This window comes from Hoplias malabaricus, chromosome 18 (genome assembly GCF_029633855.1).
Source record: "Hoplias malabaricus isolate fHopMal1 chromosome 18, fHopMal1.hap1, whole genome shotgun sequence".
NCBI lineage: Eukaryota > Metazoa > Chordata > Actinopteri > Characiformes > Erythrinidae > Hoplias > Hoplias malabaricus.
Genome location: NC_089817.1, coordinates 16,546,348 through 16,690,526, shown reverse-complemented (window position 1 = coordinate 16,690,526; position 144,179 = coordinate 16,546,348). Strand labels below are relative to the sequence as shown.

At 37.9% G+C, this 144,179-nt stretch overlaps 2 protein-coding genes across 3 annotated transcripts; both read left to right on the top strand.

The window, feature by feature from the left end:
• Window positions 1-25,958: 25,958 nt before the first annotated feature.
• Window positions 25,959-73,625, top strand: trpc4a (transient receptor potential cation channel, subfamily C, member 4a). The gene is made up of 11 exons (XM_066651348.1): window positions 25,959-26,160; window positions 38,459-38,862; window positions 45,331-45,849; window positions 62,671-63,007; window positions 65,221-65,360; window positions 65,544-65,878; window positions 67,337-67,532; window positions 69,714-69,905; window positions 70,535-70,576; window positions 70,839-70,928; window positions 72,301-73,625. Exons 2-11 carry the CDS (start codon window positions 38,485-38,487, stop codon window positions 72,907-72,909), a joined length of 2,838 nt encoding a protein of 945 aa, XP_066507445.1. The 5' UTR covers window positions 25,959-26,160; window positions 38,459-38,484; the 3' UTR covers window positions 72,910-73,625.
• Window positions 73,626-81,784: 8,159 nt separating this feature from the next.
• postna (periostin, osteoblast specific factor a) lies at window positions 81,785-131,470 on the top strand. 2 transcript variants are annotated; one of them, XM_066650627.1, is made up of 24 exons: window positions 81,785-81,912; window positions 82,404-82,502; window positions 98,026-98,090; window positions 99,308-99,465; window positions 99,653-99,817; window positions 100,438-100,584; window positions 101,278-101,422; window positions 107,815-108,027; window positions 108,697-108,831; window positions 109,960-110,108; window positions 111,167-111,303; window positions 112,408-112,538; window positions 113,446-113,576; window positions 118,134-118,236; window positions 118,693-118,760; window positions 118,881-118,926; window positions 119,772-119,804; window positions 123,889-124,104; window positions 124,409-124,432; window positions 124,903-124,983; window positions 128,565-128,624; window positions 129,194-129,280; window positions 129,620-129,661; window positions 130,555-131,470. In XM_066650627.1, exons 1-24 carry the CDS (start codon window positions 81,797-81,799, stop codon window positions 130,608-130,610), a joined length of 2,607 nt encoding a protein of 868 aa, XP_066506724.1. In that variant the 5' UTR covers window positions 81,785-81,796; the 3' UTR covers window positions 130,611-131,470. The 2 variants fall into 2 exon arrangements, with proteins under 2 accessions (XP_066506724.1, XP_066506725.1); XM_066650628.1 differs by lacking the exon at window positions 124,903-124,983.
• The last annotated feature ends 12,709 nt before the right edge of the window (window positions 131,471-144,179 follow it).

The window sequence follows — 144,179 nt, the reverse complement described above, 5'->3', positions numbered from 1 at the left end:
GACTTTACTTCAAGGTTTACATGTGGATTTCAAAAAATGTTAGGACATTTTTGCAGTTCTCTGATTCTTCTCTTCATGACGCACTAAAGGAGACAGATCTGAGCTGTAGGCACACCAGTCAAGCACATAAATTGTGTCTAGGAGGCCACAATGTTGTAGCAGGTGCAGAATAAGGTGTAGCATTGTCTTGCTGAAATACACATGGATGCACCAGGAAGATACATTGCCTTGATGGCATGTGTCTTTCTAAAATTATACACTGCCACATTACTGACTGCAATTTTCTGAAGTAATCCTGAACCCATGAGGCTATATTTATCAAAAGAGAACAGAAGTCCCTGTCACCCATTGTGCTGAGCTTTGTTCTGAGGGGTAGAAAGCAATTTGAGTTTGTAGATTTGAGTGATCATGATGAGGTTAGTGGAATTAGTATTACTTTCAGGTATAAAGGGGCATTTCCATAGATACACTGGTGAGTGGGGAGGGAAGTCTTATTTGATCCAGGTAGAGACAGGAAGGTAATGAAGAGAGTGGAGAATGTCAGTAATTTGTTCACACTTTTGCACTCTCATCTGGATCCTAGCAGGGTTAGGGTTTGGGTTCTTAATTTACAGTAATCTCTGTAAATTAGACTCTCGCTAGCAATCCTGATTAGAAGTGCCTTCCAGCAGTCCAGTCTAGAGGAGACAAAGGCAAGAACCAGCTTTTCTGCATTTGATAATGTGAGAGTGGGACAAAGTTTGGCAATATTTCTGAGATGAATGAATGAGATCTTGCAGAGATATTTGATATGAGCTTCAAATGTGAGTTGGGTGTCTAGTTTAACAGTATTTTTCTAGACCTGAGACCTAAATATTTTTAATCAACAGTTGTCTCACAAAGTTTTAAGCCACAAGTCACTTTTGCTTGAAAAGACTGGGCCATTTTTATGCTTCTTTCATAGCTTCGCTTGCTTATTGTGGAATTTTTAGAAACTGTGTAAATTGAAATTAAACATTTTACATTTGCATTTTGCTGTGTCACAATTTTTTTGGAGTGTCTTAAACACATAAAATTCTAAATTTGTTTACATCTACAAACCCTATTTCCAAAAAAGTTGGGACACTTGACAGAATATATATATAAAAAGAGAATGCAATGATATGCAAAACATTTAAGTCCCATATTTAATTGAAAATAGTACAAAGAGCACATTTTGAATTGAGAAAGTAGAGAAAGTGAGAATGTAGGGAAATTATTGATTTTAGCATTGTGATGTACCAATTGTTTATCAGTCAATCAAACAAATAAATGAATAAAACATCCTATCCCCTAGGTAGTAAATGGACTTTACTTGTGCTTTGAAAAGGGGTTCAACTTTAAAGACACTTCACATAATGTAAGGTTGCTACAGTAATGTAGGTTTTACTTACAACTCTATTTTCAATCTAAGAACTATATGGAAACCTTTATTTTTCAGGGCGTAGGAGGACAATGTTTGATTAAATAATTAGAAACACATAGATACACATTGTAAATGTAAATCTGCGCAAATCTCTGTGTTTCTATGGTGAGAATACCCATAGCAACACAGGCCTGGGTGATATAAAGTTGCGGAATGGGTTTAATATTGTTTCTGTGCTCTCCCTAGGAGGTGCTTGAAAGGGATTTTATTTGCTGCTTTCTGGGGTCTCTTATATCAGGCTGCAGACCACAGAAAATATGTTGGTAGCTCCTGTTCCCCACCCACTCAGTCTACATGGATTAAAGGAGTGGAAATAGACCATGAGAACCCTTCAGACCTCTCAAACACCACCTGTCTAGCACAGAGGAACTCCCTCACAGCACCACTTTCTTATGCACAAACTGTTCCAACATTCCTCCTCTGGCTCCTGTTGTTCCTTCATTTGCTATCAATTCTGTCATGAGGTACATCTTCAGAAAGACTGCTTAATGATATTCTGATGTCCGATGAGATGAGATGATCAGCACTTCTGGTACTGGTATTTTTACTGTACCTTAAAGGGTTTGTAGAAAGAAACCCCATGTATTTCATTCATTTGGATACTTTAGTGTGTATCCATTGTGTGACACATTTTTTAGTTGGTATACTATCCATAGAAAGAAATGGAATTAAATGGAATGTTCTGGAGCACTTAAACATGAGTTTCAGTTCATTATGTTCAATGCCAGATGTTTTAAAGTTAAACATCTAGGTTAAAGTTTAATACTAATGGACTAACTTTACTAAACTGTCCATTCAAGCTGACACCAATTTAGAATCCTTTATTTTAAATCCCTTTTTCCAGTTTAGCAATATTAATAAACACCAGGCATCTGGCTTATAATGAATGAGTGTGTACCTTGGGCAAGGATGTATCCAGTTAATACAACAGCAGAGATCAATGAAGTGCATCTCCCTTTATATTCTGCCATGCTTGGCTGCAAACCGGGCCTCCTTAATGTAATCTGCCAAATGATTCCCAACACCAGGGAGTCTATACTGACAAGCTACTGAATCATTTTCTCCAAACCTCCAAACTACTGCATACAGTCTATTAATCAACTTGAATATTGTCTAGTTACTTCATTTAATTTATAAATTGCTTGGCTAGAAACTGGATCATTTTAGTCATTATGGTTTTAATTGAATTGAATTAATTGATTTTCAGTTATAGGATGTTTATATATATATATATATATATATATATATATATATATATATATATATATATATATATATATATATTAATTAATATTGCAGTGGGGAACATTCAAACCAGTCCATACAGTCCATAGTCTTAGTTATAAAATTTTATTACATATTTCTATCAGGAAGGTGGTAGATGTGTGTGTTTGTGTGTGTGTGTGTGTGTATGTGTGTGTGTCTGTATTTGTGTGTGTTTTTTTATTTTTTATTTTTTCTTTCCTGCATTGTTTCATCTCTACTAGTCATACTTCAGCACTGTAACTCATTAATTGTAATATTAATGACCAAATAACAATTTGTCTGACCTTTGTTTGGCTTATTGATACTATCATTGTCTTTATTTTAAATTACACAGTGAACAAAATGCAAAAAGATGAAACAAAAATGTGAATATTTGATAATTTCAAAACATCATATTTGAAGCAATGTGACATTATTTTGTTTGGGGTTTTTTTGTGCTAGGATTAGGGTTAGAGTATAAAAGGGTTAGGGTTAGGGTATATTAACCTTTTTGTTTTACGATTTTTTTTTTCCTGTGGAAAAAAAATGCTTTCTTCAAGTGATAAAGATACTTTTGTAGCTTACAGAAAAATTCAAATGCCAATATTTGGCAATTGTGGAAAATTGAAAGTAGCCTCACCTGCTCCACTTTAAAAGAGCTCTGTGGACACTCACTCTTTGTGAAGTCCCTTCTCACCTGTTTCTTGCTCTTGTTTTATTTTGGCTTTGGACTTTTCTACTGTTACTCAATTTCAGAGCCTGTCTTTGCCTAAGATGTAATTGTTTGCTCTCTTTGGACCGTGTTGTGGACTGTTATGAAAGATGTTAATTAAATCTCTCTGCACTCTCTCTGCATTCTTTTCCCTGAACCTTTATAATGAGCACTTCCATGGATACTTTTAGATGCCTGTAACCCAACTGGAATTGGTTATAAAGGATGTCCTCTAATATCTGGACATATAGTAGGAACACATATTCAGTCAGATGCTGCCAAAGCCAGTGACAAAGACTGCTTAGAAAATTATGAAAACTAGACCTTAGATCTAGATATATATATTTTTTTTGTTACGTGTGTTTTTATTATGTAAATATATGGTATAGAAAAATGCATGGCACAGTTAACAAATGTAAAAAAAAATATAACTAGTCCTTGTACATTTTAAGTTAGTCAGTCAGTTAGTAAATGAAAATCTAACAGAGGCAAGAAAAAATTATTTGTCTCCTGGAAAAAGTATGTTTGGTGCCCAAGTTACAATTAGTTATACAGGTTAGAATTAATTTAATGCCATTCAAATTAATAAAATAAATGCATACATCACCTTCAGTGTGTAAAGGCCTTTAGAATCACAAAGCACTTTCACCAGTGACTTACTTCAGTAGGTGTAATGCAACTAATATAATTATTTGATATTTCAGGAAACTAATCTAGGTGGTGTTGTCTCTGAGGACAAAGAGATAGAGTCAGCAGAATGTCAGAATTCTAAATTCGCTAAGCTTTTCTGAGGAAACAATCGTTAAACCATCTTCAGATAATCTTAGACTTCTCTGGTGGCCACAGCTGGCTAGATGCAATGTGAATATAGATTCTGTCACACTGTCTTTGCGGAGTATTGACATGGCTGGTGTGTTCCACTGAGGCCATACGTTGTCATTAGGATTGCATCAGCCGCCTTCACTTGTTTCTTTTTTGACAGATCAATCCTTAATGAGGTGAACTTTCCTCCAGAGCACTGTAGCTGTGAGAGTTGCACAGTGCTGAAGTACTTGACTGATGGACAGTGGAGTCACATTTATTTTGGCGAGCCATGTCTGGTAAACATAAACTCTAATTAAAGACCACTTTAGCTGGGCTCCAGTGGCTGTGGATGACACACACACCAAAATCCTCTTAATCCTTATGGAAGTAAGGAATATGTGCAAAGCAATATCAACATACAATCAATGAGCCATAAATAAGTGCTAACAAACTATTTAAAATCCCATAAAAGTGCTAGTACAAATTATTATGACAATTTTTAATGCATTCATTGACCAAAATAAAGACTTAGTACTAATAGCTATAAACAGTTACATTTAAAACCTATAACAGATGTTCTTATCCAGAGTGACTTACAAAAGAAATTTGTTATTTTGGTCTGAGAATACATCCACACAATATAAATCTCCAGCCAAAAGTGCCCAGTGTCCACTGATGAAGGACTAGAGTTCAACCAACACAAACTGTGCAGCAACAGATGAGCTACTCTCTCTGACTTTACATTTACAAGGTGGGCCAATGAGATAGGTTTGTCTAACAGAGTGAACAGTGAGTGGACACAGTGTTTAAAAGCTCCAGCTGCTCTCAGGTACCTCCCAAATTATACCTGCTCTGTGACGTATGAGCCACCATCGGTGCTGAAGCCTGGGAAATAAAAACTCAAGGACATCAAGAAAATTCAAGATATTTTGATGCATTGAGGGACAAAAAAAGTTCAAGACTTAATGGCCATATAAATAATGCACAAATACTGCCTTCAAAGACAGCAAAGTACTCTGCAAATTGAAAAAAAAAAAAACAGTGAAAGTTCATTCCACCATCAGGGAGCCAAAACAGAGAAGAGTCTTAATATTTGTCTCGCATATGAATTGAAGGTTGGGGGTTCAAGGCAAGCCATACTTGGGGCTCAAAGTGCTTTAGGCACAGGTCAGGTTTTGAGCAGATTATGCTACTGGAAGCCACTAAAAGGAGCACATAAGTGTAATAGCATCAGAAAAGAGTTCATCAAAATAATGCTGTTATACCGCTGTAATACATGGATGCTCTTTAAACATTGATTACATAAATAATGTAATAAAATAAAACCTATTGGGTTTGTATCATTTTTTTCATATTTTTCATACTGTTTTCTCTTATGTACTTGAAATCTGTAGAATGTTGCCATATTAAGATTTGTTCAATGTAGAAAATCATTAAAACATTTAAAATTGAAGTTATCACATTTTTTATATATGACGGTATAATTCATATTGCACTGGAAACAAAAAACCTAGCTAATCATCCATCCATCCATTATCTGTAACCACTTATCCAGTTTAGGGTCGCGGGGGGTCCAGAGCCTACCTGGAATCATTGGGCGGAAGGCAGCAACACAGGGGGTGCCAGTCCTTCACAGGGCGACACACACACCTAAGGACACTTTTTTCGTCATCAATCGACTTACTAATGTGTGTTTTTGGACTGTGGGAGGAAATTGAAGCCCCCAGAGGAAACACACACAGACACAAGTAGAACACACCAACTCCTCACAGACACCTGGAGTGGGACTTGAACCCACAGCCCCCAGGTCCCTGGAGCTGTGTGTTTGTGACAATACCTGCTGCAACACCGTGCTGCTCTAGAACATAGCTTGAGACTCTTTAATTTCCTGTAAGTGTGCAAACAATTTGAAATTGGGCAGTTATTATTTACACTACAATTGAGACACTATAATGGCTAGAGCAGCTGCAAGAGCTGTGACGTCCCGTTCTGTCAGCCTTGTCCACAGCTTATGTCCTAGAGCCCTTGGCCAGCATGCTTCAGTGTGCTAATCCTTAAAACCATCAAAGACTAACTGGCAGCAGTAAAGGGCTTTTGCTTCATCCCTGTCCAAAAATGCTAATCTTGCTGACCCCACATGATCATCTCTGTAGGGAATGACCGCCCTCAGGCAGGAAACGTATGTTTCTCACGTATCGCAGCTTGCTCTCCATTACCCTCTTACACTCGCTCATTAATTAAAGCCACTCTGGCACATCCGGTCTGTCTTAGTCCAGTTTGGAGATCAGAGCAGCTGCAGGACAACTGACAAAAACAAATCAGTAAATTACCCATGGCTAGGGGGCCTCAGCTGGCCTTCTGTGGCAAGATGATCTTTTAGATAAGCTTTGGCTTGCTAATCAGTGTTGAGAAAGATGCTGTTTTTGAATTAGTGGTTCCAAAACCTGGCCTGGGCTACCCCTGTACTGTAAAATGTAGAACTTGCTATGAGGTTGCAAGCACTAATAAACACTACTGTAAAATTATCTTATTAGAAATGTAGAATTGTATGGTTAAAGCCACACTCCACGCATTTTCATATTTCAATTCTAACCATGATTTGTATGTTTTATGATAAATGTGTTGTGAATATGCACAGAGAGAACAAGGCATTTGAGGAATTGAAAATATTATTTTTTCTGCAGTTTTCTTCTGTTGGAGTGTTGCTGGGTGTGAGTTTGGCTGAAACATTTACATCAATCACTTCAATAAAGCAACTTCCTTCCAGGCAATTCAGCATCTATTAGGACTGGAGTGGTTTATCAGAGGGGTGTAATTAAATATTTTCTACATATCCTCACTGATGAAGCTCCTACATCTAGAATGCAATAAATTACTACAGAAGGAGTTTCTCAAAATTCATCTGCTGCTGGGGCGTCCAAACCCAAGCTAGAAACATTGAATACCTCGCGCTAATGTTCCACTACTGACAAGTGTGATTTTGAGGGCACTAATGTAATCATAATTGAGAGCAAACATTGTAGTTCACTATATAAGCTATGGACCACAATGCATTGCGAATTTCTATGTCACAGACAACAACGGATAGTGGAAGTGTTTGATTTTACTGGTGTTTCTAGCATCTCTGCCTAGGTCTCAGTCTCTAGATATTCCTTGTGTTCAGTCTATTGTTTGTCTCTTTGTTTCTCTTTCTTAGTTGTAAGTATTTAGTTCCCTGATTGTTTCTGAAGGGTTCCCAGGACCTTTACAAGTAAATGAACAGTTAGGTTTTTTAAAATAGCATAATAACAGTTTCATGGGGGGGTTCATCTGGGCTCAAGGGAGAGCAGGGGCCAGACACACACACACAAAAAAAAAAAAAAACCAAAGCCAAAAACTAATGAAAAAGATAAGGGTCACAAATCTGGAAAAGAAGTATGAGGACAGTGGGCACATAACACCAAAAACCATCATCACAGAAAAACAATACACCACCATATCAAAATAAAAAAACAACAGTGGCAAACAAAACGAATGCGTCTATTTTCTCTGAGGGTGCAAGAAATAATGTATACTGACGCTCCCTCACAGCTCTAGTCAAATAGCCCCTTTGATGCATTTAATTTACAAAAACCTGCTGTTTTCCAGAATAAAGGATGATACTTCTAAACAATGGCTGTCAATTTACAGCCACAATTCCTAGAGAATATACAATAGAGAGGCATTTTTTTAGCATAACAGGAAAATTGGTTATTTACTGCAGATTTTTTTTAACAATGTGCCTATTTGTGTACCCTACACTAAATTAAAGTTTAAAAATATCTGTCCAAACTTAATGAATGTAAACCCAGGGTTATTTGATCTTAGATATATCTCAGAAAATATTTGGGCTTGAGTCAGGTTTCTCAGTTGACAGAAATGCGGTACACACTCATGGAACTCACTAATCTGGAACTGGAACTCACCTCAAACACTGGTGCATTTTGGCTTAAGATACTGCCCAACATTTTCTTTCTGTACACTCCTGTACATGTTTTTCCTTGGTCTGCTGCTAGCAATCTTTAAAGAATCAGAACGGCTTGCAAGAGGATGGTAAGAATCCCCCTAAGCCAGATTTAGGTGTTTTACAGAAGAATGTTCTTCAGATTTTGAGAAGCCACCTTACATGAACAAACTTGAGGCCTCAGTAAATTATAGAATAGTTCATTTATTCTTGTTAGCAGGATGTGTCCTGATATATCCTCTGTATTGACATGGATTAAGAACACCATCTTGATGTGAAGCCAGTTGTGTTTGTGTGCTTGAATATTGCAATATTAACTAGGTGGTAGAAGGTGAGAACACAAGGACACACAAAATGGCATCCTGTGAAACAGCAAAGGATTAAGTATATGATAAACATAGCATATGTCTATAAAAGTAATTGAGGGAAATTAGACATGCCTCTTTGCATTACCCACTTCGCCCCACCCCCATCTCCCACTGCAACAGCCTGAGCAGGAAGACTTGGCAGCAGACTGAACAGACCCAAAACATACAAAACCTTTTAAAAATGGAATGTCTATGATTGTGGTTAAACGCAGTTCTAAGCTCAGCATTTTTTATGTGGAACAGTGTGTTTGAGGTGGGAAAAGATACTTGTTTGTACAGAGATGAAGTTTAAAGTCTGTAAATTTTTATTCACTGTTTAAATGACCACAAAAGCTCATTTGTAGGTCGAGTTGTTTAGTTTTGTACCACTTTCAGTAATGCATTTAACTGGCTCCTGGGTTTGGAGATATTTCCACATTAAGTCATTCAAAACAGCAAAAGTAAGTCAAAGTTATGGAGCACCTATGGAGCAGGAATAGAGCAATCCTCATTTCAATTCTTGCTTTTCTAATTTAGATTTCTCTCCATTTTCTGGAAAAAAAACTCCAGATGCCTCTACCATGAGCAGAGAGAGTGAGAGAGAGAGAAAGAAAGCCAGTTACTCAGACAGTTACTCATTTACATTCACATTGGGGCTTCATAAACACATTAGACTAATTTCAAGCACACAAACTGTAGAGCTAGCAAATGTTGATGAAACATCTGTATTTTATAAAAAGTGTTTTTTGATTACAATCGTGAAACTACGCCTTTAGGCTTAGTTCATATATACAAGCTCAAAAATATATAAGTTTTGGCTCTAACTAGTCACAACATCCTAGATGTCACAAAAGTTGCCACAGGTTTGCTGCTATCACCACAGGAGGGAAAATAATTGCTAAACTTCAGTGAAATGGACAGTTTCCCACTGTGAACCAACCTAAAGTGGGCATGAGTCCCCTTTTTTCTTTCCAATACCAAGTCTCTAGGAGTTGCTTCACATGCCAGCTTTCGCTTCATAAATCGTCTCTGCTCAGGTAGAGCCCATGTTCCATATAAAACAACAGAAAACATTAAAAAGCAAAGCTTAGAAATAAAACTGTAAGCACAACATGGCTTCACATTATGAAATAAAAAATCCCTGGCAGTCTGGATCTGTTTTTTTTTTTATTATTATTTTATTTATTTATTTTTGTTTTCACTATGCTGACTCATGATGTGTCCTCCCCCTGTATGCATGGGTTTCCTCTGGGTGCTCCGGTTTCTTCCCACAATCAAAAAACACACGTTGGTAGGTGGATTGGCCATAGGTGTGAGTGTGTGAGTTAATGTGTGAGTGTGTGTCAGCCTCCTTCAACTGGCGGTTTCAGACAATGAATGAATGAATGATGAATGGCTTATAATACATTCTCAGTCATATATCTAAAACATACAACAACACATAATAACAAGGCATAAGCTTGATTTTCACTGCAGTGCTCTTCCAGAAAATGACCATGGAACAGCTAATTATAAGCTGTATTTAAATGAAAGGGCTACAATCAAATTTTCAGAACAATATACATTGTAATACCATCTGGGCTTTACACCAGAAAAAAACAAAGAGTCAAACAAAGAAACTGTAATGTTAATACTTTTATATGTTAGGATAATATTAACATTCAACTGTGAAAACACTATTTATAATACAACAAAAGCAATTATGCTCCTTAACAGGTGCTCTGTTTATCAATGGTGGGTTTTAATAGATTCTAATTTTGTGAACAGCACAGATTTCTGTTTAGCTACAGTTGGGATGAACTGTAAAATAATAAAAAAAAAAAAAAAAAAAACTAAGGTAGAATGGCCTTGAGCTATGTCGGCCAAGGCCAAGATTTCTGGTTTGAAGTTCTATTCCCAAAAGCCATACCAAAACAGAATCAGAATCTATTCAGAAGTTGAAAGGGCATTAGGAAAAAAACCTGACTTTTGCAAGGCAGGGTTAGGAACCTCTGCACTGATGTCAGATCAGTTCCTCTCAGTCTATTGTGCCTGATGTGTAGATCTAGATGAGATGAGCATCTCTAGATCAGAGAGCAAAGGGAACCTCTGATGTCAGGGGTTTACAGGTGGGTGACACCTGACACGCTAGTTACACCCCTCCAGCCACTGATTCACAAATTTATTCGCAGGGCGCTCATCACGCATTCTCCAGGGACCCGTAACCTAGGCAACAAGAAGGCGTTACTAGACATCTTAGACAGGTTCTTCCCCCGCTTTCTCCCTCTCCCCCTTCCTCATTCGCTCAGATGTTCTCTCATTTATTCTGTTCCATTGGTTCTGAATTCAGACCCTCGTTGCTCAGCTGACAGCTTGTTGCCAGCCCCATTCCCCATTACCTAATACAGCAGAAAAGAGGAATGATTGCGCCCACAATGCTGACTCCTGTGTTGTTTTAGAGGCTTTGCCACAGTCGTGGCTCGTCATGATGGATGGAGCTTGACAGTGTGAAGTCAGAATCAAATGTAATCACCTAAGTTTTAGGTTTGGGTGAAATGTGATCAAATCTGCTTCAAACAGACATACAGTACATAGGTTTTCATGTCAGAGCGGGGCTGGTCTGTTCAGTTCTCATTATAGAAACTGTTTTAAGCACAGGACTGCCCATTCCTGCCCATTGAGGTCTCTTGACATGAGATCACCTCATATTTCTGACATTCACTGCATTGGCCAACACAATCAATAGTGGTATCCTTGGAAGATTTAGCCTTTTTTCCCAGTTTTTGGGGAGGTGAAACTGAAGGATCTCTGCAAACTTGCCCTTAAGCAATCATGAACTCACCAGAGATGGCACACAGGCTGAATTTTTCTCAAAATCGGGAACCAGTACTGAGCAACTGGGCAAACTTAGTTCTTAAACAACTTCTGACAAGATGCTGGTTGTGTCTCAAGATACTTTTCTGGTTCCACAGGTTGCAAGGCATTCTCTCGCTTAAGGGCAAGTTCACCTCACTCTTCTATTCTGAAGGAGGTCATGGAGCTGTATTTGTGGTAGTGGTGATAAATGTATTCTCATATGATGCACAGGACGGTCAAATTTTGTAATGCTGTCAATGTCAAATTTAGTGTAAATAATTTACCCAAAGTCTGGACAGCCCTATGTTTTGTTGAATGGCAGATACACCAGATACAAAATATCTATAGTGAACAAATTGTCATCATATAGAATTTTTATAAAGTGATATTTTTGTCTTTTTTTTTCAAATGGAAAACTCAATTACATAGATAGAATTTAAAGAATCTTCAGCCTTGTGAATGTTCCCATTTAAAGGGGAATGGAAAATTTTAATAAGTGTCAGCCATGCAAAAAATAGCAAGCAATAGCAGATGAAACTTCTTTAATAAAGGGACTTGACAAGGGTCAAAGTATTAGTAACACACGCAATAGTCAAAACCAGGAGATCAGGCAATTAAAACATTACAAAAAGGTCAGTCAAAACAGTAGTCAAATCATATGATAATTTGACACAAGGAGGAAAAATATACAGAAAAACACAGAACTGCTTGGTAATGAATGCTAGAACGAACAATACTTCGCACAGCACTCCACTTAATACAGAGCACTCCACTTATATGACCTGATACAGATGGAAACACTGGATACTATGGAGAGGGCCAGTGGAAAGCAGTTCTCTGATTGGTGGAAAAGCTGATGTGTCTGTCCCTTTGACCACCTAGGGCATTCTGGAAGTTTGTGCTGGATGCAGTGACAGGATGAGATGAAGTCATGATAATAAGAAGCTAATTCCAGAATCATTGTCATCTGTTCACAGTGAAAGAATATAAAGTAAACTTGGTGTCTGGTACATGTTGCTGCATTGCTATACCAAAATTTAACATTGTGTTTGGTAATGTCTCTTTGTGATTTATTAATGCAAAGGGGATAAGAGAGAGTGAAGTCAAGACAGCAAGTAGAAATAGATAAACTAATTCAGGAGTTAAGGTCTCTTAGAAAGCAGTGGCGGTGAGTAGGGGAAAAAGAAAGAAACAATATTAAGGTACTACAGAAAGAGCTTAAGGGTAGGCTGGAAGTGTTAAGAAGAGCAAAGAACTTGGGGACAAAGAGGAAAAAAAAGGAACAGGCTAGGGCAGGGTTTTTTTAGGAATAAATTTAATTATTTATTAAAACTTATTTGGTAAGGAGAAATCTGGGAGTTTAAAAGCTGGAAAGAGGGAATTAGAGGAGCATTTCAATGGTGTGTATATAGATAAAGATAAAGCAAAGCAGCTTGAGTTGCCACAGTATAATCCATCACTAGGTGAATTTGAGCAGCAAATGAAGGTTGACCCACTAAAATGGAGTGAGATTCAAGATGTGGTGCATCATGCAAAGGCATGCTCCAGGGCCTAATGGTGTGTTGTATTGAGTGTAAAATTATGCACACGAGGTCTTGAAGTTTTTGTTGCAGCTTCTGGTTGTTGTTTGGAAGAAAGAGATCAGTCCAAAAGATTGGAGAAGAGCAGCCAGTATCCTTATCCCTAAAGAGAAAGATGCTGTGAATATAGAAAAGTTTCAGCCCATAAGTCTTCTGAATGTGGAGGGTAAGATTTTCATTCATTTATTCATTATCTGTAACCCTTATCCAGTTCAGGGTCGCAGTGGGTCCAGAGCCTACCTGGAATCATTGGGCGCAAGGCGGGAATACACCCTGGAGGGAGTGCCAGTCCTTCACAGGGCAACACACACACACTCACACACACACACACACATTCACTCACACACTCACACCTACGGACACTTTGGAGTTGCCAATCCACCTACCAACGTGTGTTTTTTGGGTAAGATTTTCTTTAGTGTAATAGCACAGAGACTTACTGCTTATTTAAAGCAAACAAATTAATTGATACATCAGTACAAAAGGCAGGGGTTTCTGGTTTTGCAGGATGTTGGAACATAGCAGCATGACCTGGCAACAGATTCAGACAGCAAAGAAAGAGGGTAGGGATTTACATGTCATTATCCTAGATTTAACCAATGCATTTGGCTCAGTGCCACATAACCTTATGTAGAAACTTCTTGGTGCCAGATAACATTACTAGGCTGGTTAAAGCATACTTTGAGAATATTCAGTTTTAACTAGGTGTAATGGCTGGATGTAAGATTTAATCATTAGCATTTATTGACCCGACCCCTGTGAAGAGCTAGCAATGCAGTGGGTGGTTTAGGTGCTCATGTGCTGGGCTCAATGAATAACCGTGTTTGTGAAGGATAGCTGGTTGCTGATTGAATCATAAATGGCCACTGCAACCCTAGTGGGTAGGTGTAGGATACTATTAAATGTTGCTAGATGTAGCTGGTTGCTGATGTTAGTGTTGTGGTGTAGGATTCAAACAACAGAAATGTTGTGGCTACAGGTAGGAAGAGAGTGTGGTGGGCCCTATGTGAAGCTCTAATGGATTGGCATAGGATATTTTACATCCTAACTTGTGTATGATCATAATAAAATGTTTTTGCTTTTAGAGACTTTACTGTACAAGTGAGACAAAAACAAATGACAAAAGCACTGAATTGCGTCTCATATTGCAGTGATTCACACATACAAATTAAGCAGTTAGCCTATACAAAATATATCTGGGAAAAAATCCAACATTCCCACCCACGGTCTTAAACACACGTTGGTAGGTGGATTGGCTACTCAAAAACTGTCCATTGGTGTGAGTTTGTGACTGAATGTGTGAGTGTGTGTCACCCTGAGAAAGACTGGCGCCCACACTGTTGTATGTTCCTGCCTTGCGCCCAATGATTCCAGTTAGACTCCTGACCCACTGTGACCCTGAACTGGGTAAGTAGTTAGAGCAAATGAATGAATGAATAACTACAACCTTTATAACCATTAAATGCATATCTGTCCCTATAATCATGGGTTAATTTCACAACTTTTCTACTTTTAATAAGTTTGAAAGGAGAAGGCCCAACATCCGCTCACCATGAAAACAAATGGAGCAATCTATTGCTTCTCAAGATGATAATTGCAAACCTTCCCGACTGTATGTAGGAAGCATGGAGAGAAAACTGAGAAAGAGGCAGGACGCTGGCTGAGAGAAACCCAACTCTCACACTAATCAAATCAGCAGCTAATGTGCATTCGTGGTCTGTTGGATAAACGCATCCTGTATGACCCAAGAAAGTGGAAATTTAGGATGCAAATGGAAATGGCTTGTTGGCTTGTACATCACTGATACAAATCAGCACTGAAGAGCCTGTTTTCTGTGGAAGCATTCTTTAGTCAAAAAAATAAAACAACAAACAAACAATATCATTATGCATTGTCAATATTGATTGTAATGGACATTATAATTTTATTTATTTATTTTTTTTAATGAATCGCTGCCACATCATTTACGCTCAGTATTTATGTGAAATTATTTCTCAGAAATCATATGCATATCCCCGCCTCACTGACTAGTCCAAATGTGCTGTAGATATGAATGCTAGCTATGAACTTGCAGAATGAAGCCTAGCAGCTGACAGCTCACAAGTTTAAAATAAATATATACAATTTTGATATGGCTAATAACAATTTGAAATCAAATATGCAGTTTATATGCAACCCCCACCCCAGTTTTCCTCATGCATTAGTGGTCAGGATCCCCACCAGGTTTACAAGGTAGGTGTACCTAATAATTTGGTCATAGTGTAGTTTGATAAGCATGAGATAGAAGAACATTAAGATATAATAGTTTTTAACTGACTGCAGTTCACATAAACTGACCAAAGAGTAAAACAGACAAATGTAAAAACATTTTTTTAGTATGAACAAGTAGCTGGATATATTTTAGTGTTAGGGTACCTGCACTTTCTAGTACATGGTGGCAGTGTCTCTCAGGATTTGTGAAGGGGACTGACTGGTATAGCCTGAGGCACAGAAATTTCTTGTGGTTGTGGTTACTTTCTTTCTTACATGCTTGTTTATAATACTACTGTAACTGTGACACTACACACTTCAGTCCTGTCTCTCTAGTCCTCTCTCATTTTATATATATATTTATATATCCATCCATCCATCCATCCATCCGTTATCTGTAACCGCTTATCCAGTTCAGGGTCGCGGTGGGTCCAGAGCCTACCTGGAATCATTGGGCGCAAGGCAGGAATACACCCTGGAGAGGGCTATATATATATATATATAATGAGTTATACAAATCAAAACCCACATTTGATTCCGTTTAGGCTCCAGCCCCAGTGTGACCCTGAATTGGATGAAGAGGTGATTACAGATAAGGAATGAATTAGTTATATAAATGGAGGAGTCACAAAATACAAGTTCATCATCAGTTTTGCAACTTGACTGCAGTATGTACAATTCTGCTGAGATATCTGAGAAATCCTTATTCACACATTCAATACACATTTTCAATCTTTATGGCATTCGTGGCATTATATGTCACCACTTTGCTTAGATTATGTCAAGCCACTCTCTAATCATTTTCATACTTACCTTACTTCTCTATTTTAATATCCTATTATGTTTTACCATATTCTTACTGCACATTGCTCTAAAGTCTTAATGAACCTTTTTGGTTATTTTAAAATTGTAACTATGTGAACAATAAACTTTCTGAGGTGCTAGATCTCAAAAATGTTCCAGTGCTTTTTTAATGTTTGAATCACATTAATTGTGTTTAGGTTTATTAATTTTAATCATATTTATACGTTTTATTTATCTTTGTATTTTTTTAATTTCTAAAGCACTTTGAATTACCAAAATTTATGAAATGTATGGAGTCAAAAAGGTTCACAAATTCACAAATGTGTCACATTTGGACCCTTTTTGACTTCATAGAAATGTGCTATATAAATAAAGGCTTTGCTGTGCCTAACCATTATTATCATAATTTTATAAATAAAACCTATCAAAACATATAATTTATAATTAATTTGTCAGGATAAACAAAAAAATAGATAAGTCTATTGTTAAAATGTAAAATCAGAATCATAATTGGATTAAGAATACAACAATGTAATTGTGATTTGTGAGTATAATAATAATTGTAAGAAATGTTTTCATTGTATATTCATTATTGCATTCACATTGTTTCCTTCTGATCAAAACTGAACTTTTTTGTCCATTTTCATAAATGTTTCTTGTCTTGTAAATAGATATATAGATCCTGTAAATGATGTGTAATTAATTAAAAACAACAACAAATCCTGCTTGTTTACAAACATGCTTTTTTGTTCCATGTGCTTTAAGACCTTTGCTCAGACCATTATTTGTTTATGTTCAGTTTAACCAATAAGCATTATTTATGCATTAAAATGTTTGTTCTCTTTTTAGGGAATGAATACTGTTTTCAATTAGAAAATCAACCCAACATGTAATTTGACCAGGGCCTAAACTTTTGTATTATCTGCTTTGTGCTTTTTCTCTGCAGAGCATTTCATTCCATCCCACTTCCTCTCACTATTATTTCTCCTATCGGATAGCCTTTACAAATATTAATTTGGAGCCGGGATGCTCTCCACTGCAGCAAGCAGTATCTGGCCCACTGCTTGTTCCAAGGATAAGAGCCGATCAATTTTAATTGCCGGGGTCTCTGTGCGGCTGATAGTAATGGGGATTTAAACAGCTGCAGCAGACGTACTGGCCTTAGGGAACCTCTTCGTCGCGCTTATTTCACTTCTTGCATGCACAAATCCTTTCCCCCTGCCAGAGACCGGAAGGAGTGAAGAATTTGATGCATTGGGCCCCATCCAACAAATCAATAGTGACATTCTGTGAGATTGGTCCATTTCACAATAATTTAGAATGTCATTACATAGACAAAGGCTGTGGCGCTGCCTTGGTTGGGTGAGAGTTGTATGTAATCAGATTTTTTGATTGTGTGCATGCGTATGTGGTTACATTCTCATGTGGTTGAGTCCAGGTGTGTGTATTAATATTTTTAGGCGCTGTGTATATGGCGCCATCACATCTGATCATTCTTGCAGAGACCTGCCTGCATTCACTAGGGGCTTGTATGCAAACATCTGTTAGATGGTGTTCTCCATCCTAACTTGATTATGTGTAGCACACTTGAAATTCTTGGTAATATTTTAGTAAAGCAACTTATTGTAAGTGCAAATTTTCTTATCACACAGTAATGTTTTCAATGGAAGTCACTGTAAAGAGATTATATTTCAAATAATTTTGGAGCATTTCTATGTGTCCATTAATGGAAATTTTACACAGTGTGAATGTCAGTGTGTAGCAGGATAGATACATGTAGACATAGAAACACACATCATCGGAAAAAGGAACACTTAAACCACAGGGGTGTATAACGACAGGACAAATGAGGAACACCTGCAGACAATAATGGGACAGAGGCAGGACTAAGGCGGGACTAGGGCGGAGACAGGAACAAAATAACAGAGAGCCAGGGAATAACAACAAACAGGACATATATATATATATATATATATATATATTGAATGGTATCCCTTGAATACCCCTTGAATACTTGAACCCATTCACCCCTTTTGTTCATCCTTCGAAAATCATCAGGCATCATTAAGATGTGTACTTCCAGGAAGGCCTTAGGAAATATGGAGTGAGACCACTGTCTTCTATGCAAGAGCGCACAAACAACACTAAATCGAGCAAGTCAGACTCAACGAACGCACAGAATCAAGAAAACCAAGCGAAAACAGCGACAGCGAGAGCAGAATAACAAACACTGTGCTCGCTTCCTGTAGCTCTGCGCTTGTTTCACTGTTTTCAATACATGTTCCAGTTTTTTCCTCGCTTCAGCTCGCTTCTCAAAAGTTTACTAGCTTATCAGTTTTAACAGGAAATTCATCATACGTTGTGCATTACAACCATGTATTTGTTGTTTAAATAACATAAACCACTAAAACTAAATTGTTGTGCACATCTTCAATATCTCATTGCTGATTTGTGTTGATTTGGCAGAAAACTTTAATGGATGAATAATATATACAATACATAAAATAGTAATATATTAAAAATAAGATTAGAATACTCATCTTGATGGGGCACATTGGGAAAATGATACTGTTGTAATTACATTCACACTGTTGCAGGTTGGCCCTTCTTGTTATGTAATTATTCTGTTAATATCTAAACTTCTAATATTGTTGCACAAACACTTGAGTAGGGCTTTTGATAACACATGAGGTATTTAACATGAGAGAATAGTGTATAAATGTCTTCAAGCTTCAGATTCAAGGGTACCATCACTAGGAATCGGTTACCAGGTTTTGAATCTGTGACGTATTTCCTGTTAAAACTTCTGAAGCGAGAAAAAACTGGAACGCACTCTGAAAACAGTGAAACGAGCGCGAAGCTACAGGAAGCGAGCACAGTGCTCGATTTTCTTGATTCTGTGCGCTCGTTGAGTATGACTTGCTTGATTTAGTGTCGTGTTGCGCTCTCGCATAAAAGAAAGTGATCTCACTCCATATTAGGACAAGAACTGGGACAGTGGGAATGAACCACACATTAAACTACTCTAGGCTTGTTCGAGATGAACTGCGCCTCGCCTTGGTGGTCAGCGAGAGTAGCTGATTGCAGTTGGGAGGGGACTGTAGAGAAGAGCTTTCAATACGGACAGTAGCCACCTGCAGACCACGTGAGCTCTGGCAGCATTTAATGACATTAACTAAATCATATTTAAAATGATTAAAAAGAATATAAACGCACTTTACGAGAGATAATTACATCATTACTGTAGGGGTTTTAAGAGGGGTAATTGAAATTGAATTTAAAAACTAAAAGAAAAAATAACGTCATAGGTTTCAGTGGAGCTTTAGCCAATGAGGATTAATCTCTGTCGTCATCAGGCCCCAGGTCTCTCGTCCCGCGCAGCCCCTGGGGAGCCTCCATTCGTAGATTATAACGGCGTGTCTTTTTATAGCAACTCGGACAAAAAGAAAAAACTACTAACCGGCATGAACTGCACAGAAACTGAAGGCGATCGGTCTGACTGAGTTTAAACATGATGGGATACACCTGTGAGCTGCATGCCAACTCACAGGTGCAGGGTGTGTCTAAGGGAAACAAGAGGGAGCAAGACAGTGTTGACACAAGGCCAAATCAAACTAACACAAGCAAAACAGAAATAAACCTTGACAAATATATCCCCTTTAAAATATACAGAATAGGGACCTACAAATTACAATGAAAGACATGGTAGACCACCATCAGATCTTCAATCTTGTTTTAAATCTTAAAATATTGTCGTCTTTCTGTCAAACCTCCTTTTGTTATTAGACAACTCAAAATATGGATTTGAAAGGATGTGTAGCTGCCAAGAAGCCATTACTGAGAATAGCATTAGGAGGTCTGAAAAATTCCTTGTAGATTTGTTTCAAAAAGTATGGAAGATGGAAAACAACAGCAAAGGGTGGGCACAGTATTTACTGAAACACATGCTCTTTAGTTGCTCAGGCTTCTGTATAATGTTAAACATGTTGTCTGCTTTTTCCGGATGCTGGAAAATGAATAACTTGTACATAAAGGCTGTTTTGACTGGCAATTAAATACATGAAAGGGTGGTCTATGCCACAGTACAGTAGATCAAAGGATAATGCTTCATTTCAGATCCAAAGACTAGCGATGGATCTTCCCACTGAAGACCCAAAGGGCTTTTAGAGTATTTCCAGCTTCCCTCGTATAGTAGTTATTCCATTACACTCACAGAAAACTACTTACTTCGCTGTGCTCTTAAAGGGTTTTTGAGTGCATGCCTGAATTGACGACACGCGCCTTTCCCTTGAGATCGTTTCATCATAGTTCTGACCTTTATTTGTATCGACTGTATTACATCTGAACATTATTTGTATTGACACTGATATAATTGGGTTCTCTTTGAATAATGCATGTGCTCTTCTCTATACAATGCAGGCCTGAGGATGTTCTGTCCACACCTCTACACTGTGACTGGCCACAGTGGCCCTCAGCCCCATGATTCATGGTGAAAATGCCACAACATGTAACGGTCACACAGCTGCGGCTCCTGGAGGAAGGCGACATCTGCCCAGTCGCTCAGCACAAGCAATATCTACCTTGTTCTACAACGTCTAGTCCAATGTTTCTCAATCCTGGTCCTGGAGTACCCTCTACCTAGTACGTCTGAGTGTCTTCCTTATTCCATACACGGAAAAAAGCTGTCTTAATGTCTTCTTAAAGCAGCAGTATGTGGCTATTAATTTTTTACAAATAAATCCTAGTGTGATGTTAATTTCTTTCTTATTCAGCCAATATTTGTGGGTCTGGTGGATCTGTCACATTAAATCATCATTTTAAATCAGTACAGCCATAGCAATTCATGTAAAGATATCCAATGTTATTTAAAAATAAATTAATAAATAATACAAACATATTTACCATTTAACTCATGTTAGATCATGTTTGTAAATTAATATACTGTTTGTTTTTTATCATCAGAGGCAAAAAAGGGAAACATTTTTAAATCAACATACAGGTGGAAAACATGTTTATTTTGATCAACTTTAATTGAGACAAATTATGAAACGACTTTGCAGTCATTTGAAGTCTCCACCTCCAGCTGATTAGGTGCCAGTTTAATGGCTGAACAAGAACCATTGGACAAAGTGTTTTCTTGCTCTTTAAAGACCAATGTTATGTTTGCACTATATGTCCAAATGTTTGCTGTCAACACTAGTAATTAGTGCTTTCTGCTATTTTAAGGTGCACTCATTGTGGACACAAATGTTTAATTGTCCATACAGGTAGTTTGATCTCCTTAGAAAAGCACTCAATGAAATAGGACACTCTAAAACACTTGCACATGAGCCTAACATTACCATACTCATTGCTACTCGAGGGGTATAAACCCCGCAGCATTGGACTGTAGCGCAAATCTATCATTTAATAATTTGGGCTGGGGCCTTTTAAATGAAAAACGAATAATTAAAATTTAGAATCCATGTGGGATGAGTAGGTGTCCACAAACTATGGGCCATATAGTGTAAGACCCACATTTTATTCCCTAAAGAGCTTTCCAGTGGAGAGATCTTTAAAGATTCAGTGTTGCAAATGAGATGTGCAAGAGTGAAGAACCTTCTTAAAATTTAATGAACCTGCACATTAAACTGGTCAATAACAAGACAATCAATAATCAGTGACAATCTATAACAGTTCTGGGGTCTTTATTAGTTAAAAGACACTCTGGCCAAATTGAAAAAATTAACTATTACAATGTCTGCTGTAAACATGACTAATCCTCTTCTACCGCAGCAGTCTCTAAAGCATAATGTGCAGACCAGGAAAACCCTTCTGATGATGTGTCTTAAAGGTGGAAGGAATCAGGAAAAAACTGCTTTGGGACGGATTTCGGGGGCAGTTTGATTTTTATATATTTTATTTTATTTTTGATAGACTTAGCAGCCGGTAACTTAGCAACTATCTCCAATTCATCAATATAATGGAGAGAATATATCACTCAAACATCCTTAATAAAGAAATGTTACAGGAGACACAATGCTGTTATACTGAATATCCAAGGCCAAGTACCGTGGATAGTGTAGCCTCTCAGGTGCCTAACTAGTACAACAATTGTACTATAGTCTTATATTAACTTTAATATATTATAAAATATTATAATTATATATTTATTACGAATTAGAATTTATTCATTCATTTTTTGTCTGTAACCACTTATCCAGGTCATGGTGGGTCTGGAGCCTACCCGAAATCAGGTCTATGCTCCCAGATTAAAGACTTTTATATTATATTATATAATATAGATATATAATATTTAATATTATATATCTTTTTCAAGCGGAGAAGAAGCAGAGCAAGATTTTATGTGCAATGTTTATAGGTTCAGTTTAAACAATTTTCAACAAGATTTTCAAGGATCATTGATGGGGGAAAACAGCTTTGCTGTGGAATGATCCGAGACAGCGGACTAATGTTTTGAGTAGAATCAGCTCCAGAAACCGAACATAGCCCAGTTCAGATTTAAACTGGCCTGAAGCCCAAGGTTGCTACTGATGTTCTAGAGCCCCATTTAAATCACAGTCCTGTGTGATATAATGAACAGTTAATAGAATACTAATGTAAAGTGGAGTGATACATGCTGTGTTAAAAGTCCCAATGCAGTTTGGTGGTATTTTTTAAAAAGCATGTTGCAGCGTTTGCAGTCCTACTCCAGACATAATCAGCTAATGGTCAAAACAAGCTGAAAGGGGTCTATTAAGTCTGATCCACAGGTATGCAGATATTTTCTTTTGACATTTATTTTTCAAATGTAAAACACCATTTTTAAATCTGTCTAACCATAAAAACCAACATTTTCATTTTCAATTAGAATCTTCACTCGACAATAAACCTGGCAGTGTCCTTGCCATTCCTCTGCAACATCCATTCATTTTCAAAGTTGTCCCATCATTAAGATGTCTGACACATGCAAAATGACTAGTCAAAGAGGTTCTGGCGGCAGAAGGAACGTAATTAGTTGCCAGCTAAAAAGCAAGGAAGAATGTGATTGGGTAAAACGCATTGGGCAGAGATTTTCAAATAGGTTTTCAAGATTTTCCAAATGGACTCTGCACCTGCTTTACCCTCCCACAGAATCACTGACCTCCCCCCCATGAGTCTTGGTTCCTTCCAAAGTTTCTTGTATAACATTCTGTAGCTGTTCCTGAGGCAGCAGTCAGAACACAAATGTGCAGAAAATACTTCTTCAGAATCTGCCTCAGAGACAGCAGAGCATTATGACATTCTGCAGCTTCCTCAGAGGCACCAGTGTCATTATCCTCCATTTAAACAAAACAAAATACTGAAAACTCCCTCAGCACATGATTAGAAACATTATAAGGGGGTCCCAGCATCCTCTGGTCGACACCCGAGAGCACGACATAGAACAGAAGTAAAAGTGAACTGAACTCAGAGGAAGCAGAGTGTTATTGTGTAACATTCTGTAGCTCCTTTAGAGGCAGCAGTCATAACTGAAATGAACAGGAAAGTATTTCTTCAGAACCTGCCTCGGAGGCAGCCTGGCATAACATTCTGCAACTTCCTTTGAGGCAGTCACATTATCCTCTATTCAATTGAAACAAAATACTGAAAGAATTTTTTGTTCTTCCAAAGACATTTCTTGGCGGTCAGTGCAGGCAAACATGGGCGTCTATGTGAAGCTTTACCAGTTTGTAGCACAGAATTCCAAAATTTCCACCCAATGTGTTTTAACCAGTCACATTCATGATACCCGCCTTAATTACGTTTCTTCTGCCTCAAAGGCAGCGTTGCTTCTCAAACTTTTTTAAATAGTGATTTTTGGCACATATGCAGTGTTGAACTGTGTCTCATCCACAACTGACATTGTAACTGTGTGTGTAAAAAGTCCTGTAAACAATGTTAAAGCAAGCTCTATTTTGACTGTGGCTGCAAATGCACAAATAGACCCAAGAGACAAAAGCACACTATGAAGACAAAGGACCTGACATTCACACTCCTGATGTTACAACGACAAAAGTGAAAACAGATTCTAAATATCTTCACCCGGACAGACTTTTCCAAAATGAAGTTCGTATGTGGACAAAAGATTTGGTTTAAAAAAATGCCTCTTTATATGTGATCTCAGAGTGGAGAGAACTCACCAACTCCTGCCCTCCACAATTGATGACTGCTGTAATAAGCCATGCTGAGCAGCGAAACTCCAGCAGTGCTTCTCAAACCTGCTTCTGTAGTCTATATACCATGGAGGATATGCTGTATTCTCACCGTTATAGCGGGTTATGTAACAGCATGTTTACTGCAAGACATATTAATAGCTCTGTGCCACAACTGTTATTGAGCCCAGAGAGCTTTGCTTTGTGAGATGATCAAGTTCACTCCACACTGATGTGTGTCTCAAGTCAGGTGTTTTGATTTTTTATTTTTTTTATTTGCTACTCTGTCGTGTTAGAGCCTGGTACCGTGACACACTGGTCAGGGAGATGACGAAAGTGTGAAATCCTCCGATGCGAACGAGACAAAACCAGGTCACAGACTGGATGCTGCTACTGTCAGGATTGTTTTGGAGTTGCTTAGCAGGCTCTGACAGCAGTGTACAAACTCCTCACTTTTGTGCTCTGTCAAAACGAGGCCACTGTTGTTCCTAGCACCCTGACCACTCCACACAGTGACCATAAGGCACCACCTGTTTTGGCATTTGTTAGCAGCCAGGGAGTTTCATTCTTCTTTTACAACAGTGCAATGTCAGTCACACATTTTTTGATGCCTTCCCTGGAGCTTATGTATCAATTTTAATACATTTTTGTTGTAGCTGATTTAATTATGGACAGTGTTAGGGTCAGTGTTATGATTAGTGTCAGGTTTAGGGTTAAAATGAGTTCAGTTGTTAAGGCCAGAGTACACGTGATGAAACAAACTTGCCAGTCTTTGCCAGTTTGTTTGGACGGAGTCTGTTATTGTTGCCAGTGGTTGTTTTGTTGTTGCTGCCGCTGGCTGTTGCTATGTTGACTGAGGGAGCATGTTGTCATTGTCACTGCTTGGTGGGTAGCGGCTTGCTAACACTGCCACCAGTTGCTGTTGGTGACTGCCAGGGGTGCACATCCTCCTTGCATTTCATGTGTGGCTTGCGGTTTGCTGGAGCTCTTGGATCTGGTTGCGGGAGCACATCCTCCTTGCCGCTGACAGGTGGCTACCAGCCTGGAACTGCCTGATGTTTGACATTCAGTGGACATAAAATGACAGATACATTCTCTTGTGTTTTTTATGACGCTGTAAGAATAGATGTCCCATGAAGGATTCTGGGACATTACAGAAATGTCCTTGAAACATAAAAGAACATTGACATTAATACCTGGGATATGGTTCCTTCAACAAACTAAAACTGGCCTATATTTATTCTCAAATCTATAAATATATGGGGGTTTACATTTTCTAGGGTTTATTTTTCTTTAGTGCAACAGGCATGGGTTAAACATCATTTGAGCGTATTCAATCAGTGCAGTCGATCTATGGCAAGTCAGAATCTAGGCATTAAGTGTGTATATTTGAACACATTATGCATGCAATGTGTGTGTGTGTGTGTGCGTGTGCGTGTGTGTGTTAGTGACCCATACATTTCTGTTTTTTTTTTTTTTTTTTTTTGTATTATAGAGGAGCTACTTGCGCTACTAAATATTCTGGCATGTTGTGTGTATTGTGTATGCATGAGAGAGAGAGAGAGAGAGAGAGAGAGAGAGAGAGAGAGAGAGAGAGAGAGAGAGAGAGAGAGAGAGAGTATGTGTGTGTGTGTGAGAGAGAGAGAGAGAGAAAGAGAGAAAGAGAGTGTCGTGCGCTCGTGCTCTCTCTCTCTCTCTCTGCATCACAAGTCCCCGCGCGCCGAGCTGGAGTTGTGCGCGCGGTCAGCAGCGTCCAGCCTCCATCGCGAGCTGTGAGCGCGCTTCAGCGGGGTCTCCTCATCACTTCGCGGTAGAAGACCTCTGAAGAGCGCGCAGATCATAAGGGAATCGCGCTGGTCTATTGCACAAGGATGGCTTAACCGTGCACTTTTATTTACTCCGTCTCTCGTGTAGGGAACGATTCCCCTTCTTTTCTTTTCCCTTCATCACAACCTGTTGTGCCTTGTCACGAGCACATGTGGGACGACGTGCACGAGCCTGCAGGTGAGTTTATTAATTATTATAATTCTGTTTTCCCGGAGACTGCACGCGCGAGATCGTGTTGCGCCTAATGCACCAGGTTGCGCTCGCATCAAAATTCAAAATCCAGAATTCACGGAACCGCTCGTGCTCTCGTTTTGGAGCTTGTTTCACGCGGAACCCCCTGCTCTGTGGAGTATGACAGCCCCTCGCGCGGGGTAAAGCGCACTGCGTAATGGTTTATCTAATCCAAACCCCAAAGGGATCCCAGTTAAGGTGAAGGCAAGCTCGTGCTGGCTTCTACTTTGCAGAACTGATGTTAACAATGAACACAAATAGACAAAAAATATATTCTAGATATCAATAAGGCTGAACATGGTTAAAGAAAAATCAATGGTCTGCCAGTTGATTTTGTAATTTAATATAGTTAGGCTACTTCTAGTGCTAATATCCACTACAGATTTACACACAATACCTTCTGACTTTGTACAATGTGTAGAAATAAAAGACCCATAATCAGAGCTCTGTAGTATCTTGAGATCTTGAATTGAAACAAACGGCAGAATCAATTTATATAATTTGCTTTAGATTTTTATGGAAACATGCATTGTTTGTGTTTATACTTGTGTATTGTGTCTATTTTAGAGTTATACAGCAGATGTACATTAATGGGCAGAAGTTAATTTCATTTCCAGTTAAAAACAGTCATTAAATATGTTAGATAGATGACACTTCACTGCAATAAGAACAGGTAAAATCAAAAGAAAAAAACGGGGGTGGGGGTAAAACCATGATAACAGTGCAAGACCCGGTTGAGTACCAAAACTGACCCCATCAGATAAACAACATGTAAAGCAAGAAGCAAATCAGCCTTCACTTTTTTTACTTCAGATCTGAACACCTTCATTGTGAGAATGCAACAAAGATATATTTTATAAAAACTGAAGGTTATATCTCATGGAACCCCCTGTTGTGTGTTGTATGATAGACGCCTGCTTAAGGGGAAACACACTGCGTAATGGATTATCTAATTCAAGTGTTCCCAGTTAAGGTGAAGGCAGGCTTGTGTTGGGCATAATTTTAAATCCAGGCAAAAATAAACACAAAAAGATGGAGAGTGTGAATATAGCTGATGCTATAAATCAGTGGCAGAAGTGTAGGCACTGAGGAACAACTGTGGGAAGTGCAAGAGCAACAATAAATAGCTTTTTCTCCAGCTCAGTAGATGCACTAGAAGGGTTTTTATCACCCAACAAAAAATCTGTCTGATGGATGATATATAATGGCCACAAACCACAGAACAAAAAACTAATTTTAGCCATTTCCACATTTAAGCAGCACTGCTTGTTTGCTTGTCCGGTTTTGACAGTGACTATAAAGTGTTTAGGTTTAAGAATGCCCTTAGTGACTGCAGGTAGTGTCGCAGTCACACATCTCCAGGAACCTGGAAGTTGTGGGTTCAAGTCTTGCTCCGGGTGACTGTCTGTGAGGAGTTGGTGTGTTCTCCCTGTGTCCGCGTGGGTTTCCTCCGGGTGCTCCGGTTTCTTCCCACGGTTCAAAAACACACATTGGTAGGTGGATTTGTGACTTAAAAGTGTTCGTAGGTGTGAGTGAGTGAATTTGTAAGTGTGTGTCTCCCTGTGAAGGACTGGCGCCTCATCAGGGTGTGTTCCTGCCTTGCGCCTAATGATTCCAGGTAGGGTCCGGACCCACTGTGACCGTGACCCTGAACTGGATAAGCGGTTACAGACAAAATTATTTTTACAAAATAATGTTGTTGGAAGGGTTCAGTTTTTGTTAAAAATGTCATGATGCATTTGTCTATATAGTTGCTATTTATCTGGTCTGTGAAATGAGTGCTTTTAACCAATGTTTTGTGAAATTATGATTTGACATATGATTTTGAATCCCACAAGCTGTAAGTTTACTTCTGACCTACATTTTCAGGAACATAGTCTTAACACGGTATAAATGGGGGGTTTTTCACTTAACATCGAGGTCCAAAGCGTTTTCAAGAGGATTCTGATCAGTCAAAAGCAACCAAACCATTAATGCTGTGTATGTGATCAAAAAAATTGTGTCAAACCAAAATCATTCATTTATTGTCTGTAACAATTTATTCAGTTTAGGGTCATGGTTGGTCATGACTGTGGGAATTAACAGCATATGAGGAGAGCACAGAGACATGGGGAGAACACATCAGACTCCTAACAGACAGTGACCTGGAGCAGGACTCAAACACACAATCCCAGGACACCAGAACTGTGTGACAGTGACAATACCTGTTCTTCTCTGCATGTGGCTGTCTTTCATGGCTTATTTTTCATCATTTCAAAGACTGTATATATGAATGTCATTGGTGTGCTACACTTTCTTTTTAGTGTTGAAATTTCTCCTTAGTGACCTCACAACCCCAGCCAGATGGCAATCTGGCACACCATTTTCAGCATTCAAGACTTAAGCCAGAAAAAGCAGATATGTCAGTCTTCTCAGCCAAAAAAAAAAAAAACAGACCTGGAGATTAACGTAAAGAAAATGATTGCAGTTTGAATTGTTAGTTCAATCCCTGGTGATGCCTCAGCGATTCAGAGCCAGGACTCTAAGACAGCACAATCGGCCTTGTTTTCTCAGAGTATGTAGGATGTTCTCCTTTCTCCTCTATAACTGAGCACCCTGCTAGCCAATATAGGGGCGGGTTGGCTCATGCAGCAGAACTGGGCTGTTAGTGTTCTCCTCCAAGCATGTTGAGCTGTGGATTTCTTGTCTAGCTTGTTAGTTTTGCCTGACTGGGGGAGTTGTACCTAAAATGTGGAATGGCTGATGACTAAATTGTCACAAATTGTCACAGTAGTGGTCACAAAAATCCCAATATTTTCGTCTATATACTTCAGCCCTAGCTTGCTGCCACATAGTCCACATGGCAGCTTGAGCTACCGCTGTATGCCTGTGAGGTTTCAGAGAGCGCTTCATGATGACAGCCTCAAACTGTGTGCGGTCATGTTTGCTCTCTGTGCTCTCCCTCTTGATGTCTCCCTGGGGCTTTTTTTTGGGCAATTCTGTAGCTTTGCAGACTTCTGGAGATGCATGGCAGCAGTACTACTTCACTATGCTCTTGTAAGTAGCTCCAGGGAGGCCTATTTTGATGTCCTACGGTCTCTCCTCTTGAGAGAAGTTAATCACTGTGGGGATGCCTTTCTGTGGATCCTTTTCTTGAATGTCCTTTTATGTAACACACAGGCATGGACTCTTACGAATAAAGGTACTCCAAAGGGTTCTAAAGAGCAAAATCACAGAAGAATCACCTTTGATTTCCTTTGAAAAGACGGCTCTTATAAGGAGAGTTTTAGGTGGACTATTTTTGAACACACTGATAAATGATGAGCCCCTGGTTAAGTCATTATATAACTGCTTTATAGGAACACTATGTAATATTTTTACATTAAAATGACTTGCTTCAAAATTATGGTAACGCTCCACCGACCTCTAATCATGTCGACAGCTCCTCTGTCATTGCAAAAACTGCAAAATGAAACTTTTGGAGGAGGGTAGGTAACCACCCCTACTTCCCTCCCCTTTGATTTCAGTATAGAGTTGTAAAAATGAACTACAATAGGGGGAGCCCCAGGAGCAAAAACCCAGTCTTACCTAGTATTCCTTTAACAGTCCCTGGGCATGACTCCTAACTTTACATCTCTCTTTTCCTCTGATTTCTGATTAACGAATTCAGCTGATTTAAGGTGCTCCTATTTTGGACACAGCTTCATTAGTGCAAACACAGTCTGTATAAAAAAGCACTAACTGACAGAATGGGACATGTTGCATTAGCTGCACATATGTTTATGGCCATCATGCCCACTGCAAAATGGGCTAAAGGGGTGCTAACAACCAAACCAACATTGGGCTATGATGGAAGTGACGGATTTGGATTGTGCTGAAGTGTTGGAGTAGAAGTTGTGATCCAGAACTTGTCATCCAACATTAGAACCTGACATATTCTTGTCTTGAATGCAGTGAAATCCTCAAAACAAGGTCCCAACCTCCAGATAAACAGAAGAAAAGCAAATAATTTTTATTAAAGGAGCAATCTGTAATATTGACACCAAGTGTTTAAAATCGGAACTATAATACAGAGTCCAAACAGTGGAGAGAGCTGTCTACCTCCTGCCCCTCCTCTCCAAACAGAATGGTCACAAACCAGAATGCGGCAGCACGCCTGGTCTTCAACCAACCAAAAAGAGCACATGTCACGCCCCTATTAGTTGAGCTGCATTGGCTACCCTTAGCTGCTCGCATCAAATTCAAATCACTAATGATGGCCTTCAGAGTATTCACTGGTTCTGCTCCCATCTACCTCAATAGACTCTTAAAACCATACGTTAGCGCCCGCCCTCTCCGTTCCTCAAAGGAGCGCCTACTAACACGACCAACCCCCCGTACAGGTCAGTCGAGGCTATTCTCATCTCTGGTACCACGCTGGTGGAACGAGCTTCCAAGCACTATCAGAGCAACAGAAACCCTCTCTGCATTCAAGAAATCATTGAAAACCCAGCTCTTCCGAGAGTATCTTTTGCACTGAATGTCTTTCTTTAATGCACTTATTACTTCCTGCATATTGCACTTAATGTAAGGTATTTTGTATAATTTGTGCTGTAGTTCGAATGTTAGATCCTCTTTTGTAAGTCGCTTTGGATAAAAGCGTCTGCCAAATGCATAAATGTAAACATGAAGCTCGAGCACCATAAATGTCATTTAGGAGGCAGACCTTATCAACAATTTTTGTAGTCAAACATTTCATTCCATCTTACATGTGTCTGTTTACGAGTCTTAATGTGTGTTATTCATCAGCGTATTGAATTCTCTGTTCCACCTTAAGAGCTGAAACTAACTCTATAGCTTTTGAAGCAACTGTTATTCCACTTTATCCATATAAATCATTCAACGAATTATTCACAATTTTCATATTCAAGCATTTAGTTCCACATTAAATGGGTCAGTTTAAGATACTTATTTGATTTGTTCTCTAGCTTCTTACTGAATACTCATTTCCACCTTAAACACCCATGCGAAGCTAAAGCTAGCACTAGGATTTATAAACAAAACTTGTTTTGAAACACTTCTTATTTCCCATTTTATCCATTTAGAACACATGATCAATTGTACTTCATTTCACTAACACTACCTACCAGGGAAACACATGTTTATGCTGTGTATTACCAAGCTTGATTTCACACACCACGGACACACATGAATCTGCACCAAATTCTTTAAAACGTCTTTACTTCTATATTTTGCCGGACCGCCTGCTGGGCTGGCCTCGAAGAGGCATATGCGCTTACTGACTGACTGACACCTAATTCTGAAACACGCAAGCGCGAGTAGGAACCTTTAATTCAGCCATATTAAACATTCTAGTTTGTACAAACTTAACGTTTGGCGATGACCAGAGGTCCTCTTTTCCCTGGACAAGTACTCTTTTTGGGACGTAAATATGCATGTTCAAGGGGTCAGAGAGGGGTCACTGCATTCTGTCATACTGACACTGTACACAAAATGTCCCCAAAAAAGTGATTTATCATTAAATAACAACTAAACAGTTTTTGAGTAATAACAAATCGGATCAAAATATTTGTCCTTTAATTACAGAAAACATGCATAATAATACAACTATTCAAATGCATATTTGCCATTTTCTCCAGGGGAAGAGGTAAAAGGCCACAATATACAACACATCTCGTAAACTTGTTCATCATCTAGAATCCTTGGTTTACCAGTGGTAAATACGACTTTGTGGTATTTCCCAATTTCTGACATGAGTTGAACAGAGCATAAATAGTTAAAATGTTAGCTATCTTGTTGCTTTCTGGTAAACGAGTTGCTTCAGTCTTGTAGCTTTGTATGAACAGAAAATTTCCTGTTTTTGAAATGCCAGAAAAACCTCTGTAACATGGCTATATGGCTAATGGCTGTCCGGCTAAACTAGGCTTGCCTAGATTCTCTTTGCTCTTGTTTTCAGAAATGATTTGCTGTTACCTGTTCATTAGCCAGCTCTGGCTCTATTCAGTAGGGTTGCTGCTTATAAACTGCCTCCACTTTTCAAACACGTCCAATCATTTAATTTTACTCCATCTTCGGTCATGGAGATTTTTAGAAGGGGAATAGGGCTTTTTGGTCTGGTAAAATATAACATTAAATATGTTCACTTGGTCATTGCAAGGCTGTGAGACACTGTTTGAAGACCTGGCCACACGGTGGACTGTAAAATGGACAGAGGGAGGGTTTACACACAGGACCTCAGGGGGCGGAATCATATGAGCTCCGCTCTGGACTGGGCACTTCTCAAGGAGAATATACTTCTTTAGCAATGCTGTGAGAGGCAGCAGGGTTTTAGCTTTGACTGTTTCCTTTATCTATGACTAAGTACAGTAAATATACTACAGATTGCTCCTTTTAAGGTAACATCAGTGAATCTGAGGAACTGCAGTTCTCACTATTTTATGTTCAGAAGCTCAGCATCTTTTAAGGTGGAACAGCATGTTTGAGGGAAATAATGACTGTTGTGTGCACGTGTCTGAAGTTGAACATGTCTGTACGTTTTTATACACTGTTTGAATTACCACAGAAAGTTGGTAATCTGGGTGTTTTAGCTTTGTAGAACGTTCAGTCTTGTGTTTACTTTCATGCAGTGGCCTCCCGAATGTGATATGTCAATATATGGCAAAATATTACCTACCTATGCAGATGGAAATAGAGCAATATCCTCATCTGGGTTCTTATTTTTCCATCTTTGAAGGTCTCTCTGTTGTCTAAACAACTCCAGATGCCTTTTATCTGCTGTGAGCACAGAGAGAAATCCTAGCATATTGGACTGAGACCTTTTTTTTTTTTTAGCTATTTAATGATTCTGGAGTTTCATAAACACATTATACCAGACTGGAGGGCAGCAAATGGTGAGGAAACATCTTCTGAATTTCATATAAAAAAGTGTTTATTTTGATTAAAATCTTGAACGTAACCTTTAATTCTTCACAAGAATGCAAAAGAAGTCTTTCTGATTAACAGCAACTGCCACTTACACATTGCATTCTTCCCTTGAGCCTTAGTCTGTGCAAGTGCCTGCTAATACCATATTATATTATGGCAAAACTAAAGTCTCTATTCTTTGTGTTTTACATTAGAATGTGTGTGATATTTTAGTTTTCCCATAACAGTTTGCTTTTGGCAGGCTGCTACAGACTTACTGAAGTTTAAATAATTATTAAGGAGATAGAGGACACTTTAATAATTCAGGTGAAAAGCCGGTTAAGAAGCTATTTCTAAATAACTGGATACACATCTGAGGCCTCCAGCATATTCATATATTTTAGGATTAAAATGGTCTATTTTAAGCCTCCGGCAGGATACATTAGTTAACCACCATAAATTACAGAGTATGTCTTAAATATTATTGCTTCACACTACTGCAAATAGTGTTCACTGGGCCACTGTTTGCATTGGAATAACTTTTTCTATAACTTGAGAAGGCATTAGGACATAGATGTGGCTTGGAGGTGTGAATCATCAAGCACTACTCTTCAATTGGCTGTATTAATGAAAGCAGTTGACTTTTCTCAGTCAGTGGGCACTTAACAAAAGTACTTTTCAGGATTAGGCCATGTGATGGAGGCCTGAGAGTGGACCTAATGGGCTGTAGGGTGTGACGTTAATGGCTTACAATACTCAAAGCCATTTTGTCTGTAGTGTACAATCACCATCCTCATTAACCAAAATGCATTCTGCTGTCCTTCCCTTTTCTTCTTGAAGTCATTTCTGGTTTATCTCCCTAACCCTGCCCACCCCGTTATAATTTTAGCAGTGCTAGTTATGGCCCATTTGGCATCAACCAGCCGAAAAATTAGGAGGCAACCACATTCATCCTCAAAGATATACACTCACCGGCTACTTTATAAGCTCTGTTTTGTATCGACAACTTGTATCTACACTCATTATCCATTTTATCAGCTCCTTTTACCATACAGGAGCATTTTGTAGTTTTACAATTACAGACCATGCTCTTGTTTTTCCACATACTTTCTTATCCCCATTTCACTCTGTTCTTCAATTTTCAGAACCACCACAGATCAGGTATTATTTGGGTAGTGGATCATTCTAAGCGCTTCAGTGACACTGTTGTGCTGATGGCATTTTGTATGTGTTATGTAGGTAAAACTGGAGCAGAAACAGCACAGCTGCTGGAGTTTTTAAAACCCTCTGTGTCACTGCAGGGGTGAGAATAATCCAACCAAAATATCCAGCCAACAGTGTCCTGTATCCCCTGATAAAGCACTAGAGGATGACCAACCTAAACTCTTCAGTAACAGATGAGCTACTTTCTCTGACTTTACATTTACAAGGTGGATTAACAAATTAAGAGTGTGTAATAGAGTGGACAATGAATGGACACAATGTTTTGAAAACTCACCACCAGCACATCATGGTCACTGCAGCACTGAGAATGATCCACCTCCCAAATCATACCTGGTTTTTAGTGGTCCTGTGGGGGTCCTAACCATTGTTAAATGGGAGAAAGTGGAATAACAATGTATGGAGGGAAACAGTCAGTAATTGCATAACTAAAGTGAACCTATGTACAAACCTGATTCCAAAAAAGTTGGGACACTAAACAAATTGTGAATAAAAACTGAATGCAATGATGTGGAGATGGCAAATGTCAATATTTTATTCGTAATAGAACATAGATAACAGATCAAAAGTTTTATTTGAGTAAATGTAACATTTTATAGGAAAAAATATGTTGATTCAAAATTTCACAGTGTCAACAAATCCCAAAAAAGTTGGGACAAGTAGCAATAAGTGGCTGGAAAAAGGAAATTGAGCATATAACGAACAGCTGGAAGACCAATTAACACTAATTAGGTCAATTGCCAACATGATTGGGTATAAAAAGAGCTTCTCAGAGTGCCAGGGTCTCTCTGAAGCCAAGATGGTAAGAGAATCACCAATTCCACCATTGTTGCACAGAAAGATAGTGCAGCAATACCAGAATGGTGTTACCCAGCGTAAAATGGCAAATACTTTTTGTTACTTTTTGATAAAGTTATCATCATCAACCGTGCATAACATCATCAAAAGATTCAGAGAATCTGGAACAATTGCTGTGCATAAGGGTCAAGGCCGTAAAACAGTACTGGATGCTCGTGATCTCTGGGCCCTTAAACGTCACTGCACTTCAAACAGGAATGCCACTGTCAAGGAAATAACAGAATGGGCTCAGGAATACTTCCAGAAAGCATTGTCAGTGAACACAATCCACCGTGCCAACCACCGTTGCCAGCTGCAACTCTACAGTGCAAAGAGGAAGCCATTTCTAAGCGAGCTCCACAAGCTCAGACGTTTGCACTGGGCCAGGGGTCTTTTAAAATGGAGTGTGGCAAAATGGAAGACTGTTCTGTGGTCAGATGAGTCACGATTTGAAATTCTTTATGGAACACTGGGACGCCATGTCATCCGGACCAGAGAGGACAAGGATAACCCAAGTTGTTATCAACACTCCGTTCAGAAGCCTGCATCACTGATGGTATGGGGTTGCATGAGTGCTTGTGGCATGGGCAGCTTGCATGTCTGGAAAGGCACCATTAATGCAGTGAACTATGTTCAGGTTCTAGACCAACATATGCTCCCATCTAGACGTCATCTCTTTCAGGGAAGACCCTGCATTTTTCAACAAGATAATGCCAGACCACATTCTGCAGCAATCACAACATCATGGCTACGTAGGAGAAGGATCCGGGTACTGAAATGGCCAGCCTGCAGTCCAGATCTTTCACCTATAGAGAACATTTGGCACATCATGAAGAGGAAGGTGCGACAAAGAAGGCCCAAGACGATTGAACAGTTAAAGGCCTGTATTAGACATGAATGGGAGAGCATTCCTATTTCTAAACTTGAGAAACTGCTCTCCTCTGTCCCCAGACGTCTGTTGAGTGTTGTAAGAAGGGGGGATGCCACACAGTGGTAAAAAATGGCCTTGTCCCAACTTTTTTGGGATTTGTTGACGCCATGAAATTTTGAAACAACATATTTTTCCCTTAAAATGATACATTCTCTCAGTTTAAACTTTTGATCTACGATTTGTGTTCTATTTTGAATAAAATATTAAATGTTGGCACCTCCACATCATTGCATTCAGTTTTTGTTCACAAGTTGTTTAGTGTGCCAACTTTTTTGGAATCCGGTTTGTAGGGTTTGTAGTAAATTGAGATGATATAATGAACAATGAGTGTATATACATGGTAAGTGTACTTAATAAAATGGCAGGTGAATGTATAACACCTCCACAACTTTATTTTGGTTAAAATCCTTGGGTTGTGTATTATGACACTTGAAGGAGCAGAAAACTGATTTCCTGCAGTAGGTTAGCATCAAAATGTAAGGACAAGAAAAGGTTCAGGTTTGGCTGGGTCAGTTGTTCTTCTTGGACTTCTTATCTCCAATGGTGTGGACTCATCAGCATTTAATCTTGGATCTTGGTCATAGGATGTTTAGCCAGTTGGACCATTAATAAGTACTGTATCTATGCTTCTGAACCTGTTTTATGAAAGTGGCTTTGTAAATATGTAAGTAGTTTTTTGTGTAATCAGCACGTGTCAAATATATTGATGCCTTTTGATATTAAATCTGAAAGTGGAGATTTAACAGCCTTCTTGCTTTACTGTGAGTTGTGGGTTCGATTCCTACTCCGGGTGACTGTCTGTGAGGAGTTGGTGTGTTCTCCCCGTGTCTGCGTGGGTTACCTCCGGGTGCTCCGGTTTCGTCCCACAGTCCAAAAACACATGTTGGTAGGTGGATTGGCGACTCAAAAAAAGTGTCTGAAGGTGCGAGAGTGTGTGTTGCCCTGTGAAGGACTGGCGTCCCCCTCCAGGGTTTATTCCTGCCTTGCGCCAAATGATTCCAGGTAGGCACTGGACCCACCGCAACCCTGAACTGAATAAGTGGTTTCAGATAATGAATGAATGTAAAAGTTTACATTTTTATTGATGAATTTTGTTCAGATACTAAGTAAAGTACTTAAAGTAAATTTATTTACTGTTAATTATTCTGCAATTCTGGAAAAGGACTGTTGGTTTTTGAACTAAGCAGCAGGGCAAATGCACCCCTTTTTTCAGTGCTTCTTCAGAAGCTCCATTGTGTGTTGTGTTTTTCTTTCCCAGCTGCTTTGATTCACTTTTGCAGAGCTGGGGCTGGGTAGACACCCCAGATGATTTTGCAGCATGCAAACAGACCAGAGGGCTTGTAAATCCTGAGAAAATGTTCACTGAATGTTTCAAAAATTGTTTTGGATTGAAATTGCACTATTAGGCATAGTTTAGTTCATTGTGCACTACTAAGTAACAAATGAATTTGAACACTTCCACTGTCCATTGCTTAGTAACAAAGAAACTCACAATGCATTTTGCTCCACATTTAGCTCCTGCAGTGAGCTACTATGTTTACAGTAAATGCATGCTAGTACATTATGGGAGATGGTAGTGCGTTTTAAATCACACTTTTAAGATTCAAACACACTCATTACTGCCCTACAATGTAAAAAGAGAACTTGGTCACACCCTATATATTTTGAGGTATTTAGTAACATCTTTTTATATTTACAGCATACATTGTTCTAAGTAGGTCAGGTTTTTTTTCTTCTTTTTTTTTTTGGTCAGTATTTTTCTTTTCCTAACATACGTAGTAGTGCTTAGTGACAGGCTGAGCGGTGTCAGCCTCTAGTTTGTAAAAAAAAAAAGGTTTGTTAATTATGGTTTATTATGATTGCATATGGGCATAATTTTTCCACACAGTATTCTCCACATAACTGTCTGTGAGGAGGTGTGTTCTCCCTGTGTCCACATGGGTTTCCTCCAGGTGCTCTAGTTTCCTCCCACGGTCCAAAAACACACCTTGGTAGGTGGATTGGCTACTCAAAAGTGTCCATAGGTGAGTGTGTTTGTGTGTGTGTTTCACCCTGCAAAGGACTGGCGCCCCCTCTAACGTGTGCTCCTACTTTGCGCACTCCCAGACTCCGTACCCACATGATAAGCGATAACAGGCAATGATTGAATGAAAAAATATTATGTAAATACAGTAATTTGTGAGGTTGAATTATTTTTACAAGTATTAAGTATTTTTACAATAACTTTGATTTGTATCAAAACAATCAAATCAAATTCATATGAACTTAAATTTTCCATTTAATGCATTAATAAGATTGAATGTATTAAATGATACAGATAACTGCGTACATTTCATTAAAGGCCAGGTACTAACCCATGTTCTCTCTGTTAAGTCTCAGTGTAAGATGGCCTAGCAGCTATGTCCCAGCTGTACTACCGCCGAACGGACAACTCCTCGTACAGAGACCGCATCCCCCTGCGGATTGTGCGGGCCGAGTCGGAGCTCTCTCCTCTGGAGAAGGCCTACCTGAGCGCTGTGGAGAAAGGTGACTATGCTAGCGTCAAACAGGCCCTGGAGGAGGCAGAAATCTACTTCAAAATCAACATCAACTGCATCGATCCGCTGGGCCGTACTGCCCTCCTCATCGCCATTGAAAATGAGAATCTGGAGATCATCGAGCTGCTCCTCAGCTACAATGTTTACGTGGGTGATGCTCTGCTCCATGCCATCCGCAAAGAGGTGGTGGGAGCCGTGGAGCTCCTTCTCAACCACAAGAAGCCCAATAGAGGAATGCAGGTATTATCAGCTATCTACCACTCCACATTTAAACATTGGTCACACTAGACTTAAGTTAGCAGTTCTGAAATGTGGGGAATAAGGACCAGTACACACTTGACAGTTTTATGGTCGAACACAGAGCAGGTATGATTCATGTCACTGCTGGAGTGAGATTTGTCCACCTACCAAAAATATCCAGTCAACAGCTTCCTATTTGCAGCATCCTATGTCCATTGATAAAGGGCTAGAGGACAACCAACACAAACAAGCAGCAGATGAGCTACTGTCTCTGACTTTACATCTACAAGGTTGACTAACGAGGTAGGTGTGTCTAACAGAGTGGACTCAGTGTTTAAAAACTCCAGCAGCCCTGCTGTGTCTGATCACTAACACAGCACCACCAATTTAGTTAAGCTCTGTGGTAGTTATATGATAGTCCTAGGCATAGAAGAACAGAGTGAAGTGGGGCTATCAGTGTTTGCAGAGCAACAAATGGACTACAGTCTGTAACTGTAGAACTACAGTTTGCTCCTGTATGATAAATAGAGCAGATAAAATGGACAGTGAATGTAGATACAAGTAATTAATTTTAGTGATTTGGCTGATAAATATATGTAACATTATTGAGTACAGATTTACAAGTCCATCTCAATTTATTTGAATATTAACAAAAAAGTTTGTTTATTTCAGTAATTCAGTTAAAAAAGTGAAATTTGCATATTATATATGTTCACTACAAACAGAGTGATCTATTTGAAGCCAATAAAAACCCAAAAGTCATTATTTCAAATAATTAGTATAATCAACACAAAACACCTGTGAAGCCTTTAAACTGGTCCCTTAGTCTGGTTCAGTAGGCTACACAATCATGGGGAAGACATGGGGTTGACTTGACAGATGTCCAGAAGGCAGTCATTGACACCCCCTTGCTGTATCCAAGCATATCAATGGAAAGTTGAGTGGAGGGAAAAAGTGATAGAAAAAGGTGCACAAGCAACAGGGATAACTACAGCCTTGAAAGGATTGTCAAGAAAAGGACATTCAAAAATTTGGGGGAGATTCACAAGGAGTGGACAGCTGCTGGAGTCAGTGGTTCAAGAGCCACCACACACAGACGTATCCAGGACATGGGCTACAACTGTTGGATTCCTTGTGTCAGGCCACTCATGACCCAGAGACAACACCAGAAGCGTCTTACCTGGGGCAAGGAGAAAAAGCACTAGACTGTTGCTCAGTGGCCCAAAGTCTTGTTTTCAGATGAAAGTAAATTTTGCATTTCATATGGAAATCAACATCCCAGAGTGGAGAGGCACACAATCCAAGCTGCTTGAGTCTAGTGTGAAGTTTCCACAATCAGTGATGGTTTGGGGAGCCGTGTCATCTGCTGGTGTTGGTTCACTGTGTTATATCAAGTCCAAAGTCAGTGCAGCTGTCAACCAGGAAATTCAAGTCATGCTTCCCTCTGCTGACTAGCTTTATAGTGATGAAGATTTCATTTCCAGCAGGACTTGGCACCTGTTCACACTGCCAAAGGTAACAATACGTGGTTTAATAACCACGGTATCACTGTTCCTGATTGGCCAGCAATCTCTCCTGACCAGAAAACCCATAAAGAATTGATGGGGTATTGTCAAGAGGAAGATGAAAGACATGAAGACCCAACGATGCAAAAAAGCTGAAGGCTGCTATCAAAGCAACCTGGGCTTTCATAACACCTCAGCAGTGCCACAGCATACTTTTCAGTAGGCCAACATTTCTGTATTAAAAATATATATTTTTTAAATGGGTCTTATTGTATTATAATTTTCTGAGATAAAGACTTTTGGGTTTTCATTGGCTGTAAGCTATAATCATAAAATAAGCAACATTAAAAAAAAAAAAATGCTTGAAATAGATCACTTCTTTGTAAGGAGTCTATATAATGAGTTTCACTCTTTGAATTGATTTACTGTAAGAAATTAACTTTTTGATGATATTCTAATTTATTGAAAGGCACCTATATATTTGCTTGATCAGTAGATGGTATGCCTTTTTCTGTGGCTGGTGTAGTGTAGTGGGGTTATATTGCTGACTTCTGAACACAGCATCCTTTAAGAAACATTTGTTTTGAGAGTATAAAAATGCCCTCAAATTCCATTTCAGTCTCACCTCCACTGCAAATTTCTAGCTGAGAAAATTCCATTTACTATTGCACTTTGTGCTATGCACAAGGCACAGACATTCAGCACAGTGGGATATAACACACTTCAACAGAACATGTTTCAGTGAAAATGTGTGTAGGATGAACTGGTATGCTGAATCTTGTTTTAAGATCTTGAGTGCTGACAAAGAGAATGTGGAAATACTCTTTGTAGAAATGCAGAAGTCCTGGAGTGTTTTATTCACAGTCCAGAATTAGACACTCTCCATTTTCCTTGCATCCAGCCATTAGCCCTATGCTAACAGTGAACACAAACTGAGCTCAGTACTTTCTTTCCCTTTCTTTCACTTGAAGACCCACTCCTTTCTGTTTTTCACTCGTAAACACATCCATACTCACAGTGTTCCACCTTCTTGCTTTGTGGCACAATCCAGAATGTGCAGGGTGATTTAAAGCCTCAGAGTACTTTCTAAGCTTTAAGAGACAGGTTGCTTTAATAACCTTTTTTTTTTTTTTTTTTGGGCCACAGTCCTTGCCCAGGAACTGCAAAAAATCAGGGCCAGATGAATCTGACCGGAAAAGAATAATTTTGGAGAATTTCTTAACATTATATTTGTTTTCTTCTGCTAGCCACTGCTAAACCTTTTCATAAATAGCTTGTTCAGTAAGTAATGTCCCAGTGCCCCCAAAAGGTTGGCTAAATTGATAATTGTGCCACCAGCTGTCACTGCAAAGTAGGATGCATTTGTTATAGCAAATAGCTGCTAGTGCACGAAATGCATCCAATTTATCTTGCAGTGGATGTAATTTCTGCCTGCCTGCTTCAAATCTGACTGGAATTACACATTTTTCCTCCTTGGGAAAGGTTGCGAAGAGCACATCAACAAGACATTAGAGGCACATTTAGACTGAAATGGTGTGGAAAAGCTCAAATAAGTATAGTGACACAAAAAAATCATTTTTAATCCCATATGGCTTCCATTTTCTTTTGTGAAGCCTGGTGAATGCAAGTCTACTAGTTGTATTATTTATAAATAAACAGTCTGTGTGTCGCAGTCACACAGCTCCAGGGGCCTGGAGGTTGTGGGTTCGATTCCCGCTCCGGGTGACTGTCTGTGAGGAGTTGGTGTGTTCTCCCCATGTCCGCGTGGGTTTCCTCCGGGTGCTCCGGTTTCCTCCCACAGTCCAAAAACACACGTTTGTAGGTGGATTGGCGACTCAAAAGTGTCCGTACGTGTGAGTGAATGTGTGCGTGTCTGTGTTGCCCTGTGAAGGACTGGCGCCCCCTCCAGGGTGCATTCCTGCCTTGCGCCCAATGATTCCAGGTAGGCTCTGGACCCATCGCAACCCTAAACTGGATAAGCGGTTACAGATAATGAATGAATGAACAGTCTAATGCCATAGTTTGACAAATAGAGTTGTTTTCTGAAACCTCCAGATGCACAAATCTTGAGAATGTAAAATTCTGAAGTTTGACTTAACTCTACTGTGCCTGTGTGTTCGTATTATTCGTGTTTGAAATTTGGTGTAAATCAGGTCCACTATGTTTAAACTGATTGCTTTTCACTCTTATTTTGTCCATGCTGTGTCCCTAGATCATTCTGGTGCAGAATAACCAATCAGCCTTAACACCGAAATGCCTCCTTGCTCCTGCTCCACCTACCATATAGATGCACTTTGTGTCTTTACAATTACAGGTTGAAGTCCCTTGGTTGTGCTGCATACATTATTTATTATCTTTCATCCAGTTCTTCAATAGTCAGTACCCTCACCAACACACACCACACAGCATGTATCATCTTGCATGTGGATCATTCTCAGCACTGCATTGACAGTGATGTGGTGCGTGTTGTGTTAGTACAAGTGGATCAGACACATCAGTGTTTCTGGAGTTTTAAACACTGTGTACCAACTCAGGGGGCATTCTATTATACACACCTTAATTGTTGGTCTACATTTTAGATGTAAAGTCAGAGACAGCAGCTCATATGTTGGTCGTACTCTATTCCTTTGCCAGTGGACAAAGGACACCACTCGAAGGATGCTGCTAACTGGATATTTTTGGTTGGTAAGCTTTTTGCAATCTAACAGTGACACTTAATTAGTTAGTTAACTTAAGCATTTTAAATACCCTATTAAATCTATGCTGTGTTTGATTGCTTTGTAACAGAGCAACACCCCAACACCACCACATCAGTTACTGCAGTGCTACAGTTCATTCAGTGTTATGGCTAATTGGTCTTATAGTATTTTGCAAAATTTAGAGATTGCCACTTGTGGATGGTTCATCAAACATTATTAAAATCATTTATTTAAGTGGTGTAGCCTAGGGTTTAATTCCCTGGTGGAGTTTAAGCACTTCATTAGTCAGTAAGATTCCAAGGGCAAGACTCCAAACACTGAAATAGCTCAACAGGAAATAGGTTAGAACTTTAAATCATTCTGAAAAATGCAAGTTCTGTAAATGTGAATGAGAACATTTTTAAAGAATATATGCAGGTGTATTTGATCTGTGTCAGTGAAATATAAAATGTTCAAAATGTTTTTACATAAAAATATAAAAAATGCACAAGAAACAAGATCTGTTTAATATTGTGTCCTTTTCATGGTAAATACTTTCATGGTAAAATAGCTATATGCAGTGAACTTCAGCACTCACGGAGCAGAGCAAAGTCTGGGCAAAAGAGCAAAACATTTTTATTTGAGTTGTCTACTTTTATCTTTAACACAAGGAAACACACGCAGTCAGGACCTCAAACAGTTACATTATTTTGAGGACCAGAGACAAAATACAGGGCTTTTATTAATTTTCCCAAAGACTTTTACATCCCTGACCTTTGGCTATTGTTACTTATCTGTCATGACTACACGCAGATGTTTATTCAGACTCTAGAAAATGTGTGGGACTCTGATGTTCTGGTGACATACCAGGTCTTGCATTTTTGTTATAATTTTATCTATATATTTCTATATAAATATTATTTCTTATGCAAGTTATACATGTTATATATAACCAATGTACAAATATCCCCTGACAATTGCACAATATGCCCTTAAAAGGGATGCTCACATTTTTAATCCAATACACTTTTTATGCAATTCGTAAACTCTCTGGTCAGTTTGTGCGCTGGAAAAAATTCCTGTGTTTGTATGTAGACCTGGCTTGGTAAATGAGAAACAACCTAATGTCTCGGATTGAACTCTTTCCCTACATTGCCAGCTCAGGTATGGCTGAGAAATGGCATTTGTTGAGGCATGTGGACAGTGAAGAAACATCAGAATGTTGAAAAGCCTGAAAAGAGATGAGGATGGTACTCTATTCATGCTCCATATTGTGCAACACTGATTTATTTTTGCTGTTACACTTACATTACTTAAGCAGGAGGCTGCTAACTACAGGGAAGTATACATGTACCTAAAGTACTATAAAACTAAACAGCTCAAGCAACAAATCATTCATTCATTATCTGTAACCGCTTATCCAATTCAGGGTCGCGGTGGGTCCAGAGCCTACCTGGAATCATTGGGCGCAAGGCGGGAATACACCCTGGAGGGGGCGCCAGTCCTTTATAGGGCAACACAGACACACACACACACACACATTCACTCACACCTACGGACACTTTGGAGTCACCAATCCACCTACCAACGTGTGTTTTTGGACTGTGGGAGGAAACCGGAGCACCCGGAGGAAACCCACGCAGACACGGGGGAACACACCAACTCCTCACAGATAGTCACCCGGAGCGGGAAACGAACCCACAACCTCCAGGTCCCTGGATCTGTGCGACTGCGACACTACCTGCTGCGCCACCGTGCCGCCCAGCGACAAATCGGTTTCTGAAATATAATACAAACAGTGAATAAAAACGTACAGACAAGTTAAACAACAGAACAAGTTACAGTCAGCTTCTTACTCAAACATACCATTCCACCTTAAAAGGGGGTGGCAGAGGATTTGTTTTGCAGTTCTCCAGAATCATCTGTGTTGCCGTTAATGACCATTTTCACAGGAAATGACTGAAAATAAACGGATGCATAGTTAATGCCTAGGAAATTAAATTTTTTGGAAAGTAAATACATTTCTGCTACAGTCGTCTTGTACACACCAGAACAGCACAGACCTAGTACATAATTACTACACTGCACATTTATGAAAACTGTGGTGGATGCTGCAACAATATGAAAATTGTGATGGCCTTAGTGATATTTTGAGAGGAAATTTTAATATTGCCCAGTCTTTTCTACATACCTACATACCAAATGACCTTCTCACATCGACTTTCTTTTACATCTACCTGATATTTACTGCTAGACTTACTGAAAGTTTTTCATCCTTCTCTCAGGTTCCTCCAATCCTGCTGGACAAGCAGTTCTCTGATTTCACCCCTGACATAACGCCCATCATCCTAGCTGCCCACACCAACAACTATGAGATCATCAAGTTGCTGGTCCAAAAAGGCGTTTCTGTGCCCCAGCCGCACGAGGTGCGCTGTAACTGTGTTGAGTGTGTGTCCAGCTCAGACGTGGACAGTCTCCGGCATTCACGCTCACGTCTGAACATCTACCGTGCCCTGGCCAGTCCCTCGCTCATTGCACTGTCCAGCGAGGACCCCTTCCTCACTGCCTTTCGTCTCAGCTGGGAGCTGCAGGAGCTCAGCAAAGTGGAGAATGAGTTCAAGTCTGAGTACGAGGAGCTCTCCCACCAGTGCAAGCAGTTCGCCAAGGACCTGCTGGATCAGACACGCAGCTCTAGAGAGCTGGAGCTAATCCTCAACTACAGAGATGATATAAATCCCCTGGAGGATGAGGGCAACAATGACCTTGCCAGGCTCAAGCTGGCTATCAAGTATCACCAGAAAGAGGTAAACCCACACAAGTTAAAGCCAGCAATCAAATTCACACAATTTTCCACACATGCATGTGCACACACTTCCAGGCATTGGATTTGTTTCTTGTCTCCTGGAAAATATATATCTTTTTGGCTTGCCGTAAAACATTTAATTTGCCAGCCGTCATAAATATAATTTTGTTTCTTATGGCTATGTTTTACTTGTAGCATCATTTTTGAAAATTGCCTGCATACATGTGGTTTAAATGTGGGTTTCCCATTTACAGACATTTCGTAAATTTCAGTACGCACGCAGCCAAAGGGCAAAAGTTCATTGGTAAAAGCCAGTCACAAAATAGTACGTTAGTCAACGGCTTTAGTCAGTGTAGATTTGGCACTGTTTGTATTTGACTTGTTGACTCATTTATAAAACAATTTCAGAGTTGAATTTTTTCCCTCAACTCTGTGAGGAGTTTGGTGTGTTCTTCCCGTGTCAGCTGCGGTTTCCTCCCACAGTCCAAAAACACACGTTGGTAGTTGGATTGGCGTCTCAGAAGTGTCCATAGGTGTGAGTGTGTGAGTGAATGTGTGAGTGTGTGTCACCCTCTGAAGGACTGGCGCTCTCAGCATAGTGTGTTCCCACGTTGTTCTCAGTGATTCCGGACAGGCTCCGGACCCACCGCGACCCTGAACTGGATAAGTGATTTCAGACAATGAATGAATGAATGTATTACAAGGCAGCAAGATGAATTATATTTTGCAATGCTTACATTGATCTTTTTTTTTGTTGTTGTTGTTCTTTGGAGTACTCGGATGTCTGTGAGGAGCTTGTCAACCTAGTTTCCAAGTCTAGGTCCTCTCAAAATCCTGCCTCTGTGTCTTGATCCCTGGATTTTGTCTGTACTATTTTTAACAAAAAATCACTTTTCACTGAATTTGCACATTAATTTGTCAGGATCCTCCCAACTGCCTTTGCTGCCTAGGTCTGAAATCATGGGGTAAAACAAGTCATTCTGGTTTTGAGCTTCTTATGCTTCTTATGTAGAGGGCAGACACGTTATAATTGTATCGCCTCTTCACCTGAATCTCTCCCATCACAATGATCAACTCACATTTATGTGAGAGCGCGAAGCTCAAATTAAACAGAACCAAAGAACATAAGTGCAGAGCATTATGTGCACTGATTAAATATAGTAAATAGGAGAACGGGAAAAAAGGTGAATATAGCTAAAAACAGAGCTTCTGCTCCTTGCTTCTCAATCCTGAGCTTTCATGCTGAACTGAGCTGTCGTTCATTCTCATTTAAAGGAGCACGCACTGAAATAGTCATTCTAAGCAGGGCTGTTTAGACAGGATGAGAACAGTGCTGTGTTGTTTGATCCTTTTTGGTATTTTGATTAAAGCCCCAGAACTGTGTTCACTCATGGAAAAGATGTATAGTATGTCCCCTTTAAGGCAGGATTTGAATGATTCTGAGTTTGATTTTTTTTTTTTTTTTTCGCATTGCAAACCAGTCCTACCACATTTGCCTAACGGCTTGAAACAAGCAAAACTTTCTAATTGACTACTTTCAGGTCAAAGTGAAAATTGCATTTCAAAGGTCCAAATTTGACTTTTGAGAAAATGATTGCTTTAAGGTATCGGCGTGGGTGTTATTAACCTGCTTAACCCGATGGAGTGCAGCTGAAGCTGCCAGTATGTGTGCTTTATCTGCATAGTTTCAAAGCCTAGAGAAAGCTCAGTCTTGAGCTCAATTGCTTTGTCAGTGGGGTATTCCCTGCTGAACATCTTTGTCAGTCCAGGTAGGCTTATGAATTTCAGATGCTACAGCCTTGTTAGATGTCATTTAGAATAATGTAACCTCTAGGGACGGCTGAGGTTTACTCATGAAGCTCCAATGGATTGTGTACTTTTTGCTGTTTAATGATGTGTCTGTAAAAACAAAGCCCAATCCTGGGACTTTAGGTGGATCTATGTCGCCCCCTTCTGTTCATGACACACAATACAGATAATTGGAGCAATGTTATTTATTGTTCTGAATAAAAAGAAAACAATAATGAATAATATTTTGCAGAATCATAAGAGAGATGTAAAGCAGTTATAGAACTGATTTAAATGTGTATCAATTCCAGCATTAAAATAAATAAACTCATAGTTTGGTTATGGAGGTGTGTTTTCCCTAAGGTAGTGTAAACATTTACATTGTAACAACTTTTAAAAACTATATATTAATGAGCTTAATTTAGAGCAACAGATAACTATGTTTACTCCCAAGGACTATTTATGTTTATTTAGCACAACCACTTCGCTTACTCCATCTGTCTCTTCCCCACACATGTTTAATTTCCCTTAACTCTCTGGATCAGTGATTTTGTTAAGTACTTCTGCAAACTGTTCCCTTTATGTTCTTCTAAATGAAGTTTGTACATCAGATTTGAACCAAAAAATTGCTTATGCTAAAGGATCACTGAATAATATTTACACAACCGTGATATTGAGCAGCAGTAAAATTGTGCTGTACAAAAGTGGAATGCCACCAGATGTTATAATGCTGTATAATTAAGTGGCTACATTTAAAAGTCATTTACAAAGTGTTCTGATGAAAGCGAGTCAGAATTATTCACAATGGTGGCAGTAGGATCTAGATGTCTGAAGTTCTTAATAGCTTCATTAAAACCAATGCACAAAAGTTATTATAATAAGTTGTTATGCAGTGCCCATTGCATAATGCATTGTTTATTCTTTGCACTTTTGGCTTAAACCACTTTCCCATAGGGTGGGTTCTAATATATCACAGTGTATCATGTAGAATCACAATACTATGAGATTTCTTTCATGCTGTACAATATGTATGAGGATATTTAGCTTTTCTGATGTTTGATTTATTAGAATAAAAATGTTATCTAAATATATTTATACGTTATTTTTTAATAGGGTTATATTTAATTTATATTTAAGTTATATAATTTAATAGGGCCCCCCTCCAGGGTGTATTCCCACCTTGCGCCCAATGATTCCAGGTAGGCTCTGGACCCACCTCGATCCTGAACTGGATAAGTGCTTACAGATAATGAAGGAATGAATGAATTAATGTTGTGTAGCAAGAGGTAGTGGTCTCAGGGTCTTGGAGTTTGGTGTGTTCTCCCCCTGTCTATGTGCTCCTGTATCCTCCCACACTCCAAAACCACATGTTGGTAGGTGAATTAGTTTTATGACATTGTCTTATTATCCACAGGTGCGAGTGTGTGAGTGAATTTGTGTGCCCATCACAATTTGCCTGTGATGGACTGGTGCACTGTCCAGGGTGAGTTCCTGCCTTGCAACCAATGACTGACTCCAGGTAGACTCTGGACTTTCTGCAACCCTGACTAAGATGAAATGATTATGAAAGATCAATGAATGAATGACAGAGCGTTATTTGTCAGGTTGCCATGGTGATGTGGCAACAAAGTTGCCCAAAGAAACTGATATTTGTCATGTAAGGGGCAAAAAAATAACACAGGTTTGTGCAATTTGTGCTTAAGATTAACTGGTTAAGCCAGAAATCCAGATTTAGGAGAAATTGCCATCGCTGTAAAAACAATTGTGTTTGTTTACAATACACTATTTCAAATCAAATCATGTGTACGGCTTATCTTTGGATAGTTTGTGTAATTCCTGTTTCACTGTAAGCCCCTAGACCCATATTTACACTGTAAGTGCAAATGCTGGCATTTCACCAGATGCAGGAGTTTAATTTATTGGCATCTTTTGGTGTGTGAAATGAAATCTTCCAGAATGAGTTTGGCCATTGCATCAAATCTCCCCCTCGATCTCCAACAAGACGCATATACACACACACACACACACACACAGACACATTCACATATACACACATACATAAATCATAATGCTGAAGATGATAATCTCCAGCTTAACGTGCCTCCACTCCAGCCTCGAGCTCTGAGGTGCTGCCGGCTTCGGTGTCTGACTGGATGAGTAAATATTTATGGTTATTGCAGGGGGTCTTTTTTGATAGGGATCTCCAGAATTCATTGTTACCATGGTAACGGAGATTCCGTCCTGGTTCCGGAGTGACTCTGTTTTTCTGCAGCATCTGATATTAGCTCAAACTACTCTCAGCGCTGGCTCCTATGGCCTTCAGCAAGGCTAATCAATTATGATAAGCGTTTCCATGATTGCTTTTAACTGAACTTAATGAGCCAAGTTCATTAGGCTCAGCTGAATAGGTTCTTAAGATTATAGCCCTCTTTATTTATTTGTGTTTGCATATTGGCCTCCAGTCTTAATGGCCTGTGTTTGATCAATGTCAGGTGCAATTTATCGCCTGAAGGTTCAAACTGGCTGCAAAGTCTTTCATTGGAAACACAAGTGGAAGAATTTATGTAGCTGAATTGAAAAAAAGAGAAGTAATGTTGTGGGGCCAAAGTTAATGTAATTGTATGTTACACTGAATGTAATAAACATAAACATGTTGTAATATACACTATACGATCAAAAGATTGTGGATGTGACGATCCAACATTTCGACACAAATTCTGTTTTAATAAAGAGTTCTCCTTTTGCTTCAGAAACGTCTGGAAAACGCTTTAAAACAGATGTTGGAATATTTCATAGGGGTCTGATTGCATTTAGCCACAAAAACATTACTGAGGTCAAGGACTGACTTTGGGAAATTAGTTCTGGATCCCAAAGATGGAATTTCACTGCTTCACAGCCTAATGCTTTTGGGTTTTTTTTTACCTTTCTTACGCACACTTGACACTGAGCATGGCTCATGTACAACTGCTCATCCCATTTAATTTCATGATTTAATATGAATATTAAGCTGTGTTTGTACAGTTGAATGAGTACGTACTTTGAAGTAGTTAAACTTACTAATCATAAAGGATGTCTACCAGTGATCACTGAATTAGAAACACCCACCTTGTATCTACAACCACTGTCCATTTTCAGCTCCAGTGACCATACAGGAGCACTTTGTAATTCTACATTACAGACGGTATTCCACCTGTTTTTATTCATACTTTCTTATCCCTATTTAACTTTGCTCTTCCATGATCAGCACCCACACTGGACCACCATAGAGCAGGTATGATCTGGGTGGTAGATCATTCTCAGCATGGTGATCTCTTAGTGTGTGTTGTGCTGGTATGAGTGGATCAGACACAGCAGGGCTGCTAGAATCTTAAAGACATCAGTGTCACTACTGGACTGAGAATAGTCTATAAACCAGAAATACCCAGCCAACAGACTCCTGTGTCCACTGATGATGGACAAGAAAATGATCAACTCGAACTGTGAAGCAGCAGATGAGCTACTGTCTCTGACGTTACATTTACAAGGCGGACCAATGAGGTAGGGGTGTTTAACAAGGTGGGCAGTGAGTGGACAAAGTGTTTTAAAACTTGTGTATGTCCTGACCACTGAATAGCAGGGTGAAATGAAGATAAAGAATGCAGAGAAAAAGGTGGATTACAGTTTTAAATGGATTACAAACTACAAAGTGCTCCTGTATGGTCAGTGGAGCTGAGAGAATGGAAAATGAGTGTCGATAAAAGGTAGATGTTTCATATTGTCAGGCTGTTGCATTGAGGCATCAGCAGTTAATTCCATGTCGAGTGGAGCAAACACATATCTTTCTAATAAAATGTGCAGTTGATCATTGCTCTTGGAGCCAATATAAAAAGAAAATATACAGGGACTTGTCACGATAACATCAATATTGCAGAACACTTAATATATTCCATATGTTGTTCTTTCATAACTGAATTGTGCCCTTCAGAATGCTTGATGGAATATGAGAACAACTGTTTGCATTCTAATGTCTTCACATCTCATCACTGTTTTGGCGTTAACACAAAGCTTTATAGTCTGCTTGACAGCTTGATGTATTTGTGTGGATGTAGAACAATTTTTTGGAAAATGTTCAATGAACACAATAGTTAGCTCCACAGTCCATTTCTCAGTTTCACAGAGAACTGCTTTATGTGTGTACTTGCCTTTGTTGCCCTCAGATCCCACTTTCATCGCCAAAAAAATGTTGTTGTCTTATCTTACCTTAATCGCCAAAAAATGTTGTCCTCTGATCTTACCTTTGGTTCCAGAAATTGTTGTCTTCGGCTGGCAGGTTATTTGTTTTCTTCGAAATAGGAGCAGAGACTAGAAAATATAGGTATCTCGTACCTATGCATCTGCTACCAAATAAGTCTAATTTGGTCCAAGATTTAGTGATCATAAACTATTTGTCCAGCCCACCCTTTAATCTTAACAGGTAGTTACTTGAGAAGCTTATAACATGCCCATTAGTTCTCAAGAAGCCAGCTGTAATATAGTGGGGTCTGTTATCTTTTAAACACACCCACAACTGAGAACTACATTTATAAAGACTTGGAATAATGCAGGAATCCAACATCCAATACAGACACAGTTATAGAAAGAGGGATATAATACAAAATAAAGTGATACTAAAAAGTATAACATAAGAATAAAAGTAACATAAAATGGAGTAATGCCAAAGGGGGGAAATAACAATTTGCTATTCCTGTGAAAGCCAGATGTCCCAGCTTGTAGGAAGTACTCACTATGAAGTACTTCAATGTACAAATGCTTTATATGAGAAACTCTTAAAATGTCATTCATAGTAGCAAACAATCTAGTTTTAAATGTTGGGTTATAGTTTGCCTAGGCCAGTGTTTCTCAATCTGGTCTTTGTGGGCCACTACCCTGCATGCTGTAGTTTTCTCCTCACTCCATCACACCTACTTCAAGGTTTTGTTAATTGGCTTATTAATTGTATTAGGTGTGTTAAGAGCAGAGGGATCTCTAAAATGTGCAGTTCACAAGGACCAAGGTTGAAAACCACTAGCTTAGGCTTTATGTCAGACAGGCCTAATATTCAAGAGTTGTCCTCAATGCGTTTGTAGGAACAACATATACCCTGATTTATACCCAATTACCCTTTTTGCATTGATTTATGTAAAATAAAATACATTAATTAATTAATAAATTTAAAAAAGCTGATATCAGAGCAGACAAACAGTTGAAAGGGACTTGAAGTGCACAATAATTTGAGAATATGGAGGCTATACATTGACAAAGATCCTGTGGTTGTGGGTTTGATCCCCACTCTGAGGGACTGTCTATGAGGAGTTTGTGAGGGGGTTTGTTCTCCCTGTGTCTGCCTGTGTTTTCTCTTAGTGTTCTGGGTTTCCTCCTATGGTCCAAAAACACACATAGGTAGGTGGATTGGCTTTTCAAAAGTGTCCATAGGTATGAGTGTTTGAGGGAATGTGTGTGCTGCCCTGCGAAGGGATGGCATCCCTTCCTGGGTGTGCCCAAACGCTTTTTCCATTCCAGATGGGCTCCGGACCAACAACTACTCTGAACTAGATAAACTGACTATTTATTTATTTATTTATTTATTTATTTATTTATTTATTGTGAGCTGTTTATTGTGAGCTGTGTGTCAGTTTATACATTCAGTAAATGTATGCTGTTTCTTACATCTAGTGCAAGACTAAAGAACTGTCCTATCTCCAGTTTCAGCACTAAACCTGTATTAATATGAGAGCTCAAAGAGTAGGTAAAATGAATGCAGCGGAATCACTGTAATGACTAAAAACGAGTAAAGAGAAGAAAGAAAAGCGAGCGACAATGGCTAAGAACCAAAGCCATTCACTGAGCTGTGGCTCACTCTCATTTAAAGGAACAGGTGCTGAAGCGGTTCATTCTGAACAGTGCTTTTCAGATGGCATGAGAACAGTGCTTTGATGATTTTCTACTGAGAAATCTCTTTTGCCATCAATGTGTAGCACAATTATTCATTCACTCACTCACTCACAACCCCACCCATTTGCCCACATACATACATCTATCTATCTATCGTTACACTTACAAACCGGATTCCAAAAAAGTTGGGACACTAAACAAATTGTAAATAAAAACTGAATGCAATGATGTGGAGATGGCAAATGTCAATATTTTATTCGTAAAAGAACATAGATGACAGATCAAACGTTTAATCTGAGTAAATGTAACATTTTAAAGGAAAAATATGTTTATTCAAAATTTCACAGTGTCAACAAATCCCCAAAAAGTTGGGACAAGTAGCAATGAGTGGCTGGAAAAAGGAAACTGAGCAAATAACGAACAGCTGGAAGACCAATTAAAACTAATTAGGTCAATTGACAACATGATTGTGTATAAAAAGAGCTTCTCAGAGTGTCAGTGTCTCTCTGAAGCCAAGATGGTAAGAGGATCACCAATTCCACCATTGTTGCGCAGAAAGATAGTGCAGCAATACCAGAATGGTGTTACCCAGCGTAAAATAGCTAAGACTTTTAAGTTATCATCATCAACCGTGCATAACATCATCAAAAGATTCAGAGAATCTGGAACAATTGCTGTGCGTAAGGGTCAAGGCCGTAAAACTCTACAGGATGCTCGTGATCTCCGGGCCCTTAAACATCACTGCACCTCAAACAGGAATGCCACCGTCAAGGAAATAACAGAATGGGCTCAGGAATACTTCCAGAAAGCATTGTCAGTGAACACAATCCACCGTGCCATCCACTGTTGCCAGCTGCAACTCTACAGTGCAAAGAGGAAGCCATTTCTAAGCAAGCTCCACAAGCTCAGATGTTTGCACTGGGCCAGGGGTCTTTTAAAATGGAGTATGGCAAAATGGAAGACTGTTCTGTGGTCAGATGAGTCACGATTTGAAGTTCTTTATGGAACACTGGGACGCCATGTCATCTGGACCAGAGAGGACAAGGATAACCCAAGTTGTTATTAACGCTCCGTTCAGAAGCCTGCATCACTGATGGTATGGGGTTGCATGAGTGCTTGTGGCATGGGCAGCTTGCATGTCTGGAAAGGCACCATTAATGCAGAGCACTATGTTCAGGTTCTAGACCAACATATGCTCTGCATTCTGCAGCAATCACAACATCATGGCTAAGTAGGAGAAGGATCCGGGTACTGAAATTGACAGCCTTCAGTCCAGATCTTTCACCTATAGAGAACATTTGGCACATCATAAAGAGGAAGGTGCGTATTAGACATGAATGGGAGAGCATTCCTATTTCTAAACTTGAGAAACTGGTCTCCTCTGTCCCCAGACGTCTGTTGAGTGTTGTAAGAAGGGGGGATGCCACACAGTGGTGAAAAATGGCCTTGTCCCAACTTTTTTGGGATTTGATGCCATGAAATTTTGAAATAACATATTTTCCCTTAAAATGATACATCCTCTCAGTTTAAACTTTTGATCTGTGAATTTGTGTTCTATTCTGAATAAAATATTAGATGTTGGCATCTCCACATCATTGCATTCATTTTTTATTCACAATTTGTTTAGTGTCCCAACTTTTTTGGAATCCGGTTTGTATATAGCGCCTATCTAGATACCCAAGGAAAGCTTTACAATCCACACTGCTCAGAACACTCATACATACTTATGGTTAGGTATTGCACCAAAATGGAGTGGTATTTCTCACATACTGATTCACATTTAGGGTCACTCCACAAGTGGGTGTTATTTTGCTTTACATTACACTGTCTCACACTGTCTCTTTGTTTCAGATATGAAGCATATCATAGACCTGGCTTGTGACTCACTCATTCACTCACTCCTGTACAAACTCACGCAGTCAATCACTCACTAGTGGTTAGGAATAGCACCACATCGGGTATTATTCCTCACATATTCACTCACATTTCAGGACTGCTCTGGTGATTTTGCGCTTTGTGTCCATGGTACTTTGTCCTGTGTCTAGCACTGCTATTTAGTTAATTCAATTTTGGTTTGCTAAACATTTGTATGCAAATATTTTAATCAGTGAATTCAGCTACTTTAAGGTGTACCCATTGCTGACAGGCATTGAATTAATTCAAAAGAAACATGGCATAAACATGTGTCCATAGAGGTTCGGATATGTTGTGTTTTCATAGATGGCTGCTATCCAGTGTCTTGGACAGTTTTTGTCTGGTAGTCATGGGTGTGATCATATGGTTACAGTGTGTAGGCTGTGGATGAGAAAGCCTAAAGATTTTACACACATTGATCTTTCTCAGTCATCACAGAGAATATAGATTTTTGGAGTAGATCATGGTTCCTATAGGAATGAAATGGAAAAGTAATCTTAGAACAGTGAGCTATATTGATGTGCTGTCATCTTGCCAGTTATATGTGGCTCCCTTTGATTAAGGGGTCTTGTATGGAACCAAATGAAGAGCATGTGTTTGTGTGCATCCATGTGAAACTATCTATGTGCTGTTGAACATGGCAGAATGTGCAGGTTAGGTTTTTCCATGACACTCCAGTAGTATAAAATAATGTATAATACCATTCCAGAAGTTTCAGTGAACCGTGAAAGCAGACTATTAAAGTGGCAATACATTGTGAATTTCATTACATCATACAGTGCTTGTATTCCAGTGCCATGTCTGAGTCACTCTGGCTTCTCCACTATTCTCCTCTTTATGCTTGGAATAAAGATTCAGCAAAAAGCTCATCACATGCCAGAAAAATCTATGCGATGTATATTTAGAGGATCAGTGGGTTGTTTTGGTGCTTTTCCATTTTCATTTACATGCAGAATTTTCTTTTCAAAGGCCACATGTGGTTTTATGTCTCTAGAATAAAGTAGCTCAGAAAGCAGCAGAGGATTTTTGGATATGTCTGATACTACTTGAATAAAACCAGTGCAAAAGTCAGTCATTACTCTTTCACTTATTGAATATTCAGTCCAAATGGCCATTAAGTACAGTGCATTATAAAGAATGTTCAGCATCAAATAGGGAAAATAAAATATATATTGAATAGAAAATTACACCAAAGCCTCAGTCCCCATTAGAGAAATCTAATATATGGCAATATATATATTTCCTTTTTGTTGTAATATGACAATAAAAATATGCATGTGACAATGGAATATATGTGTGCACATATAATGTGGGACACTAAACATGATAACAGTATACTGTTAATGTAGTGTCCTGGTATTACACTGTAAAAAATAATCCGTAAAATTTACGGTAAAATACTGGCAGCTGTGGTTGCCAGAATTTCACCGTAAAATATACGGTCACGTTTTGGGCAATCATAAATTTAACATTTAAGGACTGTTTTGTTTACAGTACATTTCTGTTAAAAAACAGATATACACTGTAAAAAACAAGGTATTTACATAAAAAAAAATAACATTGTTTTGCCATAAAATTTACATGTAAATTGTGTGACAAATTAGAGAAAGGAGACAGAGATATAGCTATATATATATATATATATATATATATATATAGCCATTAGATATAGCCAAACTGCATCCTGTATTCAGCCCTTAAAAGAAGATATTGCTGAAAGGACTAAAGAAATGTTCGGTATCTGGGTGTCACACTCCAGCACTCGGAACACAGGCTGATGGTGAACTTTCCTGAACAACACACACCTTGACATAATATGCACAGTAACACAAAGGCACACAGTGATCACCCCAATGCAACCAAGAATCAGTAAGTCTCAAAGACAGGAAAAAACAAAGAAACTCACAGAAAATCACAGAAAATATGGAGAAGAAAAGCATGCTGGGAGTTCCCTAATGAGTCTCAGCTCCTCCCAGTCCTTGGACACTTGTACCGTTCCTAATGGTTTTTGTGTTTAACAGTGAAAAAATGTATATTTTACAGTAAAGAGATGTAAAAAATTGTATTTTGGTTGATAAAAGTATTTATGGTATTTCACTGTTACAGAAACTGTTTTCAACCTTTTTAGAGTTTCCAGTCATTTAGTGTCATGGTTTTACAGTTTTCCGTAAAATTCACAGACATTTTTTACAATGTACCTTTAATATTTTTATCTACTTTCAGTAAAATGAAGAAAATGCAAGGATGTTTTTCACCCTTCCACTGTTCAGTTATAGAAATAGTTTCTATCTTCTGCTAACATTTTTAACAGCTTTTTTTTAACAGCTGAGAATGAAAGGTATTCCCCTTCTTCCTTAATATTGCATTTCAGCTGCTCAATAAGTGTCTGCTTTCAGTGAGTGGAACAGCCAGTTTAGAACCTAGAATCACTATGGAGTGTTACTGTTGTAAAACGGTCAGAATTTGATTTGACATGGTCATGATGTAACGAGAAAAATATTTCCTGAAAAAGACGTCATTTGGATGACTGCATAACAATGATGTTTTGTGCTGTAGATCATCATTTATAAAACTCTGTGTGGATTCTGGAGTGGAAGTGTGTATGCTACCTCATGAATATATAAATATGGGCTTCTCCATTCATTTTTGCGTGAGATAGTTGAACTAACTAACTAAAGTGGAAAAAGAGAAACTTTAGCAAGTGCGTGGTAGAAATAATTGTTTCAGAGGTCAAATGTGTTGTTTGATGGCCTCAGTCGTGGCATTGCAAACAAACGCAAGTTAGTTGAGTGGCTGCAGCAGTAAACAGCTCATTAAACAGTCATAATCATTCGCAAAAAAATCTTCATGATCTTTGAAAACATGTTGTTGCCTTATTTGGCGGTTAGCTAGGTTTTAGTAGCACCAGAAAACTATAATATAATATATATATATATATATATATATATATATATATATATATATATATATATATATATATATATATATATATATATATGCAAATGAATATGCAAATGAATTTACAGTGCGATAAAACAAAATAGATTATTTAAATAATATATTAAATAATATATTAAAAATAAAAAATTAAAAAATAAAATAGAGTGAAATAAAACAAGTTAGAGTAAAGTAATACTACACATAAAGTAGAATGATATATTTTATTATATTCCGCATTTTTAAGTTATTTTAAACAAGTGAGTGTTAATCTTCCTTAATTCTTCTTTAATAATTTTTTTTAATCTTTATGCATTATAGACGGATACATGTGAGGATGATTTGCACATTTACTTGCATTTGTGCTTGGCCCACTACTATTTATTGTCTATATACTTCTCCCTCTGCCATATTATTCGTCATTTCAATCTTCATTTCATTGTTATGCTGATGACACACAGATTTGCCTCATCCATGCATTCATCTCCAGTCGTCTTTACTATTGTAACTCTGTTCTGCTTGGCATTAGCTCCTCACTACTCCAAAAACCCCAGAACTCTGCTGCTCATCTCCTCACCCACACCCGGTCCCACCACCACATCACCCCAGTTCTCCAAAACCCCCACTGCTTTCCTGTTAAATATCGTATTCAGTTCAAAATCCTCCTTCTCACCTAAAAAGTTCTCAATAACCTAGCTCCCTCTTACTTATCAGACATTCTTCAACTTTACACACCTAATCACATTCTCCGATCTTCTTGAGCTGGTTTACTCACCACTCCCCCTTCCAAGCTGCATAGTCTTGGAGACTGAGCCTTCTACAGACATGCCCCACGTCTCTGGAAATCCCTCCCTCCAGTCAACGTCTCTATCGCTATTCAAATCCAATCTTAAAACACATCTGTTTCCTGCTGCATTTAATCTCTCCGTTTCTTGACTAGTTTTTACTCTTGTTCCTGTTTTGTAGCATTATGTGTTATGTAGCGTTATTTGTTCCTCTTGTTTTGTTTCATTGTCAGATGTGATTGTCTTTACGTGTCCATCTCATTGTAAACAGCTTCTTTGGGTTAGTGAAAAGCACTTTAAAATTGCCATTTATTATTATTAATAATAATAATAATAATAATAATAATAATAATTTTCTATTTTACCACATGATGTCATCAATTTGCGCTCTCTCCACAAAGTCTTTAGGCTACACATGGGTCAAGCCTTGCTTAAATTGCGTTCAAGTATTTCTTTATAAAACACATTTTCTGTGTGAGATGTTACGTTTCATGGCGTTGCATGTTTCAGGCCTGTTTTTGTGCGTACACACCCTTTATAAATGAGGCCCCAGGTTATTTGCTATTTTATGTTGAGAAATGTAATTCTTGGACTTTGGGAGTATGGAATGCTGTTATTATGCCTAGTCAGGTTATTTACCTGTTGTCAATTAAGCTACTTGTTACTCTAAACTGTGAGATGTTCCACAATGTACATTTTTAGCATTAGAAAAATTTACTATTCTTGTCGTTGCCATCCAATCGTCTCAGAAGTCACTGCAGTGCAAGGTCATTACATTTTATTATTTCCCTTAGATTCTTAGGAATCATTAAATGAACACATATCTGATAACAGAACTTTTTGGCCATACAGCATATCTCCTTTAAAATGAATAATAAGTTGTACAAAATGGCTATTTTAACATGAAGTCAAAGATATTAAATGAAGTATCTGACTTTTCAACATAGATCTGTGTCGTTTAAAACACATATACCTGCTGGTTTAATAACACTGTGCTTTGCTGAGTGTGGGATGTACGAATGTGTCATGATGAGTTTGGTCATATCGACCGAGTCTCATGTGTTATGCAGATGACTGCAGACTGACTGCAGAAAGCTCATCCAACGGCTCCAGGGATTCTCATACCATCTGATTAGAACCAGACTCAACTGACACTGTAAGCCTTTGTGCTTCTTGATGTGCACTTTTGAAATGCCACTTGTTTTTCATTAGTTTCCTTGCTGAGATACTCTTGGATGGGATTCTGCTTCCTCAACTGACATGAGGTAAAAGAGGCATCTCAGTCTGAGGATAAATCTTATCAGGATAAAAGAAGAATACTCATTTTAAATGTGGGTTATTGCAAAGAAATAAAAGAAGAAATGAAATCCCTGCATCGCTTGCATTCATCCTTATCTTTAAGTTATATATTATTGCTGGCGTATCATAGCGTTACTTTTTTTGCTTTATGATTTTATACTCCATCTTAAAATCCCACTGAATCTTGCACAGTGAATAGCCCATTGGTCCAAAGGTACTTCGAATAAAACTGAATTTAACCATTTAAAAATAATTAGATTTTTTTTCACTCAAAAGGAGTAGTTCCTGCTGCTAGGTTGTTCTTGCTTACAATGCATTACCTGCCAAAGTTGTTTAATCAATTATCAGCCATTCAATTTGGAATGCATTCACACAATGGGGGGCAGGGAGCAAGATATGGAGAGAGGAAGCAAGGACAGTATTGGACTCTCGGCCACCAGTGGCTACAAAAAGGCCAAAAATTTAACTCTTAAGGCCAATGCTTAGACTAAATGTGCCCAAATGGTTTCATGTTGTGGATGCCAAAGGACCAAAAAATAAAGTAAAGTAAATCACTAAACAATACTGGCTAATTTTGGCAGCTATAAACTTAAGGTTAGAGATAGAGAAGCAAGCTTAAGACCAGAGGGTGGCTTGAACAAGTAAGCTGAACCCAACCCGCTCACTGTGCACCAAAGTGGTAGGCAGCCCGCTGCATATGTGTGTGTGTGTGTGTGTGTGTTCACTGCCACTAGTGTTTGTATGTGTGTGTGTGTGTGTGTGTGTGAAGAATTGCTCACTAGTGCTTGTTTGTGTGTTCACTACTATGCATATGTTAAAAACAGATAATCAGTTTCCTAAAGGGGATTCATTTTCTTGTTCTTACTAACGTTTCTTAGTATTGTAACCACGGGGGCTTTGCAGATTTGCTTGAGTAAGAAATAAACAGTAATGTAAAGGAAGTATATGTAATATGTATATGTGTTATATGCGTTATTGTCATGACGGCAACTATATGTATGCTGATTCACCAAAATATTAAAACCGTCTCCTAATTGTATCAGCTGTACAGATCATACAGTGCAGTTTTAGTCTACAATTACAGACTGTAGTCTGTTGCTGTGCATAATTTATCAGCCCCTTTTCACCATATTCTTCAATGATCAGGACCCCAGACAAGACCATCACAAAGTATGTATTATTTTTGTGGTGGATAATTGTTAGCACTGTAGTGACACTGATGTGATGGTGGGGTGTTGCGCTGGTATGAGTGGATAAAACACAGCAGTGCTGCTGTTGTTGATCTGTTGGTGCAGTTTGTGTTGCTCATCTTGTAGTCCTTCAACTTTGGTCAGAGGATGCTGTTGGCTGGATATTTTAGGTTGGTGGAATATTCTCATTCCATTAGGATTACTGAGGGGTTTAAAAACTACAGCAGCATGGCTGTGTCTGAGGTGCTTGTACCAGTACAACACACATCAATGCACCACCCCCACAGTGTCACTGCAGCCCTGAGAATGATCCAGCAGCCAAATAATACCTGCTTTGTGCCAATCCTGTTTTGGTTTTTAACCACTGAGGAATACAGATAGTATGAAAAATGGTATATGGACAACAGTTTGTAATTGTTGATTGAGATGTAATTGAGATGTTGTGGCTTATCTTTTTGTGTAGTGCAGTATGATTTAATAATGTCACTGTCTGAAGAAAAACATTTAACTCCAAATTAGTTACTTTATAAGAGAAGGAAACCCTTAATTTTCAGTGGAAGTCAATGTAATAACATTTTATTCCAATTAATTTTGGAGTATTTCTTTTGGTCCAATAATCATGAAAGTTTCACACAGTGTGTTGGGCAGCCATTCACACTGTTCAAATGATGTACTAAACTAAAATATTGACAAAAATGGAGCTTATGACGATATGAAACATCTTGTGGTTATACTGTAATGGGATGTAACAAGACATTATAGCAACAATTACATTTCTGTTGTGTGTTCAAGTTCTGGTTCAGATGCTTTTTAGTTTCCAAAAAGTCTTTAAGCACACTTTATTGTCTAAAAATATTTGGTGATACCAATGTGTTATGACAATATGTTTAGTACCATAGTTGCTGCTGGTTCATTGATTACAGTCTTTCTTATGTTATGTTTTTATAAAACCCTGCTAATTCTTCTAGTAAAATAAAATCCTTGGTGTGATTTTTGTAGTTTGTAGCGCAGCCGAACTGTCAGCAGCTCTTGGCGTCACGCTGGTACGATGAGTTCCCGGGCTGGAGACGGCGACACTGGGCTGGCAAGTTCATCACGTGCATATTCATCGGCCTCTTATTTCCACTCTTCTCCATCTTCTACCTGATTGCCCCCAAAAGCCACTATGGCCTCTTCATCCGCAAGCCCTTCATCAAGTTCATCTGCCACACAGCCTCCTACCTGACCTTCCTCTTCCTCCTGCTTCTGGCCTCCCAGCACATTGTCAAAACAGACGCACAGCGCCAGGGCCCACCACCTACCATCGTAGAGTGGATGATCCTCCCCTGGGTGCTAGGTAGGGTTCTATATACAAGAGTAAACTTTAATCTCTTTAGCTGTATGTTTTAGATATGCTTAGGACTGAATTTGCAATGTGTACATGTACTCAATGTTACTTTGTAATATTTAAAAATCATTGAACGTTTGATATATTGTGCACTGCTGGTGATCTGTAATTCTAGCCAAACTTATGTTTGGGAACAAGCCCAGCAGTTTTCCTGGAGGCATGAGGTGGGAAATAGCCCCGGAGTTAGACTGTTGTATGTCTTAGATTTGCACTCCTGTTATCCTGCTTAGCAATACTATAAACTGAAGTTAGTTGATACTCTAGGATACAAGCCTCTCAGATACATCACATATGTAAACCCTTTGATTAGTAAATTATACTAATATAGGGGTGGTGATATGATCCTAAAATAATATCACAATATTTCAGGGTTATTTTATTATAATGATATTTTTGGCAATATGAAAAAAACACTAAAATATAATTAATTAATTTCATGAACATTATATTGCAACAAAATATATATTACATATTTATTTTAGTTTTAATTTAACAATTTTAAACATTCAGTAGAAACAGACAAGCAATTAATGGCTGTTAATATTTAATGTAAATATTTTTAACCAACAATAACTTACCAAGATTCTGATTTTGTATAATATACAAACATATACATGTCAACAAATAAATCTATTACAAAGCTATAGTGCAGAAAATGTAGTGTATGCATATAACCTGCAGATGTAAATAATCATACGAAAAAAAAACAACTTTAAAAACCTCACTGAAATAAATAAATAAATAAATAAATATTAATAAATAGATGCAGGGTGTGTTCCCACCTTGAACCCAGTGATTCTGGGTAGGTTCCAGACCCACTGCGACCCTGACCTGGATAAGCAGTTATAGATAATTGAATGTATGAATGAATGAAAATAGATGCTATGTGAGTCAGTGTAGTCTGTCTGCTTGGGTTAGATCTCTCTTGGCTTGGCTTGAGTTGGCTGTTGAGCTCTCTTTGTAACATTTTTAACTTTCCTTTCCTATCTGCTTGAGGTGGTGACACATTAATTGTTCCACCCTTTGTTCTTACAGGCTTCATGTTACTGTGGTTGTTGTTCATCTGATATTTTGTTTACAAAAACTCCTCCACAGTACTGAAGTCCTCCCCTTTACTTTAGGACAAATTCTTTCACCACATAGTAACTGAGAAGTTAAATTATCATTTCTTATTTTGTTTTATTTTTATCCCAGTGTGATTTTGAATGCATTTGCTCCTGGGTTTTATTGCTTATTTTCTGTGCCAACATCCACTCACGGTTGGGTAAGGTGAGTGTAAGGTGTGTGGAGCATATTTTGTTTGTGTTGTTTAATGGGACATAGCAGAGTTATTTCTCTGCAGTATTGTTTAATGTTGCTGGTATGCTGTTTGGCTATTATTTTAACTTTAATGGCCTTTTTGGTTAATGGGCTATGATAAAATAGCTAAATAGCTTAGCTCTTTAAGTCCTTACTGGGATGCAGTCATGTGGGTGCTTATTACTTGTGGTAATGATTAAAATAAAGCCATTGCATGTAATCATTGGTTACAAAATTGATATAGCTTGTATCACTAACCTTAGGTGAAGGTATTTGTACTCTCTGGAACTTTCAGTTTTTCCATAATTCATCGTACCCTAGGGCTGTGAAAAAAAAGATAATTCAACTCACTGCCTCAGAGGAAACTGCATTCTGAAGAAGTACATTCCTTCACACTTAAGTTATGATTGCCCCCTCTGAAGAACCTACAGAATGTTACACAATAATGCTCTGCATCCTTTGTAGCTTTATCAGAGGCACCCAGTTACATCCTCCTCCTTTCAAACAAAAGAAAATATTTAGATATTTTACAGCACTTTTAACAAATTATGAAACAGAACTAAGTGTACAGTTAATTGCACATTTATTTCTTCCAAGGTTATTTCTGGCAGTCAGAGCAGGCAAGTGTCTGAGTGTCTAGGTAAAGCTTTACTGATTTATGGTGCTGTGTTTAAAAATCTCCACCTAGTTAATATGAATTATTCACATCCATCCCTGCCTGTTGGCTGGCAAACAATTACATTTCTTCTGCCATGAAGGCAGTGCTGTCTCCAGAACCATTTGAGTAATGCTTTTGCACATATGCTCTTTGAGCTAGGAACTGATGTTGGTGTTTAAAGATCTTGCTCTTGTCCTTCTTTCAGGCTTTATCTGGGCAGAGATCAAACAGATGTGGGATGGAGGTCTTCAGGACTATATCCACGATTGGTGGAACCTCATGGATTTTGTCATGAATTCTCTATACCTAGCCACTATCTCTTTGAAAGTAGTAGCTTTAATAAAGGTATGCTATAATAGACCATTGTTCTATAAAATTGGCTCTCAAATGCTTCAACCATCCTTTGTTCTCAAAGTAGATTATTAATTTTAAGATGACTGAAGTAATTCTTGTCACCGAAACAGTGCTGAAATGAATAATGCTTTAAAATCCCTTGAGGTGATTATTTCTCGTGACTTTTCTCCCCAGTATAGTGGCAGCAAAGCTCGGGATAAGTGGGAGATGTGGCATCCAACCTTGGTGGCAGAAGCTCTGTTTGCCATCGCCAACATCTTCAGTTCCTTGCGCCTGATCTCCCTCTTCACAGCCAACTCCCACCTGGGCCCCCTGCAGATCTCCCTGGGTCGAATGCTCCTGGACATTCTCAAGTTCCTCTTCATCTACTGCCTGGTGCTGCTGGCTTTTGCCAATGGCCTCAACCAGCTCTATTTCTATTATGAGACTGATGGGGTCAACAGTACATCCAACAGTACAACCATGTGCAAGGGGATTCGTTGTGTACAACAGAACAATGCTTTCACTACGTGAGTTCTGGTCATCATTGACACTTACATATAAAAGTCTCAGAGGGGCAGCATAACTGTAGATGTTAAGTTCAAATGTTTGGACTTGTTGGTATTTTTGCAGATAGCCAATGAAAAAATGAACAAATTCTTTACCCTTCCATGATTGTATATAATCACTAAGCACTGTAATGTGATTGATAATTGCCCTACGGTTTAGGCTAGAATAGTATATTTGTTATTAACATATTTTTAGAGTTATTCATTTGTAAAACATGCTATATCCGATATTTAAAACATTAATATATCAGTAAACAACTACTTTCTATGCAAAGATATAATGGAGTAAATTTGTCCTGAGCAGAGTATTAAGTAACATAACATCAGTGTGTGCTGTTCTCTGCTCTTTGTTTTCATATCTTGGCTGGACACACATGCATGTTAGTCCTGGCCTGTGGAAAAGTTGGGCATCTCAATGCTTACGTTTTTCCTCTCCATGAAACTAGACAGTGACCACACAGTATTGTACATGAAAGATGGCAGTGTGCAGCAAAAAGTGTGAGCCAAAAAGTCCTCCGCCCAAAAAAAAAAGAAAAATAAAGTTAATCAGCCAAAAAGGCCTCTGACAAAGAAATATAACTGCTGTTCTGCTCCTCTGTGTTTAGCAGTTTAACTGTACTAAAATCATGAACAAGCATAACAGAGTGCAGGCCCATAAGGTCAAATGAAAGTAATCATCAAAATATTTCATCCAAAAAAAAAAAAAAAAAAAAAAACAGATAAAAAAAGAATAAAAAAAATATAACTGCTCCTTCATGTTTAGTCGCTGATTTCTCTGAGCACTGTGCTCACAACATAAACTATAGCTGGGGGAAGCATGGCTGAAGGGAAGCACGAGGCTGAACACAAAGCAATTGTTTTGGTCTAAGATGCTGGTGCTCTAGGGCAATGTCTACTGGCACAATGTTAGATATATCACCTATAAGTGTCACATTTTTCATAAACTATTTAATTAATCTGGCACAAGTAAGTGAAAATCATAAATATATGAGTGTAACTTCCAGAGGCATGTATGTTCACGCAAGTGAGAGTGTTAGATATACGGCTATGTAAGAAAGCATTATAGTATATATACAGTATATTATTATTATTATTATTATTATTATTATTATTAAGGCATTTTGAAAATATTGATTCAAAAATGTGTTTTGAAAAAAGATGGAAAGCTTCATGGTTTATGGCTGTGGGTGCTAAGGTGACAGCACCTGTCATTAATAGTAATTAATATTGTTAATGTTGTTACTGCTGTACAATTACTATAATTAAGCAAAAATAATGTACTAATAATAATCTAAATAATGCACCTTAGCCACTGCCCTCATCAAAACTATGTACATTCTTGTGTGGTTTAAATGTGTCAAGTGACTTTTTAATGTTCTTTTTCTTTGTAACATGGAATTATTTTCTTTTATCCCCCAGGTTATTTGAAACACTTCAGTCATTATTCTGGTCCATCTTTGGCCTCATTAGTCTGCATGTGACCAATGTTGACGCAGACCACAAGTTCACTGAGTTTGTGGGTGCCACTATGTTTGGAACCTATAACATCATTTCTTTAGTAGTGCTTCTCAACATGCTGATTGCCATGATGAACAACTCTTACCAGCACATTGCAGTGAGTGTTAAATTTACAACTCTCTCCTGTTATATCCTGTTTGATTAAAACATACTTTAATGATGTTTACTCAGACTGGAGAACACATGGGAAGGGATGTGAGACAATCCCTTCAGGAAAAATATCTCTAGATGATTCAGATTTTGAGATCCATGCTTGTGGATTCTTGATCTCATCTCTGAAAGGTTCATGTCAGGAGACAACGGTTTACATCAGGGGACTGGGATGGTCATGGAAAAACAGTAAAATTCAGTAAAGTTTGATTACATTTTTCTTTTAAATTTGATGCCGTCCAGAAAAACAGCAACAAATGATTTTGATGATAGTTTGATGGTGTCTGATTGCTTAGGTCTTGGTGACAGAATATATTGAAAACCGCAATGTCAGTGTTTCTTGGATTCTGTAGATACTTGAACAATCTGTGAATGGCCTTTTTTGGTAAAAACAAACAAACACACAAAAAAAACTCAGGTTTCAGCTTCTAAATAAATTGGAGAAACACACCACAATTTTTTCCTTTTACAAACGTGCCCTTTTTTTGGCACTAGAAGACATTCAGCCCAATTTTTTCTTCAAACAATTTGACAAAATTAAAATTGTAACCCACTGCCTTTGGTGAGTATTGTAGGGAAGCTAATTTCTACAAAAAATTACATATATTAGTGCTGTTAAAATTAATGATATAAATTATTTTTAGCACTAAATAATTACTACACCAAATTTGGTCCCATCTTCCTCACAGTTCACTCATTTAACAGAGCCTAGTGTTATATTAGTGGCTTTATCTCGCAATGTTAAAACAGCAGCACTACCGTTGAGTTAAAATGGTCAAATACATTTTATATTTGCTGATATATGTATTGAATATCATAACTACCTCTCACTCATACACACACAAACACTTATACACACACACAGCTGGTGTCCAATACTAAAGCTCTCCCTGAAACTTTTACTCAGCAAATCAGCAAGAAATCATTTTAAAAACATAACAAACTTAAAGTAACATATTTATTAATTATATCATACTACAACTGATCTAACTCTCCAAAATACAAGGACGTACTAGCATTTTAACTAAATAATTTAAATATGATTCCATTGTATTGATCTCTGGCGGCATGGTGGCACAGCAGGTAGTGTCACAGTCACACAGCTCCAGGGTCCTGGGGTTGTGGGTTAGAGCCCTGCTCCTGGTGACTGTCTGTGAGGATTTGGTGTGTTCTCCTTGCATGGGTTTCCTCTGGGTGCTCCAGTTTCCTCCCACAGTCCTCCCACAAAATCTCATGTTGGTAGGTGAATTGGTGACTCGAGTGTCCATAGGTGTGATTGTGTGATGACTTGCAAGGAATGGCACCCCCTCCAGGGTGTGTTCCCGCATTGCGCCCCGTGATTCCGGATAGACTACGGATCCATCACAAACCTGAACTGGATAAAAACATAATATTTTTAGCACTGTTACCTTCAGATCACAACCTGATTTTCATAAAATCTCAACAACAAATGTTGTTGAGATATTATCTGGACAACAGGTAGTGTCCATGACCCACAGCTCCAGGGTACTGGGGTTGTGAATTTGAGGCCTGTTCCGGGTGACTGTCTGTGAGGAGTTTGGTGTGTTCTCCCAGTGTCCATGTGGGTTTCCTCTGGGTGCTCCAGTTTCCTCCCACAGTTCAAAAACACACGTTGGTAGGTGGATTGGCGACTCAAAAGTGTCCATAGGTTGTGAGTGTGTGAGTGAATGTGTGAGTGTGTGTGTTGCCCTGTGAAGGACTGGCACCCCCTCCAGGGTGTATTCCTGCCTTGCGCCCAATGAATCCAGGTAGGCTCTGGACCCACTGTGATCCTGAACTGGATAAGCGGTTACAGATAATGAATGAATGAATGAATGATTTGTTGTTATGAGAAACGTTTTCATTGCTGTGACTTACTAAATGGTTCTTGATTCTAGAACCAGACTTCCTGTATAGTTTTTTTTTTGTGTGTGAAAATGTGTTCTGTTAAAACTGTTCTGTACTTGTCTGGTGATTTTTTGCATCCTGTTCTCTCTTTATGATGATGATCAAATATCATTTAGAGATCTAAGCATGTTACATGGTTGCAAGAGCTCATCCTACATCAAAATCATTGTGATTCCACTGTTTAATTTTCTCAATATGTTTCTCCACTGCTGTATCCTAGGATCATGCTGACATTGAGTGGAAGTTTGCCCGAACTAAGCTGTGGATGAGCTATTTTGAAGAAGGAGGCACACTGCCTCCTCCATTCAATATAATTCCCAGTCCGAAGTCTGTGTGGTACCTGATCAAGTGGATCAAGAGGAACATCTTCAGGATAACTACTAGGAAAACAGAGACTTTTGGAGCAATTAGTGTGAGGACCTAAGTAATATATTTCTCTTTTCTAGCATTTATATTATTTTAAGTATGATATTTGATAATTGTGAAAGACTTTTAATACATACATACACTATATTTACAAAAGTGTCTAGATGCTTTTAATGTGTTAAAAGTATTCAGCTACCCTATATTCCCAGTATTCCCACTCTTCATTCCCAGTAAGGTCACTCAAGCATGAGTCAGGGGGCCATAAAGCCCAATCCCCTGCACAACTGGGATGTAGAGTGTGGAAATGTGCTCTCTAGAGTAATGAATCTCCACATCCATTATCTTTGGGTTAGAGTGGTGTTTGTGATCCAACACCAAAAGCTGATGTCCCGAATGCTCTTGTAGCTGAATGAAATTCAGAAAGATCTTGTCCAAAAATCCTCCCTATTCCAATCGCTATTAACACCTTTGATTTCACAAAAAAATATTGGTTAAGCAGGTGTCCACAAACTTTTGGTCATAGTGTATCAGAGTGCAGGGTTCTATTCTGCACATTCTTCAAACCATTATTCCTCTATACTGTCTATGGAAGCTTCGTTGTCTTGGAACAGAGCAAACATGAGGCTGTGAATCTGTGGTTAAGTCAATAGTCAAGTGATCTCCATTCTCCCACAGAAAAGAGCTGCTGAGAACGTACGCATCAATCACCAGTATCAGGTAATGATGTCTCATTCCAAGTTATCGTCCATTATTCCTGTCTGCCATTTTGTCAGTGTAAATCAAACCAGCTCAGAAGACTTATGACTCGCAGCACATTCCCTTTTCATCGCTCATGTTATAAATAACATTGCGCCTTTCACATTTCTGCCACAGACACTTTTAGTGCTCTGTTAGGCATCATAGTTTAGTCTGGCTAGGCTCATGCTGATGACACTTCCAGGCTATTAGTCTCTTCTCTTCTTGCTTGGTGCTGCTATAGGAAGTGCTGCGTAATCTGGTGAAGCGGTACGTGGCTGCCATGATCAGAGACGCCAAGACGGAAGAGGGTCTAACGGAGGAGAACTTCAAGGTGATTGTACTTTTTAAATCTGTTCACACCTTACACCAATCACTCAAACATTAAAGTGACATCCTTTTACAGTTTCTACACTCATTGTCCATTTTAGCAGCATTTTTCCATATGTACACTTTGTAGTTCTACAATTATTGACTGTGGTTCATCTTTTGCTCTGCATACATTATAAGCCACTTTCTCCCTGCTCTTCAAAGGTCAGGACGTCTACAAGATTGCCACACAGCAGGTGTTATATGGGTGGGGGATACACTGCAGTGACACAGACATGGTGGTGGTGGTGGGTTAGTATGTGTTTTGTCAACCTTGTCACATCAGTGCTGCTGGAGTTTTAAACAATGTGGACACTCACTGGCTACTCTATTAGACACGCCTACCTCGTTGGTCTATTTTGTAGATGCAATGTCAGAGGCAGTATCTCTGCACAGTTTGTTAGTGATATTAAGGTGTTAAAACTTGAGCAACACTGCTGTGTCAGCAACATACCCTAATGATGCTTTTCCACTGTATGGTGCCTACTCTACAGGACTCTTTTCCACTTAGATCTTTTGTTTTCCATAAAGCTAATTTGGTAACTGATATGTGAAGTCAGGGGTTTTAGTCATGGTTCGCTTGGAACCAGATACATAGGCACTAAAGATGATTTGTAAACCTTGCAGAGTGCTAAAGAGACACTTCTAAAAAAAAAAAAATAATAAAAAAATAAAAACATAAAAAAGAAGAGACATCTGGCATGAACTAGTCCTTTGTAAAATATCTAAGCTACAGCGATCACATTTGTTTTAATCTGAACCACAATGGCAGCTCATAAAATTATGTCGTTTTTTAAACGTTTGTAGTCAACGTAAGACTCCAGCGAGTGGCAGATGGAGCAACAAGCAACAAATAATCAGTGGAGTCATAGTTCAGCCTGTTTGCTGTTAGAGAAAATGTTTGCGATGTGACTACATTTTGGTCCAGTAGGTACCATACAGTGAAAAGTGCCATAACACACCACCACCATGTTGATGTCATGGCAGTGCTTAGAATGATGCACCACCTAAATAATACATGCTCTGTGGTGGTCTTATAGGGGTCCTAATCATTTCTGCAGCTCTGTTAATTTTCCAGCTGTTGTCAAGTGAGTTGCTGGATGCCTTAAATATGTAATTCAAGGAAATAGTAAACATATTTTCCAAAGACAAAAAAAACAACACATTAAAATTTCAAAGTACTTGTATTCTGTGTGTCTTCCTCACTCTAGGGACAACTGTAGCACTTCTGTAAGAGGCAAAATTGCAGGGTTACAGCACAGAGTTCAATATTTCATTGTGGAAAACATGACAAATAAAATATCTCATTTATACATTATTTTAAATACATTTTTCAGGAGCTGAAGCAGGACATTTCGAGTTTCCGGTATGAAGTACTGGGAATGATGAAAGGAATTAAACCAGGAATACAGGGTTCCAAAATGAGCACAGGGGCCTCTAACCTTGCATATGCTGACCGCCCTCTCAAGTGCTCACCAGCTCCCTCAGGAGGTCAATTGAAGAACAAGTTCAAGCTTCTCAGCGCCACAGCTTCAATTCTCCAGCAGAATTCCAAAGCAAACACTAATAGTTCAGACCACTCTCTGGCTAATGGTTCAATCCCCCTACACTCAGAAACGACGACTTCTGACAAAACAAATAGAGACTTCTCTGGACTGTACCACCAGATACGTCACAGGGGGAAAAACAATCCTGGCAGGATATTTTCGGTGTGTGAAGAAGTTGATGAGCCTAACACAGATGAACTGGAGAAGGGTAACAATAACGAAAAGCCATCTGAGATGCTGACCATGGACACGGCCAGTGAAAATATTGATGGTGGGAAAGACATACAGGACATGCATGGGGAAGAAAGCAAGGAACTTGCACAAATACCCTGCATGTGTGAAGAAGAGGTAAATGACATGTGTGGTGAAAACAGTGAAGAAACGATAAGCAGATTATAGTAGCAAATGACCACTATGTGAGTGACAATCAGACACAAGTAATGGCCAAAACTGCTGAAGCTTCTTCTGCGTTGTTTTAGCTGAGCAGTTAGAGACATCTATGAGGAAGAAACCTAAGAATCTAAAGAAGGTTATTGCTTAAGACCATAAAAAGTAAAACAACAAAATCCTCAAACCCTCAACGAAATCAAGATAAAGCCTGTGAGAATGACCAGTGTAGAGCATGGACATGGCTTTGACTGTCCTTTTGAGGAATTCTGTGGAGGAGACTCAGGGATGACTGTTACTTTGGAAGATTTTTAAGGCCTAGTATATTCTCTGCAGTAGCAGTAGGCCACAAAGGGAGGAATAGACTCTGTATGTTGCCAGTAACTTTTGTGCATTGGTAGCTTCAAGCAACCGTCCTAAAACTCATGAGATTCCACCACACCTTCCTTTCAGTTTGGGAGCGTTATATTTTGAATGTGCTGGTGTGGCTTTACAGCAAACTTGCCACTATGTTAGGCATGTCTAACTTGTATCCACCATATGGTACCATACACAACTCTGTCAGACACACATTGCTTGTTTATCTCTCAGTCAAACTTGCTTTTAAATACAAATTACTCATTTTTCACGGTCAGTTCAACGGGAATGGAAGGATGTATTACTGTTGAGAAGTTGTCACTTAGAAAAGGGTAAAAAGAAAAGAAAAACCACCTCTGTGACAGACATTAAAGCGATGTTAATGATTTTAATAAAAAAAAAAAAAAAAAAAAAAAAAAGAATTTTATAAAATTCTGAGGATTTTTCCTCACCATCTGCTGCTCTCTAGTCAGTTTGCGTGCTCGAACATGATCTAATGTGTTTACAAAGCCCCAGTGTCTGTACATGGGTAAAAAAAATAAAAGGTCTCAATCTGGTATGCTAGACTTTCTCTCTCCGCTCACGGCAGGAATATGGCATCTGGGTTTTTTAGACAACAAATAGACTTTCAAATGTTGAAAAACATGAACTGAGATGAGGATATTGCTCTATTCCTGCTTCATAGGTGGGAAATATTGACTTATTTTTGCTGACTCTAAATTCAGGTGCTGAATGCATGGAAATACAAATGAGCTTCTGTGGTTTAAACAGTGAATAAAAACTTACAGACAAGTTAAACTTCAACTATGTACAAACTATTTTTTCAAACAAACCATTCCACATTAAAAGATCTGAAGCTTCTGAACATAAACCAACAAAAGAGCAGCACTTCCCAGCAATCATAGACGTTGCCTTCAGGAAGTGTTTACCAAAAGCCATTTCTATGAAAACAGTCTCCTTAAAAAAAAGGGAAACTATGATAAAAGCAAAACCCGCTTTTATTCATAACATTGAAATATGAATAGACTTGAATTTGAATGAAAGACATGGTTGTCTCTGACATTTGCACAACACTACAAAATGACAAAATGTAGATAAAGCATAGGTGCATTTAATAAAGTGACCACTTAGTATTTAATCATGAGTTTTAGCATGTTTGAGTGAGGCTAGTCCACCATCCTGAAGTTACTCACATACAAAAGAGCAATAGCTGAGGCTTTCTTGAGTTAAAGAATTTGCACTCTGCCTTACTGTGTTTGACTCATCACCTGATGCTAATTTTAAGGGACTTCATATCATCATGCAGCCTATTACACTTGTGTTCTCCTTACTATGCAAATATTTAAAGCTCTTTAACTTGTACATTATGAAGGGTTGCTTGGTGCAACTCTCTGGAGGATTTTCACTTGCTTTGAACAAGTGGAGTTCATTTTCTGTCCGTTGACACATATCCATTCTCCCCATCTCACATAAATAAGTGGAGTATGTAGTGTGGAAGCACAAATCTCTGGGGACTAACCATAACAGAATAATTATTTAATGGTTTGCCTGTGTATTCAGCAGTTATATATTAATATTGGTTATAACATTCCCATTAATATTGCTGAACACCACTTCTGCTCTATATATCCCTATTCCAGTATCATGTTACACATATATCACTATTGTATCGAGCTTGTAAGTTATATATTATGTACTATTCTGCATTAGTCATTCAATTATGATTGTAAAATTGTTATGCATCTCGTTTCCATAGCCACAGGTTTACAGATTGGTACTTTCAGACTGAGTTACCTTTGGATTACACTTCATCATGCAGTAAGCAAATCAATCTGTATAACAAAGATGTCATTCCATGTTTGTTTTAAGGGCCAGTAGATTATTCTCAATATAAAATCAATAAACAAATTTGAAGATTTGTGATGATTTATTTATATATTTATTTATTTACTTATCCTAGTTTTTTTATTGTATTAATAATTTGGGTGGTTGATCAGTAGATTTTTTTTTTCTTAGAGTCAGAGGTGGAAACTAATTAAAATGTACTGGTATTCTTAACAATTGCCTCCAAAAATGTGTTGGTTCTTGTCCATGTGGTGTTTTTTTATTTGCTAGAACACCTTTCATTAGCAGACATTGCCATCACTGAGCATTTCTGTTCCAAAGAGTTTTAAGTGGGAGAATTAAAAAGAAATTCAAACCTAAACTGACACGCAAAAGAACCAGTCAAGTCTGCTATTTTGTCATTCAGTGTAAAAAGAAGCAAGTAGCCGATCAGAATGCAACTGGTGGAATCCTGACAGAGAGGCCAGCTTGAATCTCTGTCAACTTCTGGGCGGAGGATCTGAGGCTGTAACAAATTTACATCTAACACACTTCTAAGGCATAAGGGTTTTTTTTTTTCCCTTGGAAATAATTTCTGAGTCTGTAATACTGCGTCAATGAATATTTAGGGGTTAAACTGATGACTGGAGAAGGATTTATTTTGGAGGAATATTATTACACTTATATTACATGTGCTTTTCTATTATCCAAATAAAAAAGTAATTTCATAAAAATGCTTTTTCATTCTTAAAAGTCATTTGAGTGTTTTATATATTTTTCTACAGCAATTCTAAATTTATTTGGATAAATATTCTATATTTTTTTGGATGTTTAAATGAAACTTTAAAAAAAAAAACTTCACCTTAAGTATACTATGTGCTTCTACTTTTAAGATATTGACTATCCATTCTTTCACTTAAGCTCAATCTTTCTGTAGTTTTCCACCTCTGGTGTATTTACTCACAAAATAACAGTAATTATGAAATTTGGACCCTGATTTTTAAAAACAGTTACCTGAATCTTGAAGGATGAGCTTCCTATTTGTAGCATGTTTTGCCTTTATTTGTTTGGTTTTTCACTTTTCTCATTTTCACAATCAACTTACTGGCAGAGAACAACAATTCAAATAATGTTCATCATTGTGAAGATCTTTGCATGTCTAGTAGTAAGAAGATACTGAAATAACTTTTTTTTCTCATTTGATTTGATGTCTCATTTGTAAGATTTTACCAGTAATTCATATATGTTTTTTGAAATGTAAAATGTTACTGTGGCTTTTAGTTTTGGATTTACAGGTCATTCCCATTTCAGAGAGAAAAGAGCCTAGTGTTGTATGAATAGAAATAATTCCACAGAGATGGTACTGATATGACAGCAACAGTGGACAGAGACATTCCTCAAAAGGCTTTGGTAAAGCTAAAAAACATACAGCCTTAGTTTAAATTTGTCAGTGGAATTTCTTGTTAGATTTTGCTTGCCGAACATTGCATGAGCGGCACAGCAATTTCTGTCTTTGACCAATAATAATGCTGTGTTTAAGTGTTGATCTAAAACAGCACTAAATATTTAAAATGAAGGAAATGCTTAATTGAATCATTATGCTAACATAAACATTTTAAACATTTCTCTTCTACTGACTATAAATGTGCATTTGTAAAAACAGACAGAATGGTACTCAATCACTCAAGCAATAAATTACATTTTTATTTCTAGGACTTCCTTGTTTAAGGCAGGTGAGTGAGCATGCTAACAGTGTCCAACACGCTGCACATCAGACTGTTTATCACATTGTTACAAGCCATGGCATTTTCTTTTTCCTAGAGGACAATGAGCATCAGTACTCTCACAAATGTAATTATATTATATAATTATTTTTACTTCTTTGTTTCTTCTCATGTCTTGTGAGTAAGCTAGTTTGCTAGCTGGCCTCAAATGCTAATACTGTTATATATAATGCTAATAATGCAGAAACAAAATTGTTGTTTGTGGTTGAAAATCTTCTGAACTAGCCTCAGTACATCCTAGTTCACAAGGCTATTATGAAGTGTGACTGCAGCCACACACACAGCCATTATTGGAAAAATTGGAATCACTGAACTGTAGTGTTCAACCCGGGCAGTGCTTCTGTTGTGGTTTGGCAAATTGTGAATATACTCTGAAACTGTATCAAAAGACTGAACATGAGAAAAGTTGACAATATTTATCAGATTTCATCCAACCCACTGTACTTCTGCCCATTTATCCTGCAGTTGTAAAGTGCTGGAGATTTTACAATGATTGATTTAGAGAACAAAGGTCAATTACAAACCCCATACATGTCATATTTAACAGAGTGAATGAGTGTGTGTGTGTGTGTGTGTGTGTGTGTGTATGTATGTATGTGGGCTAAAGTGTTACATAACACACGTCAATATGTGAGACATTACCTCAAGACCTCTACAGTGATCATAAGAATTTCTAGGAAGAACCATAAATGTCCTTGCCCCAGTCTTTTGTCCTTATGGACACATTCGGCTGAAAGCAAAATCCTTGTATCAAAAGATAGCAACACTGGTCCAGGGTGTAATGGTTAGAGAAGTGGGCAAGGTACTGGAAGTTCTCAGTTTGATACACACAACCAGTAGAAAAGCTGAAGTGCCCTTGAGCTAGGCATCCAACCCCAAAATGCTCCGTAGGCACAGACATTGTGTGTGTGTGTGTGTGTGTGTTATTCTGCCCCTAAATCACACTCTGTGTGTGTGCACGCTCACTGTCATTTGTTGTAATGTTATACAATGATAAACAATGTAAAACCATAAAGCCTAATTTCACATATCATTTCATATTCCACTACTATAACCAAAAACCTTAAGGGCCATCAATACACTTTAAGAATGTACTTGGATTAAATGAATTAGTGGCAATACTTGCTTAAAATGCATATGCTGAGCTAAGAATGCAATTTAATATTGCAAAATTTTAAATAAGACTCCTACAGTACAACATAATGCTTTTCTTTCTCTTTAAATAGCTCCCTGAGTTGTGAAATATGGCATTATTTCATCTCACCTAAAGTCAAAAGGGCTGCAAAACCAAAAGCCATCTAATGAGTTCCCGAACACCATGTTGCTTGTCCTTGTTCATTTGGTTGCCTTGCCCACCACATTTCTGGTGCTTTCTTCTTCTTGACGTTAAGTGGGTCACTTTTCAGATGAAAATGTAACTTTGATCTCTCTCTCTCTCTCTCTCTCTCTCTCTCTCTCTCTCTCTCTCTCTCTCTCTCTCTCTCTCATCTCATATTCTCCATTTCTCCTCCTCTCTCCCTCCCTATCTCCTTTTATTCAAATAATGTCCTGACATTGTGTGATTACAAAGTGAACTGTCTCAGGTCATGTGTGTCATTCAAAAAAAAAAAAAAAACTTCACAGGAGTTACTGCTTTTTACCTGATATATGCCTGAAACCATTTCACAACACACAGCGACCAGTTATTCTCTCTAAGCTTCTAAATGCTTCACAAAACAACACCTTCCTGTTTGTCTGGAGCTGGGTACTTATAGTCAGAGTAAGAGTGTCTACATAATCCATCTCTATGCACTTTACTGAATCCCTGCATTTGCTTCATTTGTGTTATATGCCTGTCCACTCTAATGGGTTTAACTCAGACCTACTGCAGTGCTTCACAGTTGCAGGTAGAACAACCTTGTGTGGCATTCTAGGCTAAGTTCTAATTGATTAATTTCCTCTTTGCTCTTGGGCTTTTCTGCTCTATCAAATACTTCTGTATTGATTTCAACACACATTCAAACTATAATCTGTAGTGTATCTTTAAACAGATTTTTGTGTGAAGTGTAAAGTGACATTTGGGTGTCAGTTTTCTTTTGCAGTATAATGGTACATTAAAAACAGGTTATTTTAACAAGTTTAGCTGTGTTAACAGAATTTATGTCCAAATATTTGTAACAAGAGACAGACAACAAAGAAAATAATATAAATACAATCATTTAGCCAGTATGGACAACATGAAGACCAAAACAAGGAGGCCAACTCAAATATATCTTTGGGCAGGAGTTCTTAGGAATGTGCGTGAAGCTGAGCCCCCAACTACATAGGTGAATGCAAGGAAAGAAAGTGGTTGAGATGGAAAGAACGGACCAGTTATGGTACTGAAAGATTGAATGCAAGGGAAAGTGGTGAGTTTTAATCTGATGTTGATGTGAGCAGGTGTAGACAGGAAGCCAGGCTGCCAAATTTTGAACCATGTGAAGCTTGTGAAAGGAAAAGGAATTAATGCCAGAGAGGAGAGAGTTACAGTAATCAAGACATTTTGAGATGAATATGTCAATGGGTGTTTTTAATAATAATTTTATTACTTTGTGGTGTACGCATTGTAGACACATATGTTCTATTATGGACAGCTACATATAAAGTCACCATGCCCAAAGCCAGATGTCACATAGAAGAGACCCTAGCTCTATGTATTATAATAACATTCTCTCGAATGATGGAGCTTCATCCACATTTGGGTTGAACTGAATTGACATTTGTGATCCAGAACTAAGCTTCCAACATCAGCACATGACCTTACTAATGCTACCATAAGAGAATGCTATGAAATTCCCAAAGCAATATTAAAACATCCAGCCATTCTGGAGGAGAGGCTGTTGTTGCAACAAATTTGGACAACGTTGAACAAATTTTCAGCATAAACTGTAGCTAAGAATGTGTTCACAAACTTGTGGACATGTAGTATAGCTAACACCAGATGAACCTGTGTACATTTTAACATTTGTGTGATTGTGAACAATGAATAACATCATGTCATGTCAGTACAACACAGTGCTAACACATTTAGTTAGCTAACTAGCATGCAAGGTATCAGAAACGTTCGCCAGACTTCAAGGCCAAAATCTGGAGCAAATGAATAAATATAAGGTTTATTTCTCCCTTCTGCGTTTCTCTTTATCTACATCCATGCCAGATGTTAAAGTATTTGCTGGGGCTAGGTCTCTTAACTAGGCTAATCCTGCTAATTTGAGCTGCTATGCTATGATTTAATGAGCAGGATAATAACTATGGAAAACACCAAAATCAGAAGATTGACTGTTCTCATTTGCTTATGTTTAGCTAAGGCATCATCTACACACGACTTTTAATCAAGATGAAGAAGGATGGTAATTGCGGATTAAACCACGGGTAGGAAAAATAAATCCACTAAATACAAGGGCTCTTATAATGAGTTAGAAATGAGCCTTCAGCTGCTTATCAAAGATCAGTAGAGCTTGATTCCTTCAGTGTGATTAGAATTTTATTTCTTTACTGTTTCTGCCTCTTCAATTTAGTGTGACAGACACTTGGAGCTGTAATTTGTTTTGAGCTAATGACGGAAGGAGGCCTTGGTTGATGGTGTGCTGCTCTACCTCCACCACTAGAGGTAGTGATGCACACAGGGCTAAATCCCATTTTTGCACTTGTATCTGATACTCTTTCTGCCTGTCCACCCTGCTATTCCATTTCCTTTTTACACACACCTTCCAGTGGCAGGAAGGTTGAGATAAGCGGAGTTCTAATGCCTGGGAGCTTGTTCCCTCCCTTTTAAAATGCACTCATCTGGATTTGACTTGTACAAGGAGATGCTTGAGGCCTGATCATGCCGCTAGCTCCGAACTGCTGCATTGGAATTGGACCCATGCCCAGAGATCAGGACGGATTCAGTGGGGGATAAGATGGCTTTACAATGCAGTGAAGCTATCATCTTAATAACATCACTTGAGCAACTTGCTGCCGTCTTGTAGGAATTGTTTGTGGGAAGGAGCTGGTCCAACTGAGCAACTCACAGGTGTTAATCTAGGTGTCAGAGTACATTATAAAATTAAAACTAAACCTGCCGGTGTTAGCCCGCCATCCCTGTCTTGTATATATTTGCAGTTTTTACTTTTTATTTTATTTTCTAACACTACTTGAGAATATAAACATATTTAAAAGAGCCTTTACAGCACACTCTCAGAAAAACATCACTGTAGTGCTACCTTATGCTGTCACAGTAATGGTAGCCTCAAGGGTAAATATTCAGTATGTACTTTATTTAAGGAATATAATTGTACCATATACTATATTAATTGTAGATTATAGACAGTAGAGTTATGTTGATAGCTTTTGACGAACCCTCATCACAAGATGACCTATCAGAACAGAGGGCATTTTGCATATGTTAATCTTAAAGTCACAGTCACAAAAACAGTATGTTTAAATCAAAAATATATAGAAAGTCTTGGTATAAGCCAATAATAATAATAATAATAATAATAATAATAATAATAATAATAATAATAAAGATGGTAGATAAGTGGATGGGTTTGGTAGTGACATTTAAATATTAAAATTCTCTACAGATGCTGTCAGGGTAATAGTGCAATATTATTTGCATAGTAAAATAAAAATAATGGAAAACACTGTTAAAACAAGTAAAGACGGACGGATTTCTGAGTTGTCCACCTTCAGGTGTTCCGCTCATCGAAGGAAAACAGGCGAGCCATCCAGGGCTCTCTAGGCTCCCCAGACTCAAAGGGAGGGAGAGGTTCTATAGGTTGATATTCACACTTTGTATTCATCCCCTCAATGTGTGAGAGTGGAGGGGAGGGAGGTAAGTAGGGAGGGGTGATATAAAAATGGGCTCTCTGTAGCTTACTCCCATTTCTCCTGCTTTTCCAGTGGCTTTGCTCTGCAGGGGGACAGCCAGAATGAAGCTCCTGTGTGTTGCCTTGACCCTGCTGACCCTCTCCTACCTGGACCAGGTGGACTCATCTGCTTATGACAAGATAGTGTCCCACAGTCGCATCCGGGCCAGGAGTCAGGGGTAAGAATATTTCACCATAGGAAATATGTGTGTTTGAGAGATTGGGGATATTAATTAACTTTATAGCATGTCTTACCTCAGATTGATAGGTTAACATTGAACCATTTGAATGAAATTAATTCAGTTCCATTAGGAATCAAATATTCGTTTGATTATTAGTAATTAAATCAAATAATCAAATTAATAAATTGATTATTAAATAAAGTTTAAAGAGATAGAAACTTTAGGGACACACTAACTGGGTGGATATATATATATATACTGTAAGATGATTTGTCTGACTGTTGAAACTGAAAGCTTTTACTTTAATGCATTTGCTGTGGTTTTTTAAAGCTATTTATCAAGGGCTTTACATTATTCTGCTCCTAATTGAAAACTAAAGCCACTTAAAGCCCTACCTTAGTCTAAAATAATTAACAGTGATTAGTATTGAATGTCATTACTGAGAGCTTTTTCTTTCTTCTCCTCTTTCTTCATTCCTCTCATCACAGACCCAACACATGTGCGCTCCAGCAGGTGATGGGCACCAAGAAGAAATACTTCAGTACATGCAGAAACTGGTACAAAGGAAGCATCTGTGGGAAGAAGGCGTAAGTTTTTATCTCTTTGTCCTGTTTGCGCTTTATCAGAAAAGCAGTACTAAATTTGAAATATGGCCATCTCCATGTGAGACACCCACTTTATTTAGCGTAGACTGTGCCCTCAGGGACTAAAATAAATGTAGATAAGGACACATTCCAATCGCCATTACACTGACAACATCCGCTTAAAAGACACATTTTAATGTGAAGTGTAAACATCATTTAAACTGTGATGGCTGGGTTCTTGTAGTGTGTGTGTGTGTGTGTGGATGAGATGGGTGAGTATGTCAAGTGATTGCCAGAGGTTAGAAAGGCTACAGGCTCTGAGCTGAATGCAAGTTCTCACCTGAGCCACAGAGAGGATGATGAAAGACAAATATCAGTTTTGTTTCTCTGTCATCACTGAGCTGTGGACCCCCAGGGTGGAGTGTTCATTTTCAGAGTAACAGAGATGGATGGAGGCACAGGAGCTCATAGATATACAGATAAATATCAGTGTTTGGACAGGGGCAGATCAGTGCACAGCAGTGGAAGCTTGTTCTGTGGAAGGATCAAGCTCAATGAGACATTTGGGTGATCCAGAACATATCATTCAGCATTGGTCCTGACTAATGCTCTTGTGGCTGACTGCCAGCAGATTCTCAAAGCCATGTTTTAAAAGAATTAACAGTACCCTTTATTTCAAAAGCAATGTTGAATTAGCAGGTGTCTACAAACTTTCGACCACATATACATACTGACTGTGAACCTAATGCTAAAATGTTTAATGTTTATGCCTTCACTGTGTGAATTATCAGAAAGCCTTCACATTCCCCAACATTGTTAGGCAATAAAACAAAAGACAAATAAAAGATATTGATGCCATTGAGCAACACCATGCGGGAAAGAGTTAACTAAAATTTAAGAGGTCAAATATCTAAGATTAGCACTAGGTAATATGTCAGAAGGCGCTCCCTATTTGAGAAATGTCAGCTTGGCCGAGCTGGAGAAAAGAGATCACACCATTAGATGACGTGCTAATTTGCTCAGAGTGCCAGAATACAGTGAGACGACATCCAGAGAAATATAGCTGTTAGCCTTTGATATGTTAAGCTGTTTAAACACAGTGTCCAAGTCATGACTTGATGATTGGCATCAACTCGACGCAGCTTTTCCACTGGCAGAGAGACACAATGGCAGAAAGGCTGGCTTCAGGCAGAAAGAGTGTCTCGTTCCAACCCTTACCTTTCTTCCTTCCTTCCTTTCTTTCCATGCCAGATTTTTTTCTTCTTTCTTTCTAACATTCTCTCTCTCTCATACACTCTTAGTGTCTCCTTTGACTTGAACCTTTTTTTTAGCTCAGCAGAAGTGGATGTACACTAGTTGTTGGATTATTTCTGCAAGGATGTTATGTTACTCAGCCTTGAGAGCATTATTCCTCATAATTTTCACCAGTTAATACAGTCCTGTGGAGTCTTATAGAAGACTTTTGGTCAAAACACCCCAAGACTCAAACAACACAGCACCGTTCTCACACTGTCCAAACAGCTCTGTTCAGAATGGCCCATGTCAGTACATTTTCCTTTAAAGAAGAATATGCCACAGGGTCAGTTTAGCGTGAGAGCTCAGAAGTTGCTTTTTAGCCATTTTCCCTTGGTTCTCTCTTTTTTTCCCCCTCTGTTCTAGTTTGCCCCATATTTAATCAGTAATCTTATTTGTCAGCACTTGTGTTTGTTTTGCTTTGTTTGCTTTTGTCTTTGCACTCTCACATAAAAGTGTGTCCTGCGTCGTGATTGGAGAGACTCAGACTAGGAGGTGGCACAGTTCTAAAGTCTCTGCAATCTACATTAGAAGCAGCGCACCATTAGAATGACTTATTTGAGCCCATGTCTCTGACTTAGGCAGCTCACAAAAGAGAACTGGTTATAGTTTTTGGGTTTGTAGGTTCCAAATACACAAATGAATGCACTAGTGCTTTTTTCATATGTCCCCTCTTAAAATATCAGAATTGACTTCACAGAAGAGCTGTGTACAAACTTTTGGACATGTACTACATCAATCCAATTACTGCAGTAGTAAACTGAAGAACAAAAGTGTGCTGATGTAATATGTTTTATTTTTGTGGAAATCAGTTCCATGTTTGAATCCTGTGAATGCATTATTTGTTTCTGGGTGCACTGCTCTTGTGCTAATACCGTGTCTTTGGCTCCACTGCTAGAATTAATCAGTTGCAGCAGTTCCTCACTTGCCAGAGGGTTTGAGATGACAGGCTGTAGCTAAAGAGCTGGACGCTTGTCTTACCTCATACTGGCTCCTGTTCAAATGTGAGGCCCCTGTCATGTCCAGCCTACGTGCAGATTTTATACTCACTTTAGTGTGCATATGTGCGTTAGCCCCTGTATACATTTGTGCCTAGCATTTGAAATTCAATCTCTTTAGTAAAGAACAGACCTCTGGAGTTGTGACATCATTCTGTAGTCAACCTCATGACCATATAGGGAACTTCTGGTCAAAACAGTTTTTTCTATGAAAAAAATCGTTGCTGGTTTCAGAAATCACAAATGGTGCACACTGTGATAAACTACAATATTTAAAAACTGATATGTTTTTGCTTTATCTATATTGTTCCTCCATATGTTGCCAGAAATTCAGAATTATTTGTTTGTTAAGAAGATAAAATGTGACTATTGTTACCTGCATGCTAACACTGCTGTTCTTTGGGTTGATTTTATGAGACTGGTTTTCTCACCAAATTACCACACATCAACATGTACGTTTGACCTAATAGTAGCTACATTGCTATGGCGGTAGTGGTCTACAATTTGAGTAGCTATTTTGTATAACAGGTCTAAATTCAATTGTGGACTTTTATGCAATCAGTGCATAGGTGTGTTAGCTTGATTGTGGCATGAATGTAGCAGCAGTAGCATTCAAATGTATACAATCATAATGTCGCTGCCCCGCCTTCTGGTTGGTAACCAGTTATGTTTGTTCTGCCTTGAAGGCAGCGCTGCCTCCAATACTATTTTGAGTAGAGATTTTGCACACAAGCATTTACTGAATAGCTGTAAGATGCCATGATATGAATAAACATGAATTTTGCCATCAACACATAATTTATTTACGTGTCTGCACACGTAATGTATTTCTGTGGACAAATGGACATGTGGACATGCAATAAGGGCCTGAAATTAAACAAATAAATTAAAAAACACGCACAGTCTGTGTGGTGCCACAAAACAGCAACTTGTGAAGATATGAAGCAATACGGATAGTTTGAAGCTATTGTGCCTACGTCGTGCAGCATTAGCATCCACATATACTACGAATTAGCCTTCAACTTTTAAGTGTAGGACACCCTCCCCTCCCTGACCTCCCTTCACTCAGCAAGATGCTAACCAATGCGAGCAAGCACTGCTCTGTCTATTAGCCAGTATAATGTATCTGTGCGGTTAGCGTTTTTTTTTTTGTTTGTTTTTTTTTTACTTTTTCTTATGTGTTATGGCATTTTACTAGCAGCAGTTTAAAACTGTGCAATGGCTGGTTTCACGTGTTTTGCAGAAAATATGTTAACATTAATTCTACCTACTTGATAGCATGTTGTGCTTGAGGCAGACTTAATATGTATACTGGTAATGATTCAATTTGGGAGAAAAATGTGAGGTAAAAAAACAAAGTCAGGAATATATTGTATTCTCTTGTTTTTAGTCAAGTTGGGACAAAGTCAGAAGCATGTCTTGCCCCCCATCCCCCCCCCCCCCCCCCCCACACACACACACACACACACTTGCTGTCAATGAAACGAAAGAGAGGAAGTAATTATGTTTTCAGCATTTCTCTGGAGAATTGTTAATAACAGGCTGTGGAGAAGTCCTATCAAGCTGATGGGTTACACAAGGCTGATGCTGATATCCAGGCATAAAAGATCTTCACAGCACTAAAGTGTTCAGTAACATGATCCCCAGGCTTCTGTATCAGGAGGTGCCTAGATCCTTCTGTAACTGTGGATGTATGTGTATAGAAAGTGTCTCCTAATTAACTCTTATCAGGATTTTCACATGATTTCATAACTATGGCCTTCATTTCATCATGCTATTTATATAATATTGAAGGTACAGGAGGTGCTCTGAAACATCAGTGTGTCTGGGGCTCACGCTATTAAAACTTTGAATTATCGACATGCATGTATTACGCATGTTTATTTTTTTGACGATAGACAATGGTCTAAGAGTTAAAGCTGTTGTATTTTTCATGATATTTTCCTATGTTCCCTCATCTCTCCCTTAAAGGTGAATCAAGCATAATGTCTAGATAATTTAAATTAAACTTAGGTGTATCTCTATACATACTACAATCAAACCGTTGTGCACTTTGTCATGATCTCATGGAGGTAAGACAAATAGATATAATAGTATTATAAAAAGAAGTATTATACATGAAGCATCCTTATTTATTTTATTTAGGAACACAAAAAATTGCCCTGTTCTCTGGTCTCTCACTTAAAGAAAAAACCCATCAGTTCTTCACAACTATTCCAATGGTTGATATAAACTTTTCAAAGTGATTTGTGATTTGATATGTATTTTTTTTAAGAGTTGGGAACCAAGATTTAGTTTGTCATTTCATTTTCTTTTCAAATTAATCCAAGGTATTGACTAAAATATATTATTGATAATAATAAAATACTGGAAAATCTGATAGAAAAATAAAATAAAATGGGCTTACTTTTGGTAGGCTTTGCATGTAGTGCCCCATTATTAGAGGGAACATATCATGATAAACTCGGTTCAGTTCACTGGCCCATTAGTATCTGGCGTCTACCCACTCACAACATGTGAAATAAAAACACGTTGGTAGGTGGATGGGCGACGCAGAAGTATCCATAGGTGTGAGTGAATGTGTGAGTATGTATCACCCGGCAAATGACTGTTGCTTTCTCCATAGTTACAGACAATGAATGAATGGATGGATGGATGGATGGATGAATGAATGAATGAATGAATGAATGAATGAAATGTTTTTAAAATCAAATATTAATAAAATCTTTGTTCATAATGATAGGCAACCTGAGAGATCAGAAACAACACAAGACAGAATTCTTTACTTTTTTTTTTTTTTTTTAACTTTCCTTACGCCATGCCAAGTTTCAAGGGTTAAAAGCTTTGGCCATCACTTTTCCTGAGACCCTCCTAGGGGTCTGTCCTGTGTCCTGAGCCCCAAACAGTATGTGAAACATGTGGAAGCTGTTTTGTGAGTGTGTCTTCAGGGAGGTTGCTGTGCTGCAGCCAAGTCACACAAAGAGCATGCCGCTGTGTGCTACACACACACACACACACACACACACACCCCATTGCTCCCTCTGGCCTTAGATGTCCAATGACTTCCAGACTCTTAACTCACTCAGATGTAGGGAAAGGTTGAGTCACAGTTTTTACATTTCTTTTTCTTTCTCTCTGTCTCGCTCCATCTCTTTCTCTTTCTACCTATCTGCTTCTGTTTCTCTCTTACTGTTTCTGATTCTCTCTCTCCTTCACACCTTTCTATGCTTCTGTCTCTCTTTGGATTTCTCTCTCTCTCTCTCTCTCTCTCTCTCTCTCTCTCTCTCTCTCTCTCTCTCTCTCTCTTCTGTGACTGTCTTGGCTTCTTTCTCTGTCTCGGTCTGTGTGTGTGTGTCTGCCCCACTTTTCCTGTCTCTCTCTCTCTCTCTCTCTCATTCTCTCTCTGTCTCCATCACTTCTCATTTATTACTTCTGGCTTCTCTCTCTCTCTCTCTCTCTCTCTCTCTCTCTCTCTCTCTCTATCTCTCTCTCTCTATCTATCTATCTATCTATCTATCTATCTATCTATCTATCTCTCTGTCTGTGAAGTCTGGGGTTCTGGAATCTATTGAAGTGTGAGAAGTGAAATACAATGCATTAACTGATTGAGCATGTGAATGAGAGAGAGAAAGAGACAGATGTGACAGTCTGCTTCTCTCGTTTTCCTTCCTTCCTTGCTCTCTCTCTCTCTCTCTCTCTCAAGTGAGAATGAAGTACAATGCCTGAAATGAGTGACAGAAAAATAGAGTGGAAGAGAGTGAAGGATTAGGACAGATGTGTGGAAGCAGTTTGTTTTTCATTCCTCTTTCTCTATGTCAGCTGTCTATCCCCCCCTTAACATCACTTGACCAAGTGTCATAGTAAATGGATGATGACACAGACCTTCCTCCTGTGCCAGAAAGTGGATGTGAGGCATTAGCGGGGCTTGACTAATGATGGGGCAGGTGTTAGAAATCTCACCCGTCTCAAAATATCAAAACAAAAACACCTCAAAGAGACAGCAGTGGGTGACATCACAGCTCCCATGATGCACGAGTTATGGTTATGTTGAGTTTTTAATGCACTTACAGATGATATGCTGCATTATGTTTGTATTTTATTTGTTATGTTTGTGCTTGTTTCATATTTTGTGTTCCTCAAAATTATATTGTTTTAATATGAATCACAGTACTGTTTCCAAATTATGCGTCCTTTGGGGCAGTGATAAACAAATTTTAAAATAATAATAATATGTTGAAAAATAATTTGTTGAGTCATAATAATGACTAAAAATATTTAGAGAGAAAAAAACCCATATAGTTTTGTAAAGCCATACTTTTCCATTGTCTAAATAATATTTTATTTTATTTATTTATCTATTTATTTTGCCTACAACAGAGTGCATTACTGCCACATGGAAAGCTGGTAACATTTGTTTAAGATTTCCTGCTATAATAATAAAACAATCCAAATCGCGTTTATTAAGAGAGAATCAGTTGCAGATCCAGTTTTGACATGAAATTAATGAGATTTAGGATGGTTTGGGGAACGATCTGCAACTCTCCACTCACATTTTGTCACAATAAAGTCTTTAGCACTGGGCCCGGATCCCACAGTTTGCGGGTTAAAAAGCACAACTTACATTCTCAGCTTTGTAACTCATGAATGCCTGAAGGCATCTGTGTGCTCCGCATACCGTTAGAAACCGCAGATCCTTCCGGTCTTATCGCGATACTGTGAAGCCTCTGGGAGTAATCCAGTGTAAATAAATACCTAAAAAAAAACAAAATCTATGTTTTATTTTGCTCTCATAACTAATAGTACTCTAATCATAACTGAGCTCTTTGCTCAGAGACATGAACGATGGTGTTTACTTTCACTTTCATTTTGAGTCACACGGTGTTAACACTGTCTCCGGGAGGAAAATATAAGCATCAGCAAACATTAGCAAAAATATACTCCCATTATTGATTTATAGTGTTTCAAAGTTTTTGCAGGAGGTTTCACATCAAATAATATTGGATTAGCTCACCAAATATATACTAAAATACCTAAATAAATCTTCATTGTGTATATTTTAAATAAACAAGTATTATTTCATCATATTTTTAAAAGTTGAGTAAATTGCCAATGTACCAAAACAATTTTTATTTGTTAGGATATTGTCCATATTGGCCCTGAAATAAATTCCTGAAAATATGGGCCTGCTGTGCCTGTCAGAGTTTATCAGTCATACATCCAACAGCTAAGAATATCAAGAAAAATGAATCCATTTGATGCTCCTAATTTGTTTTGTCACAGTAATATGCCATGTAATAAATTATCATCAAAAATGTTCATGTTTTCAACTAACAGACTCCACAATGATTCCCCAGACTAACAATGTGTGCAGAGATATCAGGTAGAATATGAATAGAATATGTTTTGAAGGCTGTACATTGAGAAATATGTCAAAAAACAGTAGGCGTTTGGTAAAAGTTTTTGTCAAAACATGGCCAGTTTCAAGAAAAAATCACACATTTTCATATTACATATTTGAGTAGCCAAGTGTCTTTAGAAAAGAAATCAGCATATTGAATATAGCTATGTCACATAATTACTGTTTAAATGCAACTGAAAGAGGCACTGACAAAACAGGGGAAAAAACAAAACACACGGAATAACAAAATCCTATATAGAAAGAGTTCTAGGGGTTAATTCTATTTGTTATTATGTAGGGACTAAGCTAAGGATTATTCATCTTGATCCAGTAGTTCAGTGTTACCAAAGTGCATAATCCACCCAGAGGTACGTTTGTTACTCTTCTGACATCAAGTAAATTGTGTTTTTATGATTTTGTCCTACCCCCAACGCTGCCGCTCAAACACTTTGAGTCTCCATTTTTAACATGGTGCTTTGTGTTGGAATATGATGAACAGGCCAATAGAAAATATAGAAACAGAAATTGTTACATTGGATTCCATTACAAGTTCATTTTTTTCCCTTTTCCTGAAAAAGTATTATATTGAACCATTCAGACTAGATTAGTTTTTCAGCGGGACATCTGAATAAAAATAAGATTAAAGTTGAGTAGCAAAGCTAATAACAGCCAGTATCAGGAAGATATAAGTGATTGTACATTAAATATTACTGTAAAACATAATGCAAACTTTGTGTTTTAGTGAGGTAACTGTATGTATTTAATTTTCACAATGCTAGCCACTGCAGTAGCTTCCATTACATGTTAGCTATATTCCACAGACCCAATGTATGCACTGGAACAGAATATTATTCTTCACCCTACTATTATAATAGTCATGAACACAAAGAATTCCACAAAATGTCTGCCTTAACCCTCCTGCAGGGCTTGCTTTGTGTCCAATAAATGTCTGGATGCAGTTTAGCTAAAACATCATGAAACCAAGCAACGAATCCTAAAATCTCTCATGATATACTCCAGCTCCATGACAACATTCTCTTATTCTATTCCCCCGTGTTCTCTGCACACTGACATATACCCCCTTCCACAATGTGTTTTTACTTCATGAATGTTTGTGTATGTATGGTATGGGTGTCTTGTATTTTTTGGCCATATTGCACACATATGTCTTCAAAAGGGTAAGAACCATTTCTAGCAAAACAGTTTTACTAAACATAATATAATTACGTCCTCTGCAGTAGACCCCCGGCTGACGTTAAATACCTCTGATTTCACTGTTCTTCAAAACAATCCATGAGGTTTCTGACCTCATCCTTCCTTTATGTGGAAGCTGGTTCTACAGGTTATTAATCCCATTCAGAAATGAGGAGAAAAACCTTTGCTGGTTCTGTGCTATACATATTTTTAAAATGTTATTTATTTATTTTTATGAATTTCATCAGTAGTGCAATGAGTTGAAATGCACTTTTTAAATAAATATATATATAAACATTCCCATAGGCCACAAAGGTTACAAAGGTTAACTTTGCTCATTATGTCTTGCTGAAGGACTTTCCTTGGTATATTGTGATAAAGTAAAACCCTGATCACAGCACAAACTGGACAAACCACAGCCAATATAATTGTTAATTAACCACTTAGATACGATTCTCTAGGGAAATTCTCTAGGAAGAGTCTGGTATTTTTCGCCACTTATTGTGATCAAGAACTGGCTACAGAATTTTATTAAGAAGCAAAAGGACCTCAATCACATTTTCGCTATTCATATCAGACCAGAACCAGAGCCAATACAAACGATGCACAGAAGTGCGTATGCGTGGATGGACAAATAGTCAGAATGCAATTGCCAGTTCCCGGGTTGTGGGTGGAGTGTCTGTGCCTGCCACTACCACTTAGACAACTTTTGCCTTACCACTTGGTTTACCATCATGTTACAAGTAGCTTCATGGTCCTGTAGTCCTGGGTTCATTCCTCACCTTAGGTCACTGAGTATGAGGAGTTGTGTACCCTCTTGTTTCCTGCATAGGTTTCCTGTGGGTGCCCATGTTGGCCCTCACAATCCAAAAACACAGGTTGGTAGGTCATTTGACTATGCAAAATTGTCCGTAGGTAGGAGTGTGTGAGTGAGAGTATGATATCCTTTGGTAGGATTTGGTGTTACATTCCAAAACAATGATTCTACAGTTATTCTTGTAAATATTTACTGCAAATTTAAGAACCTTTGAACAAGTATCCCACATTTTGCAGGGTAAAAGCACACCTTGCTTTCTCAACTTTATGCCTCATGAATGACTGAAGGCATCTGTGTTATGCGCATATAGTTAGAAACTGCAGATCCTATGGTTTCTAAAAATAGTCATGGTGTGGTGAAGGAAAAAAAAACACAAAATAGGCTACTCTTCAAAACGCTTATTTTATTCTGCTATTATAACTCATTTGTTTGCTCAAACACAAGAACAAAGGTGTTTACTTTAATCAATCTGATGTCAAACTTCGGTATTAAAAAAAAAGCAATTCTCTTTATTTCTGCTACTATTATTTATTTATAGTCTTTCAAATTGTTTGTATGAGGTTTCACATTAAATAATATTTGATAAGATCATAAAAAGCTTTTCCATTTTGTGTATTATAAATAAACAAGTGTTTATATAATCATATTTTGCAAAGGTTATAATAATAATAATAATAATAATAATTGTAACAATTATAAGCATCTGAGTAAAAATCCATTGTGCCAAAACTAATTGGGATATATACCGTATTGGCCCTGAACAAAATGCTCAAGTCTAGGCCTGCTGTGACTGTCAGTTTTATCAGTCATCGATATTAGAGCAGAGAATATCAAGAAAGATAAGTGCGTCTGATGCTACTTATATAATTTGTCACAGTAATATGCCATGTAATAAATTATTATCAACAATGTTTATGTTTTCAACTAACAAACACTCTAGTCTAACACTTTCTGTAAAGATAACTGTTGTAAGTGTATTTTTTTAGAGGCCGGTCATTTTTTCATTCATTCATTATCTGTAACCTATGGACACTTTTGAGTTGCCAATCCACCTACCAACGTGTGTTTTTGGACTGCGGGAGGAAACCAGAGCACCCAGAGGAAACCCACGCGGGGAGAACACACCAACCCCTCAGACACTCACCTGGAGAGGGATTCGAACCTACAGTCTCCAGGTCCCTGCAGCTGTGTGACTGTGACACTACATGCTACGCCACCATACCACTAAAGGCCGTACATTTAAAATTGTTAAAAAAAAAAAAAAAAAAAAAAAAAAAAAAAAAAAAGTAATAGCCAAATCCAAAATAGCTAGGGTGCATCAGTTAAGTATTTTTGGTGGTACTTTTTTGTTGTCATATGCGCAAATGTCCAATAATCCAATAATACTTACAATGGGTGATGAAAAGGAAAATCCTTGGGGTTACATTTTGCAGAAAGATAGAGAAATAAATAAATGCAGTTCTCTGTCGGAAGTGTGTTGAATTTTGTGTTCTGTCGGCTTAGGTGTGTTGGATAGAATCCACTAGGCTGAGCTGGATTGGATGCAAATATATTAAACTGGATCATTGATGTTGAGATCAATCAGATGTATTGATTTATCACAAGTTCAGGTGGGCTGAGCTGAATCTGCAGAGTTGAATTGAATCAGCAGTGGTCTGTTGGATTTGTTGGGCTGAGTTGAATCTGCAGTATTGAACTAAATCAGCAGTGTTATGTTGGATCAGATAAGCTGAGTTGAGTTGAATTACAGCGTTTCTAAAAGTGTGGGGCGCAAGGAATCGGAAGAAATGAGCATGCCTGTCTTTATTAATGCCTTTCTGTTTTGCCAAAAAAGCTTACTCAATAAAAAGCACCCACTCACAATTGATTCATTAATAGCCATTAAACATGTTAAAAGAACATTAGATAGGAGACCAGAAAAACTGTAGCATGCCTGGAACACCCCCAAAAATTATACCACGCAGAGAAAAAAAAATATGTGTTTTTCCCCCTCAAACCATTATTTTGAAAATGCACCACCGAGATTAACGCGTTTCGGCAGCCAGTCAGACACAGGGTGGGTCTTCTTCCAGCCTTCATTAAGGCACCTGTTCAAATATAGAGCTGCTCCCACTGGCCTCTAGCCATGTCCCAAACTGCACACTGCTGCACTGAATTGTATGAAAATATATACCACTCTTAGCAGTGCTTTCTGCAGTATAGTATGTAAAGGTCCATAGTGTGTTGTTTAGGACACAGCCTCACTCTCTAACATTAATGTTAATCAAACGCTGCTTCACATCATTATAAATGCAGTATTTTACTTATCTACATAGGAATCAGAGCTTATATAAGGTAGGTCTTTGCTGATTTTGCACAGATAGAAACATGAGAGACTGAAGCACAATTTAATTAGTAGGCCAATTTTCTGTATTTTAATTTTTTTTTTCACTTTTGATATGAATTCTGTATCTGATGTTATAATGTTAAGCTATTGATTTAGAGATAGAAGTTAATGTTACTTCAATAAATTAGAAATATATTAAATTTATACCTTTTTTGGGGGCGATATTCGACAGGTGGGGCGCAGAAATTCCCCTTCTTCTGAGGTGGAGAATGATAGAACCACTGAATTAAAAGTTGTTAAGGAGAATCTAACATGTGGGGAGATTCAGGTGTGTTGAGTTGAATCTACAAGTATAAACTGGACCAGACTTGTTGAGTACAGTCTACAGTATTAAGCTGATTACATGCTGAGTTGGATCAGGTGCTGGGTTGAATCAAATATGTTGAGCTGAATTGATTGTTTTATGTTGAATCCACTGTTGAGTTAGATCATGGATTCAGTGCTGGTGCAGAGAAACACTAAACTTTGCAATGCAGGAGTATTTCTGGGAAGCAGGTCCAGTGCTCAGTTTCATTTCATTAACACATTTCAGTTTTAATGAAATGTTTTATTTTATGATCTTGAATATTCCATTGCATCCTGTTCTCTCTCTCTCTCTCTCTCTCTCTCTCTCTCTCTCTCACAGAGCATGGCCAAGTGACCCTACTGGGAATGTGTTGGGGAATAAATGGTGTTTATATTTAGAATCCTGAGAAGTGTCCTATGAGGGAACACTTTTAATAGCACCCATTATCTGTCCAAAATATTTTTACCTCTTTACTGTATTTACTTCTTTCATTCCCCTAGTTCACAGAGTTTGGCAGCTTTACCAGAAACACTTTCATATTCTCATCTTCATATTCTTTGTATCCATATTCATTGGTTACAAATGAAAGCTCAATTATTAATCAATGAGTGAAGAACCAGATGAAGTGAACCAGTGAAGAGCAGATGCTTTTCAGACAGGAATACGGAATGATATACTATGGACACACCTACGTATTAATGATTTCAGCTACCTTACCATTGCTGACACAGGGGATCAACTGATTCATCTCCAAATGTTTGAATTTTCTCCATAGAAAAGCACTGACAATTGGAATGGGCTACTCTGGAGCAGCTGAGCATGAGCCTATGTCCAATGCTAAGCGTGGTTTTAGAGGGGTGTAAAGCCCCAAAGCACTGGGAGTAGTGAAACTGTTTTTTGGAGTGAAAAATCTCCATCTGTTAACTCTGGCATGAGTTGGAGTTGTGTTTGTGATCCAAAACGAATTCTTTTCAACCCCTCTCGCCCACAATTGGCACTGGGCATGGAGACTGTCGATTCATGGAGCACATCCAGTGTGTCACATTGCATTAAGCCTTAAAGGCAACATTTCATGACTGTAATCAAAAAACACTTTTTAAAAAATTCAAAAGATGTTGCTTCACCAGTTGCTAGCTCTCGGGTCTCTTTGCATGCTTCAAACAGGTCTGATGTTTTTATGAAGCCCTGGTGTCAGTAAATGGCTAAAAGAAAAAAAACAACAACAACACACAGTGTCTTGTTCCAGTATGCTAGGCTTCCTCTCTCTTTCTCTGCTCATGGGAATGAAAAGGCATAAGGAGCCTTTTAGACAACAGAGAGAACTTCAGATGTTAAAAAACACGGACTGAGATGATTCTATTCCTGCCCCATAGGTGTGTAATATTGACTTATTTGTGCTGTTTCAAATGACTTAAATTGGAAAAATCTCTGGGAGATGGCTAACTGCATGAAAGTAAATAGACCAAGTACTAAAAAACTAATACATTTGAGTTAAAAAAGTGTCAAAGAGTGAGTCAAATTAAAGACAGACAAGTTGAACTTAAGCCGTGTGCAAACAAGTTTTTTTTTTCTTTTTTATTCTTCAAACATACTGTCCCATCTTAAAGACACACGACTTATGAAGGTACACAAATCAGAGGGATCTGCAGTTCCCCACATTCATAGACCTTCCCTTTAAAGCCGAAACCTGTGAAAGCATAATGTACATTGTACAATATACTTTTAAATGCTAAGTAATCCTATTTTGTATCAGCTGACATAAGCAACACCATGCACAAGTAATCTAAAGTAAACAAAGAAAGACTAGAGTTGGTTCTCTGTATCAGCAGATTCATCATCTACAGATTGAATTAATTTGAGATAAAATATAAATAAATAAAGAAATAAATAAATAAATAAATAAATAAATAAGCAAAACTAGGATTTGGGGGCAGCACGGTAGCACAGTAGGTAGTGTTGCAGTCACACAGGGTGGATTCAAGTCCTGCTCCGGGTGACTGTCTGTGAGGAGTTTGGTGTGTTCTCCCCGTGTCCGTGTGGGTTTCCTCCTGGTGCTCCGGTTTCCTCCCACAGTACAAAAACACACGATGGTAGGTGGATTGGCGACTCAAAAGTGTCCGTAGGTATGAGTGTGTGTCACCCTATGAGGGACTGGCCCCTCTAGGGTGTGTTCCTGGCTTGCGCCCAGTGATTCAGAGTAGGCTCCGCCCCACCACGACCCTGAACTGGATAAACGGTTACAGACAATGAATGAACTAGGATTTGGACTTGCCAAGCACTATGGGGAACCCAACCCATGAACGCAGTTATATGCAGGCAGGCATGCCCTGATGTAGCCTCCCACCATTTCACACGTCCTCAGTGTCTCTCTTCAGCACTCACTATTTGAGCATTTTTTACCTACTGCCACTTTCACTTGCTTTTTAGTGTTGTCATTAATTCCTCAATAATACACACTATAATAACACATTACAAGACATTGGGTATTATAAGTGAATTACAGTATTACATGTGTGATATATTTTTAGAATATATGGGGACTAAAAGCATGCAGGAGGAGTTATATGCAAATGCTACAGCATTGTGTATATGGGACTTGTGGAGGGGTCTTGGAATTCCTCATGAATACCAAGGGGAGACTGTAATTTGTCAAAGGAATCGCAGAAGTTTTTGTTTTAAACTGTGGCCAAAAAAAAAAAAAAAAAAAAAAAAAACCTGAAAAGGTCTATAATTAAACGGTTGTGTGCACAATCAAGGCTTTGTGAAGGTTTGCAGCTCCACAGGAATGTAGAAAGAATGATGTGGACTAAATAAAGACCAAATAAGGTCATAAAAATCAGTCAAATTTGAAGACATCAACTAAACCTCAGGGCTTAATTTGAGCTCAATTAATGAAATTGTGTCATTTCTTTGAGCAACTCATACATAATCTTATTGAATGGTATTCCAGAACGCAGCTCCACTACATCCTAGCCTAGTGCTTGGAGGCTTCACACCCCTCTTGCTGACATTTTGTATCAGGAATGGTGACCTTAAGCTCATGTGCAGCTGATCAATACTGTTCCATTTCTGTGGTGAATGTATGAGTATAATCGGTTGTATTATTTGGACATACACTTAATTCTGCCTAAATATAATCTGTTTGATTTTACAGGGTTGTGTTATATGAGTGCTGCCCTGGTTACATGAAGCTGGAGGGAATGCGAGGCTGCCCTGCAGGTCTGTATTGATTTATAATGGTTGAATTTTAGGGACATTGATGACAAATAGACCTACATTACAGAATTAAATATTCGTAAAAAAAAATGACAGCAGTAATTGAAATATATATTCTATGTCTATGAACTGAATGAAGTGCTTAGAGGTTACATTGTAGCAGGAATTGAAAGGTTTAGATTAATTTTGAGTTCAAACTCTGATTCATTTAGTGTTATTCATTAGTTATATGTTAAATGGGAAGAATGTAATCTGTTTCAGCCTACTGGCATGGAAAGGGAGTGCAATGTGGACTGCAATTATATCTTTAGATTAAGCCAGTTTAGGAATTTTATTTTTGAGGAAAATAAACTGCAGTCAAAATCAGAAAGAAATGATTAACAGTGCGAGGACAAGATATTTAATATTTGACATTTTCGGCTTCACTGGTTTTTGGAAATAAACACGTTCTACAAAAGATGCCGGCAAACTTTCCAAAAATGTGGGACAGGGGTCAATGTTTAGACTAAATACACTGTAAAAACATCTTGAGCACTTGATGTATTCAAGCTTGAGTATAAAAAGATTGAAAGGTCAGGAAAGGCCTATTCCTTTTTGAGCCAGAAAGGGTAGAGGCTTGTCATTTTTTAAAATATGTGTAGATGAATACACTGTTACATGGATTTTAGTCATTGTACCCTGTACATCATGTAATATCAAAATATTAAGGAAGTCTGGAGAATTATTAGGTCAAAATGAAAAATACGACAATGAAGGCCCATAAAATTATGGGATGAAATGTCTTCAGTGCCTAAGCAATTATTAAAATGTGTTGTAGGTAACAATTTTTATTATTGTTTTCAAATCAGTAATGTTCATACTAAAACATTAAATTAAGTGTTGTTTAGCAATCACTTGACTTTAAGTTACATGAGCATTTTACAGATTGTCCCAATGTTTTTGGAGTTGGAGTTTTGCACACATTCATCAACCATTAGCAAAACCTACATTGTAGTTCCAGTCCTTGACAACTTAATAAAGCCCAACCATCTTATTGGTCTTAAAGGTAAATGTAACCCATTGTTTGCCATCGACAACTTGACTCTCATGCAATAGACATGGGAATTTTTTGGGCATTTGTTATGAATCTTACATATGTTGATTGTGATAAAGGTGTGATTGAATAAATATCTGTATGAAATAATATTTATATCTATTTTGTGAATATTCTTGTACTCCAGTGGCCCCCATTGACACTGTGTATGGTACACTGGACCTATTGCAAGCTGACGTCACAAAGCGGTATTCCGACATTTCCAGAATTAAAGAGGAGATTGGGGGAAGTGGCACCTACACAATGTTTGCTCCCAGTGATGACGCTTGGGACCTATTAGAGACAGTATGTTGATTGTCCTGTAATCTGTATTTGCCTTAATCTAGATCATATTCTACTAGAAATTTGATTTTCATACAAAGTATTATATGCAGTTAACATATTGTAGATAACTTGTAATATTGCCTCGTCCTCTATGTGTTCCTCCTTTGCACCCAATGAATGAATGCCTATTATTTATGCTTTATCACAGACTGCTAGAAAGGCCCTTGAGGGTAATGTGAACAACGAGTTGTACAACACCTTGCACTACCACATGGTCAATAAACGTCTTCTCACCAAAGACCTGAAAAATGACATGACCCTACAGTCAATGTATAACAACCTGGAGCTGCACATCAACCACTATTCAAATGGAGTATGTATGGAAATAAACATCTTGCATCAAACAGCACTATGTATATGTTGGTGATGAATATTAATTTCTGCTGTTGTCTCTGTATGGCTGAATGTCTTGTGAATTTTACTTGCTTATGAATTAGCATACATTTGCTGCTTAACACAGTCTACATTTCTAAGAAATCTTTAGTCTAGATGCTGGAACATTTCTGTAAGGATTTGATGGCATTCAGCCATTAAACATTAATGGAGTCAGGTATTGACCTTGTATAAAAACATCATAGACCTTAGTCTACTTAGGTTTTTATGAACATAATTTTTTTTCATTTTCCCTCTTATCTTTATGCTTTCAGGCATTTGGTATTGATATTTGTAAAGCATCACTGTTCATCTTTAGTTTTTGCTTAATGCATTATCCATATGTGGACTGTATTGAGTGAATGGCATGTTTTGGTATATTACCTGCATTTGTACACTAACCACTAATATCTCTGTTGTGTTAAAAGGACAGCTTTCAGTTTTCCAATATGGGATTTTTTTTTTGTTGTTGCACAGCCTCTGTATATTATAAATCCAGTACTGGTTATTATCATTCAACATCTGGTTCTCTGATTGTGGTCACTGCTCTGTGGTTTACAGATTGTGACAGTCAACTGTGCCAGGATCATTCATGCTAACCAGGTGGCCACGAATGGAGTAGTGCATGTAATTGACCGAGTAATCAGTGCAGTGGGTAACACCATCAAGGAGGTGATTAACAGCCATGATGAGCTGGCTTCACTGAGTGTACGTATTATGAGCTATTCTCTAATATCATTTCACAGTAATTGAACACCACACTGTACAACAATGTTTTGTAAGAGGCTCACATTAGGACAGGGGTGTCAGACAAATGGCTCAATTATAGTTCTTACCCAGATAATCAGATACACAAATTCAATTGCACTGCCAAAATGTGATTGACCGAAAGGTATTTTGTGAGTGTCAGTATCCCCTGGCGTTTTTGAGAATCACTCAAATGTATTCACCTTTAACCTAGCAATGGCAAAAAGTAGAGTCATGTTTTTAGGTTATGTGATTTTCTGAATGGCATTAAATGTATGCTAGTTCTCTCAAGCTATATATCCAGCTAGATAATATTTTGTCTTTATGAGCAAGCTTTAATCATGCTAAAGGTTCTTCAATGGTTTGTTCTATATGGAATTTTTCCTTTAATAAAAAAAACCTTTGAACAGTGGTTCCCAAAGTGGGGGGCGTAGAGCTATTGACCCTGAGACTGTTCTGAGACTGTTGGCTCAGGACCCGCGTGACCCTGACAAAGGATGAGATTTTAACAGAAATTAATTCATCAATATTAATTAGTTAATTTTACATCCCTGCTTTAAGCATTATTTAAATAACAGTTAGCCTATATCCTTGAGGCAGGAATGCATATCCAGATTTGTATTTTTAAAGCCTTGGTTCTCTTTCCTGTTACAGGCAGCTTTTAACGTGGAATCATCCTTGTTAGAAAAACTTGGTAAACCTGGACACTATACTCTCTTTGCACCAACAAATTCAGCCTTTGATAAATTGGACAGAGAAGTCATTGAGAGATTGCTAAATGACAAGACTGTTGTCCAAGGTAAGAGCTTTTCTTAAAGACCTTAACAAATGGTACTTCTCAATAATAAGTGATTTTCAGCAATTTTTAAGTCCCCTACTGTATAAAGCCACATTTCTGCTTTTAGAGACTTCATCATTGTCGTGGTATGTCTAGCAAAAAAGGATATGCGAGGTAAAACAGTCTTTTACCCTCATTACTCAACTGACCTTAGAGGTCCATGTCTCATGTTTCTAAGTAAATGCTATGAATACAACCCAAGCTGAGTGTTGGAAGCTGAGTGTTGGGTTCTGAGACAGTGGGCAAACAGCAGAACTGACCACAGTCGCTGGGGCATCCAAAGTCAAGCCAGTCTGCTCCCACTCACTATTCCTGAGAGGAAATACTTGAACAATGCTGTATCGGATCTTGATAAACGATGACTTTTTGTGGTCTTTGGGCTTTAAAATTAGTATTTAATGTAGTAAAATCCTACATACTTTCCCAGAAAATAAGAAACTTCCAGTAAGTTGAACCAAAGTATACCCAGTAAGTGATAAGAATACTTAAGAATAACCAAAATAGCATAATGCACATATTGGAATTAGCTTTAAGTCGTTAGATTGTTCATATATTGTCACAAGAGGTGTGTAGTCACCAGGTACATTAACTAATGTGGATTTGAGCATATATAAAAAAAATCACACCTTAAGCCTATACCTAACCCTTCATTTCAAAAAGTCAAAATCAGCATTTTCTTAAATCCAAGCAAAACAAAAACAACCACAACAATTATAGTGCAATATGACAGAAAGGTTGTGTGGATTTAGCAAAATGGGACAGGAGCTTGGATGGTAGTGATCACTGTTATGTGTATGAATAATTTTTAAAGTGTTTATGTGTAACATATAATTGTCATTCAAAATGACAATTTTGTCAGTTTATAGTAATATTTTTGCCGTATTTTATATGAAAATGTATTTTTTAAATAAATGAATTAATTAAGAATTAATATGCTAACTTCAAAATTGCTGAAACCACAGATTTTAAATTGTCTAAACTAAAGCTCACACATGGTTTTTGGATACAGTATTATCCCCAAGAACAGAACAACAACATGCACATGCTTTTGCAGCACTTTTCCTTGATGGAAGTCTGGTACTATCTGCTACATTTTTACATCAACTTATTTCTTTTTGACATTTTTCTCTGGGTGCTCTGGGGTCCTCCCATGCTCCCAAAACACACATTGGTAGGTGGATTGGCGACTCAAATGTGTCCATAGGAGTGTGTGTGTGTGTGAGTGTGTGTCGCCCTGTGAAGGATTGGTGCCCCCTCCAGGGCGTGTTCCCACCTTGCACCCAGTTATTCCGGGTAGGCTCTGGACCCACCATTACCCTGAATTGGATAAGCGCTTACAGACAATGAATGAATGAATGAATTAATCATTTGAATTTTCTAGTAGTCTCTTAAATTGCGTCAAAATGTCAGAATATAACAACTTCATACAAATGATTAAAAATGATTTACAATAACATAGTTACGTTAACTTCCATTGAAAGTTAAGTAGTTTTTTTCTTAATCTGTGAAGCTAACTTTTTGTGCTATGAAATTTTGTTCCAACAACAGTACACTTTAGGCTTCTACATGAACTGCAGTGACATTGTGGCACTTTCAATTGGGAGAGATGAACAATTTGCTGGTTGTATAGACTAAGAATAGACTTGATGATTGAAGATCCACAGCAGCAAATGTGTCTCTGACCTTTTGGATGATTTATTTAAACATAGCCTGGGTGACCTGCTGGTCAGGAGGTCTGTTTTTTGCTGGGGTTGTTGGGTTGCTGAGTTGCTTTTCTCTAGAGAATTTGTAGTGTGTGTAATCAAAAGGCCAAACTTTTGCTCCATAGCACATGCTTAATTTTTTAGATCTAGCATTTCTGCTTAGTTCCAAATCAACTCAAGCAGGTCGTATGCTGAATTAAGTGTTCACTGAAAGAGATCCAGTCATTACCAGAGATCAGAAGAGTCAGAAGCTCCAGCAGCAGCTCCAGAACTTATTAAATCACGTGCCAGACCTCCTTAAGGCTGCAGTGTTCTGGGTCATAAGCCAAGCCTACTTATACGTAGGAGCTTAAATTTGCTAGGCTCTCCACTGTTTGGGGTTTGTTCAAGCCTGCTGTTATATGGCGTTAGAATAAAAGCTTCTACCTCTATCTTGTTCAAAGTTATTTTAGAGCCTATCCTGTTAAAGCAGTAGAGAATGCATTCTCTGAGGAGACCACAAGCCGTTTTGTAAGCAACTCTAGATATCAGCATCTGATAATGGCATTTACATTCATGGCATTTAGCAGATTATACACTACTTACAAAAGTGCTTTGTGTTCGGTTTCTATCTTGTACAAATAGTGTCTAAAATACTTTGGCGCTATACTGCCAGAACAGGACCAGTACTGACACCTGAAAATAAAAAAATAAAAAATACAACATAACACAAACAATGTGTTTCAAGAAATACTCACTAAATTAGTGAACAGTTCGCAGGAATTCATTCCACCATCTCCATGCCAGGACAGAACAGAGTCTTGACTTTCATAGGTCTTGAAGGATGGTGGGTCAAGAATGGGCTGTACTTGAAGCTTGAAGGTCTCAAGGTACAGATCAGCTCTTGACCATTGCCGTAAGGTAGGGAGCAGCCATTCTTGGGTTTTTAGGCAAGCATCAAAGTTTTTAATCTGATGCGGGCAGTTACAGGAAGCCACTGAAGTGAGTGCAACAATGGAGTGCAGCAATGGCAGAATATTCATTCACTATCTGTAACCGCTGATCCAGATCAGGGTCACGGTGGGTCCAGAGCCTACCTGGAATCATTGGGCGCAAGGCAGAATTAGACCCATGAGGGGGCACCAGTCCTTCACAGGGCAACACACACACACACACATAGTCACAGTCCATGGCAGAATATTTTTTGCAGAATACATCATCTACAAAACAAGTGCTGTTGTGTTGCAAGTGGCTTTTTGTAAACATCATATTTCTCCATTTAACCATTCATTTAGCACTTTACATTCATCAAATCACCCTCAGTTCTGGATCTCTCACAGTCATGTTGTCAGTGCTAAAAGCCACTTGCTTAAATTTAGACCCCAATTTGATTGGATTGCCCCTGGCAGCTAGCAGTTTATGCCTTAGTGACAAATGGATGATAAATCACATAAGCACTGATAGTTTGCCATTTTCCACAGAGAGGTGAAGCACACTGTTGCTAAAATATCAAGGTGTGTTGATGTCCTTCTGTGGGTTGTATTACTTTGCTGTGTCAATCACTTCTTGATTAAGCTCTAATTGAACAGACCCTGCACTTGAATAAGGGCTAAAATTAGGACTGTGAGAAAATGAGAAAGCATCAAGAGATATCAATTGGTGTAGTACATGTGCTGTCTTCTCTGCTGAGGCCTAGGGTGTGATTCAATTCTGAAATAAGCACACACTATCCTGCACCTTGGGCATGACTCCTTATGCTATATATGCCTATGTCTGTTGCTCTAAAAAAAAGGAGCATCTATGACATGTCATTAGTGTAAAATTAGGAGGTCAAATGGATGGTTTATTATGGAAATGTTCTGTTCACACAACTCCTGACTTAAATGAGTGTGCGCTCTTTTATAATTTTTAATTTCTTTTTATTTTTTCATTGTAATGGATCACATTTTATTTTTGTTCTCACAGCATCTGTTCTTATTCGTGCATATAATATAGCTATAAAATCCAGAACTGATACCTCACCCTCACCACCACCCTCTAACACACATTGCACAAACAGAGAGTGAGAATTAGCAGAGCAGGCCGAGCTCCTGGGAAAGTGATAAAGTGCTTGCTGACGTTCCTGAGAACGTTCACTTGCTTTTCCAGATAGCCTCTGCACAGGAAGGACTGGGAGGATGTCTGGCAGATTACATCACACGTTGCTGTCTGTCCAGAGCAAGAGCCCAGATTACCAGAGTGGGCAAAATGAAGTAGTGTAGGGGTCCATTGATTATTAGTATTTTTTTTTATCTTTTAACTATAACTTTTCAGTCCTTTAACATAAAACCAATGGCCTATGTAATAAAATCAATCAAATACATTGCCTGATGAGGGATACTCAAATATGAATCTTAGAGGTCCATTAACTAAATTTTTAATTTCCACAGAGCTCAAGGTCCAGAGAGATCATATAAGTGAGACAGATTAAAGCATATTTCTCAGTCAGTAGTTTTCCGTATTGTCAATTTTTTTTGAAGAAATAATTTTAGTTTAGCTTTTTAGCTTTAAGTTGTCAAGCCAATTACCTGATGAGTGGTATCCTTATTGTCACGAAAAATGTTTTACAATGTTTTTTGTGGGATCTTAAGAAACAAAACTGTGCAGAAATATGTTGTGTGTGTTTTTGCAATGCATTTAGGTCAAGGCCTGCAATAGACACCTATTATGGTAGCGACTGGCTACATAGCATTACAGAGAACTCAAGTGTCACCTCAAATTAGTCCCAGCTGAGTCTTGATTCAGTAGAAAATGATTTTGAGTCCAGATTTGAGATTCTGAGGTGCACAACTGAGTCTGTATGATGAAAATCATAGAATTTATGAATGCAAGTCCAAGCCGAGCTATTAGGATAAGAGGCTGGGTTGAGTCATGGGTCACTAAAAGGATTTTGAATCAAATCACTGGAATGTGAGTCTGAGTTGAGTCATGAGTCATTGAGACAGAAGTATGAGATGAGACCTGTAATGAGCTTCTTACAGTTTACTGCTCTGAGAAGAATTATGTGGATCTCAATGCAAATTATTTTCAGAAATACAGGCCCAATTCCAAAAAAGCTGGCATGTTGTGTAAAATAAAAATAAAAACAGAATTGAATGATTTGCAAAACTCATAGGCCCATATTTAGTTCACAGTAGAACATAGACCACATGTCAGATGTTGAAATTGAGGCATTTTACCAATTCATGAAAAATGATTAACTCATTTTGAACTTGATGGCAGGACTACATCTCAAAAACTTTGGGACAGGGCTAATCCGGCATTGCCAGAACCTCTAGGTAGAGTCTGGTACCTTTCGCCACTAAACGTGGTGAAACTTAACTTAACAAAAACGGCCTACTACTTCAGGAAAAGAAATTTGAGTAACATGCAAAAAGACCAACTACAAATCACAATCATGCTATTTTGGCATGTTGTGTAGAAGTCGATTCACTTCAGACCAATGCCAGTACAAAACGATGCACTGAAGTGCGTATAGGTGGATGTACAGCGAGCCAATCAGAATGCAGCTGGCACAATCCAGACAGTGAGGCCGTGTTTGTGCACTGAGAGTAACAATCTCTCTCTGTCTACTTGTGAGCGGAGAGTCTGTGACTGAGACTAGGATAGGACCAGGAAAAGACTGGAAAAGTAAGTGGTACTAATAAAAAAATAAACAGGAGCAAATACCCTGGGTATAAAAAGAGTATTTTACAGAGGCAGAGTCTCTCAGAAGCCAAGCTGGGCAGAGCTTCACCAATGTGTGCAAAACTGTGGAACTGTGGAACAATTTCAGAAAAACTTTCCTTAAAGTAAAATTGTGAAAACTTTGAATATCCCACCATTTGCGGTACATAATATCATGAAAAGATTCTGAGAATCTGGAGAAATACCTATGTGCAAGAGACAAGTCCAACTGTCAATATTGGATGCTCTTCATCTTTGGGCCCTCAGGTTGTACTGCATTAAAAACGGGCATGATTCTGCACTGTAATTCACTGCATGGGCTCAGGGACACTTTCAGATTACGCTGTCTGTGAAAACATTTCACAGTGCAATCAATAAAGTTAAATCTGTTTCATGAAAAGAAGAAGCCATATGTCAACATGATCCAGAAACGCCAGCATCTTCTCTGTGTCAAAGCTCTTTTAGAATGCAACATTTTTCTGTGGTCAGATTAATCCAAATTTGAAATTCTTTTTTGGAAATTATGGATGCAGCGACCTGTGGACTCAAGAGGACAGGAACAATCCAACTTGTTGACAGGGCACAGTTCAAAAGACTGAATCTCTGATATTATGGGGTTGCATTAATGACAATATTTAGTGCCTATTACATGGGCAGCATACATTGAAATAAGCCTTGAATAATATTAAAACCATCTTGAGAAACTGTAGAGCCATGGTTCAAAACTGACCTATATACATTTAATTACATTTTTGTGTGGTATGCTTGTTAAAAACTTGCATGCTTTGATTAAGCCAAACACCCACACCGACACCAGTTTGTTAACTGGTCAGGATTCTCACAACACATAATAAAACCTTTCTATATTACCCTCAGGGCTTGATTATGTACTCTTCATCCTATTCAAAATTTTGAGGCCAGTACTAAATACAAGTTGCTCTCTTTCTCTCTCTCTCTCAAACCCAGCCTTTTTGAAATACCATCTGTTGAGCTCGATGCAGTGTTCTGAAGCAATAATGGCAGGCACAGTGTTCGAGACGATGGAGGGCAGCACCATTGAAATTGGCTGTGATGGCGACAGTCTCACTGTGAATGGGATTAAAATGGTGCTGAAGAAGGACATTGTCACCAGCAATGGAGTGATCCACCTCATTAGTGAAGTTCTCATGCCTGACTCTGGTGAGTGTGTTACCCTTGTAAAAGATTCAGACAATAATCATACTACAAATCTTATAGCATTAGACCATTGTCTTATTAAAGATCCTATACCTTCACATCATGACCTTACTACAGATCCTACTTTTCCAGACCATTATCTTCCAACAGATCTTATACCATCAGATAATTATCTTACTACAGAAACAATACCTTCACACCAATATCTTACTACAGGTTCAGACCATTATCTTACTACAGATCCTATATCTTCACACCAATATCTTACTACAGGTTCAGACCATTATCTTACTACAGATCCTATACCTTCAGACCAAGATCCTATACATTCAGACAATTATCCTATTACAGACTCTATAGTACATTTTATTCATCCCCAACTTACCCAAATATATTTTTGTGACTGATATTAAACTCTCAACATAACACGCTTACAACATTCCTCTTAAGTTCAATTAATGAACAATTAATGATGAAATGTTTGGTTACAAGTAATGATCATTGATTATTATTCTTGACATTGATACTTGATTTTATGGTCCTGATCTCTCTCTCTCTCTCTCTCTCTCTCTCTCTCTCTCTCTCTCTCTCTCTCTCTCTTTCTCTCTCTCTCTCTCTCTCTCTCTCTCTCTCTCTCTCTCTCTCTCGCTCTCTCTCTCACTCTCTCTGTAGCTAAGCAGGTGACAGAGCTATTGGGAGGGTCTCAGAGTACATTTGGTGACATGGTGTCTGAGCTGGGTTTGTCTGCAGCAATGAAGCCTCAGACACAGTACACACTGCTCTCTCCGCTTAATGGAGCCTTTACCGGTGATTTTAACACTGTAACACAGCACACTACACTACACTACACCATATCTCCTAGTGCTGGGCAATAATATCTATACATATTGCAGTAGAAAATGTTTCTATAACTTGGATATGATTTTCAAAAACATTTGCGATAATTTTATTTACAATATCTGCAGCATCTGTCCCTGACTGACTTTCATTTCTGGGCACTGCCCTTAGTCCAATGTTTCCTCTAGGAATTATTTCAGCAGCAGCGGCAGCTCACACTCTCTCCTCCTCACTCTACAACTGTATTTGAAAAGGAAGCAGTGTGTGCTGTGTGGAACAGACATCTAAAAAAACATAGCATTGAAGCTTTGCTCTCACCTGAAAAAGCCCTTGTGTGTGTGTGTGTGTGTGTGTGTGTGTGTGTGTGTGTGTGAGAGAGAGAGAGAGAGAGAGAGAGAGAGAGAGAGAGCGAGAGAGGTAATTTCCCTCTGAAAAAGGCCCTCTGCAGCATCAGCAGTAATTAATAAACTGACGGTGGTAATTTATACATATAGCAATTTTTTTGCTGACTTTGGAACAGATGTTTACTTTTCAAAATTTTGTGTGAACTAAAAACAGAAAAATATAGATTAACAGTGTATCAGTTGTAAGGAAAATCCCCCTAAGAAAGATTGAGAGGAACTAACACTCAAAAGTGGGAACTAATTTTCCTCTGGTAAACATCAATAGACTACATCTGATAAAAATGTGGATATGCGCTCTGTCCAGTGATTTCAGATAAGCTCCAGTTCTAAAACAACCCTGAGAGAGAGAGAGAGAGAGAGAGAGAGAGAGAGAGAGAGAGAGAGAGAGAGAGAGAGAGAGAAGGAAGAAAGAGGGGGTAAACAGAATATGGTTAAAGGAAGTCTTGTGATTGATTACCAGGAAGTAGATAAAACAGACTACAACAGATTATTAAAAATCTGTGACTCCCCTGTGTAATGACATATTAAAATGCAGCATATTTAATTAGCCTATGGGATGGGTTGTAGTGGCATTTGTGATCCAGAACTAAGTTTCCATCAATCAATCAATCAATCTATCTATCTATCTATCTATCTATCTATCTATCTATCTATCTATCTATCTATCTATCTCCCCTCTGTGTATGATGTTTAGAGGAGGTGATGTCTATGGATCAGCGTCTGCTGAAGATTATCTTGGAAAACCATATTTTGAAACTCAAGGTCACCCTCAGCGATCTTTATAATGGCCAACTGCTGGAGACCCTGTCAGGGAACTTCCTCAGGGTCTTTGTCTACCGCACGGTGAGTGTGTGTGTATGTGCAAATGAAACAAAAAAAGAATGTAATAGAACACAGAGAATGTTCAAACACAAAGTGTGAACAATGGCAATCATTCCCTCAGTGGGAACACAATTGTTTTGTAAATACTCTGCTGAGTATGTCCTTGGCGTTTTTGTTTAATCCTTTGTTTAACTTAGCTCTAACCTGGGAATACTTAAAGTAATTGTCTGTAATAAATGTAGTTACATATTAACAATATAAGTAACAGCAGTGCAACTAACTGTAATATATTCACTGTTATGGAGGTGGCAGTAGTACATTTTATATAAATACATCAGTTAGTGAATTTTTTGTTCATATAATTAAATCCATCCATCAATCTATCAGTCAAACTTTATTTATATAACACATTTCAAACAAATCAAATTGAAGTTCAAAATGTGTTATAAGTCTTACAAAACATTAAAATACATTACTCAAACATATTACAAATAAATGTATAAAATGTATAGTTTTAAAAAAAGAAAATAATAAATAATAAAAAAATGTATGGTTAAAAATGAAGAAATTTAATATAAAATATAATTAATATAGTATAAAAAATAATATGGTTTAATAGAATAAACTCTATGTCAACAGAAATATTTGAATAAGATGTGAAATTAATAATAAAATAAAAATAATTTCATGCATGTATCTTTATTATTACTCTTTTTTCACAACTACATATAGTTTCAGGAGTGAAAATGAGTAAGCTGCTATGTATTGGTATTCAAATGAGCTATATTTCTGTAATCTCTGTGACAGTGAATGCATCATTAGTTACAATGTTGTTGCATGTGTTGTTTATGTATAACAACACTGTTATCACAGAAAATGGAACGTGAGACAGATTTCTCCTGTGTCAAGTGGCTTTTTAATTCCACAATGTCTGTTGTTCTGCAGATAAATGAAAATGACCCAAGATGCCTGTCAAAATCCTCAGTCTCCTCATTATCCATGTACAGTCTGTGTGTTTTTCCTGCTCTGCATCACTCTACAGAAAAACACATGGTGTGTGTTTTGTTTGATTGTATCAGGCTGTGTGCATCGAGAATGCCTGCATGGTTCGAGGCAGTAAAGAAGGAAGCAATGGGGCTCTTCATCTGCTCACATCTTTGATCACACTGCCCAAGACCACCATGTATGAGATGTTGGAGGCAGATGGCCGCTTTACGTGAGTATACACTAATCATTAATCATTTAAAATATGCATCCCAGGATTAGTTACATACTTTTGTATTAAAATATTTGGACCTGCCTTGCTACATGACATCTTTTTTTGATTTTCTAAAGGAAAATACGTAAACACATCATATTTGTCATGTTAGTACACTCTCAGACAAAAAGGTAGAGGTACATTATTGGACATTAAAGGTTCAAACAGTGTAAATGCACCATGTTTTTAAGTCCAGTTTTATCTCTAAAAGTACATTAAATTCTCTTAACAAGAAGGAGAAGTGGGCAAAAATGAAACATGAATAGTTAAATGTGACATAACTTTAGTTCAGTCCTGATTTATTATTTTTTATAGATATAATATTAGAATAATGTTGATCCTTCAAATGTGCATTTCTTTGAAATATAAGAGATACACATCACTCTCACATTAATGCTAAAAAAACTAAATAGATATAGTAATAAAATGAAATAAACAGAATTGGATTTGTTAATAAAAAAAAAAAATAAAATAGTAAAATAATATCCACTCACGTGACAAATTCAATATGCTTGGACACGTGTTTTGTAAAAATGAAAAAAGTGCATCTAACAATAAAGTGAGCCACAATATATTACTCGCAGCAGTCTCAATGTTTTGATACGTGCCTTTGGCCTTTCCTTCTGCCTGAACTTGGTTGCAGACATTTATGTAGTTGGAAAGAGTAAATAAGAAAAAACTACCAACATTGTGAATCTTTTGGTCTAAATGTGTATTAGTTTTTGTTAATTAATAATTAATACATCTAAAGTAATGCGTGCCAAAAGAGCACTTTTGTCCTCATTTTCCCTGAGAGGTAGGATGGCCCCCCCTGCTACCCAACATAGGTTTCTGTTAGCTAACATAAGAATAACAGTTAATGTTCACTTCAAGCATGGTGAGCTGACTGGAGATGTTTTGTTAGCAGCAGTTTGAAAAAGCAGTAGCTGTCTCAGAGAAGCATGTGTTAGACATCACCCTCCCAGCTTGGTAATGTTAAGGAGTATAAGGGAGGAACTGGCAATGACTAAACTGGGTAGAACCAAATAGTCATTAAGGAAACACTTGTCTGGAATGTTTCAGAGTGTTCCTGTCTCTGATGGAAAGCGCGGGGTTAACAGAGATGCTGAAGCAGGAAGGAGGGTACACAGTCTTTGCTCCTACTGATGAAGCCTTCGACGGCCTGACAGAAGAGGACATGACTCTTCTCACCAGTAAACATCCTTTTTAATATTTATATTTCCTTAACTCTACACCTTTGTGCCTCTTTGTGTTTTGTTGAAGAATTTCTTATTGTCCATTGTATTGCACATTTATACATGCTTAGAAATCATATAGTAAAAATATTTCTCATGAAAATGATTTGTGAAATAAGAATTTGCAACTGAAATAAACAAAACAAAAATCACTGTTATATAATATTCACATTAACATTCACATAGCTACAAAAACATGTAATTCATGGTGGCCCTGCTCCATGATTCTGGCACAGCTCCCGAATCACAGGGTCGGGTGTTCAAATACAGTCATCAGGTGACTGTATTTGTAAATTTTGGTGTGTTCTCCCAGTGTATGTGTGGGTTTCCTCAGGGTGAATACACATATTTATAGTTGGATTGGATATTCAAAGTGTCCACAGGTGTGAATGTATGAGTGTGTAAGCCCCTGTTGTTGACTTGTGCCCTGTCCAATGTGTTCCTGCTTTATACCCAATGATTGTGGCTAGGCTCTGGACCCAGTGCAACAGTGATACAGATAAATCTAAAAAAAAAAAAACATTGAATAAAAGGATGAATTAATATAATTTATTATTATGTTGTTCATAATAATTATTTAATAATAACAACCTGCTGATTTTCATTTTTCTTTAAATTTTATAATGAATTTACATTAATAATCTTGTTACACAGATGTACATATATTATTTATATGTTAAAATGTAGACATACATATAAAAATGTAAAGAAAAAAATAAATCTGGCTTCTAATGAAAGTGGCCCATTGCCAACAAGGATTGGCTGCCATTTGTGACATAAGCATCACATTAGTTAACCCTTGTGATGGAACAGATTTCTTCCTAAATGCTTTGTAAATTATGTTGTTTTCCCCACTGCTGTTCAGGTGATACGAATGCTCTGAGGACCATCCTGCTCTATCACTTCAGCAAAGGGGTCTTCATCAATGGAGGCTTGGAGGGTGGAGTCACCAATCTGCTCAAAACCGTCCAGGGCAACAACCTTCAAGTGCTGTCTGTATGTCTTTTATTCACTTCATAAATGTCTAAATATCTCACCCCCACACTGCCTAGAGACACACACACACACACATACACACACACACGCACGCACAAATGTATTGTATGTATTATTTGCCATTTTTTAATGTTGCATTATTTTTTGCGATTAATCGCCACTTTTAATATTTTTATAATTACAATAATTTTATTATTTTTTATACACATGTACTCATCAAGAAAATTGTTTATTGAATGTATTATATATAAAACATTAGGTGAAAAATTAATGAAATATGTTTTAGAATATATTTTATTATGTTGGCTCCATTTTGCATTGTGTCTAAGAACACAGTGTAGAATCATAGTAACACACTTTTAAATGGTGATTCCCAGCTATATTCTAGTGCTAATGTAGCTAATTATAGCCATATATTCCTCTACTTATAACCTTTGTAAACTACTGGAAATAAAATTTAAACCTATGACATTTTTTAAACTAATGTTTAATTTAGTCATAAATGAGACCTACCACAATGATGCCACAAGGTTGCATACAGTTTGTGTCAGAATTCCCTTAAAATGATTACAGCATGCACACACACATTTATGCCCACTCCCTCAGCGAGTGTCAGAGGACAGTACCCTGTCCTTTATTTACATTTCCTGACTACCAATTGCTTAAAATCTAAGTCTACACTGTAGGTCCAATGTTAACACAAATGTGCACTTCAGAACAGCATCTTTATCATGGTTCATTACATTTTATCGCCATCTATATTTAAATCATTGGGTTAATAAATCATGTGACCTTGAAGGGATTTAGCTTTTACCTCATGTGATTATCAGAGTCACCAACAGGTGATTTTCTTCACTCTTTTTGCTGAGGAGTGATTAATTGGAGTGAATTTCAGATTGGTGCCAAAGCTGATACCCTTGATATCATCTTGATAAAAGGGAGGGAAACTCTTGGCAAGCCCTTATCAGTAGAAAAGCAATTAAGTCTGGGCCACATTTCCTGAGGTGTCTCCTTTCTGAAGGCCCTGTGCAAAAACGTCTGCCCTCATCCACTGGGAGCCATGACAACAGAAGCTAAAAAAAAACCCACTCATTTATATTACTATGATTCTTTGGATCTCATTTTAATGAAGAGAGAGGCTTCTATAATTCACCACACAAGCAAAAGATGCAGTCTGAAGGAGAAAGCTAATCACTTTCCCATTTCGTCTGTAGGCTCATAATTTGATTAAGTTATGCTATTGGTAATTTCATTTACATTTGTATCCCTAATGTATCTGGCAGACAAACTTATCCAGAGAAATGACTTACATTTCTGAAGTGTTACAGAAAATGGGTGAATTTAGAAAGGACTTGCATTTGTGTAACATTGTGTGTTACTCAAGTAGGGAAATCAGACTACTCTTTCTGCTACATTGAGGGCAATGATGTTGCCGCCTTTTCTTACATCAATAATCTCTGAACTTCAAAGCCTGTGTGTGTGAATGTGTATATGTGCATGGGCGTGTGCTTGTTCATATAGTGTACCTACAGATAAAAATCTCTCTCTTTCCTACTGATTAACTATAATCATTTAAACTCCCTTCATGTGTCAACTCAAAGAAAGCCCCCCGTGGCCTTTGTATGTCTGTCCAACACCATGAACAATGGTTTTATAATTTCCTCTCTGGAATTTCCTTACTGTAAGTGGGATCTTGGCTGGGACTCATAGCAAGGAAAGGAAGGATGCTGTCTGGAATAAATAATAAGGGATAGGGCTTCAACAAGAAAGGATATGCAGACGTTTGGCTTTCATTTGGGGGGTTTTCAGAGGAGGACATATTTAACAGTTGGAGGAAACCTTGGAACCCTGCAGTGAGTGATGGCTTTGTCTTTATAGAAGAAGGTAAAATACTTAGTAGCAAGTTAGCAGAACAGCATTTATATGGCTACATGACATCTACATAAACCTTGTGGTTTCACTGACTTAAATGTGATGTTCTCGGTTGTAATAATACCTTTTTTTATATAAAAATCTAAATATGTCAGCTCTAGTCTGCTTGTGTGCTGGAAATTGGTCAAATGTGTTTGTCCCTGAGTCAGTAAATGAGTAGAAATACAAAGTAGCTCAGTCAGACATGCTAGGCTTCATCTTCCTGGTCACTGCAGAGAAATGGCAAAGAGCCTTCCAAACAATGAAAATCATAAAAAGAGATAAGGATATTGTATTATTCCTACCCCACAGGTGGGTAATATTTATTTATTTTTTGCTGTTTTAGATTATTTAGGTAGAAACTAACTCTGGAAGAGCAATAAATGCATGAAAGTAAACACAGACCAAACTAAATAACATGAGTTGCAAGTTAGTTTCAAATGAAGTTAAACTTCAGAGATGTACAAACAAGTTGTTTTTGTCCTCAAACATACCATTCCACCTTAAAAGACACTGAGATTCTATATAAACATTTATATAAACGATATATAAACAAACCAGAGAGAACTGCAGTTCCCCAAAGTGGTAGACGTTGCTTTTAAACCTACATACATTAGGAAAGGTTAGGAAAGGTTTATTCTGGCTAGTTTTAGTTGTCATATCTGTTGACAAATAATTGACAAAAACAGCCATCATGACACATCATGTCATTATTATGCAAGATTTTTGGTTAACATTAAAAAGTAGGATTATTGAATCAGGAGGAAACACTAAAATGTGCTGTGCATGTTGCTGTGAATCACTGTGTGAAGCCTGAAACAGTCATGGTCTGAACTATGGGATGGGATTAAGTTATTTTGACATGTCATGAAATTGTTTTCTCCACTTCCTGATTTCAGCATAGACTCCATTTCTCAGAATCCTCTGGTTAATCACATGGATTTGGCAAACAACCAACAAACCAATCAGAGGCCCTCTCCTTAATTCTGAGTGGAAACACCTGCCGAGAGACTATTTAAGCAGATTTTTCGCATCTCTTCATTGCATAGTATTGTGGTGTGGTCTTACTAGGTGTTAATCTCACATTCATCTGCACCTATGAGTATTCCTTACAATAAATTAACATCTCATACATGCTCATAGCAAAAAAAAGGCCTTCAAATGAGAAATCAGAATTGCACTTATGATAATATTATGACAATAATAGATCATTTTTTTCCATCCTCCCAACATGCTCAGAATCATCACATTCATCTGATCAGGAAGGGGTTTAAAGCACAACAGAGAGGTCTCCAAATCCCTGAAAGTTACATTATACAGTAGTAATGTTCGGTAACACGTTTTTGGATGTTCTACTGTAGATGGTATCCTACAAAAATTTTGTGAAACTTTTAATTATCTGTAGAACATTTACAGGGGACCATCCAAATAAAGTGTGACTTACTGTTCAGGTTTGTGACACTTGTTATGAAAGTCTTATAAATATTTCATCTTTGTGTCGCCATTAGCCATATAGCCAATTTCACAGGGGTATTTTTTTCAAAAACAGGAAAGCCCTAAACAGATATCCTTGTCATTGTAAGGTCTGGAGTAGCTTTGGTGCTTCATGTCAATATCTGTGTTTACATGTGGTTTTTATTATTTGATTATGTTGTACAGAAAATATGGAGGGCAGATAATACATGCAGAAATGAAAAAGGAGCACAAACTTGTGTTGATAATATATAACACCAGCATGTAGTGTCGCAGTCACACAGCTCCAGGGGCTTAGAGGTTGTGAGTTCGATTCCCGCTCCGGGTGACTGTCTGTGAGGAGTTGGTGTGTTCTCCCCGTGTCCGCGTGGGTTTCCTCCGGGTGCTCCGGTTTCCTCCCACAGTCCAAAAACACACGTTGGTAGGTAGATTGGTGACTCAAAAGTGCCCGTAGGTGTGAGTGAATGTGTGTGTGTTGCCCTGTGAAGGACTGGTGCCCCCTCCAGGGTGTATTCCTGCCTTGCGCCCATTGATTCCAGGTAGGCTCTGGACCCACCGCGAACCTGAACTGGATAAGGGTTACAGATAATGAATGAATGAATGATCTACCACCAAAGAACAAAGACCAAGAACATTTTAAGAATAACAATTACTTATTTATTCAATGTAACAAGTTAGTGAAAAACACATGAAGTTTAATGTGGCTGTGCGCAGCAATATGGAATTTTATAAACGCACTAATGCCACAAAATGTCTTGTCCCACCACAAACACACACACACACACACACACGTGAAATATGACAAATTCAGCAGTCCTCCTCTCTGTGAGATGTATGTAAATGTTGCCGAGTTCTGAGCCATCCTGCTGAGGCCAGCCCTGTATGGGGTCCAGCAAAAAGGAGAAAATATTCCTTATTACAGTGTTGTTATCAAAGCAATATATGCAATAACTATTGTAAGAAAGCTGTATTCTTATCATAATCTTGTTTTTTTTCTTAGTCTAAATCTTAAATGGCTTCTAAGATTTCATTGTTTTCTTAATTATTTTTTTGTGGAGCAATGTTATTTTAAAGGTCAAAGGTCTTTGTACAGGTCCTCCAGATTCTTTCTGTAATTTTGATGCTGTAAAATGTGGCTATTATTAATATTTCAATACCTTTCCCTCTACTCAGGTCAACAAATCCATCCAAGTGAACTCAGTGGACATTCCAAACAATGACCTCATGGCATCCAATGGCGTGATTCATGTGGTTAAGACACTGCTTTATCCTGGAGGTGGGTCAAAGCACACTTATTACCCTGAACGAGGGCCCCATTACTTCATGTACCTCTGTTTATCTACTTATGAGCAGATGCATTGTGAAAACATAGTCCATACTGTATAAACCCCAGTTTATTTGAATTTCACATACTGTCTTGTCCAGCTGTTTTGGAATTGAGTTTGTTTGAATTGTAAAATTTTTATGAGGGCTGAAGACTTGCTTCCCCTTCATGGAAGTAGGGCATTAACATGTGATGGTGGTGATGTGATCATAATGCTAAATAAAATCTGCCATCAGATTTTTTTTTTCTTTTTGTGGTTTTAAAACTGCAGCTGTTTGGCTACATGTACTTTTGCCAGTTTCTGCTTTCGCCCCATCCATTTATGACTTGTTTGAATAACTGCCTGGTTCAGAAGAGTTAGGGGATGAAATATGCTAGAGCATGAACTTAACTTTGCCTTTTTTATAGATTTGCCGGTGGGCCGTGAGGATCTGCTGCTTATTCTACAAAAGCTGATCAAATACATTCATATCAAGGTACAACAAGCACACAGTTAAAGAGCAAGTTATCAGCTGTTATAAATAAATAACCCATTTTATGTTGTTTGCTAATCTGTTTGTTTTATTTCTGTTTGATGTTTACTCTTATCCCTTTAGTTTGTTTCTGGATTCACCTACAAGGAAATTCCCCTCACCTTCTTTAGTGAGTTCTGTACTTCACAAACATGGTCAATCAACTGGAAAGTTGTAACTTAGAAATGTTCTTTTGTATTTTTCTATCTATAAAACACAATGAGTACCATCTGAATAGGGGAGACTGACATGCTGCACCTCTCTGCACGTAAGCTCCTAACTTTCCACTAAACAGCAAATAAGGTCTTCGTATTCATAAAGGGCCATAGTATTTATGTTTGTGCAGGGAAAAGTGTTTCCCACTGTAAAGTGCAGATGTAATACAACATGCAGATGTAATTACACATAATTTACATTTTAATCACAAAAACATAATAGACTGTTGGAGAAAATGTGTTATAACCCTTAAATGAGAACATAACATAAAGGAAATTAAAAATGTTTCTGTTATTAAAAATTATAGTCTAACTGTCACCATGTGTATATTGTACTTTATTGGGTTTATTGGGGTTTATGTGCAGAGAGATACAGGATGTTGCAGTCCTCCATTCTGGTGGGTTCTACCACTTTAATGTTAAAAATGTTAAATAGAAATGTTAAAATGAGAAAATGGAATAATTTGGAAAAGAGTACATTTTTTTGAAGCCCCAAACTGTCAGAAAATGTAACTGATAAATTTACAAGGACCATTACTTCCTTTAGATTATTGAAATAGTAAATAACAAAATACTACACAGACCTATTTTTGTGTCACTAGTTCCGAGTTGTGGCAACGATTTGGCAGACACTTACTGTGATTTAAACCCATTATATAATCAGCTAATTCTCACAGCATTATACCATGTCATATAAATGTGGATATGATGTGACAGATTTACACACTTGTGCATTAACATTGGTTTTTCTTTTGCGCAGAACGGATCATCACCACCACTCACTATGAATCGGGTAATACAGCCACACAATGCAAATATTCTTAGACATGTTCTCACACGTATGAACTGCTTGTCTACTGTTCTATCAAATGGGGTACTGCTCAGCTTATTCCCACTGACTTCAGAGAACCTGTAGGAACTTTAAATCGGAACCTGTATTTGCATAGCCACTATCAGTCCAGTCAGCAACAGGGCTGTGAACTTTGTCTTCACTGTAGGGCTGAGTTGATTGATTGGTCACACAGAGCCAGGGTGAAAGAGGTAATTAGACAGGGCCCTGTTAGGTTGCCAAAGGCCTGACTTAAGCTTAACTCCCTTCTGGCAAGAGTTCAGGAAGCTGCCGGGCTGATAAAACCCTGCAGGATGCTGGTGGTGTAATAAGGACGATGGAAGACATGCTCCTATAATGCCGTGCTAAGCAGTGTTAAGCTTACCTGCACTTCCCAGGTTCAGTAGGTTTAGATCAGATTTTTGAATTATTTGAAATGAAAAGTTTCTTTAACAAACCTGTGCTCCTTTCATTCAATGTCTTCTCAGAAAGTAAACTATAATAAATGGAGGAATGTTTAACTGTGAAATTAAACTCTCCAATCAGGGTGGAGCTTAAAGATGACTCAAAATGTCTGTTTACACCTTGCATTAACATGTGCATTTCATCTACCGATTGTATCTGGATAAACTATGACCAGGTAATGTTTATACATCAGTAAAATACAGCCCCATTTTGTCCAGATGAGACATGATTTTAATTTCCCAAATATAAAGCACATCACATCATACTTTTTTGTACTCTTTTCTTTCCAGTTTAGTCTTTGCATATTTTAGTAATTATTGCTAAACTGGGAGCTTGAGAACTTGCACAGGCTTTATATGAGATGCAAGAAACAGCCACCAATTCTTTTCAAACTGCTGTAAACACAACCCCACTGAAAATCTCAACATGTCTGGAGATGAATCTTACCTGCCTAGTAATGTTAGCTAACAGATGCCCGCATTGACTAGCATCATGCTGAGTGATAGGGCAAACATGGTTCCTCACCGGCTAATACCAATATATTACATGCTGTCAAACTTTGAAAATGGGCAGGTACAAAACAGGGCCCAAATCATCTGCATCAATGGAAGAGAAAGCTGTGTCTCACACTTGCTGTGATTTGTCTTGGATTTCACGACAGTCAGAGGTGATTTTTTTTAATGGAGCTTATTTAGTCCCAAAAGTTTTTAGCCCCAAGTTTATTTCTGATCATTTTCAACCTGTACAGCCAAGTGCAACTGTGTTGTTTTTGTCAAAAGCAATAAATTAATTTCCACACAAAACCTAATATCTAATATGATATGATATTAATATGATATAATATCTATCATGATATAATGACAGATTTTGTATTTGTGAAAGCAGAAAATATTCTTTCCCACTAATTGAAAAATTATTAAACTAATTTAGTGCCAGGTGGATTGGTGACTCAAAAGTGTCCGTAGGTATGACCGTGTGTTTGTGTGTGTTGCCCTGTAAAGGACTGGCGCCCCCTCCAGGGTGTATTCCTGCCTTGTGCCCAATGATTCCAGGTAGGCTCTGGACCCACTGTGACCCTGAACTGGATAAGCGCTTACAGATAATAAATGAATGGATAATTTAGTGCCAAAATTTCACACATACATAGAACAGAACTTATTCTGTAAATATCCTATGATTTGCAAATAAACACAACACAGTTTACAAATACAAAACATGACTAAAACACACAGTGGGCCTCACAAATATAAAACACAATTTTTGCAAATACATATGTGACTTTCACATAAATACAGGTGATCCTAACCATGTTGAACATATTGATCCTAACCAACAAATACAAAATATTTTGCAAATATGCAAATACAAAAAAAGCCATGAAATAAAGCATGATTTTCAAATATTTCTGTGTCATAATTCACAGAAATGTACATCCTGATCTGCAGATTTGTGAATTTGTGTGGATGTGTGCATTTGTGTGGAGCAAATTCATCACCCCTTAATGGTAGTTAGCACTGTGGGTTCACTTTACAAGATTTTGGTTTAATGTTTGATGCAGAACACAGGATTTGTATCATAGATATTTCTAAACGGTAAACAAAATATCCTCAGTTATCTCTGAACAAACACTGGGTTATAAACACATCATATGTCCTGGTGTACTGTGTGGGGTTATACACATAGTTCATGGTGGGGACAACCTGATCAGTAGGACATTACATTGGAAACCCAAAAATACCCCTGGCTTATCTATATATTTTTGTTCATGCTTCAGACACTGTTGTTTGTGTTGAAGTCGCAGGTAAATTTTTTTCTGTATACTCTTGTATGCAGATCATGTTTGTGCAAGACACACTGCACAGTAGGTCAGTGCACCAGTCCTCCTGATTCAGCAAGATCTTTCTGTAATACATTTCTGTCTTGCGCACTTTTTTAATCTGCATTTCAAGTCAGATTTCAGCAGCTCGTAGTTTTTTCTTTGTCTTTAAGATTAGCCTTGACTTTCACATTTTTCAGTGAACCTTCAAAGAGCTATGATTTGGGTAGTAAAAAAAATGTTGTTCTTGTTTTTACTTTTTTTTATAGTGGTCTCAGGCTTTTGATCTTAGCAAAGCAGTTTAATTACATTCCATTTACTGACCACCTCCACATGCAGTTTAAGTGGGCTAGTCGTTATCTGTTCACACTGCTTCCTGGTGGGAGTTTAAATTTGGCTTTTCATGTGGTCAGTTGAAATCTTTGATCACCAAACTCTTACTGTGAATGTGATCCATAAACACATTATGTTAATGCAAGGTATAAAACATGTTTAGTGAAATGTTTAAATGAAACATTAAATGTGCTATTATTCATATTCTTCTGTATTTTGAACTTTTCAATAGTTCTTTACAGTGGAAAGCCATAGATAAATCACACTTGTACACTGATCTCTTGTCAGAATGACTGATAATGAAGTAATGAATTCCCATCGGCACCTCCACAGACACTCTGTAACTACTTTTTGGCAAATTCCCCATGAATGCTAAGGCAAGAAGCAGGATGTAGAATCTGTGCTGCACAGCTGTTACAAGAACAACTGCTTCCAGTCCCAGTGGCCTTTAGAAAGAAATCAGCAGCTGAAACTTATGACCGCATCTAAGCCAAATCTTTTCACTTTTGCTTTGGATCTCATTATATACAGTAGTGGTGAGAACAACGGGTTTAGAACAATTTACTGGACAGTATTCAGCGATCTTGTGGTGTTGCTCTAACTGATAAAACATTCATTTTGTATAAAGATTTTAAATAAGATTATTATTTTTTCTTAACTATGTCAAACAAGATATTAGCACACATTAAAACAAATGAATAAATAAATTAATAAATAGTGTCAACCATAAATGAGCTTTTGCGGCTTGTAATCTATGGCTTTTCTCTGCAGTATAACAGAAAATTCTTAAAATAGCCATTAAATAGCTTAGTTTGAAATGAATAATCAATTTTTTTTAACAGTTTTGAAAGTCATGGCATTTGAAAGTATTGAAAATATTGTACTGATGTGGTGCTGTCCACCGTAGAAAGTCCAGAGAGAATACCCTGAAAAAAATCAAGAGCCATGCAATACATATTGTACCTTATTTATTAAAGAAGCATGGAAAGAGTACAGATGCAAGTGAGATATGAACTCCTATGGATATGATTCCTAAAACTTCTGCATTTTAAATCAAATGTAGATCTGCAAATGGGCGTGTCATAGTTCACTCTTATTTATTAATAATAATAATAATAATAATAATACTTTATTCTTATATAGCACTTTTCTAAAACCCAAAGACGCTTACATTCAAAAGTACATAGACAGATATGTAGAGACACTCAGTACAATATTTACATATTTACATATAATGCACTTATATATACATATAAAGCATACTGTCATGCAGATGTCTAGACACTGAACCAATGAGAGAGAAGCATTAAACAGTTAGAGATGGGTGGAGTTAAAAGCATTGATAGCAAAGCTTCTTGCATGCATAGCATCGTTGTAGGGCATCTACAAAAATAATCATAACGATCATGTTTACTATATGTCTTTTCATTCTAGGTCCTGAGATTAAGGTGATTAAGATGGAACCAACTGTTACCCGGACCGAATACACCCATTTCGAAACCAAGCCGACCAAAATAATAATTCAGGGGAATACTACCATTACAAACATCACCAAAGTCATCAAGACTGCACCGACTGTCACACGAACAAAAAAAGTGGAGACAAAGATCATAGATCCCCAAACAACAAAGGTTACCAGAGTCATTGGAAGTACGTTTTAAGCTTAAAACTGTTTTTAAGCTATTGCAGTGTTTATACCAAATTTCCAGAATTACAATTTGGATTTTACAGAAATCGCTTGCTTTTGTAACTTATTTATTTATTAAATCTGAGCTGATTTTTGATTATGTAATTGTCACAAACATGTTAACTTTGGGTAACAATCAAGATAAATATGGCCATTCATATTAAGTTTAAAATACGTATTTGCTCAGAATTTTCTGTGCCTGCCTGTCGAATCGAGTGGTGGCAACTCAAAATATTTTTTGTTTATTTTTCTCTCTCTCTCACGCAGGCAATAGTGGTGCTTCCTCTGCAGGTCTGTAATTTTCTAGTCTTGTTTCTTTCAGCAACACACATTGCCATTTCGTGTCTGTTAGTCAGCAGCATTAATAAAGCTTCCTTCTAAATACGCATAGGCACTGAAAGCATAATTCAGCTATTCAGCTCCCTTGAGAGGAGATTTATGTGCAGTCAACACTGCAGCATCAAAAACAGATGTCCGGCATACAGGTCCACATTTGTTCTCAGAAAAGATGGGAAAAAATGTGTTGCAAACCTCTTGTGATTTTGAATGTGGTGTTAAAGCATATTAACTGTAGATGAGGCTTGCGGTGATGAGAGAAGCATGAGTACAAAGCAGACCCCTGTTAGTGGCCTCTTTGGTCCCTGACCATCCATCTGATGTCATAGCATTTTTAAGATGACCTGCTATGCTGAGGAGCAAGACTGGACACAGTAAATTGATTCTGAAGCCTATTAAATGTCATCCCACATTGTATGTTATAGACGTAACCAAAGTAAAGAAGGTTGTGGGGAGCGAAGTTCACATTCTGCAGAAGAAGGAAATCAAAAAAATCATTGAGGGAGGTTGGTGCAAGAGTGTGACTCATCAAGCATGCCAAGGAGGAAAAAAGACAAAACAAAACACATCTTTAAGCGAAACCTCCTCACCCCAGACCCCCCCACAATGAAAATCCCCAATCAGCTATTCTGTTGCATGCTACTTTGGCTTCTTTTGAGTTCTGAATAACTAGCCTTATAAATAAAAACCCACACAATAGATACACTCTGGAGAACCGTATATCCAAGGCTTGTATTCAGACCCCAAATCAATAACTGCACTTAATATCATCCATGAAATTTAGTCAGGATTCTTTTAATTGACATTATTTTCATAAACATGTAAATAAACATGTAAATACACTATTAAATATACATTAAGATGATATTAACTGTACTATAGCATGCATTTGAATAAGCATGAGCTGTTCACTTGGACACATTTTTTTTCTGCAATATTTTGCACACTAGTGGATTCAATTTCACCTCCTGGAGTACAATCATAGTCCAATTTATTAGAAACACCTACAGGACATAAATGTGTTAGGGCTGTCCCGAAAAATGTTTTTAGACTTTTGGAGCTTCTGACATAAAATTCAGCAAATATATGAATATTCAGAGAGGCACGGTGGTGCAGCTGGTAGTGTCAACATCACACAGCTTACACACAGGGACCTGTAGGTGGTGGGTTCGAGCCCTGATCCTGGTGACTGTCTGTGAGGAGTTTGGTGTGTTCTCCCTGTGTCCGCGTGGGTTTCTTCCGGGTGACTGTCTGTGAGGAGTGTGGTGTGTTCTCCCTGTGTCTGCGTGGGTTTCCTCCGGGTGCTCCGGTTTCCTCCCACAGTCCAAAAACACACGTTGGTAGGTGGATTGGCTTCTTAAAAGTGTCCATAAGTGTGAATGTGTGAGTGTGTGTCACCCTGCGAAGGTCTGATGCTCCCTCCAGGGTGTGTTTGCACCTTGCGCCCAGTGATTCCGGGTAGGCTCTGGGCCCACAGCGACCCTGAACTGGATAAGCATTTACAGACAATGAATGAATTTAATAGATGTTCCAGAGGAAGTTATGCCACTCATTTAAGTGTCTTTGGGCACTTTATAGATATATTCTACAACTGAGAGGTGAAAACATATTCCCTGTGACACAAATGTGTGGTTCTTATTTTTTTTTTTTTATTGCCAAGCATCCGTAACACATAATGTTGATATGTGGGTGAACGTCTTCCAGTATTGTTGCAGCACCAGAAAGATCAGGGTTCTGAACAAAACATTAATTAAATTGATTGATTCAAATCATTTACAGAGCTTGGAATAAGGGCAGCGAGGGCATTAAACTCAGAGGGGGTTTGAAATGGCAACATCTTTAATAAACTGTGACTTTTACTGAGAGCATGTGGATCACTCACTGGATAAACTCTCACTGGATCCTGTTAAAGCAACATTTGTTTTTATGTGTATGATATCATTCATATGAATCACAAAGGCTTGTTTAAGTTAACAGCATTGAAAAGGGTTTTTTGGGTCATAGTACTTTACACCGATCAGCCATAACATTAAAGACACCCCTTTTATCTACACCCATTGTCCATTTAATCAGCTCCACTGACCGTACAGGAGCACTTTGTAGTTCTACACTTACAGACTGTCGTCCATCTGCTGCCCTGTGTACTTTAACACCCTGTTCACTCTTTTCTTCCATCTGGGGAATCCCACAGAACCACAGCAGCAATGTTGTGTCTGAACCACTCATAACAGCACAACACACACTAACACACCACTATCACCACCACATCAGTGTCAGCTGCAGTGCAGAAAATGTTCCACTACTCATATTATACCTGCGCTGGAGTCGTTCCCTCAGGGTCCTGACTATTAACAAGTAGGTTGAATTGTAGAACTATAAAGTGCACATGTAGGGTAAGTGGAGCCAGTAAAATTGGCAATGGCTAGAAATAGTGTAATCTCAGTGATTTAAGGAAAATTGTGGTTTAGAATATAGCATTGCTTTGTTTTGCTTATAACTCCTTTCCTTTTAGTGCTTCTCACTAACCATCTATAGACAACTGAACTTGTTTATATAGTTTTTTATTGCAATTGTTTTATATTTACCAATAATAGCGGAAAAACAGGTTTGGGTTTAACCTAATTGTTAAGATGTTTATGAATTGATTCTAGTAATGGTAAATTTACCTAAAAATCATGTGTTCATAAAGCTTTACATGCTTTCATAAGGCATTATATGGCTTGTGGGTCATCGAATGTGTCATGTATTCTTAACAATTTACGTATAGATCCAGATTATATATTACATACTTATTATAATGCCTGATTTAAGCCTATATTTCTATATAATTAGTTGCAACCTGCATAAAATATCATAAAACAAGCATATAACATTATGAAATCCAGTGTTCATAATGTATTATAATGTGTATTCAGTAGAACATTACAGACTTTGTTATAGTGTCTTATAATGTTTACTGTTCTTATAAGCTGAAGTTATAATGCATTATACTACAGTTAGTTATAACCGTTCCAGGAGTGCCAATATTACGCGATAATGGCACTTGGACCGAAGCTCTTCAGGTATCACTCCACTAAATGCATGTAACCTAGCCACAATGCCAGTGCTGTGCCTGGGCTTTTTCACTCAACAGGGAATCAGTTCAGTTTCCGTTCCCGCAGCTTAAAGCACCTTAAATTAATGAGTTATGACACTGCACCATTATAAACGAAATTAATAAAAAGAAAATTGCTACGTTTATGTGGTTTCTGCGAAGGTGTTTAACTTGAGTCGAGCCGCTGCTCTCGTTCACCAGCTCAGCAGCACGGCTCTGGAGCAATTCTCCAAAATACGCACTTTTAACTTAAACAGAGGCATTGTTTATTGTGTGATCACTATGACGTGAATCCACTGTAAGCAATTGTTAAGCCATGACATTTTAGTGACTTGATGCGTTTATCTGCGCTTCTGTCCTGATTTAGGCGGATTTAACATCGCACAAGTTAAAATATCCATAGTACCTTCAAAAGAGCAAAAGGAATTTGTGACAGAATGGAACTATTTTTCCTCACAGAAGATTGATAAACAAACAAATCATTTTTACAGTCTTCTTTATCTTAAAATCTAATAATAAACAGCGATAACGAACTATGTTGTAATCGCAATAATACAATCGAGGTTCGTGCTATAACGTGAGATATTGGTAGATGTATTGATCTTCACTACCGCAGCAGACCAGTGCCCATATCTCACGTTATATCACACTATCTATTATTGCGTATTTATGATGTCGTACACGATTGTTTTATGAAGTTTTATACGTATAATCTCAGATAAGCACAAATACAGGCCCATGCCAGGCATTATAATACATTATATATGTCATAACACCTTATAAATACACTTATAAAGTATTAATAATAAACAGGATTAATAGGAAATCTACCTCAAATTATATTTTGGCACTGATGGCAGATTCTGAGGTAAATTGGTTATTATGGAATGTGTCCCATTACAGAATTGCCTCTGGTTTGTGTCTGTTGCTTGGGTGCAGTCATTTTTTTCCAGTAAATAAATAACATTTATATTGTTTCCTTCTGTTCATGAGGAGGGCCAGATTTCACTACTCTCACTAAGATGATCATACCAGAGCCACAGATTATCGAAGGTGAGATTTCAGAAATATCTACTCTGTAGTTTTGAGCACATGCTACATGGTCAGAACTTTGCTCATACACATTTTTTCATTAAATCAATACATTTTATTGGTAATTTGTCCTCCTTTACTACAATGACTCTTTTGTCTAAGCCTACTCTTCGCTGGAGGGATACAGACTAGATATTAGAATATTTCAGTGAAGATTCTGCCAGATAATTATATTGGACAACTAGTTCTGGATCACAAAAGCTGCTCTAGCTCATGTCAAATGTATTGGCTGCAGCACCATCACTCCAGAGAACACAGCTCCAGTGCCCCACAGTCCAATGCTGCATGTCTTTATAAAACCTAGCTGACATTTGGCATTGAACAAGCAGATCTCAGGCTCCAGAATGTCCCATATCATTTCATGCTTTAACATTTATATGGAGATATTTGATAGTGGAAGCACCATATCATAGCTCTGCTCTTAAATTAAAGGAGTGTCTCTAAAACGTTTGGACATGTGGTGTATCAGGCAAAATATAATCATCATTCTGTTGGATACTTGCTAAAGAACTTCTTTTCCCACACTGCAGGACCAGACTTCTCCAGGATCACATCTTTCAAGGATAACCCAGAGTTCATTGATGCAGAGTCAGAGAGGATCTCCAAAATTATCCAAAGTTAGAACCTTCAAATCTTGCCATCATTTAGCTGCATCAGTGATTCCAGCACCTCTGCCCTACACAGTTCAGGGGATATATATATCTTGTTTATAATTACAATTACAAGATTTATACCTTCATATCATCTCTATCCAAAACAAATATGCATCACTCTTTTGTTTCCCTTATTTAATTAATTAATACATTAATTAATTTATTATTATTAATTTGGACAGCACTTACATGTAGGGCAGGAGTGCTGTAGGTCAGGAGCCTGTAATCTTGGATCTAAATGGAAAGATATGCACAGAGTGGACAATGATGTAAAACAAGTTAAATTATTAATTTCCTTTCCAGAAGGGGGCACTCAGAAGAGGGCAGCTGTCAGAAAATTTCCAGGTAAGAAAAAAAATAAAATCATATCAATCAGTCAATAGCCAGGTTTTCATTTTTTCTGTGATTCAAGATCAGGTTTCACCCGTCATTCTGTACATGCTGATCTACGAATTTGCCGCTATCAACATTGCTTCAGCTCGAAAGCTGGAACTGAAAAAAAAAGTTTAAAAAAAGTTAAGAGGATTGGTTTATTAGATTTATGATGTTAGAACTGACTGTCTGAATCTGCCCATTTCAGTCCTTGGAACAGTGCAGTTTCAAAGTGTTAATGCTTATGAATACAGCACAACATATAAACAAGATACAAAACACTGGAGGGGTTTGTAAGGTTTTTTTAATGAGTTAAAGGTGTTTGTTATTTTCTTAATTAAACTGGTGTAACTTGTTGCCTTCCATCATGTTTCCTACTGTTGGTCACAGTGACAGAAAAACCTAATCAGCCATATGACTTTACTGTCAGAACACAGTTGTTTTTTAATGTTAATGTAAGTTAATGGGTTTATTCTCTCATGTAGTTTTGGACCATTTCTATTGAGTTGTCCCTCATGAACAGGGTAAAGAGCAACTGAAATATTAAAATTATGAAGAAATATGGAGATACAGAGTTTAGTGGAATGCAGTTGCTGTTTATTCATTAAATATGGTTCCATTCTTAATGTGTCACATTTCTTATTTATCACAAGAAAGTTATCTTTTTCAGCAAGTTTATTCATGTTTACACATTAAAATTGAAACGTGTTGACGAAAACCCAGCTAGTAATGCATATTTATCATTTTTACAAAACAGAATTTTAACCTTCAATAGCTCTCAAATTTAATCACCATTCTGTATTTGTAATAACAGGCATCATTCACTGATTATATGTTTGTCGTCTTTCAAACTTTTCTTTATGCAGCAGGGGTAAGGAGAAAAGCTCGACGGATGGTAAACCACTCCAGACCCACTCAGTGATACTGAAAAAGTCCAGGGCATCTGTTCGTTCCTACTTCTCCGACTAAGAGTACTGATCCAGGATTTAAAATTTGCAGTTTTAGGCACAGGCCTCAAATGAACTACAGCGAACAGAAATGCCTTGACAGGGCTGGAGATAATCCTAGCTATTCTAATGGAATGTTTTACGTTGACGAGCTGGAACTTGGCCTGGATCAGTTCTCTTATTCTGAGAAAACTCCAACTACATCTGCAGATTCTTCAAGTGCATAAGTGGGATCAGGGCATCAGGAGGGCACAAGTTGCTTCCCTAAAGTCTCAACATAGCAGTGTTATTGAGCAACATGTTAGCCCTTGAAAATTATCCTTTATTCTGTTATTAAACGCTGCATGAGATGTTTACAACCTCAAAGAACCAATGTACTGACGTCTTTGATAAATGCAATAGTGTCTTTCTTGTAAAGTTTACCTGTGATGGGAGTGGTGGTGGTATAGAGGGAAAAATGTTTGTTCATTGGCTTTGGATAATATTTTTATATATTAGATGGCGTGTAAGGAGTTATTATAAAAACTTGAGGTCTCACCTGTGCATGTTTGTGTTCCTCATGTTTGTGGTGCTTGCTGTCAGGCTTATAAATGTGGTTTTTACATTTAAAGATCTTAAGATGGTTAAATCTTTACCTGTTCAAGCGTATATGCTGTCACACTCATTCTGTTTGCTGTTGATGTTCTTGCGTTAATTAAAACTTTACAGTCTTCCTAAGTTCAAATAGAAAGCAATAATTTCATTGTCATTTTTGTTCACTGTTTATCAAGCTTTCCTGATGGTGGATGTATCACAAAGTGCCTATAAAACTTCAACCTAAACAACCCATCTGTTAACTGTGTTTGTTAAGATGTTTAATAAAATTGAACTTTAAAAGAAAAATACTATCTTTATGGTTTCAGTATTTTAATAAATATTAGCAATGTATAACAATAGCCATTACCTTTATTAAATATAAAGTTAGTATCAGGTAGGAGTTTGGGGTATTGATCTTTTATTTTTGCCATTTTATTGATGGTTTCCCAGACAGACAGTTGGCAAGTACCTTCAAACACTGCTTGTGTAGAATGTAGGTAGACATGTACTGACAGCTACTCTAGCTGGAATGTATAGGATTGTATAATATCTCTTTATGAAAGACACATCTAGAATGATCCTTTTATGTGAGTGTACGTTCAGATTTGTTGTAGCTAGGGTTAGGGTTTTTGTGGCTAAATTAGCAGTTTGAATGGTAAACATGCCATCCGTATGAACAGTAGGGTTTTGATGAGTGTTAGTTCAGTGGAAATTGTGATTTGTTAATACTCCTAAAGCTTTACTTTATTGACTAAAGTACAAAGAAAATATTCCAATGTTTCACTGAACAATGTAATTGTAATTTGTATATATAAACAAACTGAAATATCTGCAAAACACTCCAAACATTGGGATCAAGGCAATATGAGAGTGAAAATAATATTCAAATGAATAGAATATTTAAGTTATACCATTTGGAAAAATTATAATATGTACAAGTGAATATAAAAGACAATAAAAGAGCATCTGAAAAAAATCAGTTTTGTATGCACAGGGGTTGTAGCTCACAATTTTGTGCCAGATATGAGTTCAACATTTCTCAAGCATGAACAATATTGTGAAATATTTAGGGAATCCAGAGAAATGTCAGTCTCTGTGGGGCAAGGTTGGACACCACTGATGGACGTTTGTGACCTTTGAGTCTTCACCCAATAAGGCAACAGAAACCATCCTGTTACTGTTAGAAACACTTAACATTGTCTGTTGCTGCATCAAGAAATGTACTCTTTTACAAAGAATAAATCTATAGATGTATTCTCTGCTTTACTTCAAAATAAGCGAGTATGCTTTCAGTTATTATTAAGTTATTAACATGTACTCATCCGTGCTATATTAAACACAATTATACTTAAGTGTACACTGTGTTAACCAACACAAACATATATTTGGTTGATTTTATTGACAATATTATAAGGTTTTATATATTAATATAAGATTTTAGCAAAGTGATTTTTTGTCTAAAATGTAAATAAACTATTAAAAAACATACTAAAATATCATTTGTCGATTGAAGATAATTTGGCATAATTGGCAGTTATTGCCTGTTCACTGGTGGCATGGCGGTGCAGCAGGTAGTGTCGCAGTCACACAGCTCCAGGGACCTGGAGATTGTGGGTTTGAGTCCCACTCCCGGTGACTGTCTGTGAGGATTTGGTGTGTTCTTCCTGTGTCTGCGTGGGTTTCCTCCGGGTGACTGTCTGTGAGGAGTTTGGTGTGTTCTCCCTGTGTTGGCGTGGGTTTCCTCTGGGTGCTCCAGTTTCCTCCCACAGTCCAAAAACACACGTTGGTAGGTGGATTGGCGACTCTAATGTGGCCGTGAGTGTGTGTGTTGCAGTGTGAAGGACTGGCGCCCCCTTCCATTCCCACCTTGCGCCCAATGATTCCAGGTAGGCTCTGGATCCACCACGACCCTGAACTAGATAAGCAGTTGCAGATAATGAATGAATGTACCTTTTTCACCATGAGTGAATCCCAGGTTGGGTTCAAGATAATTGTAGCATAACTTAATTGTTGCTTTTCTTGCACTTGAAGCTGAAGTGGTACCTTAAACATGGCCAGGGGTTCATTTCCTTTCAGAGCAACTCAGAATTTGATGGGTTTCGCACTCAGCTGGGTCTGCAGCGGTAACGGACTCATCCATCTCCATATTTCTTGTGATTTTAGCGGAAGAATGCTCTCCATCCCATCATTCACTGCGGTAGTTTCCAGTGCTCAATTGCGTTTTTCTTGCATTTTTATTTACACTTTTACTCAGAAGAGGGATGTGATTATAAATGTAGTGAAGTACAATACTTCAAGCAAAATGTACTTAAGTAAAAGTAAAGTTACAGATTTTAAAACTACTTTTAAAAAAATCCACAAACAATTTACTCAGTAACAATAACGCGAATAAATGTAATTCGTTACTTTCCACCTCTGGTCCTCCGATAAACCTGTGTATTCCATCTGAATCGTTTTCACATTTTTCAACTGGACACTCTGAATACAATGTTGTTTAGCTCTTGAAATATGATGACCTCTATGCTTTTAAGAATATAACACTGTGGCTTCGTACAAAGTAAGCTTACTATAAAACATCTGTTGTCTTCTTTTCTCCATTCATGGATTTTCCTATTTCTCAAGATGCTATGGTCAGTCTAAACTTGAAACGGTGTGAGTGTGCAAAAGCTCTCACTCAGGTTTGGTCTTGTTTGCCATTAAACCTCAACAAATCCCCCCGACATCCTCTGATCTAATATCAATATGTACATAATTAAAGTTAACAAAAAAGCCATTTGATAATTCAAACCTTGAGGGGCCACACCTCAACAGCTCTTGTCAGACTGAGTGAAGCTGAAAAGGAAAAGCAGGGATTGATTTATAGGATTCCTTATTGTTTGTGCGCTATAATCTGCTTCAGGAGTTCTCTGTGACCCAGAGGAATGTCAGTCTTCACTGGAAATCCCTCCACCAGCCAGAACATCACATCATTCTTTTGCGGTGTCACTGGGTTTCCTTTGGCAGGGTTCTGAATACAACATGATTCTTGATTCTCAGTTCAGATGCATCACTCCAACAGTAATTACCTCTACTCAAAAAGACAACTGCAGGAGTGAGTAAGAAGGATTTCATTAAAGGATATTACAGGCTTGGCCTTAGTAACTTTGCCCTTGAAATCCCAATCTGACTTGGTTTTAAGTGTCTCAGAAGGTTAGATCTTCCCAATATGGCCTTCACAACATGGTTTTAATGGTGTCCCAATGCTAGAGTAAATCAGCTTCACTGACAGTATGTTTGGCTCTTGTTTAGAGAAAGAAATCAAATGTTTTCCGTGCCTAGAGGAGCAGCTCAGAAGCCTATTGTCCTCATCCACTCCAGCATGAGAGATCTGCAGCAATCAGCTATGCAAAAACTATGGTCCACACTAATCAGTTTCACCCGGGAAAGAGGCCGTCTTGCAGACATTTGTTTTGAGGGCAATACCTTAAAAGCCACTGCAGTGCAGATGAGGGCACTGTGACAAAAAAAAGAATATTTTATTACAACAATAAGAATGAAATAAAGACCAAAATGCAGATCAAATCATTTCTAGGAATATCTAAAGAAACTTATCATATTCATGTGACAATCTCTAAATCAGAAATATATACATTCAATATGAAAGTATAAAGAATAACATTAGTCAGAAAGAATTCGGATTTACTGAAAATACCGGGGTTGTGAAATGGCTCCTGGCCCTCATGTCACTATGCTGACATGCTGATTGATTTCAGTCATATATATATAATGGAAAAACACACGACCAAAAACAAACATTGTTTTACAGTGAGAGTGACATGCTGAATGATGTGGCTGAAGGGCATGGCCTCCAAATTTATGTTTATATAAGAATCAAGTGTAAGAAAGTAGCTCCAAAAATCACAGATGAGGCTAGTGTGCTCTTGGCGTAGACATAGAGCTTGGTGTATCTTACCATTTGGTCACATTTGCATCATTTTTAATTTTTTTTTTTTTTTTTTTTGACCAATGCTCTTGTTTATGACTATATGTTTGAGCCTTTGATGTTAGATGAAGCTAGGCACAGTTTGTTTTTTTACACTTTAAATGGTTTTGATGGAACAAATGGTGCTAGGTCATTATGCTCTCAAATCTAATATGCAAGATTCAGAAAGATGAGACTGAGGCATAGTGAACGATTTTCAGAAGAAATTCCAAAAGCATGTTGGTCACTGTTGTCTAAGAGGAATTGTGTAATTGAGACGCATTTAGGCTGCTACATGGGTACTGTTTGCAATTAGACATTTTGCCCCCTTTGTACTAAATTAGAGACAAGATTAAAAGTTGTGATTATGAAATTTCAACAAGTATAAATATACTACAAAATCAAGCATGACACATATTTGTAATATGTGTATGTTGCAATTTCTTATGATTCAAAACCCATTCTCTCAACTTCCTCATGCTTCATTCTTTTAAGGGGCCACAGTCGATCCTAAAACACTTCCCCGGATTCCAGGCACAAGGTAGAAACACACCCATGGCAGTTTCACAGCCAATTCGCCTACTAAGATGTTTTGGATAGGGCATGATGGGGAAAAAAGAGCATCTGGAGAAAGCAGGGAAATGGCAAAAGAAAACACCAATATATCATAATCATAATATGTCATTGAAAATAAGAACCCAATTACTTGCCTGATTAAATTAAAGATTAAAACAAAAATTTTAAAAAATAAGGAAAAAAAAATACTGCTGCTTAGAACATTTTGGACCTTAGGGTTATGCTTAGGGTATGGATAAGGCAGATTTGTCATGCTGTGTAGGGTTTAAAAATTCAAATGTATGTCTAAGTTGGATGAAATGTGTTTCATAATCATTGTACAAATCATGAGCATGGTCTTTTAGTCCAATATTTAATTCCACACTGGGACAAGGTAAGGTGTCCCAGAGAGTCAAAACACAACAGCATGTGTGGAGATAATACAAGAAAAGAACATAAAAATATTAACAGAAAAAGCAAATGCAGTAAAGGAATAAAATAAAGCACACAGCAATAAGAACCCAAATACACTTAGGAAATATAAAACAGTCCTCTCAGAGTGAGTTCTTTAAACACATTGCCAGGTCAAGCTGAAAACAGCATTGTATTTTTATCTGAGCCAAAAAAAAATACGTTTCTGTTTTTTTACCAGTGAGTTTAAATGTGCTACGATTACAGTACTGTGGTTTGTAATTTTGGATTTATAGATTTACCCCTCCATAGAAAAACGAACCATGGTCTGGTATAGGTAAAAATTATATCTATGGGGAGTTTCCAAGATGGCATTTGAGTGACTAAATGGACTTTGCATATTAGGTAGATCAGGTGAAGAGATAGATTTAAAGCCATTGTAGAAGGGTGCATAATATTATTGTGATTTCCTTTCATGTTTTTGCAATATCCTTAATGTTAATGTTTTGTGTTCCTCAATTTATTTTTTATTTTTTTCCTTTTATTTCCCTCTTCCCAAATGATTATGTTTTTATTTGTTTGCTTCACAGATGCTATTTTTGACACACAGGGTCTGTAGGCAAAAAACCTCAAAGAGCAGAAATAAATAATTAAAGAACAAATTCTAAAATGACTCAATCTGTCCCCACTTTTAATGACTACTTTTATCTGAATTGAAAAGAGATGTTCTTGCAACCATTATGGAGTGAACAGACCCTGTAGACCTTAGGGAGTCTGTCAGATGTGAGCAACAAAATGTCAGGATAAAAAAAAAAAAAAAGATGATCTCATTGAGTCCCACTCTCACAGATGTTATCATATTATCCACTACACTGAAAGATGTGAAGAAGCATCAGCTAGTGGTCAAAACAACTTTCTGTAGTTTTGTCTAAAGGGAAACCCTTAAGCTTGTCTGCATACACGACAAAACAACAACAGCAGACCACATCACATTGGTTTCTAGCTGCTTTCTATTAATCTTGAAAATCTGGTCAAACAATACATGCATTTATAAAGCTTCAAAGTCTCTAGGCAGAATACACTAGGAAAGTCAGGAGATTTATGTAAGAAGCTCACTTTTTAAAAGCTTTATACTGTCAAAATGCTCAAACCCACACTTGTCCTTTAATGTAATTTTGTTGCTTTTGCAAACATTTTTTGTTTTACCACATAATGTTGCAAATGAGGAAATTCCGCTGACTTATTTAGTAATTTAGTCATATCTACATAATATTAAATCATTATTATGAGAATAATGAACTTCATGGTGCTACTGAATACTGTTGTCAGCCATTTTAGATTGTTAACCATGTTACCTAAAATGGCTGACAGCAGTGTTTGGCTACACATTATTGCCTTGTTAATTTTTTTTTTTTCTAAATAACAAGTTTGTTAGAGCTTATTGAATACCTGGATCCAATTAGGGCATTTAGGGATATTTTATGAACATTTTTATTGAAGGGATTTAGGTAATTTACCTAAAGTGTTTTGATAGTTAACAAAGCCTTTTAGCTTCCATTTAAAAGTGATGAATTTGGGAATTACCAGATTGTAGACACTAAATATGTTGTCTTTGCTGTTTAACTTCAACTGAGGTAAGTGAAAAACTGTACTTTTATCCACTAAACTATTTATTGAAAAGTGTACATTCAAAGAATTGACCATTTTCCATGGTATAAAGGAGCTAATGTTTTAGACACAGACATATGTGACTCTGGACCTTGTTAACCTCAATAGCAGCTCTGAGCTGGAACACAAGCTGAACATAAGTCAGACAGAGCCTCAAAAGAAAGGCTCACAGGTGATACACATGCCAAGATGCACTCGCATGTGTAAATGCTTACTGAAATGAGGAGTTCAAAAACAAATGGCTCACAGAGTCTCTCTGTAGTCCTCAGTTCTGTTAAGGGAGCTATGGAAGAGGGAGTCACAACATAAGCAAATCACTAGAGCTGAAGTGAATTTATGTGTATAGCATTACTCTTAATGTGGAATTAGCTCTCCCCAGAAGAAAATGTATTGCTCAAACATTATTCATTAATGGGTCAGAATTAATGCTGATCTCCTAAAATCCCTCAGACACAAAGTTCCTGTCTTGAAGAAAACATATTATTATCTTAGCAAATCTTATCACACTGTGAGATTTTACTGAAATTCAAGTAGTGAGACTTCTACTTGAATCTATCTTTTTTTCACAGGATAGATTTTTGAGCAGCAGAAAATCTCATTTAAATAATAATTCCACATGATCTCATTATTGTCTAGGAAAAACTATAATAGAAATTAAAATATCTATTTTTAAATTTTAGATTCATAGTAGCAAGATACAGAGTGCTCAGACAAAAGAAAGTAATTTGGGGTTTTAGTGGGATAGAATTAATTTTTTTTCTTATCTGTTAGAAGCAAATGTGGCATATAGTACACCCAACTTCATAGTATCCTAATTCTAGAGATGCAGTCGAAACCTTTGTCAATTTATACCATTTTTATCTATCATTTAAAATAATCTCCAAGGACATTTAAACATTTAAGTTGACACTCTTCACTTTGAAATGTTTCTCATATACTGCATTTGTTAATGCAATACCAAGGGTCTTATTTGTATTGCAAGGGTCTTATTTGTAAATCTCAAATACATATTACATTCAAATTTTGATATTAAATATTTTTACTGATATTACATAAGCAGATTAGTCCTAATCAAGTGGACAGTGGGTTGTAGTTTTCCTAAAAGCTATAATTATGTTTTAAATTAATGACTGAGTGAACATTTACATTATAACTTATCAAACTAAGCTAATCTGTTTATTATTACTGAATTTATAACCACAAAACTGCTGACCAGGTATTATTTGGGCTTGATCGTGATCCATTCTCTGGGGTGGTAATAGCATGGTTATGCGTTTTGTCGGGTGGGGTTAGGGTGGGGTGTTGCTGGAATGAACCATGGAGCACCTGCAGTTTTTACACACATCAGCCGCATTTCTATATTGAGAATAAACCACCACCCACAAATAACATATAAGAAGCAGCTCTGTAGTGAAAAGCCGATAGCTGAGGGAGGGCTAACACAGATGACTGTTCTAAATAATGACCTTTGTTTTTTATTTTTCACATTTTACACTGAACATAAAAGTATTCTACCCTTGATCAGCAGAACAGGACAGAAAAGTCAAACACAAAGACAAGTCACAGCCAGCAACAGTCTGTATCTCATGTGCAAGTAGCACATCTTCATGCACATGTGTGTGTGGTGTGTGTGTGTGAGAGAGAGAGAGAGAGAGAGAGAGAGGGAAAGAGAGAGGGAAAGAGAGAGAGAGAGAGTGATTTGTAGTGGCATATGTAGAAATAGTACCCAAAATCTTTTGCAGTTTCTTTACTTTTTTTCAGTTGGCTCAAAGCGTTAGCATTTCTGGGAGCATTCCCTTCTCTTCCAAACAAGAAATAATGAATCTTTTGCTCTTAAAGGGCTGGCTTTGATTTAATATATCTTAATGAGTACCAGCAGGTTTTATTCTTAAATCCTAGAGGGGAATGCCATTAGTCTTCACTTTTAAACAACACCAGCAACATCAGCAGCAACATGGACTAAACTTTCCAGTAAAAGCTGAATTGTACCCAAAAAAACAGCATGAGCTGCAATGGCCAATTATTTAAAAGTAGAACACATTATAATGTGCCATGAATCATATTGTAATATTGTATAACGTTCAAGAAATAAAAAGGAGTATGTCCAACAGTTTAGCAAAATCAAATGAAAGATTTAGGAAGGCTTTTTCAGGCCTTAAATGATCACAGATCATATCAGTTCTACAAGCCCATCTCCTAAAGTGTTGGAACTTAATTGTTGGAAAATATAAATAAACACAAAATGAAATTGTGTGTAAATCATTTAAACCCATAATATAATTCAAACTAATACAAAATTCCAAACCGTGAAATTGAGTTTTTACAAAAATATTTTTTGTATTTGAATTTGATTCCAGCAACATTTTCCAAAAACAGTGGTAACAGGGGCATGTTTACCACTATTTTACATCAACCTTCTTTTAACAACACTCTGTAACTGGGAACTGAAGAGACCAGGTGCTATAGTTTTAAAAGTTAACTATTTTCAGATTCTTACCTATTGTAGGATTGAGCTGCTCCCCCAAGTTGCAGTCCTCAAGTTCTTTAATATTTCAAGCATCATTGAATGTGATATTCATATATTCATATGTGATATATATATAGTTATAATAAATTCTACAGCAATTACAGAAGTATTAGAGTTGTAATTCGCAGATGTACATCTGGGCAGCTCTGTCCCAAAGTAAGAGCTTCTCTGGAATACACTGTAAGCAGTTAAGAGATTAAATGTTAAGACTGACACCACTAATCTCCATGTACATTATCCTGACAGGATGACCCAAGACCTTTTCACTTCTACAATTTGTCTTTTTCATACCGTTAGGATTGTGTTTAGCTTACTCTCCAGCAGCTTTCTTTAATTTTGTGAATTTACTTCACTGTTATAAATGAACCAATAACGTTAATGTGAGCCATTTAGACTGTAGTTGAGCTAGCTTGTCCCAGACACAATTTCCTTGATTGGCCAGATTCTGGGATAAAGGCACAATTAATAAAGACTCTGAGGAAAACACATTTCTCTGTGCTGCCATCAAGGTGAGACAAGAGCCTGGAAACTAATTGACACTGATCTTCAGATGACCTCATTACAGACAAAAAAAAAACTCAAAAAAAAAGTATTCTATTGGGATTTTCCGGCATGCATCCTGCTATGTTTTCTCTTGGCTTTTTCTCATCTCTGATCTTTTTTTCTTTTTTAAGGGCTCTTAGACATGAGACAGATGTCCTCCAGTGTTTTTTTTTTTTTTGGCTTGTCAATTTTAAAGTCCTATCACACTTTCCACATCTGTGTATCACACTTAGCTGCCATGCTAATCTTGCTCTGGTAGACCAAACAGCTGCTCCAATTAGTAGTGTGAGGTCTCTGTCTGGAAAGATGGATGACCTGATGTGTGAGAGCTCAACCGGACAATGGAAAACTTGGTGTTGTCCGTGTTATAAAAACTGGGCTGGATGAATATACTCTTTCCAAGAGTGCTTTGTAATTATTTTTACACAGAAGGAGACAGAATGCCTTCTGCATGTGAACTAAACCTGGAAGTCCATCAATAACGGGGATTAGTTTCTAGGTTAGAATAACTTTCATTAGAATAACACTCATACATCATACATGGCAGTCTGTAATGTATCAACATCCACTTTACTAGAAATAGAAATGTACCCAGTGGCCGGCATTTTCTCACTTTTTGAAATCTGTGCCACTATACAATGTAGATATTTGCTCATCTGAAATCTTTTCTGAAATCAAGAGCATTGCTCTCATCACATCAATACTGTTTCAGTTACAATGGCTACCTGCCTTGCAATGCGTTCAGTTTAAACCCCTCCTTATGCCTGACTCACACTACAGGATAATCAGGTAGATTTTGAGGCCAGTTTGCTCCTCCTCCTCCGATTTTAGGGTGCTCATAAATGATTGTCGGATCATCCTGTAGTGTGGGGCATCCAAAATCCAGTCTTTACTCCTCCAATCTTCTTCTAGTGCAGTTAGGGGCTGTGCCGATTGTGAACTGTAAATATGCAAAATGTTCATTATTTACAACTCAGAAACATTTAGTCTGGGGTGGATGCTGACTCTCTGATGAGAAACGTAATGTTGACATCATGCCTGAAACACTGTAAAGCCATGAGAGCCCAGCTAGGGTTATGGTTTCATTGCTATCCACCATATTTGTTTACAACTAGTTTGTGAGAAACTCCTGCCTGCTCTCGTGATGAAGCAGTTCACACGAAAGTGTGTTGCATTTCATTCTGAGCGGATAGTGTAGTGAGGTAACTTGTAAGACTAACAAAAATCAAGCACAGAAAAATCTGTGAATGTCATTCTATGTGGGTTGTCTCATGTTTTCAACATTGTTTAGGGTTTTTATAAATCCTGTAATGTGGGCCAGATATGCACCCCTACTCTCCAACTTTGTCTGTATCAAAATTCATGCTGGTCAGTGCTGGGGACAGATTCTTTGGTGTCATGGGTCCCTAACTATGGAGCACTTTAGCACAGTCTCTTCGCGTGTGTCCTTCATTCATGCATTCATTGTCTGTAACCGCTTATCCAGTTCAGGGTCGTGGTGGGTCTGGAGCCTACCTGCCCGCAAAGCTGGAACACACCCTGGAGGAGGTGCCAGGGCATTGCTCTACTTCACAGGGCAACACACACACAGATTCACTCACACCTACGGACAGTTTTGAGTCGCCAATCCACCTACCAGTGTGTGTTTTTGAACTGTGGGAGGAAACCGGAGCACCTGGAGGAAACCCCACGCGGACACAGGGAGAACACACCAACTCCTCATAGACAGTCACAAGGAGCGGGAATCGAACCCACAACCTCTAATTACTCTAATTCAGTACTAATACTGAAAACAGCCTAGTGCAGGTGCACTTTATTCCCCTCTAGCTGATGGTTACCATTGGAAATGGTGAACTTAAGCTCATAGTGGCCTGCTCAGAAAGCATTTAATTTAATCTGGTGCTTCTATATGGAGATTAAGCAAGCTTCTTCCTTGGGAGAATGACCTACAAATGTCTGGATATATAGTGTGCATGTTGGTAGGTAGACCTCATAAAGAGACCTCTCTGCACAGGTGCTACAGTTGTCTGTATAGCCATATGGAAAAACAGAGAGTCATCACATGCCTCTGTGCTCATTTCTGCTGATTTCTTGAATCCGCATCAGGAGACAGTACTGCATCTCTGGAAATTCGTCCAGACGTGCAGCTGTTTTAGTAAAGAATGAGAGAGTGTGAGAAAAATGGGAGCAGCAGAAAGAGAGAGAGAGAAAATAAGCTGAAACACTGCATAATAAAAGATCCAGATGTGCTCTACATTTGCTATTGCAGCCTTGTTATATAGAGATCCAGAGGACTACTGACCTTTCACTTTTTACTGCCCATTAACACTGACAGAGTGATTCATAAACAGATACACCGACATGGACATGTGCAGATAATGTTAATTAGCATGACGTTTCTTAACAAATGTTGAATATGACAGGTATAAACTGTCACAATTGGTCAGCATTAACCAGAAATACTGAAAAAGGCCATGGGTTGTTTATTACAGGAACTCTTTTATTTAAAGCTATTCTGCAGGGAGTTGTTGTTAAATTTCTGCTGCTGCCATGACCTCATCCCTGTCACAACTCTTGGAACCAAGTGATTTATCGCTTGACTTTTTTCCTTAATTTGTTGGCCCTGAGGCATTGAACCAGTGGTCCCCCTAGGTTCCACTGGATCAGAAACTCCTTGAAATTCCAAACTTCAGTGAAAGTAGGACAGAGAAAGCGGGATAGTAGAAGATAATGTTTGTTTTGTCAATACTGCCAAGAAAGCACTGTGAAAAAGTTAGCATTCATTCATTATGTAAACAAAGTCGTCATTAAAGTGCAAGTGGTTACAAAGAAGCCTCAAAAATGAATCAAATATGTGTCCACTTATTTGCCCTTATTACAAATTCCATTCTTCCGAGAAACTTTCTTTCAGTTTTTACAACATTAATACTTAGAACGTTGTCTCTGAGGGTTCTCAGGTGGCCTGATTTTCTAAATGTAGGGCATGTTTTTAGGAAGAGGTACATTTTGATCCCTGGCAATTGCCTCTGTTGTCATCTGAGAGCCTGCCTGGCCGTGGTTGGGAATGATGGCACACCCTCTCCCTCATTACGATGTAGTGTCTGTAAGGCAAAGTGTTGAAAAGAAAAAGTGGTTTGCTTCACATTTCTTAGAGGAAACATATACTTATACAGTTTCCTAGCTTAATAGCATTATACATTTGAGGTAGATCCAAAACACATAGTGTTGCCCCTATCATCACAAGATAATGAAATTTTCAGGGAGACATTTGTAATAAAAAGTTTACATGCTTCCTCTGTGATA

Excerpts from the sequence above, each read along its gene's own strand:
- trpc4a (XM_066651348.1), top strand. The coding sequence starts at position 38,485 with ATGTCCCAGCTGTACTACCGCCGAACGGACAACTCCTCGTACAGAGAC. Across the intron at positions 45,850-62,670 it reads TCAAGTATCACCAGAAAGAG|TTTGTAGCGCAGCCGAACTG; the intron begins GTAAACCCACAC and ends TGATTTTTGTAG. Across the intron at positions 70,929-72,300 it reads TAACGGAGGAGAACTTCAAG|GAGCTGAAGCAGGACATTTC; the intron begins GTGATTGTACTT and ends TACATTTTTCAG.
- postna (XM_066650627.1), top strand. The coding sequence starts at position 81,797 with ATGAAGCTCCTGTGTGTTGCCTTGACCCTGCTGACCCTCTCCTACCTG. Across the intron at positions 82,503-98,025 it reads AGCATCTGTGGGAAGAAGGC|GGTTGTGTTATATGAGTGCT; the intron begins GTAAGTTTTTAT and ends TTGATTTTACAG. Across the intron at positions 108,028-108,696 it reads AGTTCTCATGCCTGACTCTG|CTAAGCAGGTGACAGAGCTA; the intron begins GTGAGTGTGTTA and ends CTCTCTCTGTAG.